This window comes from Mustela nigripes, chromosome 2 (assembly GCF_022355385.1).
Source record: "Mustela nigripes isolate SB6536 chromosome 2, MUSNIG.SB6536, whole genome shotgun sequence".
Classification (NCBI taxonomy): domain Eukaryota; kingdom Metazoa; phylum Chordata; class Mammalia; order Carnivora; family Mustelidae; genus Mustela; species Mustela nigripes.
Window position 1 is genome coordinate 7,346,635 of NC_081558.1, and position 123,589 is coordinate 7,470,223.

The following is a 123,589-nucleotide window of genomic DNA, read 5'->3' on the forward strand; positions in this document are numbered from 1 at the left end:
GGTCCTGGGATCGAGTCCCGCATCGGGCTCTCTGCTCAGCAGGGAGCCTGCTTCCCTCTCTCTCTCTCTCTCTCTCTGCCTGCCTCTCCATCTACTTGTGATTTCTCTCTGTCAAATAAATAAATAAAATCTTAAAAAAAAAAAAAAAAGTTTCACTTCAAACACATTAGAATGGCTACTATAAGTAAACCAAGCAAAGTAACCAGTGTTGGTGAGGATGTGGAGAAATTAGAGCCCTTAGGCACTGATGCTGAGAATGTAAAATGGTGTAGTCACTGTGGAAAAGAATATAGTAGTTCCTCAAAAAAAAAAAAAAAGAAAGAAAGAAAGAAACAGAATTATCACGTGACCCAGCAATCCCATTTCTGGGTATTAACCAAACAAATTGAAAGCAGGGTCTCAAAGCCCATACTTGCACACCCGTGTTCATAGCAGCTTTATTCACAATGGCCAAAAGGTGGAAGCCATTCCATCCATGGTCCATCAACAGAAGACTGGATAAACTCAATGAGGACATCCACGAGATGGAATATTATCCAGCCTTAAAAAGGAGGTGAATTCCAACACCTACTGCAATGTGAGTAAACCTTGAGGACCTTGTGCTCAGTGAAATAAGCCAGACAGAAAAAGGACAGATACTGTCTGATCCCACTTAGATGTAGTCCCTAGAGGAGTCCAATCCACGGAGACAGAAGGTAGAGATGGGGGGAGCCAGGCAGGGTGGGGCATGGAGTCAACGTTGAGTGGGGAGAGACTTGCAATTTTGCAAGACAAAGAGTTCTGTGGTTGGACGGCAGTCATGGCTGCACGGCCACGCGAGTGGCCTCAGTACTAATGATGTGTACGCTCAGAAATGGTCAAGATGGTAAATTGTGTGTTTTGTACATTTTATCACAATTAAATTTTTTTCAAGATTTTATTTATTTATTTGACAGAGAGAGATCACAAGTAGTCAGCGAGGCAGGCAGAGAGAGAGGAAGAAGCAGGCTCCCCACCGAGCAGAGAGTCCGATGCGGGGCTCGATCCCAGGACCCTGGGATCATGACCTGAGCTGAAGGCAGAGGCTTAACCCACTGAGCCACCCAGGTGCCCCACAATTAAATGTTTTTAAAAAGCAATCGGGGTCCAAGTTTCTTGGCCCTCGTGTGGAGAGTTTGGAAGCAAAGGGACTCTGGGTATAAAGGTTGACCTTGTCTCTTGTTCACCGGGTGACCCTGGGCAGGTGACTTCCTGGTGTCATCTTCTGGAAAGGGGAGCTAACAATAATGGCAGTGAAATGACAGGAGAAGCACCCTGCACTGTGTTCCATTTCGCTTGGAGCTTTGGGTGTGGCTCCTGTTTAGCTGTCTCCTTGGAATGCCAGGCTCGGGGCGAAGGTGTTTTAATTAATGTCTGCTCTTGCAGCCTTGTTAGATAGAGGCTCTCGGGACCAGCCCGGTCCATAAATGAGGGAACTGAGGTTGTCCAGAGCAGACAGGAGGGCAGAACTCAAGCCTAGGTCTGTCCAGCTCAGTGTATGCTGGGCCTTAAGGGTCTCTAGTAACCTCTTCTAGGACAAGAGAAACTGAGTCCAGGGCCCGTGAAAGAGGTCTCTTTGAGTCAGTGCACATATACTGGGGCCACTTAATATTTTTGGTCAAATGAACCCCTCCGTTCTCCTCCCCGACATGGGATTTTTGAAGTTGTGCTGGAATACGGAAAAGAGTACACGAAAATGGGGTCCCTGGGGGGCTCAGTTGGTTGAGCATCTGCCTTCAGCTCAGGTCACGATCCCAGAGTCCTGGGACGGAGCCCGGGCTCCTTGCTCAGCAGGGAGCCTGCTTCTCCCTCCTACTGCTCCCCCTGCTTATGCTCTCTCTCTCTATCTGACAAATAAAATCTTAAAAAAAAAATGTTAAAAAGAATATATGAAAATAGATCATGACGATGGTTGCCCAGCCTTGTGACTATACCAGAACCACTGAATCGTGCACTTTAAAATGGCAAATTTTATGGTATATGAATTATATCTCAATTTAAAAATTAAATACATTCTTTTGAAGGAATATATGAAGCACACATGTGCGAGAGGTCTCTGGAGTGCCGGTAGGAGGCCTCAGCAGGAGCTGAGAGGCAGGGAGGAGAAAGACCAGAGTATTTCTCCCCCAGGCTCCCTCCATGGGGGTCTCGTGTATTAGCAGCATCTCTCCATCCATCCAAGGCCCCAGCTCCATTTTCTGAAAACCACTCCCTCCCTATGCCCCCTCCAGCCAGTGATGGTGTTGGGACCCCCACTATTGCCATCAGGATGACACTGCACTATCTTCCCTAGGGATACACACCTTCTGTCTTCACCTCTACGATTGTCCCTGTCTTCACTGACCTCCAAATTACCCACTTTGAATATATTATCTTTTTCCATCCGGGATTCTGACAGACCCAGTGTATGTGTGTGAAAGAGCTGGGGAGCAAAACGCATGCACACTAGCTCACCGTCAGACTCCACCATTAGAACGGTATGGATATTTACTGCCTGCCTTACCCCAAAGGTCTCCACCATCCCGATTTCTAAGTGCAACATTATCTTGTTTTTCAAGAAACTCCCTTAAATAAATTATTACAAGTGACTAATTTGGGATGCCTGGATGGCTCAGTCGGTTAAGCGGCTGCCTTCTGCTCAGGTCATGATCCCAGGGTTCTGGGATTGAGCCCCTTGGGGGACCATCATGGGGCTCCCTCCCTGTTCAGTGAGGAGTCTGCTTCTCCCTCTGCCTCTCCCCCAACTCATGCTCTCTCTCTCTCTCTCAAATAAATAAATAAAATATTTTTTAAGGTTTTTTTGTATTTTATTTATTTGTCATAGAATGAGAGTGAGTGAAAGAGAACACAAGCAGGGGAAGCAGCAGGCAGAGGGAGAAGCAGGCTCCCCACTGAGCATGGAGCCCAATGTGGGACTCGATCCCAGGACCCTGGGAACACATCCTGAGCCGAAGGCAGATGCTTAACCACCTGAGCCACCCAGACGTCCCTACATAAATAAATAAAATCTTAAAAAAATAAGATTCTTCCCAAGAAGGAAAAGCCATCATAGTCACCGTAAGTGAGGCCAAATTCGGTATTTACAGGTGGGACGTACGATATTCCAGATCCTATACTCATAGGCTCTTGGTGCAGGAAAATACATCTCTCTCAGATTGGCCTTCTCTCCCAGATTGTCTTGCAACAAGGGAGTGAGGCTGTCACCCCGATTCCACTCGGGTACAAAGTTAGATTTGAGAACCACCACCCAAAGGAGGAGAGACCAGGAAAGGGAGGTAGCAGAAGGGACAGGAGCGTTGCAAATGTCCAGGGCCGTCAGCGAAAGCCAGAGCTGCCGGCTGGTCTTAGCTGCTGGCCTGCGCCCTTCCTTTGCCCCTTCTGCCTTCGAGGGCTGGTGATTTCATTAGCCACCAATATCCACCCAATAAATTCCTTTGCAGCTTAAATCACCCTGAGTCAGCTTCAGTTGCATATAAGGAAGAATCATCACCAATCCAGATGGCAACATAAAAGCAAATTCAGCGGAGGAGGAAGAAATGTTATTATGGTCTAGCGGGATGCCACTGCCGACCAGCAGAAACTGGCCAACGTTCAGAAGGGGCTGAAGACGCACAAACCCCTGTTCTTGATTTCTACAGTCCCACCTGCCCTTTGGTCCTCCCCGTCTTAGCAAAGATAAGTCTGTTTTAGTTGTTCATGCCAAAAATCCTGGAGTCATCTCTACTTCCTCTCTCTCATACCTCACAGCTAATCAGATCTTGTTCACTGGACCTGCAAAATATATTCAGAACCGACCATTTCGCAACACCTTCTGGGTCCCCACCCGAATCCAACCACCATCATTTTTTTTTTTTTTAAGAATTATTTACTTATTTGACAGAGTGAGAGAGCACAAGCAGGGGGAACAGTGGGGAGAGAGGTAGAAGCAGGCTCCCCGCCGAGCAGGGAGTCTGATGGGGGGCTCCATCCCAGGACCCTGGGATCATGACCTGAGCCAAAGGCAGATGCCCAACCATCTGAGCCCCTCAGGTGCCCCAACCACCATCATTTTTCAGCTGGAGAATTGCACCAGTCCCCTCCCCACTCCCACCTCCTACTCTTGCTGCTCCCTGCAATCCATTCCCTACACCACAGCCCAGAAGACCCTTTAAAAACACCTTCTGAATTGATAAAATCTCAGTGCTTTTAAAAATCAATACGTATGTGTCTATGTACATATAAAAGAATATTTTAAAAGCAATATTTTATAAGTTCAGAACCTGGGTGGCCCAGTCGTTAAGCATCTGCTTACGGCTCAGGTCATGATCCCAGGGTCCTGGGATCAAGCCCCGCACCGGGCTCGCTGCTTGGCAGGAAGCCTGCTTCTCCCTCTCTCACTCCCCCTGCTTGTGTTTCCTCTCTGGCTGTGTCTCTCTCTGTCAAATAAATAAATAAAATCTTTAAAAAAATAAAAATTAAAATTAAAAAATAAAATAAAAGCAATTCTGACAGCCTCCTCTTTCCCTCAACTGCCTAATTCCTGATAACCCCCCCCAACCTCAAGTTACCTATCCAGGTTTTCCTTCTGATTATACCAGGGGGGAAAAACCTGATAAATGGATAAGCAAACCACAGCAGATACATACAAAGGAATGTTATTCGGCCTTAAAAAGGAAGAAGATTCTGGCACAGTGTTACAACAGGAATGAAACATGAAGGCATTATGCCCAGTGATATAAGCCAGACACGAAAGGACAAATACATTACAGGATTCCGTTTATTTAAGGTACATAGAATATGCAAATTTGTAGACAAAAAGTAAAACAATGGTTAACAGAAGCTTGGCGGGGGTGGGAAGTGGGAAGTAAGTGTTTTATGGGGACGGAGTTTCAGTCTGGGAAGATGGAACATTCTAGAGATGGGTGGTGGGGACGGTTGCACAGTGATGTGAACGCATTTGACAGCATTCTCTGCACACTTGAAAATGATGAAAATGGTAAGTTTCGTGGTGTTCAGATTTTACCACAATTTAAAAAACGAATATGGAGTATTCTAATGGAAAAACAGAATATATAGGTACCTACACATGTGTATAAACGTATTTATTAAACTTTTCACAGAAATCAGCATACTTTACACCTAAATGCGAACTTCAGTTTTCCTTGAATAATATGTCTTAGAAGTGTTCCCATATCAGCCCAAGCAGACATCCTCATTCTTTTGCACAGCTGTGATATATCCTGTTGTGTACGTGGACAATGATTTATGGAACTGGTCCTGTACTGATGAATCTTTGGGTTCTCTCCAATCTTTTCCTATTATATAAACGGCTGCAATGAATAACCTTGTGTGCATATATTATTTCACACATGTGCAAGTGTTTCTGTCATGGGATTACTTGGCCAAAGAACTATGCATTTGTTATTTTTATGAACATTATCAAATTCAACTCTATTGGGAAAAACTGATGTCCGTATGTTAGCACGGTCACTTCCCCACAGCCTCACCACACTGCACATGATTAGTCTCCTACATTTTGGCCATTCTAATGGGTAAAAATTACTATCTCCTATTTCTCTTATTTTTTTTTTAAAGATTTTATTTATTTACTTGTCAGAGAGAGAGCGAGAGCGAGCACAGGCAGACAGAGTGGAAGGCAGAGTCAGAGGGAGAGGGAGAAGCAGGCTCCCTGCGGAGCAAGGAGCCCGATGTGGGACTCGATCCCAGGACGCTGGGGTCATGACCTGAGCCGAAGGCAGCTGCTTAACCAACTGAGCCACCCAGGCGTCCCCTATTTCTCTTATTTAAACATGGATTTCTCTTATTATGAGTGAGGTTGACTGTCTTTTCACGTAACAAAGAACCTTTTGTATTTCATTTTTTGTGAACATTCTGACTGCGCGTTTTGCTCAAGTTTTTCTGTTGGATTGTTTATATTTTTATTAGTAATCCCTAGAAACTCTTTATATATTATGGAGATTAGGGAGACTGTAATACGAAGTGCACTTTCCCCCTAATTTTTCAACTTTTCTGTGGTGCCTTTGGCCTTATTTTCATGTCATGGAATTATCTGTCCTTCTTATTGTTGTTACCTTTGAATTTCAAGTCAGAGTAACAAAGGACCTACCCCACCGATTCTGCTAAAACAGAAAAATAGGGCGCCTGGGTGGCTCAGTGGGTTAAGCTGCTGCCTTCGGCTCAGGTCATGATCTCAGGGTCCTGGGATCGAGTCCCACATCGGGCTCTCTGCTCAGCAGGGAGTCTGCTTCCTCCTCCTCTCTCTCTGCCTGCCTCTCTGCCTACTTGTGATCTCTCTCTGTCAAATAAATAAATAAAATCTTTAAAAAAAAAAAAAACAGAAAAATAATGTCACTCTTCTTTTCAAAATTCTCCAACGGTTCACCCCTTACTTAGATTCAAATCCACAACTATGAGGCCTCCTACATGATCTGATCCTTGAATATTAATTTCAAATTATCTCCCACTCTTTCCACTTCACCGACTTCGTTCTAGAACACTGACCTCCTTACTGTTTCTTAAATACTCCGTGCACATTCCCTTTTTTTTTTTTAAGATTTTATTTATTTATTTATTTATTTGGCAGAGAGAGAGAGAGACAGCGAGAAAAGGAACACAACCAGGGGCAGTGGGACGGGGAAGAAGGCTTCCCAGTGAGCAGGGAGCCCTACACAGGGCTTGATCCCAGGACCCTGGGATCATGACCTGAGCCGAAGGCAGACATTTAATGACTGGGCCTCCCAGGCACCCTCCATGCACATCCCTACTTCAGAGCCTTTGTACTTGCTGCCCCATCTGCTAGAGAACCCTTTTCCCAGACAGCCACATGGCTCCTTCCTTCAGTTCACCTTCTCAGAGAGGCCACAAGACAGTACCCTGTCCCTCCGTCCCCTGAACCTGCTTTATTTCTCATCACCTGACATATGTTAGCTATTTGGTTTTTGCTTGAAACAAGAACTCACTAGAACGTCAGCTCCATGGGGAGGAGACTTGGCTCACCTACATCCCTAGCACCTACAAGAGAATGCAGCACGAGGTAGATATCCACATATTTGACAAAGGAAAGAATGAGTGGATAAATGAATGCATCCAAATGAGACTCTCCATGGCCTAAGAAGGATTTCAAGACCCTTTCCTTACTACTCCTCAGATCACCTCCTTTCCAGGTCTCTGCCTGGGCTGTTTCCTCCCCCAAAGCAAAACCCTCCCTCCCTAATCCTTTCCCGGGATTATCTTTACTTTTCTAGACTTCCGGCGTCAGCCTAAATACCACTTCCTCCAGGATGCCTTCTTTGACTCTCCAGCCTGGTAGGGTTAGGAGGTTTCTCTGGACCCTCGTAACTGCTTATTCTGGGACAGTTTTCCCTGATCAGGCTGTCAGTTCTGTTGTGGCACCTATCACACCGCTTTCAGACCCAGTAATCAACCCCGAACGTGACTGCTGAATTCTTCCCTCTCCTCCCATAGCAAGCAACAAGCTCCCCCTGAAAATTCTCCCTGCGAGTCAGACCTCCTTGGACCAGGAGGGGAGGCATGGGATGGATGCCCTTAGGGACCAGGAAGCAAGGCCAGTTCCTGAAGCCTTGGGGAAAACAAGTGCATGATCAGAAGCCCTCAGGGACCAAGAAATGACCATGACCGGAGGAGCCTGAGCTGAGACAGGAAGTGAGCCAGCAGGGTAAGACGTTAAGACGCTCCTGATACCTCCTACTGGAGCAAGAAATGTCACCTTTCTGAGCGTTGGTTTCCTCACCTGTAAAATGGAAGGGTTGCTGGGGAGAAAGTCCCTACTAAGTGCGGGAACTTAGGTGTTTCAGAAGTGACAGCCATTCACGGCCATGTTGTTCTGGGCATCACTCCCAGCCTCCTGGATCCTGCCCGGCCTTTCCCGGGAAGCTTTGGGCTGGAAGCCTGGAGAAGGAGGGAGCGAAAACAGAGGCCACACATCCCTGCAAAGTCGTCCCTCCCGCCCTGCAAACCTGGGGTCCCAGGGAGGGAAAGGCGGGCGGGATCGGAGCGGCGGTAGCAGCTGCTCCGGGCGTCCGGCCCACGTCCCCTCCCTCCACCGCCCGCATTCCTGCGGGAGGAGGCCGAGCGCTCCTCAGTTCGACTGGAGGCTCGCTCGCGCCCTCTCGCGGCCAAGTGCGAAAGGTTGAACTTGACCATTAACTTGCTGTAGCGGTCCTGGGTGGATCCCACAGCGGGTCTGCGACCCCCTACCCTCCTGGAGCTCCCTCTCCACACAGGTTCGCTTAACTTGACGTGTGATCTGAGGCAAGTCACTTAACCTCCCTGTGCCTCCGTTTCCTAACGACACAGTTAGGTTTTTTCCATCTGCACAGTGGGTCAATGGGAATTCTAATGAGAATGCTGAGAGGCTGAAAAGGGACAGTCCAGGTGAAGGCAGCTACAGTAGACACCCACTCCCTAAGGGGAAGGGGTTTCGGTCCTCTTCACTGCTGTGTCCCCAGCACCTACAGCAAGGACAGGCATGCAAATGGTGCTCCCGGTTATTTTATGTATTAGTTATTGAACAAATGCTGCCTCTTCGTTTAAGGGACCTGAGACTGGGTGGGGAGGAGGGGACAGAGGTATGAGGAGTGAGCTCCTGTCACTCATTCACCGACTTCCACCTCCATGCATTTGTTCATCGGATGATAAAGCTGTATCACCTTGTTTTCTTTTCTTTTTTTTTTTTTTTAAGATTTTATTTATTTATTTGACAGAGACAGAGGGATCACAAGTAGGCAGAGAAGCAGTCAGAGAGAGAGGAGGAAGCAGGCTCCCCGCTGAGCAGAGAGCCCGATGCGGGGGGTCGATCCCAGGACCCCGAGATCACGAGCTGAGCCAAAGGCAGAGGCTTTAACCCACTGAGCCACCCAGGTGCCCCAACCTTGTTTTCAAAGTAGTTCCCACCTCCTCTGTTTTTCCCTTCCTGGGCCCACCCCCAAAGACAAAACCAAAACTCAAGGAAGCTGCAGGCTTGAGCATGTTTCAAAAGCCTCAGATAGGCTTCCCTGACCAGGTTTCCCACTGGGGAGACAGAGACACTGGCACAGTGAGCGGGAGCCCAGACTGGACAGAAGGTGGGAGGGACTGAGAATTCCTCACCTTTGGACCGCTTCACTAGGGACTGTTGACCTTGGACTCTAGAGCATCACCTGGAGCCTCACGGCTCCCCTGCCCAACCCAGGGCAAGTTGCCTTCACTCACCAGGCCTCTGTTTCCTTATCTATACAATAGGTGGGAATTCTGGGCGCCTGGGTGGCTCAGTGTGTTAAGCCGCTGCCTTCGGCTCAGGTTATGATCTCTGGGTCCTGGGATCGAGTCCCATGTCGGGCTCTCTGCTCAGCAGGGAGCCTGCTTCTCTCTCTCTCTGCCTGCCTCTCTACTTGTGATCTCTCTCTGTCAAATAAATAAATAATAGGTGGGAATTCTTACTTTAGCATAAAGGGGCATTTATGGTTCTTCTGTCAGTGCAGACAGAGCACGTAGAACAGCATCTGGCACACAGTGAGGAATAAATGACTAGATCCACACTGGTTTTATAGCTCTCTACAAAGATAGAGTCTGGAAAGCAGGCACAGGTTGAACCTAATTAACAAGAGGCTATGAGGTTTAAGGCAGAAATGTACCTTAAGCCCTTAGTAAGTCCTCATTAAATGTCCACTCCACAGGGGCAGGGATTTTGGCGAAGGTGGACACTGCTGTGTTCCCAGCATGCTTAGGAGGGCTGGGCTCATAACACATACTTAATGAATCTTTGTGGAATACATGTATTTTATCATTGTTTCGGGGAGATCTGGTGCTTTCCAATAAGCAAGACTGTCCAGATTGGCAGTGAAAAAAAAAAAATGGAAAAAAAAAAAAAAAGAACCAGACAAACTTGTCTGCTTCTAAGAGGCAGACACCACAAAGTGGGTCCAACATCTTTAAAGGGCATATTAAACAGGCAGTGAAAATTATTTCGGGACAGAGAAAGCCTTCTTCCAGGAATGCCTCAAGCAAGATGTGTTTTTGTCCCTGGTTTAATATGTATAATTTTCCTTCTGGAAAAGGAGCCCAGGGAGCTTGGCGTGATTTAGGAACAATGAACAATGGTCACAATTTACCAAGCATAATTATGCAGAAAGATCTGGAGCCCAGCAAGAGGATTTGACCTGTGACTTTTTGAGAAGGTTCCATTATGGCGGGTCCCGGGGCCGGATGGCTCTATGCCATGGCTGCTCATGCTCTGTGATTGGGGAAATGAAGATATAATCCCTGGGCTGCCCCCGTTTGAGCAGCTACCCCAGAAACTCACCAATTTCACAAGGGCAGAGGTGGGAACAATTCTGTTTCTTCTTGCCTCTCTGGGTCAGTCCCAAACCAAGCTCTGAGCCAAGTCTCCCAACCCTAGGCTTCTTGCTGATAGAGGGGAAGGCTTCCAGGTAAGACCTTATGAGTCATGGAAAGGACAACACCCCCCGTCCACCACTCTGGCCTCCAAGGGGGCACCTGGGATACTTCCTAGTGCAGCTGTCCCCGGCGTCCCATGGAGGATGGGCTGAGAAGGGAGGAGAAGCTCCCTCTTCCCCCATTGGAGTTATGGGATTCCCTCCCCACGCCTGTTTAGATATTAACTGCTCCAGAAGAGGCCAAAGCAAACAGAATAGACAAGAGGACAGGTGTCCGTGGCCTGGAGCTGCACATCACCCCCCTACTGCCATGGACGTGCCCTGGCCTGTGGGGTTGATTCTGCTCCTCCTGGGGACCCCTCTTGCCCATGCTGAGCCGCTGTGAGTTTGGGAGACAGAGGGCACTCAGCCGCTGCCTGAGTGATTCCCTACGCATGCGCCTGCCTTTCCGAAGCTGCTTCCCCAACTTGAGTCCCACCGCCCCCATGCTCCTGCGTTTGTCTACTGGCAGGTACATCCTGGTGACCCCCCGCGCCCTGCGGGTCGGCAGCCCTGAGACCATCCACGTACAGGCTCACTCGGACTCCCAGCAGTCCCTCAAAGGGACCCTCGAGGTGAACCTCACCGTATGGGACTTCCCCATGAAGAAGACAGTGGTGGCTAAGAGCCACCTCCTTCTCTCAGAAGCAAACAACTTTATGAAACAGGCGTCCCTGACGGTAGGTGACAGGCCAGGATGGGATGGGTGGCGGCAGAGGGAGGCTCTGGGTCAGCGGCAGGGATGGAGAGGGGCAGACTCCAGAGCGACTCCCCACGAGGAACACTGGAGAATCGAGGCAGGGTTTGGATATACTTACCGCTCCTCTTATGTCCTGTGCAGTTAGAAATCCAAAGTCCCCTGAATCCGGGCTCCAAGAAGGGCAGCGATTAGCCCGTAAGAAGATCTCTGGGAGAATTAATAAGAGGCGCCCTCTGCTGGTGGCTTGGGAGCCGGACTGTGGACTGGATTGCAGTCCCGCTTTGGCGGGACGCCCTTGTGTAGGAATAAGCTGCAAGGCCACCTTGCTCCCAGCCCCAGAGCCAGAGGGCCCCCATTCAGTTGTTTCTCCCAAGATCTGGCTCAGGGTTTTGCTCCCAGGGATGGGGACCTCTGCAGAGCCTGAAGAGTGTGGACCTCTCTCCCCAGATTCCCGAGAGCCTGATATACCCCCCACAACCTGGACAGCAGCATGTCATCATCCGGGCAAACTGGGCATCCACCTTGACCACTTCATCCATGGAGAGGATAGTCCCAGTGGCTCCCCATGCTGGCTACATCTTCATCCAGACAGACAAGCCTCTCTACACCCCGGAACACTTGGGTAGAGAGCCCAGGCACTTGGCCTCGGGCAGACGCTGACTCTCATTCCCTGCCTCCCCCAGTGCCTGTCATATCCCAAGGTCACCCTCTGCCCAAAGACCCCTATATCCTAATGCCCAAGATCCCAACGACTACCTCCCTCTTCAGATTCTATCCAGAACTCAGAGTCTTCCCTCTCCCTCCAGTTCAATACCGGGTGTTTGCTATGGACCACAAGATGGATCCTGCCCAAAGGATATTCACTCTGGACATCAAGGTGGCCTCTCCTGATGGGAGGGTGGATCCTACTGGGTAGACCCATGAGGTTCTATCATGGTCTGAAGGCCTGGGGCATGAACTACACCCCTTGTCCCCACAGAACCCGGAAGGGATCACTGTGATCAGCCAGGATCTGCTAGCCAAGGACGGTTTCTTCGCAAAATCCTTTAAACTCCCACAGATTGTCAGGTGCTCTGCTGGGAGCCCTGTGGAAGGAGGGTTGGAGGCTTTCCTCAGTCTCCATCTCTTCTAATTCTCTGCGTCTCAGTTTTGGGACCTGGAGCATCGAAGCCAGTTACCAAAGTGCAGCGAAGCAGAAGTTCAAGGCAACCTTTGAAGTCAGGGATTATGGTGAGTAGGGTGTGATGGGCAGGGCACAGTGGGATATGCAAGACACGGGGTTGGAAGTAGAAAAGAGGGATCGTGGTGCACCTACTGTGTGCTAGGACCTAAGCTGGGTGCTGGTGAACAGAACCATGTGTTCCAATCCTTGGGGATTGCAAGAGTCAGTGAGGAAATAGTGAACAGGGAGGGGACATAGAGGGGCAGAGCAAAATATGGAGGGTGTCCACTGCCTTTACCCCACCCAGTGCTCCCATCATTTGAGGTCCAGCTGAAGCCAAACAAGACTTTCTTCCACCTCAACGATGAGGCTCTGGGTGTGGACATCAAGGCTTGGTAAGTCCCCTTGTCCCCAGCCTGGCCAGAGGACCAGGAATGCCAAGAAACTGAATGGGTAGAGAAGCAGATTACTTCTATGGCATTTAAGGTATGGTAGAGGTACTCACTGCCACCCATGAGGTATTCCTGGAAACCTACATTATTTTGTGAGGTTGTCCAGACCACATCTGCCACATGTAAGTAGTACAGACCATTCCTTCTGGTCTCTGGGGTTGTATAGGACATCTGTCCACCAAATAAAGTCATGCCATGTCTCACAGCTCAGACCATCTCTGAAGGTCCACAAGGCTGCACAGGCACATTTGTCATCTTATGAATTTGTTCAAGCCATCTCCACAGTACTATGAGGGCGTACAGACCATTTGTCCACCTGAGGTTGTAAGGGCCCTATCTGCCACTTCTTAACACTTTGCAGACCATCCCTATAGCTTGCTATGCATGCCCCCTAGTCTGCCTGATGAGGTTTTAAGGGCTACCTCCACCATCTTGTGAGGTTGCACAGGCCACATCTGCAACCCAACACAAAGCTTTATGGAACACATATATCACTTCCCAGGGTTGTAGTAAGCAATGAAACCATCTGAGTTTCCAGGGGCCACCTCTGCCCCTCCCAAAGTTTTAGCACCATCCAAGCAGCCTCATGAGGTCATACAGGACATCTCTGCAACCACATGAGGTTGCATAGGTGATTCAGAGCCCAGTGGAATGACCCTCCACCCACCCGCAGTTATGTATTCAAAGAGCCAGTGAATGGACAGGCTCTGGCCATCTTCGGGGTGAAGCTGCCTTCCCGTCGAATGATCATCCAAAGCTCCCTGCAGAAAGTGGAGGTAACTGAGTCTTGACCTCACCCTCGCCTAACTTCCCCCTCCACCAAATCTTTTCTACTCCCCAAGAAACCATCTCCTCTTCTCTCTCTCACCCTGAGAGCAGATTTCTGAAGGCCTGGGTCACGTATCCCTCCAGAAGAACACACTGATGTCCACATTCCAAGGCCCAGAAGAGGACTTCATTGGGGCCTCTATCTTTGTCAATGTCACCGTGTTCTCTTCAGGTGCCACCTTTACCCAATCTCCTGGCTGAAGTCAGGACAGTGTCCTTACCCAAACTGGACATTCCACCCGTGTGACCATGGGCCACCTCCCAGCCTGTTTCCTCATCAGAGAAATGCAAAAATGCCAGAGAGGGTGGAAGGAGCTAAGATTGTGTTACTATCTTTCCATGTCCTCACCAGGACAGGCTTCCCATACCAGCAGCTCTGTCATTCTCCCAAGAAACTGAACCTCCTCCGCAGACCTCACCGTCCCCTGTCTCTCCAGGGGGTGAGATGGTCCAGGCTGAGACCCCAGGGGTGAAGATTGTCCGGAGCCCATACAACATCAAGTTCATCAGGACTCCCCAGTATTTCAAGCCTGGGATGCCCTTCCGCGTTAAGGTCAGAGTCTGACTTCATTCCACCCAGGGACTCGGAGCTCACTTCCCCTAACAGACCCCTCTCAGGAGACAAAAAACCACACTGGGATCACCTGTCCCCCACAATACATCTGTTTGAGAACTGAATCCATCATGCCTCTCAGACCAATCCCAAGTCTCTCTCAAGTCTCAACCCAAGTTGCCCCAAAGCACTGTGATGGTTCCATAATTTCTCTGTGGGGGGCTTAGTGGTCACAGTCAGGCTAGAAGGTGGTGCACAGGGAGTTATCTTTAGGCTACATTTGCACAGCAAGAATGCTGGTTTTACATACATTCATTTGAGGTGACTTTGAGAAGTCTGATGGACATTAGGAAAACCAGAGACATCCTTTGGTGCCAGTCCTACTAAAGACTTCCCCAAGCCCTCCTCATCTCTCCATTCTAATCCCTTCCACCCCCATCACCCCAGCACACCAACTCCCAGGGCCACCACATATGACTGCACACTGCAAAACTCTAATATGTATGGTTCCCCCAGTGTTGTTCAGTGCACAACTTGTACAGCTATACAAGGCAGTCCTGTCCTTATCAGATTCCCAGTACCCACTTCTCATACCAGGCCACCACCAGGCCTGTCTTTCATCTCACCCCTATTCCACCTCAGGTCTTTGTCTCAAATCCTGATGGGTCCCCAGCCTCTGGAGTCCTTGTCCGATGCCAAGACAAACGAGACCGAACCTCAGCCAGTGGAGAGGCCATTTTGACCATCAACACAAATGCAAATAATCAGAAGCTCCCTATCCTGGTACCAACCTAATGGGGCAGGGATGGTGGAGCACTGTGAGCTAGAAGAGCTGGAAGTTTACTTGCCCATCACTCTCTCCAGGTAGAAACTGAAGAACCTCTCCAGCCAGAAGAGCAAGCTTCAGCCAATATGACGGCTTGGCCTTACTCGACTCAGGGTGGGTCAGGAAACTTGTTGCACATTGGGGTGAACACAGTCGCAGAGGTAGGCAGCAGCATCTACCTGAGCCTTGTCACAGGACATCAGAATCATGAAACCAAGAAACAGATCACTCACTTCACCATCCTGGTGAGTTGGCTAGGACTAAAACTTAAGCCAAGGAATGATTTCCCTGGACCATCCTTGGCTAGCTGGTTTGGAGAAACTGTGAACAATGGTGTGAGGGTGGGAACCATTTGGGGTGGCCTCAGACTAAAGAGCTGAAACAAAAGAACTGTGAGTCTCCCTTGTGAGCTGAGATGGTCTCCGGAAAAGGTTGACCCTACCCTTCTCATTCTTGTCTTCTCTTATCTCCAAGGTTCTGAGTAAGGGCCGGATTGTGGATGTCAAACATCAGTTAAAAAGTGACCACACAGTAGCCACTATTGATGTTACTTCAGAGATGCTGCCCTCCTTCCGCATCCTGGCCTTTTATATACTGCCCAGGGGAACAGGTCAGGATCCTGAACTGGTGGCTGACTCCGTATGGGTTGACGTGAAAGACAGATGCATGGGGACGGTGAGCCAAATTCCTTGAAGTTGTACATTACATCATGAAGCTTGGATGGGCAGAAACGTCTGTCCAAGTTGAAGGGCTCCAAGTCTAGAGACGGGGAGAGGAAGAGGAGATGTGCCCTTAAATGCTCAGCCTAGGTGGGGCACCTGGGTGGCTCAGTGGATTAAGCCTCTGCCTTCGGCTCGGGTCATGATCTCAGGGTCTTGGGATCGAGCCCCACATCGGGCTCTCGCTCAGCAGGGAGCCTGCTTCCCCTTCTCTCTCTGCCTGCCTCTCTGCCTACTTCTGATCCCTCTCTGTCAAATAAATAAGATCTTTAAAAAAAATAAATAAATAAAAAGCTCAGCCTAGGGCATGGAGACTATGCAAACAAATGTGTGGAGTTGGGATTGGCCTGGTGAAGTTCCTAGATGCTTCATCAGACCCATAAGGAGCATAAACTTGAAAGTGGACTTGGGGAAATCCCTTGGTAGCATATGAGGGCCTTTTACTGACATCTCTCTTTTTCCTGGGTCAGCTGAAGGTTGATTTAAAGAAAGAAAGACACTCCCAGATTTTGAAACCCAATAGCGACGTGGAATTAAAGGTGACGGGTGATGAAGAGGCCACAGTGGGGTTGGTGGCCGTGGACAAGGCTGTTTATGTCTTGAACAGTAAACACAAGCTCACACAGAAGAAGGTAAGAATACATGGGCTTTGAACCAGGAGGTTGCCTAAAGGTTCTAAAACTGGTGCTTCAGCTTCTTCAGCTGTAAAGTGGGCAACATTGATGGTTGCAAGGATTCAAGGAGCTAGTGCACAGCTAGAGATTGGAAGGTGATAAGAGCTCAGTGAATGGGAGGCGGTGTGAGAATTATTATTTGACCCAGCAATTTCAGTGCACCATTGCTCCTTCCCTGAAAAGATCACCCAGGCTCCAAAGCTAGGTTCCTATCTTAAACCCCCAGGTCTGGGATGTGGTGGAGGAACATGACATTGGCTGTACATCGGGCAGTGGGAAAGATGGACTTGCTGTGTTCAAGGATGCTGGCTTGGACCTGAAGATGAGCACAGGGATGCATACCCTGACAAGCTCAGGTACAGGAAGGAACATGCCAGGGGCAGGGGGGGGGGCAGTGCTGTCTAGGGGTTAAGAACATGAGGTCTGATGTCAGACCGGCTAAAATCTAGGAGCATCCTACTTATCATGAGTCAGTTACATTTCCTCTCTGAGGCTCAATTTCTCTGTCCGTAAAATGGGGATAATAACAGAAGTGACTCCCTACGTCTTAGTTAAGATATAGGTTTGGCCATGGGTATCAGAGATACAAACTAACATAGCTTAAACAAGGTAGAAGTTTATTCCTCACTCAGTAAGAGTTCTGAGGTCATTCTGGAGCTCAAGCTCTCTTCTAGCTTGTTGCTCTGCTACAAGATGGCACCTCGTCAGGCCCTCCTGCCAGGCAAGAGTATGAAGGGAAGTGGGAAGGGGAGATATTTTCCCAAATTTCATTTGCTGGAACTCAGTCATGAAGCCCTGCCTAGGTGCAAGGGAGGCTGGGAAATGTAGTCTTCATTCTAGAGTGATATGCAAAAGAGGGAGGTTTAGTCCCCATGGATGAAGGGGGAGAGTGAATACTAGGGACAACTAGGAGTGTCTTCTTTCAGCTATAAATACTGATATCAGTAACAGTTTCTATTTACTACAAGCTGGACACTGTGCTAAGTACTTTCATATGAATGATCTCATTGATAGACCTAGGATTATGCCAATTTACATGGCTGGAGAAATTAATGCCCAGAGAGGTTAAGTGACTTGCTAAAGATTGCACAGCTTTTAAGTGGTGAATCATGAACATGAGGAGGTTACAGGATTAAAAGAAATGATGCTTAGAAAGCACGGGGCATTCTGTCGGCACCCAATAAATATCAGGGATGTTGATAATGATCTTGATGACAGCGACCCCCTCATTCTTCTGACCCTCAGACTGGCAGTGCCCTCAGAGTCCCCCTGCCAGCCGCCGCCGCCGCCGCTCTCTGAAGAGGCTGGAGACCAAGAGGAATGCAGGTCAGAGCTAAAGCTGGACATGTCCCTCCTGGCTTCCTAACCTACTGTATTCATCAGAGCTTAGAAGAGAAAAACTGAAACCACTCTAGGTACTTCAAGCAGAAAGGGAGGGATTTAATGATGGGAGTTTGGTGCTTTCAAAGTCATTAGAGAGTCTGTAGGAGTGGCTGCTTGCTGGGACTCAAAATCACCTCACTGCAGCTTTGTAATGTGTGACATCTCAGGAAACCGCTGCCCATATCTCGTGCGATGCTGGTGGGTCAGTAATGAAGTGCAGAAATGTGCCCGTTACAAAAACACACATAGACTGGGGTTCCCCCTTCAGCTACCCCTGCCAGGGAAAATGGCCTCCACCTCTTCCACCCTCCAGATCCTACACAAGAGTGTCTCGGTGGCAGAACCTTATCTCATCGAGAACCCTAGCGGCAAGGGAGTCTGGGAAATACAGCTTCAAGCTATGTAGGCTCTGTGATACAAAAGAACGTAGACAAAAGGAGAGATGGGTGCTGGGTGCCCATAGATAATAACAAACCCGCCATCCCCAAGGCCAGGGTGTGGACCAGAATAAGAAGCTCTGAGCCTGGGGTAAAGGGAACATGGGAGGCAGCACTGAGTGGTGTTGGAAGCATGGGTTTTGCAAATACTAGATTTTTCCATCTCCTAGAGCAATGCTCATGACTTTGTGAATCTAAATAAAGAGAAAGTAAGTGAAACCTAATAGAAATTGAGGTAAACCTTGACTCTGATTTTGGTATTAAATTGTGCTAACCCCCTGGGAAAAGTTCATAATATAAACTCTTGTTTTATTTATGATAATGATGAGTTATAAAATTTAACTATAATTATGTTAATAGTAAACAATACGAGTTTTTAATTGCTATATATTATATATATATTTATTTATTCCTTCATTTATTATTTTCGGGAGAGAGCAAGTGTGAGCAAGGGGAAGAGCAGAGGGAGAGAAAAAGGAAAAGAATCTCAAACAGACTTTATGCTGAGTGCGGAGCCCCATGCAGGGCTCAATCCCATGAGCCTGAGATCATGAGCTGAGCTGAAACCAGGAGTCAGACCCTTGACCAACTGAGCCATCCAGGTCCCCTGAATATTTTTACCTTTAAGTGTATTCCTTCAGTTTCCTAACTTAGAAGCATTCAACTTGCCATCATGCTTTATAACATGGCTTATGTTTTGATTTTTTTAAAAAACCACATGATGGAAATCAGAAGTTGAAATGTTGGGGCACCTGGGTGGCTCAGTTGGTTAAACCTCTGCCTTCAGCTCAGGTCATGATCCCAAGGTCCTGGGATCGAGCCCCACATTGGGCTCCCTGCTCAGTGGGGAGTCTGCTTCTCCCTCTCCCTCTGCCCCTCCGCCTGCTTGTGTGCTCTCTCTCTCTAATAAATAAAATCTTAAAAAAAAAATAGAAGTTGAAATGGCATCTCTAATATGCAAACATGGCATTACCAATCCTGTCAAGAAGGGACAGGAGGGGGGGCGCCTGGGTGGCTCAGTGGGTTAAGCCTCTGCTTTCGGCTCAGGTCATAATTCCAGAGTCCTGGGATCGAACCCCGCGTCGGGCTCTCTGCTCAGCGGGAAGCCTGCTTCCTCCTCTCTCTCTGCCTGCTTCTCTGCCTACTTGTGATCTCTGTCTGGCAAATAAATTTTTTAAAAATCTTAAAAAAAAAAAAAAGAAGAAGAAGAAGAAGGGACAGGAGGTGGGGGGTGGAATGAGAAGCAGCGGCAGCATGGATTCTAGTTCCGGCTCTGCCACTTGGGAGCTGTGTGACCATGGGCCAATGAATTAGCCTCTCTGTTGCTTAGCTTCCTCTTCAGAACCCAGCATATGGGTTCAATGTGAAGCTTCGGGAGGAAGATACAGGCAAAGTGCTGGGACCAGCATCTGCCAGGGTTATGGGTAAATAGAGACCAGGTGTCCGTGGCATTGAGGTAGATGAGTCCAAGTTTCCTCTAGTTCCTCTCAGCCCCTCCTCTGTCCCTCTACCTCTGGCCCACAGTGAACAAGTTTGAGACAGAGCTGGAGCGAAAGTGCTGCGAGGCTGGGCTCCAGGAGAGCCCCATCGGGCTGTCATGTGAAGAGAGGAAACGGCATGTCCGCCACGGGCCAACGTGTGTCGCTGCTTTCCTGAGCTGTTGCCGTCTGTCTGAGGCCCTGAGTCAGGAGGCTCGGGAGGAGCAGCTGCTTTTGGGGACATGTGAGGAGGCTGTGGTGGGGGGTGAGGGGGTGGGGGTTGGGGCTTGCCTGAGGGGCATGAAGTCCTGTGGGACAAGTCATGGGGAGATATGGGCCCGGAGGGGACGGGGTGGGAAGCTGCACCGGAGACACCGCCCCACATCCTCTCCTTGCAGCGGATGAAGATGAGGACTTAGGTGACATCCTCCTGGAGGACCAGCCTATCCGAACCTGGTTCCCTGAGAGTTGGCTCTGGACAAAGTTTGAACTGCCGAAAAGTACATCCAGGTAGGACCACAGCCCCCTTGTCCCTGGCAGCATCTGGTCCCTGGCCCTTCCAGGCATCAGTGGACGTCAGTCATAGCCAGTGCCCCCAATGGTGACACTGAGCTCAGCATAATCACCTCAACCTCCCTGGAGGGGGATAGAAATCCCAGTGGTTTCCCCCCCCCCAAGGACGACCCTCTAGTGATGATGTCTCTGATAAGGTGACCCACTGACCCCTGGACAGTGACTCCCCAGGGCAGAGGCTCTGACCACAAACTCCCTTATGCCCCCACTTCCCTCACCACTTCCAGAGGCATCTCCCAATACAGTTTTTCTGTGAACGTGCCAGATTCCATCACCACGTGGGAGTTAGTGGCTGTCAGCCTCAAGCCTGGAAAAGGTGACCCCACAAGCCCAGGGCTGAGAAGATGGGAGAGTGGTGGTCCTGCCCAGCCCCGGGACAGCTGGCCTCTACTTAATGCCCACATACCCCCGGGCTCTAGGTCTCTGCATCTCAGACCCCTTTGAGCTGATAGTTATGAAATCACTCTTTGTGGATCTCAAGTTGCCTTCCGCCGTGATCAGGAATGAGCAGGTCCAGATCCAAGCCATGCTGTACAATTTTAGGACGGATCAGGTCAAGGTGAAGCCTGAGCCCTCCCCTCCTCTCAAACTATCCATCAGTGTGTTTTATAAAGGGGTTGGAGTGTGTCCATTATTCAAAGGGGTCAGCCAAGTGGTTGCCCTTTTGAAAAGCTCCTGGGGTATTTTCTCATTTAAAATGCACAATAATCCCAGCAGATGGCTGCTATCATTGCTTTTGGTGTACATATTAGGAAACTGAGGCACAAAGAGGTGAAGGGGCTTTCCTGAGGTCACACAGCCCATAAGTGGCAGACAGGCCTTTGCTCTCAGCCACTATGCTGTGCTGTCACCTCCTTGGGATTTTCAGGGTGAGGAGAGGGAGGTAATTGTGACTAGGGTCCTAGACGACCCCATGCATCAGGACCCCCTAATTGCCCACCCTGCCTCAGGTCCACGTGGAGTTCCCCTACAAGGAGCCACTGTGCAGTGCATCAAAGCCAGGAGCCCCATCCCGCCAGGTCGTGATCTTGCCCCCCACCTCCTCCAAGATGGTGCCCTTTGTGCTTCTCCCACTTGAGATAGGCAAAGTGGATGTGGAGGTCAGGATCAGGACAAGTGAGGCTGTGGACCACATAAGGAAGACACTTCTGGTCAAGGTAATGGGGGCCCCCACCTCTTGTTACTGGTGCAGACAATGGGGCTTCCCCGGGGGTCCCCAGCTGTGATCACAGGACCGACAGGTATGCCCAGGATCAACAAACAGAGCTCTCAGGTGGGAGTGAGGGGCAAGAGAATGGATTTGAAAGTTCAATCACAGAGCCTCCACTATGGGACTTTGTTGTCACAGTGGGTTCAAGCCTTGTCTCTGCTGTGTGACCTTAGACAATTTACTTAACTTTTCTGAGCCTTTGTTTCCTTATTTGCAAGGTGTGATAATCATCACACCCACAGCCATGAGTAATAATCAGAAAGCTGTGAAAATTATATCTCATATCTGGTTGTGCACAACCCATCAATACTACTTTTATACTTAACTTATTTACTTAACAAACACATGTTCAGCGCTTATGATATAAACTCTGTAAGAATAGTAACTTGTTGAGCCATCAGAACAACCATGTGAAGTAGGAACCTTTTATGGATGAGAAAACTGAGGCACAGAGAGGTTAAGTAATTTGCCCAAGGTCACACAGCTAGAACATAGAAGGGTTAGGATTTGAACCCAGATATTTGGGATCCAGAGTCTGTGCTCTTTACAGCTAACCAATGCCTCCTCCTCCTGTCATTGTGATTGTCATCATTACTGTTACTGCTGTTGTTTTTAACTTGCTTCATCATTGCCTCTCACAGGCAGAAGGGCAGATACAGCAATGGTCCCATAGCATCCTCCTGAACCCCCAAGGTTTGTGGGGTCTGCAGGGAGCATGTGGGATCCTAGGGCCACATCAGGAGGGAGGGAGGAGCTGAAATGAGGGGGTCCAGCCAGGTGGGCAGTACGAGCTCCTCTGGGGTCTGCACACCCTGAGTTCCCCAACCCCAGAATCTGCTTGTCACAGAAGGTTGTGTCGGCTTAACCTAGGTCAAACCCAGATTGAAGTGGTGCCAAGACAGAACTTTTTCAACATGGTGCCCAATACAGAAGCAGAAGTGTTTGTCAGTGTCCAAGGTGCTTGGGACAGAGACGACCCCTGGGGGAAGGGATCGGGAGACCGGGGAGCTGGCTCCCCCAACGCCTGCCTGGGCACAGGGGGAGGAGGGGCTGGGGTGTCCATGTTGGGTAAGCTGAGAGCCATCGTGGCTTATGCCATTCCTGAGATGATTCTGTTCATCTTATAGGGGACATCCTTGGCGAGACGATCCTGGGCACCCTGACACCTGGAGAAAAATGGCAGCTGCTGAGGGTGCCAACTGGTTGCCCTGAGCAGACACTAAGCAAACTGGTACCTGCGGTCATCCTGACCCGCTATTTGGACGCTGCTGGCCAGTGGGGCAAGGTTGGAGTGGAGCTCAGGGAGCAGGTGATACAGAACATTGTCAGAGGTGAGAGGGGTTTCTTCCTGGGACTCTCTGGAAAGGTAGCTGGGGTACTCCGAGGGTTGGGTGTGGACCCCATGGGACTCTCCCTGACAACAGCATTCATACTCTGACTCATCTCCCAGGATGCAAACTGGTACCAAGTCCCACCGGTACCCCTTCATCTGGACCCCTCTCACAGGCTACAGTCTGACAACAAACACCCTGGTTTACCCTCAAAGCAGGAGCCCCCAAGTTCTATTATATCCAGACACTGTCCTAGGTTACACCCAGTGATATGCCTTGGGTTATACCCCTACAGGACCCCCAAACAGACAGCTCCAGGATAACCCCAGGTGGTGGTCTCCCCCATTGCACCTTTCCAGGCTATATCCACACCTCCCGGTAACAACCAGAGATGCAGTCCTAGTTCTACCCAGACAGAGACCCTCAGGTTCATCAGGGCACTGACCATTCTTCCCAGTTGCACTCAGACACCATCTCTCCCTCTAGGTGCTCTCAGAAATTCCTAGCCATACCCTTCTCACAGGTTACTCGCAGATGACCCTGGACACTGGCTCCCACGGTCACACCTGGGCCCCGCAGCCACCTCCTTATACACCTAGACAAGTCCCCTCCTATGGTTACGCCTTGATAGGAGGAGCCCCAAGCCACACCCACATCTTGCCCCACCCATGTCCATACTTGATGACCGACTCCCCTTTACGGCCACACCCAATGCCAAATCTCCCAGAAAGCCTTCCTCCACCCATCTCCCCAGGTTACACCCACATGCTGACCCACCGGAGCGCGCACGGCACCTACCACATCAGCAACGGACACCCGGGCAGCACCTGGTGAGGACGAGGATGTTGACAGGCCTGCCACCGCCACCCTGAATGAAGCCCAAGGGCCAACCTGGGGCCTGATGACCCCAGGGGCGCCCATGCAGCAGGGGCTCGGGGCAGGCAGCCTTTGGGCCAGAAGGATTGCTACTTGGGTTTTACCTGAAGGATTACCCGGGAGTTTATGGTTCGGGGGTAACTGTGGGGGTGATAGTGTCCGGGGGTTACCTAGGGGTTATTGTTGAGAGCACCTGAATAGAGAGTTGGTGTCTGAATGTCAGAGAGAGGGGTTGGTGTCCATGCCGGCTCACCTGGAGAGCAGCAAATGAACGGTCAGTCTGGAACAGTCTGGAGCAGCAGGTGTGGACTCCCCTTAGTGTAGACGCCCCTGCCCTTGAATCCCCTTGGCTGCCATTCCCAGTCATCACCCGTCCCATCTACCCCCGGACAGGCTCACGAGCTACGTGTTCCGGGTCTTTTCCCTGGCCTATTCTATCATGACGACCAGCACGCTTGATCTGCGGTCTCTCTGTGCCACTGCCAACTGGATCATCACCAAGAGGCAGGCAGAGGACGGGCACTTCTTGGAGAATGGCCCCGTGATCATGGCATCGATGCAGGTGACCACTGCCCTCCCTGTTCCTGGGCTATTCAAACCCAGGGCTCTGTGCACTGTTAGGGGGAACCTCAGACCCCTGACCTATTTGCGGGTTAAAATGAGAACAGGAAAAAGCCAGGGCCTGGCATCCAGCATCACATCTCCCTGCTCTGGACCTCTCCGAGCTCTGTTGCAATGCCAGAGAGGCTGGGCACATCTGGGATCCCGTCCCTCTCTCACTCCCACTTCGAGCAGGCTCCAGTCCTGGTTCTCTTCCCTCTGAGCTGAGTCTTCTCAAACCCCCGGCCAACACAGCCATCCTTACCAAATATTCCTGCACATCAGCCTCCAGAAATAGCTTTCAAACAGTGTGGGATGTCTCTCCCCTGTTCAAACACCTTCTATGGCTCACAGTTGTCTATGACAGTATCTCTCTGTTACATCTCTCTCTTCTGTATCTCCCCCAAGACTTACCCCTCACTACTCCCTCATCACGGATTCCTCCAATTCACTGTCTTTGCTTAAGCTGCTCTCTCTGCATGGAATAGCCAAGCCCCATCCCTTTTGCTTTTCCTTGGCTGGCCAGATTGTGTTTTCTCTTTTGATTTAAGCTCAAACCCACCTCCTTCAGGGGTCTCCCCTGAATGCCAGCCCTGTGCTTGTCTCTATTATTGTACCTACCACAGTAGGGGTGTCATTCACTCATTCAACAGACATCTATCCAGCAACTGCTCTGTACCAGGCCTTGTCCTAGACAGAGGGGAGACATAGCAGTAAACAAGACACCTACAGCCCCTGTCTTGTAGTACTCACAAGCTGGGGTGTGGGAGGAGGATGGAAGTGAGCCAAGTAATTACAACGAATGATTGTGTACATGACAACTGTGCTGAGTTCCATGGGAAAGAAATAACAGGAGAAAGTATTTAATAGGGACCATGCCTGGTCAGGGAACCGCCAAAGAGACAACAAAGGAGCAACCTGAAGAAGGGATAGACATAGTAGAGGAAGAATGGAAAAGAGAGCTCCAGGCAAAGGGATCAGTACATGCAAAAGTGCTGAGGCTTCGGCAGGCCCAAAGATGGGAAAGCAGGTAGCCTGTCCTGAGGCTGAAAGGGAAGAGAGACGCCAGGCCCTAAAACCTGCAGGGTCTTGGGGACCTTGGTGAGGTTTTGAAATAGTCTGCTCCAAGTTTGCTTTCCCTGCACTATGAATCCTTCCAGTTGGGGGAAGCAGGCCTGATTCATCATAGCTGGCAAATGTTTGCTGAATAAAACTCTGGTTGAGTGCATAAACTTAGAAAAGTCAGATTGCAACCCCAGATGAAGGGAGGAGTTAAGGGGTTGGGAGGCCTGTCTGGCAGGAGCCAGATGCTGTACAGGACGGTGGCACAGAGAGGCATTACAAACAGGGTTCACAGGCTCACAGAAAGGAGTTTCTTCCTACCAACAAGCACTTATCAGGCACCTACAACATGCCAGGCACTGCTTTAAGCACTGTGGACCCTTCTCATGTGGGGTGGATGTTTTTGTGAAGGACAGGCAATGGGCGTGAGAGAAACCTAAGTGGTGTGGCATGCATGGCAGAAGTGACATGGGGAAAGATGCAGGGAGAGGGGAATCAAGGCGATGGGGTGTCATCTGGGGAGGCTTCATGAAGAGATAATGTTTGTTAGACACCTGAGGAGGCGAGGAAGCAAGTCCCTTGGGTAATCAGAGAAAGAGTGTTCCAAGCGGAAGAAACACCATGTGCAAAGGCCCTGAGACCAGAAGTGTCCACCATGTTTGAGGAACAGCGAGGAGACTGGGACAGAGTGAGCAACCCTGGAGGACAGGAGGAGGAGGAGAGCTGAGGGAGGGGGTGGGACAGATGGTGCAGGGCCTTTGGGCTTCAGGGAGGGCTTGAGCTTTTCCTCTGAGATGGGAGCCATGGAGGGCTCTGAACCAAGGAGGGACGCAACTCGATTCAAGAGTTTACAGGCTTCATTGACCACCGTGGGAAGAAGAGACTGTGAGGTGCGAATTAATTCTTTGGGGCTCTTGTAAAAAGTACCACAAACAGGATGGCTCAAAACAACAGAAATGTATTTATTTTGTCACAGTTCTGGAAGCTAGAAGTCCCAGATCAAAGTGTCAGCAGGGCCATGCTCCTTCTGAAGGCTCTAGCGGGGAATCTTTCCTTGTCTCTTATGACTTGATGGCCTCTGGGCAGTCCTTAGCATTCCTGAACTTCTAGCTGCACCACTCCAACCTCTGTCCTCATCTTCATTTGCCCTCCTACCTTCTCTGAATCTTCCCATGGCCTCCTTTTAAGACAGGAGTCACCAGGTAGGGCCCACTCTAATCAGTAGGACCTCCTACTAATTTAACTCATTACATCTGCAAAGTCCCTATTTCCAGGTAAGATCAGAGATTCTGAGTGGACACGAATTTTGGGGGGGCAGGGGACATTATTCAACCAATGGAAAGACCACCTCTCTGACCACGACTTCCCTCATCAGGAAAAGGGAGCTGCTGAAAGAATGCTTTGAGATGGTGTAGAGTTTAACACATCACCTTCAACAGTGTTGGCTTTGGTTGGTAATACAGACCCTACACAGGCAAATCTTGAGGTGGTTCCTCCTCCTCCTTCTCTCTCTCTCTCCCCATCCTGCTTTTGGCATCCTCCAGCCCAGAGCTGAGCACCTGGGAGCTTTTCAAGGTCACACAGGAGAGCTTTTCAAGGTTACACGGGAGAGGTTGGGGAAAGTCTTTCTAAGACACTAGGGGGATCATGGTGTGATCCTGCTTCCACAGGGCGGCTACCGAGGTTCTGAAGCAGACATATCCCTCACAGCTCTTGTTCTGATTGCCCTAGATGAGGGGAAGGACTTGTGCCACCAGGAGATACCGGTAAGACCCAAAGGGGAGTGCAGGCTCTGCAGAGCCCAGCCCTCTAGATCCTCTGCCCAAAGGAAGTTCCCCCATCCTCATGTCCCTCCCCGTGCATCCCTCTCTTCTAACTCCTAGATCACTTCCCTCTAATTGCCCCCCTTCTAGTTAGCTCTCTCTAACTTTCTAGAATTTGCCTGCCAGCATGGAACGAGCCCGTAGCTTCCTGGAGGAACGCCTTCCCAAAATTAATACAACATTTGCCATAGCCATAGTCTCCTATGCTCTGGCCCTCACCAATAGCCCCCGAGCCAATGACCGCCTGGACAGCTTTGCCAGCCATGGTGAGTGTGGCCACTTCTTAATCAGCTGTGTGTGAACCATAGTCATGGGGGCAGGGGAGGGGAATTGTATGATTTAAAATTCAGCAATGTGTGATTCATCACTTTGCATTTATTGGGCATCTATGTTGTGCCAACTCTTGAGTTCAGACTCTGAGAAATCAAGGTGGACAACATTAATATGGTCCTTGCTCTCAGAGGTCCTACTACCCTGGGGGAGCAGCCAAAAGACAAACAGATCAACTACAAACTGAGATAAGCACAGAGATGATAACATATAAGATGGGTGGGAGAGATGGAAAGGGAAGAGGAGTATGGATTGGAGAACTGCCAAGGCCTCTCCGAAAAAAGAACTAACTCCATAGCTGGAGTAAAAGATAAGAAGGCCCACCTGTGTGAAAGGCCAAAGACATTCCAAGCTAGGAGAATGGCATGTGCAAATGCCCTGAATTGGGAAAGTGCTTGACATGGTCAAAGATGGGAAAAAGGTAATAAAATGTGGTTAACTGAGAGGGTCTGCCTCCCTTGGCCTGCCCAAGGATCCTTATCTCATCCTCCTCCAAGTCAAGAGGAATGGAGTTAGGAAAACTCACTTGCAGTGGAAATGGTGGGACTTGGAGACCCTTGAACCTTAATTTCCCCATCTCTAACTAATTAGAGTCCCTGTCTCCTAGACATCTAGGAGACATCTGTTCCAAAACTAGAATGTCCATATGCCTCCTCAAAGAGTTTCATATAAAGTAAGTGCTCAGTAAAACAGTGGATGAGAAAATTGGGGCCAGATAACACAGGAGAGGACAGGTTTTGGTGAATGGGCCCAGTTTGGGAAGACAAAGTGGTCATCCATCTCCTAGATAAAACCCACTGGCCCCAGAACAAAGTGGACAGGAACTCCCTGTACACCATTGAGGCCACGGCCTATGCACTGATGCAGAAGGTGGTGTTGGGTCGGCACAATGAGACGCACGCCATTGCCAAGTGGCTGCTGGAGAAGCGGGAGCTAGGTGGAGGCTTCAAGTCCACCCAGGTGACCCGGGGCCACGGAAAGAGGGGGTTGGGGGAGGGACGCTAGCCGAGGTGCTGACAAGGCCAGCCCACAGATAGGAGCTTCCCATGGTGCTGATTTGCTGCCGGGCGCAGTACGGGGACGCTGTCAGTGGTGCTGATGTGAGGCCCCAACCCAACACCTAGACCACTGTGGTGGCCCTTGAGGCCCTCACTCTCTTCCGCGAAGCTGTCCCTCACGATGGTGGCCAGGATCTCCGGATCCAGATAAGAGTGCCCAAGAAGACTGTGAACTTTGATTGGGTCATCGATCAGAGCAACGCCTACCAACTCCGGTCAGCAAAGGTAGGGCATGGAGGGGTTGACAGGAAGGTCATACAGAGGTGGCACTGGGGGTGAGGCCAAGAGTCATGTTCCTGCTAGTGTCCCTCTCTAAGATTATCTCACAACCAGTGTCTATACTGTCAATGTATTGACTCATTTATTCCACCATTTCTTTTTTTTTTTTAAGATTTTATTTATTTATCTGACAGAGAGAGAGATCACAAGTAGGTAGAGAGGCAGGCAGAGGGGGAGGGGGGGGAAGCAGACCCCCCGCTGAGCAGAGAACCCGATGCAGGGCTAGATCCCAGGACCCTGGGACCATGACCCAAACTGAAGGCAGAGGCTTAACCCACTGAGCCACCCAGGTGCCCCTATTCCACCATTTCTTGAGCACCTGTTGTGTGTCAGTCACTTTCCTGGGCAATGGGGATGCATTATGAAGCCTCTGCTCACAGGAAACTTATAGTGTAGAAAGAAACTAAGACAAAAACTATTTTAAGCTTTCTGGACATACGGAAAAGAAATAATGTGTAAAGGGGAAAATACCCTGGGTGTGAGGAAGGAGGTAATCATGATCTTACTCCATGGAGGAAGAGATATTTACCTCCAATCCTTTGACTCATCTTTACTGAGCACTCACTGTATGCCAGGAACTATTGTAGGAACTGGGAATATAGCCATGAATAAGACATATTAAAAATTCCTTTCCATGTAGAATTTTATGTTTTAATAGGTGAGACATACAATAAAGAGATGTGAGTAAGTAGAATATGTAGTGTGTTATATGGTGGCAAGGGCTATAGCTAAAAATTAAGCAGAAAGGGGGGATGGGAACATTAAGGAGTTGCAATTTTTGATAGGAGGGGCAGGGAAGTTCTCTCCAAGATGGTAATATTTGAGCAAAGACCTTAAGGAAAGGAAGAAGTAAGGCTTGTGGGTATCTAAGCAGAGGAAATAGCAGGTACAAAGACCCTGAGGCAGAAGCATCCCTAGAATAGCAATGGGGCTTAAGCAGAGGTGATGGGAATAGATGTGAATTTATAAAATTTTTCTCTGGTTGATAAAGGAAATGTATGATGGAAACAAGAGTAAATGCATAGATGCCAGGGAGAAGAATCTCGTGGTGGCTCCATGCACAAGAAACTCTGCAGACACTGTAAAGTGGATGGATTGAACTGGGTTGGCAGTAGTAGTTGGCCTGTGACAGTGTAGACAAATGCTCTATCAAAAAGAAAAAGTAAAATGATCTATGTGGAGTGAGGGAGGCAGTGAGTCACTAGACCCCAAGTAAGGGAAATCACTGAGGCCTCATTGCCCATGCATGTTTTCCTCCCCAAACCCATTGCATTGAGCCATGTTTTGCTGCTTCTTGTTTGCTCAAATCCTCTTCTTGCTTCCTTTCAGTTCTCTGCCCAGGATGACCTAGAGATCAAAGCCAGTGGCAGTGGGAGAGGCACAATCTCAGTAAGTCTGGTGTCCCACCACGAGGTCCTTAGCTGGAAGACCTCATGTACGACCACCATCCCCCTTGTTGGTGGGAATAGAGGCAGTTTATTGCAATACAAGATTGAAATCAGCAATACTTTTAGCTACCATGTAGGGCAATACTATTTACTAGGAACAAAGTTAAGGACATCTCAAAACCTGCCCCTAGAAAGTTGGTAAAAATATGGACTCCATTTAACAGGTGGGGAAATAGAGACTCAGAAAAATCTTCACTTGTTATAATTCAAGAGTCAGGAGAGGTAGAGGCCGGGGGTCTTTGGACCTGTTTGCCCCTTCCATGCTGAGTCCCTGAAGGGATGTTTCTTTCTTCCCTCCCCCAAAAGGAAGATTGTCCCTCCAGCATGCCCTCAATGCCCAGAGAATGACTCCACACTTCCCCCTCTGCTATGTCTTCTGGCTCCATAGCCTGTGGCCCAGGAGAACAGAGCTCTTGTTCACTGAATTTGAGCAACCTGTTTGCATATTTCTGGCAATGGAGTCACAGTTGAATCTCTGCCTTTGTTGTGTGACTTTAGGCATGTCATACTCCCCATGAGCTGCTGTTAAATCTGAATTAAATGAAAGTAAAAATTCAGTTCCTCAGTTGTGCTAGCCACATATCAAGTGCTCAATAGCGACGTATGGCCAGTTGCTACCATATAGAGAGCACAGGGAGAATCTACTTCAATTACTACAGAATGCCCTCCTGCAAGGAGGTGGTCTAGACTCTAAAAAGTCTTCTAGTCACTGCACCCAGGAATTTGGGGTCATGCAGACTCTGCTGTGAATTATCCACAGGGACAGAACCTGGATAGGCAAGGACTGGAGTGAGGAGGAAGGGAGTAGGTGGAAATGGTCTCTTGACCCCTTTCCTTCCCTGGCAGATCCTGACCATGTACCACAGGTCCCCAGAGTCCGAGGAGGACACCTGCAACCTGTACCAACTGAATGTGACTCTCCATAATACCTTGAAAGGTGAGCCTAGACCCAAAGATTCCCAGACCTTCTTTTTTTATTACTTTATTTTAGGTTTCATGCAGTAAGCACATGTATTGCCTTATTCAACTCTTCAACAAGTATTTATTGAGCATTGACTCTGCGTCTTGCCCTGTTTCTGGACCCTGGAACACAGGCATGAACAAGAAAAAATACCCCCCCACACACATTCTAGTAGGGGGAGACAAACAATAATATAACAATAAATACATTATACTCCTACTGCTATTTACTGACAACAAACTGCATTATAAAAAAATAAATATATAGCACACTAGTAGGTGATGATAAGTACCACAAAAAACAAAGCAGAAAAGGTGATACACATGTGGAGGAAGTCCAGGGAAAGCTCTCTGAGGAGATGGCATTTGAGCTCAGACATGAAAGAAGTGGAGAATGGGCCAGGAAGGAGCTAAGGGAATAGCATTCCAGGCAGGCAGAACAGCAGGTGCAGAGGTCTGGAGACAAGAATGAGCATACCTGGTTTGAAGAAGCCATTGTAGCCAGAGAGGAGCAAGGGGTAGGGTTTTAGGGAAAAGAGTTGGAGAGATGATGAGGGCAGACAGTGCAGGGGTTCATGGGCCATAGTGAGAACTTTGGGTTTTGCTTAGAGTCAAGCGGGAGCTATAGAGGGCTCTAAGCAAAGGAGGGGTATGACCTAGCACAGTTTGCACAGACTGTAGAGGGCAAGGGCAGAAGCTGGGAGGCCAGGGAGGAGGTGACGACACTGGTCTTGCAGGCGATGATGGGGGCTGAACTGGGATAAGGAGCTGTAGAGATCATAAAAAAATGAGATTCTAGAGTTCCTAGTCTGGGGTGCCAAGGAAGAAGAGACAGGACTCTGCCGTTGGGAGCTCACTGTAGGGATGAAGGGAATAAGCCTCACCAGCCCCAAGAGTTGCAGGTTTTGGCTTGGATTGCATTTCTAAATAATAATAATAGTAGTAGTAGTAGTAGAGGTGGTGGTGGTGGTAGTAGTAGTAATGGTAGTAAGAGTAATTGACAGTTATAAATTACCAATAAGGCACTACATTAGTGCTTTATTGAATTAACTCAGTTAATCCTACAACTCTGCTGGGTTGGGAATATTATGCTCCCCATTTACCGATTAGGCAACTAAAACATAGAGAGTTTAAGGAACTTGCCCAAAGTCACACAGCAGAGCCAGGAACTGAACACAGGAAGCTGTGTTCCCCAGCCTCTAAACTCCTGCCTTCTCTCTGCAGATAATAAAAAGGGGGAAGAGACCTTCCAGCTCCGGATGGAGACAAGGTTAGGGCGCCCGGATCTTGGGCTGGGCAGGAGGAAGTCCTCCCTTCCTGGTATCCAGACTCCTTACCAGCTTTCCTTATGTCTTGAATGGAGGGTGGGAATCAGCCGAGCTCCCTTCTCCATGCTTGCCCCTTCATTCTACCACTCATCCTGCCCTCCCCTGCCCATCCCCCCTGGCCTCTTCCCCTGCCTTCCCATGCTTGTCTGCCATCCTGCTCCCCAGTCCTGTCCCTCAACCTGCCTGTCCTGGTGGGCTCCATCACGGCAATCCTGCTCCATGTCCCAGATGTCCAGGACTGATTCCAAGCCTACAGCTCTCTCTGCCCTCATTTTCTCAAGATATCCCACCCCTCCCCCCAATTCTGCCTTGTCTCCCAGATGCCTTCACCCAGGTCTGCCCCAGATAAAAACATGTGTTGAGCATCTACTGAATGCCAGGCTCCGTTCTAAGAACTGAGGGCACAGCTGTGAGCCAGGAAGCTCTCCTCTGCCTGGTGGAGCTCACAGCCTATCAGGGGAGAGAGACAGTAACAAAATAATCACCCAGAATCGATGTAAAATGACAACTGTGACTAAATATGGCAAAGGAGAGACCCAAGGAACCATAGGAGAGCAAATTAGAGAACGACCTGGTGCCTGGGCAGGAGAAGGCTTCCCAGAGGGAGTGATGGATCAGTGGAAATTGCAAAGATGCAAGCATGTTTCAGGGCGGAAAGAGGAGTGAGGACTCCAGGCTGAGAGGACAGCATGTGCCAAGGTCCAGTGCAGGAGAGAGACACTTAGAAGCAATCACATGAAGGCCGGGCTGAGGGGAGGCAAAGCGGAAGGGTGAGACAAGACACCTGGTAAAGGCTGTTAAGCAAAGAAGCCACCCATCGGATTCCTGCTTGCTAAATCTGTAAGCTTGCTGGGGGCAGAGGAATAACGGGGAGATCCAGGAGGAGGCTGCTGACTGCCTTCATCCAGGCATGAGATAGATGATGGCAGGAGGAGCACTGGGGGAGACACAGGAGGAAAGTGGGAAGAGATAATGGAGCTGTGAAATCCCCAGGTTCCTGGGAGATCGAGAGGCCACAATGAGCATCATAGAAGTCTCCCTACTCACCGGCTTCTACCCCAACGAGAAGGACCTCAAACAGGTAATGTAGGTCCCACCTGCCTACTCCTGAGGAGGGCGGGGATGCCCTAGCAACATTCCACATTCCCCGTGTGAGCATGGCAATCAAGACCCCCAGATTAATGCCCCATGGTCCGTAGCCATGATCACACCTGATTGCCTCCCTCCATGACCTTAGACAAATTCTTGTCCTGATTTTGCCTCAGCTTCCCTGACACTGGTGTTGATGGGACAAAGGCTGGGAGCTTGAGAGTTACTTCACACTGCCCAGAGCTCCTAGAGCTGGGGGCCTCAGCAGGGGGTCTCTGACAACCTGCAATCTTCACCCTCTGCCCCAGCTTACAAGTACTATGGAGATGTATGCCTTCCACTATGAGATCAAGATGAATTCCACTGACAACACCATTGTCCTCTACCTGGATAAGGTAAGGAAGGCTGGCTGTCCTCCTCCAGAGGCCTACGGGTAGCCCCGTGAGCAGAGAATCCACAGTCAGCACCTTGGACAGTGTTGCCAAAGACCCACAGGGTCTGAGGTCAGCTCCCCAGGCTGCAAGGACACGTTGTCAGTGTTATGGCCAAGGCCCTGTGGTCAGTGCCCCGTGGTCAGTGGCCCTGGTCAGCTCAGACAGGATTCCGTCTCCCCAGCTCTCCCACAGGGAAGACACCGTGCTGGGCTTCCGGATCCACCGAATGCTGCAGGTGGAGTTCCTGCAAGCCGCCCAGGTCACCATATATGACTACTATGAGCCTTGTAAGCATGGGGGGGGGGGGGGGGGGGGGGGGGGGAAGGGTATCCAGAGAGGGGACTGTGAAGCACTGGGCCAGGAGGGAGAGATGAGGGGCGGGGCCAGGAAGGAGGACTGAGGCGTGGCTGAGAGGGGCCTGGGCAAGGGGAAGTGAGGAAGAAGGGTAGAATGGTGCTGAAAGGGACCGACACGGGCGTGGTGATGGGGCGTGGCCTTCCCGGCCGGTCCAAGTTGTGGGGAGTCTGGAAGGGGGTGGGAGGGAGATGTGATTGGGCGCGGCCTGCGGCAGGAAGAACCGAGTCTTCAAGGGGGAGAGTCTTCGGGGGCGGAGCCAGGGGTGCCCCAAGCCCACCCCAGGCACTGGCCCCTCTCTTAGCCCGAAGGTGCAGCTCCGTCTACAACCTGCCCGCAGAACACTCTTCCCTGCGGAAGATCTGTCACAAAGATGTCTGCAGATGTGCGGAAGGTGAGGTCATGGGGACCGAGAGACCGGGGTTGCCATGCGGGGAATCCAGGAGCCCTTCATCACCTCCTGGCTGTCATCTGGGCTGAGTTTAGACAGAGAGAGGCAGTGAGACAGGAAGACAGAGACAAAGAGAAACAAAAAAGGAGACCCAGAGACAGAATGACACAGCCAGACATGGAGGGAGACATAAAGAGACTTGGAGGGGAGAAAGAGACCAAAGAGACATGGAGGAAATGAGAAAGGACCCTGACTCAGAGATCCAGAGGTGGCTGGCCTGGGGCCAGATGGGGATGAGATGGGAGGAAGCCCCCTCCCTCTGCACAGCCAGAGCAGCTGCCTTCCTGACCCCCCAGAACAATGCCCATCTCCGAGGAAGAACACCGTGGGACTGCGGCAGGAGGAGCTCCAGGCAGCAGCCTGTGAGACCGGCGTGGACTTCGGTGAGTGTGGGAAGTGGTCGGCGCGGGAAGAGGTCTGCCTGCAGGCCACATGCCAACAGGACACCCTCCTGCCCCTGCTTTCCCAGTGTACAAGGTCAGGCTGGAGTCTGTGCAGTCCTCCGCCTCCAATCCGTACATCTATTACAACATGAAACTCGAAGACATCATCAAGAGGGGTATGTCTGAGGGGGCCGAAGAGGCAGCGCGGGGTTCTACCCTGAGGATCCCAATGTGCAAAAGGGCCAGACTTCTGTACACTCACATGCTGGGTCTCCTCTCCTCCAGGTACAGACTCTGCCGTGTCCCTCACCAGGAAGAAGTTCATCTCTCACGCCACCTGCCAGAACTCCCTGGGGCTGCAGGAACAGGAGACCTACCTCGTCATGGGCCACGCACTGGACCTGTGGAAAGTCAAATCTACGTGCGTGGGGGCTCCTGCTGTCCCAGGACTCAGGCGGGGGGGCCCCCCTTCCCTACCCAAGTCCAGTCCCTAGTGTCAATAATTCCTATCAACACCTGTCACCTATCAGCAGAAGTCTCAGGTTTCAGGGCTGCCCTGAAGGGAGGTGCTCAACTCCAGCTGGGGGGTGGGGGGTGAGTGGGACTCCATTTGCATGTAGATGTTGTAGATAGAAATTCGGTTTTCCAACAAAAGGAGGTAAAGAATCAGAGAAAGGGGAGCCTTTTCTAATCCCCAGCCATGCGGGCTACATGCTGGGGGACCCAAAATGTCCTGGTGGAGTGAACATGACAGGCTATGGCTCTGGGAGGCTGCCTATCAGGGCAGAGGAGCATGGCAGGGAGGGCTCCATGCTTCCAGGTCCCGGGACTCTCCTCACCCTCCTTGCCGTGTCTCACCCACAGTTACATCTACGTCCTGGGCCAGAAGACATTCCTCATGCAGTGGCCGGCCTATGGGGATGTGGACAAGAAGGAATTGCTGGACCAGCTAGAGAGATTTTCAGAATATATGAGCACTCATGGCTGTGAGTCCTGAGACTCTGAGGTCTCTACCGCCCTCAGGAGGTTGTTTCCAAGCAGGCACAGGGCACTGGCCTTGACTCCAAATGATGAGCATGGAGTACCATACCCAAAGTCCGTACATTTGTCCCTGCTCCAACATTCATCAAGGGCCCTGACATCGCAAGGACGTGCCTCCTCCCTCTCCCTCCTACTGCATTTCAGTTATACTGGCCTCCTTTGTGTCCATCCAAGACCCAAGTTGATTCCTACCTCAGGACCTTTGCACACACACTGTTCCCTCTACCAAGTATACCCTTCCTCCAGATATATGCATGGGTTGAACCCTTCCCTTATCTGGACTTTATTTGTCCTCATGGCTGAATAATATTCTGGAATTGAATAACATATCTAAAAGAGATCCCCCTTCCTTCACTCTCTCCCCTTACCCCACTTTATTCTCTCAATTACACTTATAAATACATTGTATATTGTATTTTTGGTCTGATTGTTAAATGGACATTTCTCCTGCCTTTACAATGTCAGCTTCTTAAAACCAGGGGCCATGTCTGTCTTGTTCACTGCATATGTTCTCAGTTCACACAGCAGGGGGCTGGTACACAGTAGGTGCTCAGGAAATGATTGTTGAATGAATAAATTATGAATGAATTTGGTGCCCTGCACTGGGTCCTGATGGAATATTTGATAGGGAACCCCCGGCAGCTGGGGAGCTGAGACAGGAGCCAAGGGAAAGTGAACGAGTTTCATCATGTGGCCTGGGTTGGGAGTGGGAGAGCCGCCATGCCAAGGCAGAAACTCAGTGTCTCCAGGAAACCCCAACTGCCAAGGGACTGCAAGGCACCCAGGATGGCTTGATCTTGGGGTCTCAATGAGGGACCGAGGTAAGACGGAGAAAGAGAAAGATGGGGCAGGGAGGCTGCTGGGTTGGCTGACTTCATAAAAGGTTTTGAATCCCAGGCTAGAGGACTTAGTCATTATCAAGGGCAGCAGGGAGCCATGGAAGACGTTTGACCAAGAGAGGAGCTGACCAGCCCTGAGGTAGAAGGCCTAGCTGGTTGATGGATGAGAGTGGAGTTGATGGCAGGAGACCCGGGGAGGAGGCTGGAGCTGTGGGGCCACAAGAATAGCACAGCAGCCACTGCCTGAGTTCAGATTCCGCCTCCACCTCCTCCTGGCTGTGTGACCTTGGCCAGTTTGTCACCTCTCTGTGCTTTGGTTTCCTCGTCTTTACCATTACTTCCCTCAGAGAGTAATTATGAGTGCCAGCATACAGTAAATTTTCAGTAAATCCTCACCGGCCTTCCAATGAGGCCTTTTGTCAAAGGCCATGGGAGAGAGCAGAGTTGCTAGAATCTACAGGTCGGAGAAAAAAATCAGGTTAACAAATCCTGCTCAAAGCCCTCCCAACACCTATTGCTCCAATGCCACATCCCTCAAGGCCCTGCACTGTGGCCCCGTCACCTCTCTGATCCTATGGTCCCCCACTCTCCACCTCACTGCAGCCACACTGTCCTCCACAGTTCCCAGAAACTTCTAGCTCTTTCTAGCCTCTGGGCTATTGCATAAGCTGTTCCCTCTGCCCAGAACACTCTTCCCATGATTGCTTACTCTTCATCCCTCCAATCTCTACTCAAGAGACACCTTCTCCAGCCACCCCAGCCAGATGTCCTGGATCCTTTTCTCTCCCTGCAACCTGCTTGTTTCCTTCAGAGAACATGCTATAGAGCATGTGACATGCTGGGTTCTTTACTTACAGCTTTGCTGTCTGTCTCCCATACGGCTAGGAAGAAAGACAATTTAGTCACAGTTACAACTGCAGCAGCCCACTCAGGGCCTGGCACACAGTAGGTGTTCATTTTGCTGAATTAATGATGTTTTGTTTTGTTACATTTTAGAAGAGTTTAGGGGTGCCTGCGTGGCTCAGTGGGTTAAGCCTCTGCCTTCAGCTCAGGTCATGATCTCAGGGTCCTGGGATCAAGCCCCACATCTGGCTCTCCGCTCAGTAGGGAGCCTGCTTCTCCCTCTCTCTCTCTGCCTGCATCTCTACCTACTTGTGATCTCTCTCTCTGTCAAATAAATGAATAAATCTTTTTAAAAGATAAAAGAATTTTTAAAAGAAGAGTATGTAACAGAGACTGGGTGTGACCTGAAAAGCCTAAAATATTTATTACCTTGTCTTTTATGGGAGAAAAAAAAAACTGCCTATCCCTGAATTACTGACTTAGTTTTATCTATGGCTATGAAACAAATTACCGCAAAACTTAGAGGTTTGAAGCAGTAAGTATTATCATTTACAGTTTTGGTGGGTTGGGAATCCACAGGGAGCCACTGAACTGCACGGTTTGGGCTCAGGGGTCTCTCACAAGATTACAGTTAAATGTTAGCTGGGGCTGCTTTCATCTGAAAGCTCGAATGAGGCTGGAGAAGCCCTCTCCAAGGTAGCTCCCCCACATGGCGGGCAAGCTGGTGGGGATTATTAGTGGAGGATCCAATTCCCTACTGTGTGGACCTCTCCAAAGCATTCTTTCATGTCCTTATGATCTGACAGCTGGCTTTCCCTAAAGTGAGCAATTGAAGAGAAAAGGCGAGGAGGAAATCACAGTGCCTTTTAAGAGCTAGACTTAGAAATGACACAGCATCGGGGCGCCTGGGTGGCTCAGTGGGTTAAAGCTTCTGCCTTTGGCTCAGGTCATGATCCTGGGGTCCTGGGATCGAGCCCCACATCGGGCTCTCTGCTCTGCAGGGAGCCTGCTTCCTCCTCTCTCTCTCTCTCTCTGCCTGCCTCTCTGCCTACTTGTGATCTCTGTCTGTCAAATAAACAAATAAAAATCTTTTAAAAAAAAAAAAGAAAGAAAGAAAAATAAATGACACAGCATCATTTCCACAATTCTATTGGTCTCATGAGCCTGCCTGATTCAGTGAGGACAAGGACTATACAGGGCATGACTGTCAGGAGGCAGGGGTCCCTGGAGGCCGTCTTGAAGGCTACCAACCACAGTTTAGTGGCAGAGTTTGGTATCTGAACCCAAGCAATCTCCCTCCAGAGTCTGCATTCAGTACCAAGTACATATGTCTCTCAGTGGCAAAGGGCGGGCACACTTGTAAAACAGACCTCATTTTTTAGATAAGTTTTAAATTTACAGAAACACTGAGAAGAGGGTACAGAGAGAGAGAGTTTCCATAGGGAAACTCTGCAGTTTCGCTATTATCAACATCTTACATTACCAAGATACATTTGCTAGAAGTGGCAAACCAATATATTTTTTAATATTTTATTAATGTACTTGAAAGAGAGAGAGAGAGAGCATGAGAAGGGAGAGGGTCAGAGGGAGAAGCAGACTCCCCACTGAGCAGGGAGCCCAATGCGGGACTTGATCCTGGGACTCCAGGATCATGACCTGAGCTGAAGGCAGTCGCTTAACCTACTGAACCACCCAGGTGCCCCACAAACTAATATTGATACATTTTGTTCCCTGAAATCCACACTTTAGATTTCCTCAGTTTTCACCTAATTGTCCTTTTCCTGTTCCAGGATCTCACCCAGGACGTCATATTATATTTAGTCTGTGACAATTGCCCAGGCTTCTTGTTTTTTCATGTCTCCAACAGTTTCGAGGAATCCTGGCCAGGGATATTGCAGGATGACCTTTTATTGGGATTTATCTGATGTTCTTTCATGATTACACTTGTGGGGTTATAGGTTTAGAAAAGGAATATTGCAGAAGTAAGATGACATCTCCGTATTATACCAAGAATATATAAATCAACATGATTCATGACTACTGATATTGACCTTGATCAACTGACTGAAGTAGTGCCTGTCAAGTCCCCCACTGTAACGTTACTCTCTCTGCTCCCTTTTGCACGGTGCACTCTTCAGAAAGAACTCTCTCTGTACAGTTCATGCCAAGGGGGAGTTATGTTTCCCTTCCTTCGTGGCAGAATAGTTTCATGAATTACTTGGAATTCTTCTGCACAGGACACTAGACTCTTCTCCCGCATTTATTAACCTATTTAATCACTAATCGTATTAATTGGAGTATAGCTCAATATTACTTGACCCTGTTGCTCAAATCATTCTCTTTAGCCAATGGGAGCTCTTTCAGTGGGCTCCTTGTAGGTGTGTACTACTAAATTAGATCCTAGGAGCGCCTGGGTGGCTCAGTGGGTTAAAGCCTCTGCCTTCGACTCAGCTCAAGCCCCACATCGGGCTCTCTGCTCAGCAGGGAGCCTGCCTCCCACCCCCTCTCTGCCTGCCTCTCTGTCTACTTGTGATCTCTGTCAAATAGATAAATAAAACCTTTAAAAAAATAAAAATAAAATAATGAATTAGATCCTAATAGAGTTGGAAGTTTATATTCTCACTGCACCATAAACTGAGGTTTTTCTTTTTTCTCGAGATGAAATTCATGTAACATAAAATTAATCACTTTAAAGTGCACAATTCAGTTGCTCTTAATATATTTAAAATATTAGGCCACCAGCACCTCTCTTGAGTTCCAAAATTGTTTCCTCACTCCAGAAAAACACTCTGTCTCCATTAAGTAATCACTCCCCACTTCCCTTACCTCCCAGCCCTGGTAACCACTTTAATCTGCTTCCTGTCTCTATGGATTTGCCTATTCTGGATATATCATGAAAAGAAATCAGGCAACGGGGGACCCTGGATGGCTCAGTCAGTTGAGCATCCAACTACTGAGTTCAGCTCGGGTTATGATCTCAGTGTCTTGAGACTGAGCCCCAGACAGGCTCCACACTCAGCCCAGAGTCTGCCTGAGATTCTCTCTCCCTCTCCCTTTACCTCTCTCTCCCAGTCCCAGTCGTGCTCTCCCTTTCTCTCAAATAAATAAATAAATAAATAAAATATATTTTTTTATTTTATTTATTTATCAGAGAGAGAGGGGGAGAGAGAGCGAGCACAGGCAGACAGAGAGGCAGGCAGAGGCAGAGGGAGAAGCAGGCTCCCTGCCGAGCAAGGAGCCCAATGTGGGACTCGATCCCAGGACGCTGGGATCATGACCCGAGCCGAAGGCAGCTGCCCAACCAACTGAGCCACCCAGGCGTCCCAATAAAATATTTTTTAAGAATAAAAAGAATCATGGGGCACCTGGGTGGCTCAGTGGGTTAAAGCCTCTGCCTTCGGTTCAGGTCATGATCTCAGGGTCCTGGGTTTGAGCCCCGCATCGGGCTCTCTGCCTGCCTCTCTGCCTACTTGTGTTCTCTGTCAAATAAATAAATAAAATCTTAAAAAAAAAAAAGAATAAAAAGAATCGGGCAATATGTGACTCTTTATCTCTAGCTTCTTTCACTTGGCATATTTTCGAGATCCATCAACGTTGAAGCATGTTCTTTGTTCTTTGTTTCCTTTATGGCTGAACAATATTCCATTGTATGGATACACCATATTTTGTTTATCCATTCATGTGTCCTTAGACATTTGGGTCATTTCCACCTTTTGACTACTGTAAATAAGACTGCTGTGAACATGGGTGTACAAATACCTATTTGAGCCTTCCCTGAACATGTCCTGAGAGAACTGCCACTTGGCCACGGTGTACAATCTATTTAACGTGCTGTCAGATTCGGTTTGCTAGTGTTATTTATCTGCTAACTCTTCTCCTGGTTACCTACCAGCTCCTGGTTGAGGGTTGCCCCAAAGGGCATTAACAGCTGTGCACGCTGAGAATCAAGGCGACGCTGAAGAAGAGAACAGAAAAATGTGTGTGCCTTCTTGAGGGGATTTGCATTGCATGGAAATGTCTCTGGCAGGTCCAGCTGGAATCCAGGGAGACCAAGGAGATGGAAAGCAGGGCACCAGGAGGTTACACATACAGATACAACATAGACACGTTACACATATCTACCCATGTGTGCATGTAAATGCACAATTCTTCTCTCTGAGGCTGCACGATGTTCCAATCCTACTTCTCTATACATTTGTTTCACTCTCCAATCACATCAGTCACACATGAACAAAATAGAAAGTTTTAAAAATTAGTAAAGGTTGGGGCGCCTGGGTGGCTCAGTGGGTTAAGCCTCTGACTTCGGCTCAGGTCATGATCCCAGGGTTCTGGGATCAAGCCCCGCATCGGGCTCTCTCTGCTCAGCAGGGAGCCTGCTTCTCCCCCCTCTCCCTGCCTACCTCTCTGCCTACTTGTGATCTCTGTCAAATAAACAAATAAAATCTTTAAAAAAAAATAGTAAAGGTTATTAGCTTAATCACAGAACCCGACCGACTCTGGCTAATTTAACCAGAAAAGTTTATGAAAAGCTTAAGAGAGGGAGCATCTGGATGGTGAGGTCAGTTAAGTGCCTGACTCTTGGTTCCCACTCAGGTCAGGGGCCTGGGATCCCACCCCATGAGGGGTCCCACTCCACTTGGAGTCTGCTTGAGATTCTCTCTCCCTCTCCTGCTGCCCCTCCCACTTCTGTTCACATGCTCTTTCTCTCTAAAATAAAAATAAATAAGGAGCACTAGGGTGGCTTAGTTGGTTAAGCCTCTGCCTTTGACTCAAGTCATGTCCCAAGGTGCTGGGATGGAGCCCCGAATCCGGCTCCCTGCTCAGTGGGAAGCCTGCTTCTCCCTCTCCCACTCCCCCTGCTTCTGTTCCTTCTCTCGCTGTGTGTCTCTCTCTGTCAAAAAAAATAAAAATAAAAATCGTTAAAAAAAATTCTTTTAAAAGATGAAATATTTTAGAGGCGCCTGGGTGGCTCAGTAGGTTAAGCAGCTGACTCTTGATTTCGGCTCAGGTCATGATCTCAGGTGAGACGGGGCCCTCCCTGGGATCTGGGCTCCGTGCCCAGGTAGAGGCTGCTCAAGATTCTCTCCCTCCCTCTGCCCCTCCCCTGCCACACCCTCCCTCTCTCGCTCCCTCTCTAAAAATAATAATAAAATAAAACAAGATCTTTTAAAAAGAAAAAAAAAAAAAAAACCATTTAGGAGCAGGAGCAGGCAAACCAGGCAGAAGATCCGGGTGGAGGCCAACCCGCACGCCACTGCCCTGCCCAACTGGGAAAGGACAAAGAACAAGAACCCAGCGCCCTCTCGCTGCAGACCTCGCTGCCCAACCTCATCACCTCCTTCATGAAGGCCTTTGACTTCCTTGTGGACGGCTGAGACCCTCAGGAGTTCACGGAGCAGCAGCGCGCACAGAACGAGGGTTCCTCTTCCCGCTGGGGATTCCGCCGCTACCATTGCTGAACGGTAGCAAAAGGCCATCTCGTGCGTGTTTGCGGCAGAGTGGGCAGCAACCATCAAATCGGTCGCGAAATCATCAACAGTATCCACGAGAGGCTGAAAGCCTGTCACCAGAGGGATGGCGACAGCTGCAGGCAGAGCTGTCCCAGGAGCTGGAGCAGTTCCCCTCGCGTGGCCAAGGCCTCCCGGGACCACGATTACCACTTTGCGGCAGAAGCAGCGCATGGTCGCAGAGGGAAAAGCCCCCAGTAAAGCTGCTGATGCCCAAGGCAGCGGCTCCGGCCCTGTGACATCACTACTACCATCACTGAAATAGTTAAAACCTGGACGGAAAACAAAAATGAGAAACAAACAGACAAAAAACGAAAAATAAAACAAACAAGCAAACAAACCAAAAACAAAACTGGGGAGCGATAGACAAAATAACCATACAGTGGAATATTATTGGGCAGTAAAAATAGTAATAATAAGGGACGCCTGGGTGGCTCAGTTGGTTAAGCAGCTGCCTTCCGTCATGATCCCAGCGTCCTGGGATCCAGTCCCACATCGGGCTCCTTGCTCAGCAGGGAGCCTGCTTCTCCCTCTGCCTCTGCCTGCCATTCTGTCTGCCTGTGCTCGCTCTCTCCCCTTCTCTCTCTGATAAATAAATAAAATATTTAAAAAAATAGTAATAATAATAATTTGCTGTCCTGGGGCGCCTGGGTGACTCAGATGTTTAAGTGTCCATCTTTTGCTCAGGTCGTGATCCCAGGGTCCCAGGATCCAGCCCCGCACCGGGCTCCCTGCCCTCGGGGAAGCCTACTTTTCCCTCTCCTTCTACTGTTCCCCCTGCTTGTGTTCTCTCGCTGTCAAAAAAATAAAATCTTAAAACAAACAAACAAAAATCTTGCAGTCCTGACACAGATGAACCTCAAAACAGTGGTGAGTGAAATAAGCCAGACACACAAGCCTTCACACTCTGTATGATTCCATTTATATGAAATGTCTAGAAAAGGCAAATCAATAGAAGTTACTGGTGGCTCGAGGCTGGAGTGAGAATGGGAATTACCCAAACAGACGCAAGGACACTTCCTGGAGAGACAGAAACGTTCTAACCCTGAATTGCAGCGATGGTTTCACGACTGAGAAAAACTATTAAAAAATCATTGAGGAGGGTGCCTGGGTGGCTCAGTGGGTTAAGCCGCTGCCTTCGGCTCAGGTCATGATCTCAGGATCCTGGGATCGAGTCCCACATCGGGCTCTCTGCTCAGCAGGGGGCCTGCTTCCTTTCCTCTCTCTCTGCCTGCCTCTCTGCCTACTTGTGATCTCTCTCTATCAAATAAATAAATAAATAAATAAAATCTTAAAAAAAAAAAAAGAGTTTAAAAAATCATTGAGGAGACATCTAGGTGGCTCAGTTAGTTAAGTCTGACTTCAGCTCAGGTCCTGATTTCAGGGTCCTGGGATTGAGCCCTGAAACGGCTCTCTGCTCAGTGGGGAGTCTGCTTCTCCCCCTCTGCTAACCAACCCCCCCCCGCACTTTCTCTCTCTCTCTCTCAAATAAATAAAATCTCTTTGTTATTGCTGTTGTTTTAAAGAGCTTATTTCTTTATTTCTTTATTTGACAGAGAGAGAGAGAGAGCACAAGTAGGCAGAGTGGCAGGCAGAAGGAGAGAGAGAAGCAGGCTCTCAGCTGAATGCGGAGCCCGACATGGGGCTTGATCCCAGGACCCAGGGATCCTGACCTGAGCCGAATGCAGACACTTAACTGACTGAGCCACCCAGGAGCTCCAAATCAAAATCTTTTTTAAAAAATCATTGAAATGTATACTTGAAAAAGGATGATTTTGTGGGGCACCTGGGTGGCTCAGTGTGTTAAGCCTATGACTTTGGCTCAGGTCATGATCTCAGTGTCCTGGGATCGAGCCCCGCATCGGGCTCTCTGCTCAGTGGGGAGCCTGCTTCCTCCTACTCTCTCTCTCTGCCTGCCTCTCTGCTTACTGGTGATCTCTCTGTGTCAAATGAATAAATAAAATCTTTAAAAAAAAAAAAAAAGGATGATCTTGTGATATGTAAAACTCACCTCAATAAACCAGATTCAAAAACAGTCTTTGGGTACTTAACGAGTTTCCAGGAGAGGGAAAATAAGGCTCCAGGTCTCAAAGACACAGAACCAGTTCTGAAGAAGATACAACCGTCATGGCCATTGGGTTGAACCACAACTAATAGTGGACCCTGATCTATTGCCAGACCCACTGCCCCAGCAGCCTCAGAAAACTGCATCTTGCTACTACTGCCCATCACTGGTTGGCTTCTGTGTGGTTTCTCCTTCCCATCATGGCCTTTGATGCAAAGTCAGGAGCTGGTTCTGGGAGGCAGGAGGAGGTCTGGCAGAAACAGCGCTATGTATCCTTGCTTTCTGATCGCTCTATTAAATGACATGTCCCAGACTCCTGGGCAGGTGGAGTGAGGCCATGGCTGATGGCCATGGACTCCCAGAGTCCTCTCCCATCACATGGGGCCTGGCTGATCGGGTGAGCAGAAGAGATATGCCCCTCCTGATTCAGGCAGTCAAGAGTGGGCATGCTTTCTCTACAGGTACCACTGTCATAAAATCCATGGGTTCGATTAAAAAAAGGGCATTTTAAATTTTTTTTAAGATTTTATTTATTGGGGTGCCTGGGTGGCTCAGTGGGTTAAGTCTCTGCCTTCGGCTCAGGTCATGACCTCAGGGTCCTGGGATCGAGCCCCACATTGGGCTCTCTGCTCATCAGGGAGCCTACTCCCCCCACCCCCACCTGCCTCTCTGCTTACTTGTGATCTCTCTCTGTGTTAAATAAATAAATAAAATCTTTAGAAAAAAAAAAAAGATTTTATTTATTTATTTATTTGAGAGAGAGAAAGCACATGAGCAGGAGGAAGGGGTAGAGACAGAGGGAGAAGCAGGCTACCTGCTGAGCCAGGAGCCAGAGGTGGGGCTCGATTCCAGGACCCTGGGATCATGACCTGTGCTGAAGGCAGACAGGTGCTTAACCAACTGAGCCACCGAGATGCCTTAACAGGCATTTTTTAAAGCAAGGAGGGCTATTATATATTAAAAAACATTTGAGAGGACCATCTACCACATGATATGTGTAGAACTTATTTGGATTCTGGTTTAAATGAATTAACCAAAAATAAGACATTTTGGAAACAAAACACCTTTAGAAAACCTGACTGTTGATTCAGTGTGAGATATTAAAGAATTACTGTTATTTGCTTGTGTGTGATAATGATATTGTGAGCACGCCTTTTTTAAAGTCCTTATCTGTTAGAGAAACATGGGAAATACTGACAGGTAAAATTATAGGATGCCTTGGATTTTCTACTCCCGCCTTTGGGCACCTAGGTGGCTCAGTCGGTTGAGTGTCTGCCTTCAGGTCAGATCATGATCCCAGGTCCTAGGATAGAGCCCCACATGGGGCTCTCTGCTCCACCGGGAACCTGCTTCTCCCTCTCCCTCCGCCTGCTGCTCCCCCTTCTTGTTCTCTTACTCCCTCACTCTGTCAAATAAATAAATAAAATCTTTTTTTTAAATGCATCCCACTTTTTAAAAAAGATTTTATTTACTTATTTGACAGACAGCGATCATAAGTAGGCAGAGAAGTAGGCAGAGAGAGGGAAGAGGAAGCAGGCTCCCTGAGGAGCAGAGCGCCTGATGTGGGGCTCAATCCCAAGACCCTGAGATCATGACCTGAGCTGAAGGCAGAAGCTTCGACCTACTGAGCCACCTAGGCAGCCCATAAATAAAAACTTAAGAAAAAAAAATAATAAGGGGCGCCTGGTTGGTTCAGCGGGTTAAAGCCTCTGTCTTTTGCTCAGGTCATGAGCCCCGGGTTCTGGGATCGAGCCCCGCATCCGGCTCTCTGCTCAGCGGGAAGGCTGCTTCCTCCTCTCTCTCTGCCTGCCGCTCTGCCTACTTGTATCTCTGTTTGTCAAATAAATAAATAAAATCTTTAAAAATAATAATAATAATAAAATAAAATATTCCTGCCTAGAGGTTCTGGTTCTCATCAAGATAGAAAAAGCTCCTTCCATCCTGTCTCTCCCAGGAGTGCCAGAGCAGTTCTCGGAAGACTCTGAAAAGTAAATGGATTAAGAGAATATAAACACAAGCCACGAATGGGAGAAAATATTTGCAAAGCACAAATCCAATAAAGGATTTGTATCCAAAATACACAAAAAAATCAAAGAATTCTAAAAATCCAATTAGGGAAAAACAACCAGATTTGAAAATCAGCAAAAGAGCTGAAAAGTCACCACATAAGGTATATAAACAGTCAACAATCATATGAAAATATGCCCAACGTATACATCATAAGGAAATTGCAAACTAAAACAATACTGAGCTACTACCACATACCTATTCAAACAGCCAAAATCCGAAACACCGACACTATCAGCGTATCTGTGTGGTTCAGTCGTTAGAACGTGCAACTCTTGATCTTGGGGTTATAAATTCAGGCTCCAAGTTGGGTGCAGAGATTACTTAAAAAAGTAAAACCATTAAAAAAAAAAAGAGCTTGTTGAGATATTCTATACATACATACATACATACATAAAATATTTTATTTATTTATTTATTTATTTTTAAATCATAAAATATTTTTTAAAGGGGCACCCGGGGGGGGCGTCTGGGGGGCTCAGTGGGTTAAAGCCTCGGCCTTCAGCTCAGGTCATGATCTCAGGGTCTTGGGATCGAGCCCTGCATCGGGCTCTCTGCTAAGCGGGGAGCCTGCTTCCTCCTCTCTCTCTGCCTGCCTCTCTGCCTACTTGTGATCTCTGTCTGTCAAATAAATAAATAAAATCTTTAAGAAAAAAAGGGGGGGGCACCTGGGTGGCTGTCAGTTAAGCATCTGCCTTCAGCTCAGGTCGTGATACCCGTGTCCTAGGATCAAACCCTGCATCGGGCTCCAGCTCAGCAGAGCAGGGCTTAAACACACACACACACACATGCACACACACACACACAGTATGAAATTCTGGCAAGGCTGTGGCACAACAGAAACATTCATTCATTGGGAATTGGGAATTCAAGATGCTATAACCACTTTGGAAGACAGTTTGGCAGTTTCCTACAGAGCTAAACATAGTCTTACCGTACAATCTAGCAATTGCGCTCATAAGTATTTCCCAAGTAAGCTGAAAAATTATGTCCACCTGCACACAAATGTTTATTGTATATCCTTTTTTTTTTTTTTTTTAGGATTTATTTATTTGAGAGAGAAAGAGAACATGAGTGGAGGGAGGGACAGAGGGGGAGAAGCAGACTCCCTGCAGAGTGTGGAGCCCAGTGAGGGGCTGGGCTCAATCTCATCACCCTGAGATCAACACCTGAGCTGATGTCAAAAGTTGGCTGCTTGGGCGCCTGGGTGGCTCAGGGGGTTAAACCCTCTGCCTTCGGCTGGGGTCCTGGTCCTGGGATCGAGCCCCGCATTGGGCTCTCTGCTCAGCGGGGAGCCTGCTTCCTCCTCTCTCTCTGCCTGCCTCTCTGCCTACTTGTGATCTCTTTCTCTCTGTCAAAAAAATAAATGAAATCTTAAAAAAAAGAAAAAAAAGGGGGCTGCTTAACAAACTGAGCCACCCGGGCACCCCAAGTCTTTTTTTTTTTTTTTTAAGTAAATGGTAGCAGTCTGATTGAGGAAGGAAACCGTAACTCAAACTGTCACCAAACCAACAAGGACTTTGTCATTATTTTTCCTCTGGTATTTCCAAGCCTAGACTTAAAGGCAGCCCAAAACTCAGAACCACTCACTAGGTGAAAACAAAAAGAACTCTTAAAAAACAAAATAAAAACAAACAAACAAAAAACTCTGGTCTGAAGAGCAGGAAGGGAAGAGCTATGGGTCATAGAGAGATCGCACGGGACAGATCCAAATAGCACCGCGACGTCCTAGAAAACTGAACTGATACAGAACCATATCCTGGAGAAAGTGGGTTGTGACTTGCAACCCAAACTGAGTTGATTGCCTGGCTTCCTGCCAAAACAAAGCAGCATTCTCCTTAGGATCTGAAGGAAACCCAGGGTGCTGGGGTGGCTCAGTCGGTTGAGCATCTGCCTTTGGCGGGGGTCATGATCTCAGGGTCCTGGGGTCAAGCCCTGCATCAAGCTCCCTGCTACAGTCTGCTTTTCTTTTCTTTTTTTTTTTTTTAAAGATTTTATTTATTTATTTGACAGAGAGAAATTACAAGTACACTGAGAGGCAGGCAGAGAGAGAGAAGGAAGCAGGCTCCCTGCTGAGCAAAGAGCCCGATGCGGGACTTGATCCCAGGACCCTGAGATCATGACCTGAGCCGAAGGCAGCGGCTTAACCCACTGAGCCACCCAGGCGCCCTACAGTCTGCTTTTCTGCCCCTCCTCTAGCTCATACGCTCTCACTCTCACTCTCTCTCTCAAACAAATAAACTCTTTTTAAAAAATAAAATAAGAAAAATAAAAAATAAACAAAACCCAGGATATCACAATTGAACATTGTGTTATATAGAATATTCAAATTTTCACGAATACAATCCAGAATTACTCAATGTATGAAGAAGTAGGATATTCCCAGACACTCACAAAGGAAGGAAAATCATCATATACCAGCCCTAACATAAAGCAAATGTTAGAATCATCAAATATTTAATTTTTAAAAATTTTATTTATTGGGGCACCTCAGTGGCTCAGTGGGTTAAGCCTCTGCCTTCGGCTCAGGTCATGACCTCAGGGTCCTGGGATCAAGCCCTGCATCGGGCTCTCTGCTCGGGAGGGAGCCTGCTTCCCCATCTTCTCTCTCTGCCTGCTGCTCTGCCTACTTGTGATCTCTGTCAAATAAATAAATAAAATCTTTTTTAAATTTTTTTGAAACGATTTTATTTATATATTTGGCAGAGAGAGTGAGCATGAGCAGGGGGAGAGGCAGGGAGAGAGAAAGAGAGACAAACAGAACCTGACGCAGGGCTGATCCCAGGACTCTGAGATCATGCCACTTAATGGACTAAGCCACGCAGCGCCCCATCAACTATAAACCAGGTATTGTAACTATGCCCAAGAAGTAAGAGCAAACACTTTTGAACTAATGGGAACAAAGAAAACCTCAGTAGAAAAATAAAGTTGTTTAGAAAAAGAACCACAGGGCGCCTGGGTGGCTCAGTGGATTAAGCCGCTGCCTTCGGCTCAGGTCATGATCTCAGGGTCTTGGGATCGAGTCCCGCATCGGGCTCTCTGCTCAGCAGGGAGCCTGCTTCCCTTCCTCTCTCTGCCTGCCTCTCCGTCTACTTGTGATTTCTCTCTGTCAAATAAATAAATAAAATCTTTAAAAAAAAAAAAAAAAAAAAAAAAAAAGAAAAAGAACCACACATGGGAAACCTGCCTTGGCTCATGTTGTGGTCCTGAGTCCACTCCCTTCTCAGAGGGGTATCAACTTCTCCCTCTCCTTCCGCCCCCCAGCCCTCCCTGCTCATGCTTTCTTTCACCCTCTCCCTCTCTCAAATAAGTAAATAAAATCTTAAAAAAAAAAAAAAAGAAAGAAAGAAAGAACCACATGGACGTTTGGGAACTGAAATATACAATAACCAAAATTAATAGTTCACTGGATGAGCTAAGTAGCAGAATGGAGATCGAAAAGGAAAGAGGCAGTGAACTTGAGGAGAGAGCAAGAGAAATTATCCGATCTCTATGCCGGCGCTGTAGCATACTAGGAAGAGGTCCAATGCTCGTCTCATCAGAATCCCAGAGAAAGAGAAGAATCGTAGTACAGAAAAAGATATTTGAAGAAGTGCTGGTGGAAAACTCCCCCAGGGGACAAAAGATAGAAGCCTGCTTCAGGACAGAGATTTTTGTCTGTTTTCCTCATGAGCAGAGCAACACTTGGCACTCAGCATCTGTTGGATAGCTAAGACCCGGTGAGGTGCGGGAGCATCTCCAGCAGATCCGGAGTGGGCACCGGAAAGTTGCCTTTTAACGAGTGAGGCTCTGGTGTTCTGGGAGGTTCGAGAACCAATTCAGCTCTTCCCCCTTCTCCCACCCAATTCCGTGCCTGTAGCTTCTAGCATCCCACATACCACCTCCTTCTGGAACACCAGCCAGACGCTCCCTCCTCTGCCTGCCTGGATATACATATGGAACATTATGGTTCTTTCCTGAAGACCCGAGGGACCCTTTGAAGCCAGAGCGGGTATCTCCAGTGTGTCTCATTCTCTCGTTTTTTGTTTTTTGTTTTTTTAAGATTTTATTTATTTATTTGTCAGAGAGAGAGCGAGCGAGAGCGAGCACAGGCAGACAGAGTGGAAGGCAGAGTCAGAGGGAGAAGCAGGCTCCCTGCGGAGCAAGGAGCCCGATGTGGGACTCGATCCCAGGACGCTGGGATCATGACCTGAGCCGAAGGCAGCTGCTTAACCAACTGAGCCACCCAGGCGTCCCTCATTCTCTCGTTTAACGCTACATTAGGCACAAGTGCTGTTTCCCCATTTCGTGGATGAGCAAAGAAAGGGCTTCAGGAGGTTCAACCATGGGTTTGGGGTCCCCCATGGATAAGCGGCAGAGAGAGACCACATTCTGGTCTGAGACCACATCATGTGGCAAGAGTCAAAACAGGGGCGCCTGGGTGACTCAGTGGGTTAAGCCTCTGCCTTCGGCCCAGATCATGATCTCAGGTTCCTGGGATCCAGCCCCGTGTTTGGCTCCCTCTCTCTGCCTGCCTCTCTGCCAACTTGTGATCTCTTTCAAATAAAGAAATAAAATCTTTAAAAAAAAAAAAAAGTCAAAGCAAACACTGAACACCTGTTACGGGCAGGCTCTGGTCTAAGCACTGCTCACCCATGAACGCCTTTTCTTCTCCCGGCAACTCTTTGAGATGGGGACTGTTTTCTTCCCATTTTGTAAGTGAGAGGACAGAAGTGCTAAGTGTACTTTCCCAGAGTCCCTGATAACAAAGTTCCTCTTTTGATCCCAAGCCCTATTGGTTCAGAAATCTGGACATATATATTTTTTTTTTTAAAGATTTTATTTATTTATTTGACAGAGAGAGAGATTACAGGTAGGTAGAGAGGCTGGCAGAGAGAGAGAGAGAGAGAGAGAGAGAGAAGCAGGCTCCCCGCCGAGCAGAGAGCCCGATGCGGGACTCGATCCCAGGACCCCGAGATCATGACCTGAGCCGAAGGCAGCGGCTTAAACCACTGAGCCACCCAGGCGCCCCTGGACATATATTTTTTAAATTCTTGTTTTTCTTTGAATGTCACCACGATAAAGTCAGGTAGAAGAATAAGTCATTCTTGGGACACCTGGGTGGCCCAGTTGGTTAAGCATCTGCCTTTGGCTCAGGTCATGATCCTAGGGGTCCTAGAAGCAAGTCCTACATAGGGCTCCCTGGACAGAGGGAGTCTGCTTCCTCCTCTGCCCCTTCCCCCACCCATGTGCATTCTCTCTGTCTCTCTCTCACTCTCTCTCCCTCTCGCTTTCTCCAATAAATAAACTTCTAAAAATCTTAAAAAAAAAAAAAAAAGAGGTAGTTCAAAGGACAAAGATCTCAAGGGGCATCTGGGCTGATCTCAGGGCTGTGAGTTGAAACCCTGCCTTGGGCTTCATGCTGGAAGCAGAGCTTATTTAAAAAGTAAAATAAGGGGGGCGCCTGGGTGGCTCAGTGGGTTAAAGCCTCTGCCTTCGGCTCAGGTCATGATCCCAGGGTCCTGGGATCGAGCCCCGCGTTGGGCTCTCTGTTCATCAAGGAGTCTGCTTCCCCCTCTCTCTCTGCCTGCCTCTCTGCCTACTTGTGCTCTCTGTCTGTCAAATAAATAAATAAAATCTTAAAAAAAAAAAAAAGTAAAATAAAGGACGCCTGGATGGCTCAGTTGGTTAAGCCACTGCCTTCGGCTCAGGTCATGATCCCAGCGTGCTGGGATCGAGTCCCACATCGGGCTCCTTGCTCAGCGGGAGCCTGCTCCGTCTGCCTCTGCCTGCCACTCTGTTTGCCTGTGCTCACTCTGACAAATACATAAATAAAATCATAAAAAATAAAAATAAATTTTAAAAAAGTAGAATAGAGTAGAATAGAATAAGCAGAGGACAAAGCTCTGGAAAAAAATATCCATCATATTTAATGGGGGTTTATCCCAGGGCAATAAGGAGTTACTGTCCCTTCGAGTATTATTATTATTTTGAATGCTACATGAGGACACCCTAGCAAAGAGATTCCCCAAAAAGCTGACGTATAGAAAAGAAAATGTGACGCCCTCCCCCCATCCCGAGCCCGCACCCGCTTCCCCTCTCCACGAACCAGAACTATCTCCAGTTTGCTTTCTCGTACCCTGTCCTCGTTTCCCGCATGTTTGTGGACACGCCAGTGGTCTCGGACAAAACCACAACTTAAGGTTTTGTTTTCCTATGTGTACAGACTTCCTCTTTCTAAACCAAACATTTCTTAACGTTTAACTTTTTTTCCTTTTTGGTACAAGCACACTATACTTTTGTAATCAGAAAGAAGAAAAGGCAGAGTCCTGCTCCGGGGCAGAGAGTCATCCACCATCTTCGAAATTTCCAAATGTAAAAATATCGAAATTTCAAACTGTAAAGAGGTGAGGTCACGTGGGGTGGTCCAGAGGCTCGGGATCTGGTGCAGGTACCTCACACGCACTTTCCTGATACTTTGTCTGTGAGCTTTCTGGAACATAGGGTTAATGATTAACGGCGTGTTTCTGCCGCCAGAACACAGGCCACCCTGCCCAGGACTGGAGCAGAGGACTGTCCTCCCACAGGGCCACACATTAGGAAAAGCAATATAAACCAAGGGGATATGATGATAGAAACAGCTACATGCTCCTTGGAAGGCTACTGTTTGCTTTGTATCCTGTAAGTCAGCACAATCCCATAAAATTATAAGACAAACTACATATGAAATTTTACATTTTCTAGTCGTCGCATGAATGGGGCAAAAAGAAACTGGTGAGACGCGCCTGGGTGGCTCAGGGGGTTAAGCATCTGATTTCCACTCAGGTCAGGATCTCAGGGGCCGGGGATCAAGCCCAGCACCTAGCTCTGCGCTCGGTGGGGCGTCCGCTTCTCCCTTTCCCTCTGCCTCTCCCTCTGCCTCCCTGTGCTCTCCCTCTCTCTCTGTGTCTCAAATTAAAAAAAGAAACCAGTGAAATTAATTATGATAATTTTATTTAGCCCAGTATATCCAAAATATTATCATTTTGACATGCAATAACATAAAAAAGCCAGTGATGTGTTACCTAAATTTTCAAAATCCGGGAGCGTTTGACACTGACAGCACATCTGAATTAGGACCTGTCACATTTCAAGAGCTCTAATGCCACATGTGGCCAGTGGCTGGCTTCCCCGTCAGACAGTACAGGTCGACGTGGCTTATCTCTATGAACTCATGGAAATGGCACAACTCTGTTCCCATTTCAGAGATGGGAAAACTGAGGCCCAGGAAGTTTAAGCAAGAGTTAGCAACTGACTCAAACCCAATGACCTTGCTTATAAGCGGGGTGCCCTGCGTACTTCGCTTAATCACTCTGAAACTCAGATTCATCATCTGAAAAAGCGACAGTGACACGGAAGCCAGAAGGCAGAGGAATGAATGAATGACCCCAAAGCCCCGAGGACACCCCACACAGGGAGCCCTGGATACACTCCAGGTATTGTAGCCGCTGTAATTTTTCCACTTACTGAATTTATTTAAGCAAAGCCCCAAACATGTTACCCAACCTTTGCACATAATGCATTCCTGGAAATGTGTTTGAAGCCGATTTCGCAAAACTCAAACAATAGATTTCTGTGCCGTGAAGAACATTCCGTTTACTAAGGACTAGGCCAAGTATGAAACCCCAAGCTACTTTTCATCTCTTAGGTGTCATGCTCCAAGACATATTTCCAGGATTTCATACCTATTATTTTTAGAAGTAATTGGGTTTATCTTACTATGTATTTTTTTGGTCCCACTGACAAAAGTGATGGGTGCTTGTTGCAACAAAAAATTCAGTAGTTAGGGGCGATTGGGTGGCTCAGTGGGTTAAAGCCTCTGCCTTCAGCTCAGGTCATGATCCCAGGGTCCTGGCATCGAGCCCCACATGGGGTTCTCTGCTCAGCGGGGAGCCTGTTTCCCTTCCTGTCTCTTTGTCTGCCTCTCTGCCTACTTGTGATCTGTCTGTCAAATAAATAAATAAAATCTTTAAAAAAAAAAATCCAATTGTTAGAGAAATATGCAGTGCAGAAAGTAAAGGTAGGATGGAGATCCCAGGCAGAAACACACACAAATGGCTGGTGTGTGTGCCCAAGGAGGGGCCATCCCGCCAAGAAGTCAAAGCATCAGAATCCAGAACATGAAAGAAATTGATGAGGGAGCAGGAGGCTGGCTGAGGACAAAGCAAAAGCTGGCGCCTTGCACCCCCTCTTCACCTGCTCCCCTCCATATGTGTGGCATTCCTCAGGCACCCATGACTGCCATAAAACGATAAATGGTTAACTTGCAGGGATCGCAATCCTGCAGAACAGGAATCTCCCTTGCTCTACAAGATGTCCTAGAGACCTAAACAGGGAGGTTACCTTATCAATAGCACAAATTTCCAGAGGCAAATAACTTGGTTCCTGAAGCCCTAATGTCCCCCTCCCACCATAAACTGGAGGAGATTGGGGTAGAAAGGAATGTAGATGATGGCCGGATCATAATGCCCCACCAAGAATCCCCCATTATCTTGATGTTAGTGCCTGACCTAAAGACGACATTGATCAAGCCATAATGGCAAAGACTCCCCCCCGGCACCTTGTAGACCCTCCCTAGCATGTGAGAACTCTGTCGAAATCCCCCATTCCTTCACCACCTCCCCCCCAACCGTGGGGTATATAACATGCCCACCTTCACAACCCGGGGCAGCCGCATCTCCGCCTGCCCACGGGCCCTGTCCCCGTGCTCTAATAAATCACCTTTTGCACCAACGACGTCTTAAGAATTCTTTCTTTAGTCGTCGGCTCCGAACCTCCTCACCCCACCGAACCTGACTTAGGTTCTGGGACTTCATCAAAATGGTTCAAATACCATGCAGACTGCTTTCGTAGGTTTTGCCAAGTTGCCCTCCCCAACCGTTCTACCAAGAGATGCCCTCACTGTTTGGAGATTTCCTGCTTCCCCAAACCTCCAACTCTGGGCATTCCCAAGTTTTCTTCATTTGGTTAAATTCAGGGGAAATTGACTAAACTATGAGAGGCACACACATGCTGCGATTGTGTCCACTGCCTCCACAATTAAACCCGTCACTCAGCTTAAGCCTCCAAGGATCCGGCTAAAAGATTGGCTTCTTTCGACCTGAGCTTCCCTTCCCTCCACTTGCCCCCACCACCAGTGGCCTTTAGCTTCCTGTGATGGACCAAACTGCTTCTCACCTCAAGTGCACAGGCTGGGCCTCTTCGACTAGGAAACTCTAATTCTTTCTTTCAGAGAGACCTAGAGTAAGTTCCCAAACCTGTTTTCCTATTTGTAATAACCTCACCACCTTTGTGGGTTGCTATGAGGATCATACGAAATACAGAGTTTCGACCACTTGGTGCAGTGTTTCACAGTGTTAGGATTTCAGCTCGAGGGTCACCTCCTCCAGGAAGCCCTCCTTGGCCACCCTGCCCAGGTCAGGATTCCCACGTGTTATCCTTTTTCACAGACTCCTCAATGACTTTTTGGGGGTATATATCATACATTCAATGTGAGAAACAAAGGCAGAAGAAAAATAATTAAATGTCCTTACTACCCACAACCCATTAACAAGTCCTTGAAACAGGCAAAGTGACCTTCCTCTCGGGACTCAACTGCCTCTTTGTTGAACTTTGCTAAGGGCAAAAGGCAATCTTAGCCCACCCCCCCCAACCCCCATCCTGTAAGCCTACTTTAATAAAAATTCTTTTGAGAGCTTCTTCCTTTATCTCTAAACCCCCCAAGATAGTACATGTTGGCAATCATCGCCCAAGCATATGGCGCACCGACAGATATCTGAGGAGTCTCATGACCAGGGTTTTATTATGCAGTAATAAATGACCTTCTCCCAGCAACAGCTAGCCCCCTCAAGGTCCAGGAAACCTTGCTTCCAAAATTCTTTAGAGACTTATGCTATCACCAAACCCCTCCCAACTTGAACGTGGATAATGGGCCACTCCTCCTGACCCCAGTACAGCTCCTTCTGCCCACGGGTCCTGTCCTCGTGCTTGAATAAAACCACCTTTTTGCACCAAAGACGTATCAAGAATTCTTTCTTAGCCCTCGGCTTCAAATCCTAGCGTTCTTTCCTACATCGAATATAATAATTACTTGTGATATCATCTGCTTTGTGCTTCTCTTTACCATTAAGACCATGAGCGCGAGAAGGGCAGAAATGGTACCCAGCTCCACACCCGCCGCCAAAGGATGCACTTGACGCCTGTCCATCAAATTAACGGATGTGATGACGGAGCAGAAGCCTGGCTGAGGACCAAGCACAAGCTGACACTCGCAACCCCCCCTCCCCCATATGTGTGACCTTCCTCCAGGAAACTTCCAACTTACTTAATGCTTTGCTAGAGGGGAAAACGTACTTAGCTTGATAATAGGAAGGCCTCCCTGAGCCTGAGGATCTTCTTTAGCATATGAAGGACCTTTTGGACACCTCCCTTTGTCCTGAACTCCCCCAGCAGCTTGGTATAGAATCAATTCCTCCTCACAAACCCCCTGCCACCCTTTCTGCCCACAGGTCCTGTACCCGTGGTTAATAAAACTGCCATTTTCACCAGATGTTTCAAGAATTCTTTCTTGGACATCGGCTCTGGACTTCACCCCCTCCCCCAAACCTCACCTACATCCCAAAACCACATCAAATGGATAGATCAGTAAGGGTTCAGTCTTTGACTCAACTAACCAACATGTCAGAGGCTATACTTCTTTTTTCAAGATTTATTTTTTCGGTGGGGGAAGGGCAGAGGGAGAAGATGAGGGAGCATGTCAAGCAGATACTCCACTGGGCGCGCAGCCCACCTTGGGGCTCGATCTTGCAATCCTGAGACCAGGACTGGAGCCGCAGTCAGGACTGGGATGCTTAACCCACTGAGCCACCTCGACGCCCTGGGACTAGTTCTTATCGCTGTTATCAGCACATCTCTTTTCTCCCTAGCCACACCTTTCCATAAAGACAAAAGATAAAATGCAGTAATACTCCAACCGACTACCGGCGCACCTACGAGCCACACTCCACTAGGCCAAGATGGCCGCAAAGTCGGAAAACTGTTGGTGGGTAGGCAGCGCCCCCATGTGATCGGTGGAAATGCTTGCTTCTCTGTCCGTCCACTGTGGCCAAAATGCAATACTCGGCTTCTATCTTCTGTTTGTCCTTCCGAATCCACTGCTCTGAGAGGCTGACCGCGGGGCTGGCTCCCTGGCTCTCCCTGCCGTCTGGTGCAGCCAGTGAGAGGCTCCAGCAGGAGATGGGAAGATGGGAGCCGGCAGAAGGAGGGGTCTTGCTTCTCCTCTCCCTGAACACAAGCCAGATTTGGTGACTTGATTTTAACATACAAAAGGTCATGGTGGAAGTGATGCTGTGTGACTTCCAACACTAGTTATAAAAGATGCAACTCCCACCTGGCCTTTCTTCTCTTGTTGGATCCCCTGCTCTAGGGAGGCCAACTGCCAAGCTGGGGGGCAGGATGTACGCTCAAGCACCCAAGGAGGGAGGAATTGAGCTGTCCCCCCACCAACAGCAACCACCTGCCCATCACACTGAATGAGCCATCTTGGAAGAGGACCCTCCCGACCCAGTCAAACATTCAGGTGACTGCAGCTCCCGCCAACATGGTGATCATTATTTGCGAGAGACCCTGAGCCAGAAAGTCCAGCAGAACCATTTCTAGATTCCTGATGCACAAAAACTCTATGAGACTGTTCAATGCTCAGTGCCCAGAACAGTGCCTAGCACAGAGTAAGAGCTTGATATGATGGCCGTTATTATGAGAATCTAGCAGATCTGGGGGCACCTGGGTGGCTCAGTCAGTTAGGTGTCCAACTCTTGGTTTCCTCTCGGGACATGATCTCAGGGTTGTGAGATCGAGCCCTGCGTTGGGCTCATATTGGACACGGAACTTGCTTAAGAGTCTTTCCCCACTTCCCTGTGCACCCCCCCCCGCCCCTCCCAGGCGTGCTCCACAGGTGCAAGCTCTCTCTCTCACTCTTTGTCTCTCTCTCCATCTCTTTAAAAAAAAAGGATCTAGCAGACCTGGTTCATGTTAGAGCTGGATCGGTCTCCCACCTGTTCCCTGCCTGCTTGTCACCCACCCTGGCTACAGCCTCCTTCTCCACTGGATAAGTAGTAATTACATACTATATATTATATATCCTGTATCTTTAGAACAAGAGATTCCCCTCCACACCTCCCCCCTTCCTTCAGGATAAAATCCCAGGTACTCTCTGCAGCCTCCAGGCTCCCCTCCCTGCTGGAAATTCCACATTCAGCCACAAAGAACCGTCAACTGTTTCTGTTCACTAATTGGCTCCAGATGGGGTGCACAGACCCACAAACAAAGCTTTGGAGGTCAAGGAGAAAACATTAGAACATCTATATTTTTTAAATCCCCATTTTTGGTGCGTTTGTTAAAGAATATCTTTATGTAATAGAGGCCCCTGGCTGGCTAGGTGGGTGGAGCATGTGACTCCTGCTCTCAGGGTCACGAGTTCAAGCCCCACCTTGGAAGTGGAGCCTACTTTAGGGGGAAAAAAAAGTGCTAGCTGAGAAGATTCTTCACCTTCCAATTTACGGTGCAGATTCCCAGGAACACCTAGACTACAGGCTGCTGCCGCCAGACTGTTAGAGACCAGTAACCTCTGTTTTTAACAAGCATCTTCTCGGTACACAGTAGGTGGCCCAGTGATGAGTTCGCCTACCCCAGGTGCTACTACGCGCTCTACCCTGGGTCTCGAATCCTGGCAGACACACACAACCAAGACGTAGCCACTGTATCATCCCCATTTTACAGAGGAGTAAACTGAGGTTCGGAAAGAAGACACGGCCCCGTTTAAGAGACTCAGAGCGAGCGAGCACGGGGCCCAGGTCCTCATTCCTGAGGGAGGGGAGGAGAGCGAGCGATGAAGTGGGGGGAACGAGAGCTGAAGGGGGCACGGAGATTCGCGGCGGCCTTCCGATGCGGCCCCGCCCCCACGAGGGACGTGAAGACGCGGACCCCGCGCAGCGTGGGGACATGTGACCGATTGCAGAGGCCGCGCCGCCTCCACCGCCCGAGGTCCGCGCGCTCCGCCGCAGGGTGCAGACCCCTGGCGCCCGCCCGGGTCTGGGGCGCAAGAGCAGAGGCGGAGCCGGGGAGGAGCCTGAGCGCCCCGTCTACCCCGTCACCCCCAGTAATCGAAAGCGAAAGAGGGGGCCGGGGAGGAAGGGCGGGGCCGTCCGGAGGCCCCGCCCCCTGCCCTGCGCGGCTGCTGGACCCGCGGGCGCGCCCAGGTAGGGGGGCTCCGAGCGCGCAGTGCGGACCCTCGCGGGAACCTGCGCCGGCGCCACCATGTCTCAAGAAGGTGTGGAGGTAGGAGATGGCTACGGCTGGGCCGGGGGGCTCGCGAGAGGCGCCGAGGAGGGGCCGGGGGCGCGGAGGGGGCTTCGCAGTTTCTGGGGACTCTATCCGAAGCCCAGACCTACCGCCTGGCTGGCACTCGTCCCCCCTCCCCCGGAAAGAATGACCGCCACATCCCCCGGGTGAGATGAGGCCTCCTCAAGGAAAAGCAGGGGCTGCAGGGTCAAGGGTGAGAGGCCAGGGGTTACCTGGCCAGCCTCCTCCCTTATCCTGGGACGCTGGCCCCAGTCCGCTCCCTCCCCCAGTGCCCTGTGCGGACTTTGGCTTTTTCCAGGAAATGCCGTAGAGGGATGGCGGGGGTGGGGGGGGGAGACCAAAACCGAGGGTCAAGTTCAGGCTGGAAGAAGGATGCCTAGAGATGGAGGAGGGTCAGTCGCTCCTCTCCTTACGCGATCGGGACCCCCCTTTGCCCCCCCAAGCTGGAGAAAAGCGTCCGGCGCCTCCGGGAGAAGTTTCATGGGAAGGTATCCTCCAGGAAGGCGGGGACTCTGATGAGGAGATTTGCCAGCGACCACACGGGAGTGGGGCGCTCCATCGTGTACGGTGAGCCGGTTGGGGTCCCGGACCTGGTAGGGGTTGGGAGCTGGGAGCGCGCAAGAGAGGTGTGATCTGGTTTAAGGGTAGGAAGAGGCGCTGAGATGATCTTCTGAGAAGGGTCTGTACTGGGCCCCTGGGGGACCCTGAAACTCCCACAAGATCCTTCAAGGACCTTTTACTTACACTTACTCTTGCCACCAGGGGTAAAGCAGCAAGATGGACAGGAACTGAGTAATGACCTGGATGCCCAGGTAAACTGCCCCCCCCCAAAGGATGGGGTATCTGAGGAGGGGGAACCGAAGGAACCTGGCGTATCCATGAGCCCCTTCTGTGCACCACCAGTCCCCAGTTCATGATCCACATAGACTTAGCTTTCCAGCCACAGGTCCAACCAGGGAGTGTGCAAACTAGGCGCTCATTACATGGTGATGGCATTGAGTGGGAGAGAGAGACGAAACTAGGCAGTGAAGCAAATCAGGATTAGTGTCATTGTAGAGGACCCTGGAGGTCAGAAAATGCTTTCTGGAAGGGGTGTGAGGAATAGTGATCCTGGAAAGTGAGGTGGTTGGAAAGGGTCTTCCTGGAAGAGGCAACAGAATGAGCAGCAGGCGGACAGGCTAGGATACACAGAAATGGGGGAGGAGAGAGGGGCAGAGGACACCATGTGATGAATGAATGAATGAATGAATGAATGAAAGGCTTTGAGGCACAGGTGCAATGTGGCTCCTTTACCCCTTAAATGACTTTGGTTGCCTGAAAGCACCCCCCTAGGTGTTAGAGTGTAATAAGGTACGTATTGTATTCTTTACATTTACTCATGTAAAGGGTATGATAAAAATAATGAGAGGGGCACCTGGCTGGCTCGGTGCGGGGGAGGGGAGTATGCGGACTCTTTCTCAGGGTCACGAGTTCAAGCCCCACATTGGGCATGAAGCCTACTTCAAATAAAAAGAAAATGATAATAGGAAAGTGAGCGCTCCCCCTGCAGTAGGGTTTTCTTGATTTCATCCCCATACTGACCCACTGAGACGGTCCCGTTATCACGTCTGTGCTACAGATGACGGAACCGAGATGGAGAGTGATGGCGTCACTTGCCGGGTTCACACAGCAAGCAGGTGGCAGTTGGAACGTCAGCCATGGCGCTCTGAGATGCCCCTCATTAGTGGTTTGGCTCCACTCCCACAGCTGGAAACCCTGGAGTCAGGATTGGAACCTGCATCTCTCTGAATCCAGAGCCCAAGCACTTAGCCTAGAGCCGCATGGACTCAAAAGGCGACGGGTCACAGCGCCACCAAGTGTGGAGCATGGGGTCCGGGCCTGCTGGGCCATGCGCACTCAGGGTGATCTCAGGCAACCCCTCTCGCAGCTCAGAGCCTCTGTTTCTTTATCTCAGCAGTGGGGTGGTAGGTGTGTCCCCACTCAAGGCGACTATGAGGATAACTGAAGTCAGGCACCTGACCTTCTCTAAGCTCCTCCCGAGTTAGGGATTCCCTACTCATATGGGGCCAGCACCTGGCCACTCTGTCCCAACAAATAATGGTAAAAAGAGGTCCAAGCTGCGTCCCCATTTGCTGCCCCTGATGTCTCCACCCAGGACCCACCGGAGGACATGAAGCAGGACCAGGACATCCAGGTGAGTCCAGGGTATGGGACAGCAGTAGGTAGAGTGGAGGAGGACATCCACAGGCGGGGAGAGTGGAGGGCATCCGTGCCTGAGGAGAGGGAGACATGTATATAGAGGGAAGAGGGCTGATGTGTGTTTAGGTTCACAGTGAGGCGTGACCTCCCTTTTGTCCCCATCCTGCAGGCTGTGGCGACCTCCCTCCTGCCCCTGACGGAAGCCAACCTCCGCATGTTCCAGCGAGCCCAGGAAGACCTCATTCCCGCCGTGGATCGGCAATTCGCCTGCTCCTCCTGTGACCACGTTTGGTGGCGGCGCGTACCACAGCGGAAGGAGGTGATGATCCAATCCCCCCTTCTCGGTACCCATACTTCTGACTTGAGAGTATCAACCCCAAGAGCCCAATCCCTCACCCACAATCTTGGAGCTCGGCCTCCATCTCAGACCCCATCCCTCCAGCCCTCCAGCTCCACCCCTACCACAGAGCCCGACCTCTGGCTCCACAGTTTTGACAGCTGCCACCGAAATCAAACCTGACCCCAAAACCACAATCTCAGGTCTGGATTTGGAACCCCTGATCGGTGGTGTGCTTCTGGTAAATGCTTAGTAGCCCAGCTAGTGCAGGGAGGTGGGGGGAGAACCCCAGATTTGTAGCATTTTTCAGTACCTATTCCCACTGCGGCCAGTATCAAGTTCCAGGGGCGCCTCTCTGACAAGAGCCTGCTCCCCACTCTACATGCCCAGGTGTCCCGGTGCAGGAAGTGTCGAAAGCGCTATGAGCCCGTGCCCGGTGACAAGATGTGGGGTGTGGCTGAGTTCCACTGCCCGAGGTGTCGGCACAACTTCCGGTGAGGGTGCTGACCCCCACCCAACCCCACCTCCCCCCCCCCCCGCCCCCCCCCCCCCCCCACCCGCCGCCAGCCCTGCCCTGGTCCCACCCTGTCCCCGGCCTTACCTTTAGACCCAAATGACCCTGCCTGCCACCCCCCCAGGGGCTGGGCACAAATGGGGTCCTCATCCCCCTGCTATGGGTGTGGCTTCCCCGTGTATCCAACACGGATCCTCCCTCCGCGCTGGGACCGGGACACGGATCGCCGCAGCACCCACACCCACTCCTGCTCGGCTGCCGATTGCTACAACCGGCGAGGTGAGGGCCCAGCATGTCCCCATGACCTCCCTCCACTCAGGGCAGTCTACTTGACCTTGACTCCTGGGACATCCACCTCTGGGGCCTTAGTACCAAGGTGCCTGCCTGCTTCTTCCATGTGCCTCCTAAGGCCTCCGTTCCCAGAGCCACTTAGCGCATCCCATGGCATCGGCCCCTCCTTTGACATCTTCCATGGCCACCCCCCTTCTCCGTGGCCTCCCAACACCAGGCCACCCAAGACCCTGATCCTCCTAATAGCCATCAGCCACATTCTGTGGTCTTAATTGAGGCTCAGTGGTTTCACCCTGTTCATGACCTCAGCCTCTGCCCCTGTGGTCTGTGTTCTTGGTTCCCGTTTTGTGTCCTGTAGTCTCAGGTAATGCCCATGTCCCTGGGTCTGTTGTGGCTTCAATACCTGTGACTTTCATTTCTGAGTTTCCTGTGGCTCTGGCCCAGGCCCCTCCCCCTCCTGAGCGCCCCATGGCTATGGCCCCTTTGCCCCCCAAACTCTTGGGTGACCTCAGGCTCCATGGCCTCAGAACCTTTCCCTCCCCAGAGCCCCACATGCCTGGGACGTCCTGCGCGCACCCCAAGAGCCGGAAGCAGAACCACCTACCCAAAGTCCTGCACCCCAGCAACCCCCACATCAGCAGTGGTTCCACGGTGGCCACCTGCCTGAGCCAGGGGGGCCTCCTAGAAGACCTGGACAACCTCATCCTGGAGGACCTAAAGGAGGAGCAGGAAGACGGCGACGACGACGGGGGGGAGGGTGGGCCTAGGGAGTGACCCCAGGCGAGGGGCAGATGCAAACCAGACACACTCGGTGGAGATTTTGTGTTGTTATAAAATATGAGATCTAAACGCCCTCGGGGAGCCATTTGGGTCTGAGAGATGGGCAGGGGGATTCCTGGGTCCCGTTTTCAGGGCTGGGGGAGCAAATCCACTCCAGGGTGGGCTATGGGATGTGGCCCACGCCAAGTCACAAAGCAGGTGTGGCCAGGACAACGTGGGCTCCTGCTGACAAACATTCCCTGGGACCCAGAGGATGGAAGGACAGATGGTCACAGCCTCAGGGGCCGGATCAGCATGGCAGCCTTCTTGAGAGAGTAAGCCCCACCACGAAACTCAGCCCAGTAGACACCATCTTGGTAGCGGCTGCGGTAATGGCCACCGCGGTGCCACACGCCATTGAGGTTCGAGTGGGCACAGGCATGGTACCACCAGCCTCCTCGCTGGTACAGGGCACAGTTACCTGAGGAGAGAAACCGCATATCCTGTCACCAAAATAAAAGCTTCTTCCACTACCTCACTAGTGCAAGGCTTCTGTCAGGTGTCCCCTGGCCTTCCTCACTCTTACTGAGTACAAACCTGAGGTCCTCTCTCTCCTCCCCAAAGTAAGAACCCTGGCCCCCATTTTCTTTTTTAGAGTAATATCTTTTTTTTTTTTTTTAAAGATTTTATTTATTTGACAGACAGAGATCACAAGCAGGCAGAGAGAGAGGAGGAAGCAGGCTCCCCACTGAGCAGAGAGCCCGATGCGGGGCTCGATCCCAGGACCCTGGGACCATGACCTGAGCCTAAAGCAGAGGCTTTAACCCACTGAGCCACCCAGGCGCCCCTAGAGTAATATCTTTAATTCCTTCCCTATCACCCTACCAAAGCACAAGTTACACTTTTCCACCCTTTTCTGGAAACCAGGAGCTCTACCTTTATTGAGGGGGAAAAAATCAACTACTTCCTTTCTAGAATAAGATTTCTAGCTCTCACTCCCTGCCTTTCACCAGAACAGGAATCTTGACTCTTATTAGGAAAGAATTTGCCTCATCAAAGAAGGAATCTAGGCTTTCCATCCCCTCACCAGAATAAAATACTCTCTGTTCTCCTGCTTATCCTGATCCTTATCAGAGGGAAGTTTCACCCCACTTTTCATTCATTTCCTCCCTAGGAGTCCCACCTCCGGTCCCCACTCCCCACCAGAATAAGAGCTCTCCTTACCAGAATAGGAGTCTCGGTCCCTATCCACGGTGCTGAAAGGCTTGTCATTATGCCAGGAAAGAGAGTCTCCAGCATCTCCATAGTACTGGCCAAGCCGAAGGCGATAGTGGTCACTCTCGGGCTCCAAGGAGAAACCATCATAACGGGCTCGTGCCCCACGCCCTCCCCAATCCTCCAGGAGCACCAGCAACTCGTGGTCCCCACGGCTGGTCAGCTGATGCACAGGTTCCAGGCCCAGCCAGTATTCCCCATCAGGCTGCCCAAAGCCCACCTGGCAGGATAGGGAAGTCAGAAGGTCAGAAAGAGGTCCCCCACCCTCTGCCCAGCCCTCCCCCTACCTGCCTGCGCCCACCTTGTAGTGCTGCCACGTGGTGAAGAAATTGACAGAGCCGTCTTGCCGCCTTTGGATCACCGTCCAGCCTCCGCCCTCCAGCTGTTGCTCACACCAGACTGACACTACATGCCGGCCCAGTCGCAGCTCATACACGCCACTCTGCCTGTGGCCCGCCTGGTGGGCCTCTGCACAATCCTGCCACGGACCTGTGGGTACAGAGATCGGGGAAGGCAGTGCCCGGACCAACCAACCCCTTATTGGGATGAGTCCTGATTCTTACCTCATCCCCTCACCAGAATAGCAGTCCTGCCTCTTCCATTCCCTGACCAAAATAAAAGCCCCAATATCCATTTCCTTACCTGAGTTAAAACTCTAATTCATTCTTTTCTCACTACAGCAAATACGGAGCCTGAGGTACTTAAATCCTGGTTCTACAGTCTCACTAGAATAGAAATCCTGAACATGACACTCAACTAGCTTAAATGCTCACCAATGGGCAGTCCTAATTCCCTGTCCTCTCATCAGAGGAAGAGTACCTCCTTCCCTGTTTTCGTACCACAGTAAGAATTTTGGTCTTTATCAGAATGAGAGTCATAGCTCCTTGTTCCATCACCAGAATAAAAGCATCGTTTCCTCTGGTCTCCTTACCATGAGAGAAATCGGCCACTAAAATTCTGGCTCCTATTTCCCTCTATCCACTGCACTGGAATCCCCTAGCTCCTCACACCCTCAACAGCCCTGCCCTCATCTTACCTGTTGGTTTGGTGGGGACAGCAGGGTGCCCTGCGGGCATGGGAGAGGCCAAGGGGCCCTGCTGTCTCAGGGTCTGGTCTCTCTGGGGCTCTGGAGCTGGGTCTAGCCTTCTGCTGGTGTCGTTAGTGCCACCCACCAGACTGACAGGAACCACAGGCACCAGGGGTGGCGGCAGGACCTGGGATGACCAAGAGACTCAGATGTGACTGCAGTAGCCTTCAGTTGAAAAGATACTGGGGCCCTAAATCCCCCAACACCCAGATAGGTGGGAGATCAGGCAGGGGCATGTCCCAGCCCTAGAACTGATACTCCCCAAAGCCTAACTCTAGCTTTCAAGAGTAGAGCTGGGCCTAAATTCACAGCTGAACTGATCTGTGCCTCTGATGCTCCTTTTCTGCAAAGTAGAGATAATGAGTTGAGTACCTCCAATAATGAGTATTAACTTGGAATCCTCCCAACAGCCCTGTAAGGTGTGGGTTGTCACAGAGCAACAATCTTACTGAAAATTGGGACCAGCCATGTTCCAGAATTAACAATAGTATGGTAGCATTTAGAAAGAGTAACACAGGACAGACGTCTAATCGCATAACACCTCCATAACATGGGTCTTTAGTCTTTACCTAATAATATGCTTGATTACAGACTCTACAAATATCTATAGTAAGTGGATAAATAATGATATTAAGTGGCCACAGTCGCGTTCTGACCCAAATGAGTTGTGGGAAGAGAGGTCGGAATTCGATTTGGGGAGCTTTTCGGATTTCAAAGCTGCGGATCAGAGATCGCGCGTGGGGTCGCAGGAGCCCCGGCTTACAAATGTTGCACACAGGAAGTGGCTACGACTCCTGGCGAGCTTAGAGGTTACCTGCTGCTGCCCGCCCGTGCCTCCCGGGCACAGGCGCTCCAGGCGGGCGATGAGGCCACTCTGCTGGGTGACCAGCTGCGCCAGCTCCCGGAACTTGACATCCAGCTGATGGAAGCGGGCGGCGGCGCGCTGCGCCTCTGCTGACACGTTGAGCACGCGCTCCCCAAGCAGCGCCAGCAGCGCAGCGGGCTCCGCCCCCGGGCCTGGCCCCGCCCCCGGCCCCGCCTCGTGCTGCAGCTGCGCGCGCAACTGGCCCAGGCGCGCGCTCAGGCCGCGGCTCTCTTTGCGGAGCGCGCGCACCTCTCCCGCCACGGCGCCGTCGGCCGCGGCCAGTCGCTGAAGTTCGCGCAGCAATTCCTCGTGGCGGCCCACGCGCATGCGCAGCGCTGCCACCTCGCTGGCGTTCACGGCTTCCGCGGCCGGGCGCGCGGTGGACGGCCCGCTCCAGCACACGGCGCCCGTGAACTTCTGCTGGGGCAGCACGAAGGTGTAGGTGCAGCGCGGGGCGCCTGCCCGCGCCCACGTCGCACCCAGCAGGAGCAGCAGCTGCAGCGTGCGCAGCGGAGGCGCCGACATGGCAGACCTGCAGGCAGAGGACGAACGGGAAGGAGGGCAGCCCCCGGAGCCTAGCTTGGGCCCCCAGCTCTCCGGCTGGGCCGAACCTGCTTTGCTCCAGGTCCACGCAGGCTCGTCTCCCCGCCGAGCTCCTCCGCACCCCCCCACCCGCCGCCTGGCTTGAAATGCCCAAATGGGATCCCACCCCCGGCTCTCCATTGAGTTCCAGGCGCCCTGCGGGACAGCATGTCGTGCGTTCATTCAACAAGCGTTCACTGAGCGCTTGCTGTGTGCCAGCCTCCGTTCTAAGGAATACGGTAGGGAACAAAACACAAAAAGTCTTGCCCTCTTGGGCAAAAAACAAGGTCAATAAACTATAGGAATTAATACAGTGTATTAGATGGTGCTAAGATAGCAGTAAATAGTGGAGAGATGTGGGGATCTGGCCCCGGCAGTTTGAAAGGAGGGAAGACCTCCTGGAGGAGGTGACATTTGAACAAACACCTGGAGGAAGTGAGGGAGAAAGTAATGAGGATGTCTGAGGATGAAGAGCATCCCTGCCAGGGGGAACAGCAAATGCAAAGGCCCTGAGGTTAGACTGTTCCTGGGAGGCTGGAGCAGAAGCAGAGGGAGAATGGGTGGGAGGAGGTGAGGTGGGGTGAGAGGTTAAGTCTCACTAACTCAGACTAGTAGCAGACACCCCATCTCCCACGTCCTCAGACCAAAACCCCAGAATCATCCCTGTCTCCTCTCTCTTCACAGCAGATCCAACCTATCAGCCAGGCCTGTCAGCTCTTCTGTTTAGGTCCTGAATTCCTCCACGTCCCGCACAGTCATCACCCTCCAACATGATCCCAGCTCAAGACTCCATCTGGATTTCCTTATAGCAGCTGCCCCCCAGGCCTCCAGTTGTCTGTCATCAACCTCTGGTCTGTTTCTCCCACAGCTGCCAGAGTCAGGCCATGTGTCTCCCTTTCCTAGAACCCCTCGTGGTCCCCAGCTCACTCAGAGCAAAAGTCCTGTGCCCCACAAGCCCTGCACCCTCTTCCTATCCGGTCCCCGCCCTCTTCTCCCTCCCCCTCACCCCTCACTCACTCTGTTCCAGGCACACTGACCTCCTTGCTGCTTCTGAAACACACCAAGGATGGTCCTGCTTCAGGGCCTTTGCTATTTCCTCACTCTAGAACATTCTTCCTAGAATTTTCACATGGCTCCCCCTCTTAACTTATTTGGGTCTTAGCTCACATGTCCCCTCCTCAGAAGCCCTCCCCGACAACCCCATTTAGCACTGCTCCTCCTGGGCGCTCCCTGTCACAGTCCAACTTTTTCATTTCAGCATTTGTCACTCTGAAATTGCCTCATTCGTTTGCCATTGCTTATGATCTGAATTCCTCCACCAAAACATCAGCTCTCAGAGGCTGAGTCTGGGTTTTGTCCCATGCCTTGTGCCACCTACACACCCCTCGGCACCCACAAGCCCCAGGTCAGCTACATCCTCCCACGTGTTCCCTGGCTCACATCGGGGAGCTCCTGTAAGTATCTTCCCTTGAGGGCATGCACGGAGGCCTCCTAGCCTGGCCCCCGTGGCCTTCATTCTTGGGATTCACTTTCCTACAGCCTCTCAGACTAAGGACATACAGTGCCTCCCGCATGCACTTGCCCACACTCAGAACATGTCACAGGTGTCCACACATCACCCCCTTATTTCCCAAGTCCCACTATGTCCAAAGCCAGACATCCTGGCGGTCACACAGGCTCGTGCCCTGGGGTCTTCATTGTCACACACATTGCCTTGTTCACACATTGACCAAGCACTCCTTTAATGCCTACTGTGTGCTGAGAGCTATTCCAGGCATTGGGAACACAGCCATGACCAATACAGACACACACAAAAATGCCTACCAACATCGCCGTGGGGAAGGCAGATGGGGGGTAGGGCAGAGGGTGATAAGTGTTTAGGAGAACACTCAAGGAAGGGGGTGGGAGTCCCCGGATGAGGGCCCATTTTAAACGGGGTCAGGACTCACTAAGAGTATGCCACTTGAGGGGTGCCTGGGTGGCTCAGTGGATTAAAGCCTCTGCCTTCGGCTCAGGTCATGATCCCACGGTCCTGGGATCGAGCCCCGCATCATGCTCTCTGCTTAGGACGGAGCCTGCTTCCTCCTCTCTCTCTCTCTCTCTGCCCGCTGCTCTGCCTACTTGTGGTCTCTGTCTGTCAAATAAATAAATAAATAATCTTGAAAAAATAAAAAAGGAAGAAGATGCCACTTGAGGAAAGACCGGTTGAAAGAGAGAAGGGTAAGAACATTCCTGGCAGAGGGACAGCAAGTGCAAAGGCCCTGAGCTAGGACCTTGCTTGATGTGCCCAAGGAACACCAGGGAGGCCTGTAAGACTGGAACAGAGTAAGCAAGGGGTAGAGCAGGAGGAGGTGAGGGCAGGGAGGGAATGGGGCAGAATCGGCAGGGCTTTGTGGGCCTCAAGAGGACCTGGGCTTTTTCCCTGAATGAGGTGGGAACCCCAGAGGGTTTTGAGCTGGAGAAAGGCTTCCTCACCCTCACAGTCGCACACCAAACAGGAGCTCTCCTTGCCCCCTCCTTGAAGACACCAGGCCCCCCACAACAGGGATGGACCACCCCTCTTGGAGCCAGATTGCAGATCCTGCCTTCCAGGATCTCAACCCCGGGGTAAGCGGGAGACCTAAGGAAGCCCAGGTCTCCCAACAGACAAAATCAGCCTCCACCTGCCCTCCTGCCCTCTGCCCTCTCACCTCTCAGGACCAAGACCCTGCGTCTGGCAAGGCTCGAAGCAGGCACAAGGAGACCCAGGAGCAGCTGAGGGTGCAACAGGAGCGCCTAAGTGAGGAAGGGGAGAGGCTGGTGGAGGAGCAGGAGGGAGGAGGCTGGTCGGCCCAGAGCCTGGGATGAGAGCTGTGGTGCTGAGCCCGGGAGTTCCAAGTGTAAATATTTAGCATTTCCCTCATGAGAACCGAGGCAGAACTGCCAGATCCCCCTGCCCGGGCCACCAGAGCCTGATAACACAGGTCAGCGTTCCGGACGTTCCCCCACAGCAGAGCACAGAGCGTGGGAGGCTGCAGGCCCCAGGAGGCTAGCGGGATTCCAACCTCCGACACGCACACGCCACAGAGAAAGACGACGACAGCAGACATCAGATCAGCAGCACCTGCTGCATCAGACACGACTCTCGACTCCACACCTTTAATCTCAGTCTTCCAAAACCAGCGCTGGTCTCTTCTGTAGGCAGGCGCATTTTACAACAGGGAAAACTGAGTGTGCGAGAGGGTGAGTGACTTGTCTGCAGCCACACAGCTGGAGAATGATGGGACTCAGTAACTTGGCTCCAGCATTCACACACGAATAACCACAACCTCACACACACCCAGGCGCCTGTAACAGTGCAGACACAAAGACACACGGATATCCAACGAGACATGGGGACCCCTGCACAGAGCCACAAGACAGACAGATGGAATGTGTGTGTGTGTGTGTGTGTGTGTGTGTGTCTGCGGATTTGCCTGGCATGGGCACATACCAAGACACACCTGGAAACACAGCACAGATTCCAGCAGCAACTGTGTGTCCAAAATATAGTCACAAACACACACACACACACCACGACATAAAGGAAAATCCCCTGTGGGTGGAGTACATCTGTTCTGTGTCAAACACATACACACCCAGGCACACAGGGTCTCAGGCTGGCAAGCACAGAGGTGCTAACTAGGTGTACAGTGAACCCCTGGCACCCGCCCTGCCCGCCACAGTGAACATGTTCCCATTGGTCTCCCACACACAGCGTCACATCCTCAGGCCAAATCATGCAGGGACAAAACAGGCAAAAGTAAGCATGCAGTCATTTCTCAGAGGTACAAAGAGACTCACATATAGCCCCCCAGAGCCTGGACTAGGGTCTCCCACCTGCACAAAGGCCTCACCAACCTGCAGACACAGTCTCAGGAAGCAGTCCTCTTCGCCCAGTTCCTACCGTCCCGAACTCGTAACCCGAGTGGACTCCCGGGCTGAAAGAGGAAATGGTCGTCCCAGATCTGAGAGAGGCTGCCAGGCTGGGCTCCAGGCCTGGGTTGGGGCCCCCCCACACTGGGCCCCATGGCCCCCCACCCGCAGTCCCCTCCAGCTTCCTCCATTGGCGGCAGAGAAGAAACCTCATAAGTCATAGAGAGGGACTGACAGAAGGGAGAGAGAGTCCAAGAGACAGAGGAGGAGAGAGTCATGGGGGGGATGGACAGAGACTGGGGGAGTCAGGAAGAGGGGTGTGAAGAGAGAAAAGGGAATAGAGACAGGAGAGATCAAAACTTGAAGGCAATGAGAGACAACTAATGGCAGAGACAAAGCTGGGGCAGAGGCAGACAGAGTTAGGAAGAAGGGGTGGGAAGGGAAAGACAGAAGAGAAGAGGGGAAAGAATTGGGGAGGAGAACCAGGATAGGGGAAGCAAATGGGGGAGGGGAGACAGCTGAGGGAGGGAAAGTTTATGGGGGAAGGAAACCAATGGGGCAGGGAAAGAGCCGTTGGGGGCGTCCCTTTCCCCCACCCCAAGGTTCTGGGGTAGAAGCCAGAGGCCTGAGGCCAAGACTGGGGCTTTGAGCGGAAACCAGGAGGAGGTGAGTTATTCACAAAGCTCCCGCCTTGCCCTAAGTTTCCAGAAGGTGATGTGGAGTTTCCATCTCTTAGCCACAGACAGGGCCTCTGGGGAAGACAGCTGGTCCTCAGGAGCTGAGGCCCACATGTCTAACTGTCACGCTCTACCCATTTCTCTGGTTGTTCCCCAAGGGCCTGGTGCTGGCGTGCCAAGCATTGTGCATACATCATCTTTTTAAATGGGTCAGAGGAGAAGTGATCACCATCCTCACTTTAGGACACTTGAGGGAGCCTTGGAGTGGATAAACTGGCTCTCAAATTCACCCAGCTGGTGTAAATGGGCCGAGGAAGGATTCGAACCCAGGGTTCATTTCCCCGCAGCCCAAGCTGCTTCCCCGAGACACTAGCCCCGCCCGGTTTCCGTAGAAACAAGCACCGGGTGTCTCCCTAGCAACCCCTCCGCGGATTCCTGCCTGCTGCTACCTGGTGCGCATGCCCGTCTGCGTCGCGCGTGCCGCCCCCACGTGATCACCAAGCCGGCGGCGGAAGTAAGCGGCGCAGCGCCGGAAGCACAAGGCAGAAGGATCCTGCTGGAGGAGTTGGCGGCATGGGGCAGTCGGGGCGGGTGAGACGCTGCGGCCGGGGGAGCGGGTGGGGCTGGCGGGGTCCCCCCGGCGGCCGTGGCGTTGACCGCTCGCCTTTCACCCCCGCAGTCCCGGCACCAGAAGCGTGCGCGCGCCCAGGCGCAGCTCCGCAACCTCGAGGCCTACGCCGCGCAGCCACACTCGTTCGTGTTCGCGCGGGGTCGCGCAGGCCGCGGCGTCCGGCAGCTCAGCCTGGATCTGCGTAGGGTCATGGAGCCCCTGACCGCCACCCGCCTGCAGGTCTGCACCACCCACCCCGCCTACATCAGCCACGGGCCGGGTCTTCGCTGCTGCGGAGGTGGCTTCAACCGCGGAACCCCGCGTGGCTTCAGTCTCGGGTGGAGAAAGGGAGCTCTGTGGGGAGGGAGCATCGTCTCAGCCACTCAGGGATGTGTGGGGCAGCGGATGAACGCGCTCAGCTGGGGCTTGCCTGAATGCCTAAGGCTGGTGGTTTAGGGTCTCGGATGGAAACGGCCTCTCTTAAAAGGTCTGGGGAAGTTAACGTCGCACGGCCCAGTTGGATCATCTGCGGACTGGGCGGTATACAAGGGACGAATTTAAGTCTGATTAGTTATAGAGGTCGAGCGCATTCCACTCCTTTCTTCTCTTTCTCGGAAAAATTAAATGCAAGGAAGGGTATAACCGCTTCAGCTTCCAGTCTTTGCTCCAGAAGAGAGATTTATGATGCTTCCAATTTGTTTTTGCAATTCTCAGATACGAAAGAAAAACACTCTGAAGGATTGTGTGGCAGTGGCTGGGCCTCTTGGGGTCACACACTTCCTGATCTTGAGTAAAACGGAGACCAACATCTACTTTGTGAGTTAATACCCACAGCCCTCATCTTCTCCCTGCCCTGTGCCTCCCCCAACTCTCATGATGAACCCATACGCCTCTGAGATGCCATGATTCTGGCTTCAAAGTAAACGCTCTGAAGAGTTAAGCAGAGGTTTCCACTCCCTGCTCCCTAGCTGAACGCCTCGACTCTCACCAAGTGTTTTTTCTGTAGAAGCTGATGCGGCTCCCGGGAGGCCCCACCTTGACCTTCCGGATCAACAAGGTAAGGTTTGGAGGTGGTAGGAGGGCCATGTTGGGTAGAGGATGGGTTTGGGGTGGTGCCAGCCGCATGTGGTCGGCAGGCACCCACTCCTCGCCCTGTCCTGCAGTACACGTTAGTGCGAGACGTCGTCTCCTCCTTGCGCCGGCACCGCATGCACGAACAACAGTTTGCCCACCCGCCCCTCCTGGTCCTCAACAGTTTCGGTCCCCATGGCATGCACGTGAAGCTCATGGCCACCATGTTCCAGAACCTGTTCCCCTCCATCAATGTGCACAAGGTGAGCGGATCCTGGTGTGGTGGCAGGTAAGAGTGGATGGGCAGACAGTACAGTAGGTACCACACATAGGCTCTGGGGTTTTCGCTCAGTCCTCACCTCCCAGCATTGAGGCTGAGAGATCCAGGTCCTGAGGTCCAGTCTCACCCTTGTGTTCTGTGACACCGGGGTAAGAGGCTCCCTCATGAGCTGCCTTACTGTCCGGAAGATGGAAAATGATGCTGACCATCCTTTATTTCTCGGATGTGTATTGAGTGTTGGGCTGAGCAGTGTGGTAGGTGTTGTGACTCCATCTTAAAATAGAAAAATAGTTTGAGGGGCGCCTGGGTGGCTCAGTGGGTTAAGCCTCTGCCTTCGGCTCAGGTCATAATCTCAGGGTCCTGGGATCGAGTCCTGCATCTGGCTCTCTGCTTGGCAAGGAGCCTGCGTTCCCCTTTCTCTGCCTACTTGTGATGTTTCTCTTTGTCAAATAAATAAATAAAATCTTTAAAAAAAAAAAAAAGAAGTGAATGCCTTCTTTTTTAAATACGATTTTTAAAAAGTATTTATTTTACAGCGATTGCAAATAGAGAGGCAGGCAGAGAGAGAGGAGGAAACAGGCTTCCTGCTGAGCAGAGAGCTTGATGCGGGACTCGAACCCAGGACCCTGAGATCGTGACCTGAGCCGAAGACAGAAGGTTAACCCACTGAGCCACCTAGGCTCCCCTTAAATAAGATTTTTTAAATTTATTTAACAGAGAGAGTAGGAGTTGGGGGAGGGGCAAAGGGAGAGGGAGAAGCAGGCACCCCAGGACTGGATTTTTTAACTTATTTGGTTCCAGGGCTCCAGCTCCTAATGTCTGGTACCAGCAGGTTTCAGACTGGGCTGTTAGATGCTGATCATCAGGGAGTCTGGTGTGCACAGCTTAAGTGGGCCTCAGAACCAGGATTTCAAGCCAGCAGCCCAGCCAGTCCGTTAGGGCCCTCAGCGCTAGCAGCACCCCATGCACCCTTGCTGGGGATTTCTGGAGTGGCCGTGGCCTGGGCTTGATGGACCATACAGGGAAGCCTGTGGGTGGTTCACGTGGTTCCATGTGCCCTCCCCCTCCCACCAGGTGAACCTAAACACCATCAAGCGCTGCCTTCTCATCAATTACAATCCCGACTCCCAGGAGCTGGATTTCCGTCATTAGTGAGTACTGCGAGGGGTGGGCGGGGCCTCACGTGCGGCTGATGACCACGCTGCGGCTGAGGCGCTGTGATTGCTCAGTCTCAAAGTAAACGCTCTGACGCACTGTGGAAAGGGTAGGCGGGTGGAGCTGACCTCCAGTCAGTCTCTTGACTCCTGGCTCCCCCCCCTTCTCACACCCTGGCTCCTGCAGTAGCATCAAAGTCGTTCCTGTGGGCGCAAGTCGTGGGATGAAGAAGCTTCTACAGGAGAAATTCCCTAACATGAGCCGTCTGCAGGACATCAGCGAGCTGTTGGCCACGTGAGGAGGGTGCTGGGTGGGAGATCACTTCAGTCCTGGGGACCTGCTGTCCCAGGGGCCTGCCGTCCCCTGCTGACTTTGGCTTGTCCTTTGCACAGGGGCGCTGGGCTGTCGGAGAGCGAGGCAGAGCCGGATGGCGAGCACAACATTACAGAGCTGCCCCAGGCAGTGGCGGGCCGGGGCAACATGCGGGCCCAGCAGAGTGCTGTGAGGCTCACTGAGGTGAGGCCCGGCCCCAGGGCAGGCCTAGGGGCAGAGGTAACTTCACTGGCAGCCCCTAGCCCTGAGGGAGAACTGCTCTTACCCCTTGTCTCTCCAGATCGGGCCTCGGATGACACTGCAGCTCATCAAAATCCAGGAGGGTGTGGGGGAGGGGAACGTGCTGTTCCACAGTTTCGGTGAGAACAGGGCTGGCGACCATGGGGCTGGGAGTCTGAGGCCCTCCGAGGTGGGTCACGGGGTGCACCAGACACACTTGGATCATGGTGACCTGTCTCTTCCTGCCCAGTGCACAAGACCGAGGAGGAGCTACAGGCCATTCTGGCAGCCAAGGAAGAGAAGTTGCGGCTCAAGGCCCAGAGGCAGGACCAGCAGGCCCAGAACGTCCAGCGCAAGCGGGAGCAGCGGGAGGCACACAAGTGTGTGGCAGTGGGCTGTGCTGGGGGGGCAGGGTCCCAGGTGCAGGTTGCCACCCTCAGTGCCACCCCTTTGCAGGAAGAAGAGCCTGGCGGGCATGAAGCGGGCACGAGCAGGGGCCGATGGGGATAGTGATGCTGAGGACCCTGGTGTCCCCCCAGAGTCAGAGGGGGCTGGCCAGCCAGAGGAAGAGGAGGACGAAGCCGAGTATTTCCGCCAGGCAGTGGGAGAGGAGCCCGATGAGGGTATGTGGCTGGGGTCGCCACAGCTGGGCACCTTAGGCTTGTCCCTGTGCTGTGGTGGCCTTGACGCTGTTTTCTTCCCACAGACATGTTCCCAAAGGCAGCCAAACGAAGACGGCCTGCTGGGCCCCCAGGCAAGAAGCAGCAAGGAAAGGAGCGGAGGCCTGGTCAAGGCACTGACTCTAGGCCTCCAAAGGCCAAGGGCAGCAGGCCCCAGCGGGGCCAGACCAAGCTGGGACGCAGAGGAGCTGCCTGGGACCGCAGGCGAGGCCAAGCACGGCCACCTAAGAAAGTGGTCTGAGGCCAAACTGGAGCACCAGATGGAATGCCCCAAATTGGGGCCCACAAGACTCTGCCTTGGGCTGGTGTAGCCCTGGGTTTCCTTTCATAAAGGAGCCATTTCCCCAACCTCCCACTGTGGTAAATGACTCATTTCCCATAAGTCTGAGTCTGCATTTGCAATGGAGAAACTTGGGAGTTCTGTGTATAAAACCAAGGGGTCATGGCCAGGAGTCTGGGAATTGGATGGGATTCTGCCCCAAACCTGCGTTCTTTTCCCCCATGCTGAGCAGCGGGAGTGCGGGGCCGCTTGCACAGGTGAAGCTGATGGGCCTCTCCCCGCCTCCCCCCGCCCCACTACCCCCAGCACCCCCAGGATTACTTGCAAGCTTGTTAAGGGGCCCGCTCTGGAGGGCAGGGTGTGAAGAGGAAGGAAACCAGGGGGCGGTGGAAGGACTGGAACCGGCCGTGGGTGGAGCTGTAGGGAAGGGAGGGGCCAGCCGCAGCGCTGCTAACTTGGACTGGGGACTAGCACAGCGAGGGCAGCCGGCACACAGGCCATGGCTGCCACCACCTCAGGTGAGGAGCAGACACTGCTGGGTTGGTTGAGCCCAGCAGAGATCCTGGGTCCTGCCCGCTGGCGCCTCAGCCCAGGATGGAGGGTGGGGGTGGCTGGCTCCTAGGAGGTGGAGGGAGCTGAGTCAATCACGTCTGGACAGGGACTTCCTCCCGGAGCAGAGATTGGACCGGGAGGCAGAAATGTGGCTGGGCCAGCAGTCGGGCAAGGGAGGGGTGCATGCATCGAGCACGGAGCCAGGGGCACGGAGTCGGCTAGAGAGACCAGGAACTGGCTGTTTGCCCAATCCTGATGCAGAGTTGGTATGTGGAAGAGAATCCTTCCCTGCACCAGAGTCCCAGGCCTTGTTCTGGGCACCGGGAAGCCAGGGGCAGGGCACTCCCTGACCTCAGGAGATGTTCTGGGGCTTCCTTAACAGTGGTCAGGTGGACGTATGGGCTTTACAGAAATCCAGGGGACACGATGCCTTCACAACGTTAGAGTCAGAAGGGGCCTCTTGGGGTTAGAGACCTGGAGATAAGTGGGGGCTGGTGAGTCAGGCAAAGAGACTCCATGCAAAGGCCCTGAGGTGGAATATGCCTTACAGAAGAGCCTGAAAGGCCGTGTGGGAAGGACTGTCAGGAGTGAGTCCCGGAGAGCCTGAGAGAGCAGGCTGCGGAGAGGGAGCCTTTGCTCCTGGGGCCCTTCAGTGGAAGAAGCGAGCACTGCGTTTTCCTGCCGGTGAGGAGGAAGCTAAGAGGGCGCTGAGCAGAGGAATGTGACCTGCCCCGTGTGTCCACAGGCACCCTCAGGAGGCTGTGGGGAGAATGGGTCAGGATGAGGTCAGGAGCTGGGAGGCTGAGCCACATTCTGAAGATGGCGGCAGTGAGACCTGCTGAGGCACCAAGTCTTAGAGGAGGCACTGGGGCGCCCCCCCAGTCTGGTGGGTCTGAGTTATAGCTCCTGGCTTACACGTGTCCTTCAAAGGCAGTGACCACGCCCCTTCTTGAGGATTTAGGACCCAGAGCAAGCTTAGTCACTATCAAAGGAGAGGACTTTGGCTTCTGAACTTCTGGGCGCGTTTCCTCTGTAAACTGGCAGGTGGCTCCTGGGCAGGGAAAGGACTGAGAAAGCATGTCCCTAGGGGGCTTACATGACGAGGTACAGGGCAGAGGCAGCGAGAGCCACACCAGGAGGGACAGTGCTCACAGGGGGACCCCATCTGCCCACAGGTGCGCGGCCCTGCCCAGCCAACTTCTCAGCTGCCATTGATCTTGTTCTCAGCGGCTTCCAGGAAAACTTTCTGTGGCCCCTGCTGGTAGGTGAGTTCCTGGTGGCCGTGGCCAGCAACGGCCTGGCCCTCTACCGCTTCAGCACACGGGAGCAGCGCCCGTGGCACCCCGCCGTGGTCTTTTCAGCCCAGCTGGCCATCAGTGATCTGCTCTACGCCCTGACACTGCTCCCGCTGGCCGCTTACTTCTACCCGCCCAAAAACTGGCAATACGGGGAGCTGGCCTGCCGCCTGGAGCGCTTCCTCTTCACCTGCAACCTGCTGGGCAGTGTCCTCTTCCTCGCCTGCATCAGCCTGAACCGCTACCTGGGCATCGTCCACCCCTTCTTCGTCCGCAGCAGCTTGCGGCCCAAGCACGCCTGGGCGGTCAGTGCCGCAGGCTGGGCCCTGGCAGCCCTGCTGGCTGCGCCGACGCTCGGCTTCTCCCACCTGAAGCGGCCACTGGAGGCAGGCAGCTGCACGGTGGCCCAGCCCATGGCCTGCACCAGGTGCATGGGGACGGCAGGGGACCTCCACCTGGAGGCCTACGCAGCCTACAGCATGGCGCTGGCAGTGCTGGGCTGTGGCCTGCCCCTGCTGCTCACTCTGGCAGCCTACGGAGCCCTCGGGCGGGCAGTGCTGCGCAGCCACGGCATGACAGCGGCCGAGAAGCTGCGCGTGGTGGTGCTGGTGACCAGCGGCCTGGCCCTCTATGCCTGCTCCTATGTGCCCTACTACATCACACAGGTGCTCAACGTGCATGCGCGGCAGCGCTGGAGGGCCCGCTGCCCCACCTTCGCCAACGAGGCTGAGGCCCAGGCAGCACTGGACTGGAGGACCTACGTGAGCCACCAGGTCACGCGGGGCCTCATGCCCTTGGCCATCTGCCTCCACCCACTGCTCTACATGGCCGTGGCACCCAGCCTGGGCTGCTGCCCCCAGAGCTGCCTCAGCTGCACGGGGAGCCGAACCCCGGAGGAGGATGCTGGGAGCTCTGGCCAAGTCCTGCCCCTCAAGACCACAGCCACTCCCCACACCTTGGGGCCCTAATCCTCTGAGCTTGGCCCATGACCTATTTTGAGCAAGGCACTGAGACTAGCAGCAGAGTGGGAGCCGAGAGCCTGGGAGGCCCCCAGCCCCGAGCCACCCCAAACCACCGCTTCCTCCCCTACAGAAAGACCCGCTGCGGGGGACCAGCAAGTGCTCAAGCCAGAGTGGGAGATTTCTGCCTACAGCACTGATCTTAGGAAGGGTTGGCCCTGCTAGCCACAGAGCAGGTGACAGCGGTGAATAAACGAGACAGAATATCACAACTGGAGCCTTTTTATTGCCGGGAGCCCCGGGCTCTCGGGGGCTACCTTCTAGGGCCATGAGGTCCTGGGGCCAGGGCCGAGAAGCAGCAGCAAAGGTGGCAACTGGCTTAGTTGGTTGATGGCCTAGAGAGAGAGACCGGAGGTGAGGACAGCGAGTGGGAGGGCTCCAGGCCCTGAAAGGAATTCCAAGACCCCTTGCCACACACACGTGGGGCCTCCATGACAGTGGGGCGGGGGTGGGGGGGGTACGACACAGTCAGATGAGCAGTGGGTCCCTTGAGAAGGAAAAGACAGTAAACCCGTAGCTCAGAACAGGCCTAGGGACTAGGTGGGACCCACAGTCAACCCAAGTATTGGCTGGGAAAGGTAGGGGGAGGCGGGGGTGTGGCAGAAGTCTTACTTGGCCCACTCAACGTTGAGGATGAGGTGGTCGTATCCAAAGCCGGACACCCCAGCAATGGCTCGTGCAGCATCCTCACGGCGGTGGAAGCTGATGAAGGCAAAGCCCTGGGGGAGGGGTATGGAGTCAGGGGCGCTCAGGGAACAACCAGGACAGGTGACCCCTTCCACAACCCCCATGGCCACCAGCCCACCTTGGACTGGCCAGTGGTCTTGTCCTTTGCCAAGTAGATGCGAGAGATGGACCCAAAGGGCCGGAAGAGCTCCTGGAGGTCAGTCTCACGAGTGTCCTCTGACAGGTTGGTGACACGGATAGTGGCATTGTCGTCGGCTAGATAGGCAAGGGACAACAACTTGTAGAGGACAGCCCTAACCAGGCCCTGAACGAAGGATAATCACGAGACTAAGAGGGGCCACCTGCCACTCACCTCTGCGGTTGGGCTGCATGGACTCCCCGCGGCGGCTGGCCCCATCCCGCAGGCTCGGCGGCACGTACTTCCCTGTCTTGTTCTGGGCAGCCTGCACAGGCTCCAGCTCTGGAGACCAAAGCAGCCGGGTCAAGCCTCACCCTAGCACAGAGGAGGCACACGTCCCCCCAGGATGCTGTGACCCTGAGCCAGCCCCGGCACCATCTATCAAGCCACCGACACCTGGTGGTCCCACGGCCCGCTGGTGGCAGTGACATGAAGATCACATCCAGAAAGTCAGAGCAAGAACCCACAGGAGTTCCAAGGCAACACAGGACTGTGGTCTGCTCGGCTTCACGACACACGAGAACACCGCAGGGACAGACGACAGGCTGCACACCTAGTCACAGTGTAGAACCGTCCAAACTCACCCACTATCAGCAAACCACACCAAAAGACTTGGATCCCAGTCACGCGTCAGTCTGCACGGGTGCACACACATACCTGCCGCCCCTCCCCAACACACACACACATCCATGTGAACGGATGTGTGGGCACACCCGTGGCAGATGGACACAGCGCACTCAAGTCTGGTCATAGCCTGCAGCACAATCACACCTGGCAAGTCTCAAGTGCACGCGGTGAAGACAAACGGGCATGCAAAGGAATGGTCCACCAGACCCCAACAAGGAACGATGGGCGACACTACCAGCAGTCACAGCACCAGCCCAACCGGTCTCTCTCACACAAACACAGGTCACAGCCACGGACCTATAGTGCTGGTGCTGAAGTGAGAGACGACAACTTCCCAACGGGGACAGCCCCAGTCACAGCACAAGACCAAGGTCTCTCCCAGGGGTGCACGTGACTCTGCCCACCCCACAGCCTGCCAAGCCGCATCCCAGGCCCAGGCACCTCCAGGCAGCTTCTCCTTCTCCCCGGTGGACAGGCCCAGCTGCTCAGCCAACTCCTTCTGCATGGGCCCCAGCGTGTCCTTGTAGGGGCAGCGGGTCGTCCAGTGGTCGCCCTTGCAGATGCGGCAGGACACGATCTTCTGGCCCTTGAGTTTGTTCATCGGGTCCTCCTCTTCCTGGCAGTTCAGATCCTGGCCGAGCAATCAATGGGGGTCAGAGCGAGGCTGCCACACCCCAGCCACCACCATCATGGCCACCAGGCCTGCCCTGTTGCCCCACTCACCTCTTTGCTCGTGATGAACGTCATGGATACATCGTCGCTGACCGTAGTGGTGGCCACATTGGGCCCTGGTGGGTCAAACTCTGAGTTCCCAAACTTCTTCCAGTTCTGAGCTCAGGGCAGGATGGTGGACAGGTAAGGACAAGTGGGACCCCCTCCACTGGCACCCCAGACCTACAGTAGCCTCCTTCAGGGTGCCTGGCCCTTGAACCACATTCTTCACCCTCCTGAAAAGCCCCCCATTGTGTGACAATGACAGTTCCTGTTTCCTAGTGGGTCCCACTCCTAGCATATGCCAGCTCCTCGCTTCATACCAGCTCAGGAGGCAGGGAGAGGTTTTGGCCCCAAGTTCCAGAAGAGAGAACGAAGGCCCAGGGGGAAACAGCCCCACAGTTCATCATTCCTGGGGGGCCCGTGACAGTAGGTGGGCCAGCTCCCACAAGGAAGTCATGTCCAGGGGTGCACAGAGGTCACCCAGACTGTGAGGGCCATCAGCTAAACAACCTAAGCCTCAGCTTCCTCCTCTATAAAGTGAGGACCACAAATGCTCCCCACCTCCCAGGACAGCGAGGGGGATGGAGGAGAGAACACTTCCTACAAAGCGCTTGGCACCGCAGTCTGGCACAGAGGAAGTGAACAGAAAATTTATGACTATCATTTCTTCCTAAGCACACAACCCAGTTAAATGGGAGCTGCTATGACCACATGAGGAGGGCTTGCCTCTGTTCCTCTTCGTAAACGGGCCGAAAGGAGTTAAGAATCTAAGCCCACCCACCTTCTGCACCCTGGACTTCTCAGTACCCCCAACAGAGCACAAACACCCCTTGACCTCAGTTCTGCTCCAACACCATAGGGGCAAAGAGCTAAACCCCACGTCTAAAACTAAAGGTATCAGAAAAAGGATTCCTAATTCCTCTGAGTCAGCTCTGGGACAGCCCCCAAGACAAGGGGAGAAGGGTCTCACCTTTCTCCTTGCGACAGCCTTTGAGGCCTTCCGCGTCTCAATTCTGAATGTGCGGACAATCTGTGGATGAGAGGGGAGAGCTTGGGACTTTCTCTGTCTCAGGGGTCTTGGGGCCAACCAACCCAACCCGCACGCCCTCCCCTCCCGGCCCAAATGCCCCCAAGCCCAGGGGCACCCACCTCTTCCCCCAGCCTCACCTTGAACTTCTTGCCATCCTCATCTATCTTGTACTCTGTCACTGTCTTGATGTTTCCATTGATGACCTCCTTGGGAGGCGGCAGTGGAGCTGGGAGAGAGAAGAGGTGAGGGAACGGAGCGCTGGGGACCAGGAGGGAATGCCGCTGAGAAGAGGCAGCCCCCAGTGGAGCAGATGTCATCACTCACCTCCCGGCAGTAACTCCGGTTCTGGGCTGGTGTCGCCAGTGGCCAGAGGGATCCCCTTGAGGAGCTCGCTGGTGACACATTTGTCTAGGAAAGGGAGTGTGGGGAGGAGGGCTGAGCTGGAGGAGTGGGAGCTCCCGAGCTAAAAATGAAGGGACCTTTGGGATGATGCCCACATCAGGGGCCGAGGAGGGCGGGACCAAGGGCTGAGGACTGGCAAAGAAGTGCCCTGGGATAGCCGTGCCAGGACGTGGAGCCGTGGTAACCTCGAGCAGTGGCAAGGATGAAAGCCACTGGAGGGGCAGCCCATAAAGATAGCCGGCGCCAGTAAAAAGGCAGGAGGCAGGCTGTTACTCCTTCCTCCCCGGAGCAGGTCTGAGCACTGGGCGGTGGCATGCGAGGAGGAGGGACTGGCCAGAGACTATCTGGAATCGGCGACAGGCGGGCCCGGAGGGAGGACAGCGCGCGGCAGAGGGTGGCCGAGAAGAGGGATGTGGGATCGGACGGAGGTGCCAGGGTTGGAGCAGGCGGCAGTGACCGGCCTGGGGATCTGGCTGCGGTGACCTGGGACGACCCGGCATACTCACCGTCCTCGCCCTCCTCCTCCACCTGGTCGGCCCAGCTGGGCTTCGAACTGCAAAGACAAGTTTGCGGAGGGGAAAGCTGAGTCAGCGAGGCCAGGCCCCCGCCGGCCCGACGCACCAAGCCCCACGATACTCCCCCAGGACCCCCAAACCACCCCCCAGGGTCCGCCCCGCGATCCCCGACTCACTCAAAATCTCCAGTCGGCATTTCCCAACCTTTCCCACGCAGCACAAGCCCGGGCCAGAGAGCGGAAGTGAGGGGAGGATGAGACTTCCTGTGCCGCCGCCTAGAGCAGCCCGTCACCAGCGCCCACAGCGCCCCCTGCGGACGGAGGTGGAGGTGCCGGCTGGGGGGGGCGGCTGGGCGCTGGCGCTCAGGCTGAACAGAGCCTCAATTCCATTTACCTTTTAGAAAAATTTAAAATGTACTAGTAACAATAAAGCTCACTTATTGAGAGTTTGCTGTACGCCAGGCGCTGCGAGGAGGATATTATCATTTTCGTTTTGCAGCTGAAGAAATCAAGGCTGGTCTTCCTAGTCTGGGAAGAGTTTTCCTTTTTTTTTTAAGGTTTTATTTATTTACTTGACAGACAAAGAGAGGGAGAGAGCACAAGCAGGGGGAGAGGCAGGCAGAGGGAAAAGGAGGAGCAGGCAGAGGACGAGAGAGGAGCCGGCTCCCCCCTGAGCAGGGAGTCCCGCATGGGACTCAATCCCAGCCAACTGCAATTAACCGACTGAGCCACCCAGGCACCCCTCTCTGATAGAATCTTTTCCACTTACTTATTGTCCAGCTCTCCCTTAAGAGTATTAATCTCGGGGCGCCTGGGTGGCTCAGTGGGTTAAGTCTCTGCCTTGGGCTCAGGTCATGATCTCAGGGTCCTGGGATTGAGCCCTATGTTGGGTTCTCTACTCAGCAGGGAGCCTGCTTCCCCCTCCCTCTCTGCCTGCCTCTCTGCCTACTTGTGATCTCTCTCATCCTGTCAAATAAATAAATAAAATCTTTTTTTTTTTTTTTTTAAGAGTATTATTCTCAGAGGAACACACTTGGCTCGCAAGGAGGCCAGAATGAATTCTTGGGTAGCAAAACACCTTGGATATTACCATGGCTTGTGACCCTCCAAAATCTTACTCCTACATATTTAATTTATATCGTCAGGGAGAAATTTGAATTAATTAGGTTGAAATTAAATTATAGGGGTGCCTGGGTAGCTCAATGGGTTAAAGCCTCTGCCTTCAGCTCGGGTCATGATCTCAGGGTCCTGGCATCGAGTCCCACATCGGGCTCCCTCCTCAGCAGAGAGCCTGATTCTCCCTCTCTCTCTGCCTGCCTCTCTGCCTACTTCTCCACTCTCTCACTCTGTCAAATAAATAAATAAAAATATTTTTAAAAAAGAAAAAAATTAATTACATTGAAAGTTAATCACACTTTTTTCCTTTAGAGGGGCGATAACGTAAAAAGGTTGAGAAACCCTGTGTAGGAGGTCATCTGCAGAAAGCAGACATTTCCCTGCTTTGTTTGCCTCTTGGGTGCCCAGCATCTATGCGCCGGGCATGGTCTTCTCATACTAAGTGCTCCATTAATGGGCATTTGGGGCAAGGTGGGAACTGAATCATAAAGGGCTTTTTAAACCAAGCTAAGGAGTGTAGCTCTTTATCCTGTAGGTTGTATGGCTGAGGTCACGGACATCTTTTGAATGGTGACCCACTGCGACCACATTTTCTTGTGAGAAAGATTGTTCTGGAAGCCTGTAGAGGGTAGAATGGTAAGAAATGAATTAGCAGATGAGAAAGGAGCCTGGGAAAATGAGCAAAGAAGAGCGTTTTGGCAGTAAGAACGAAAATACAAAGTTTGTACAAAGGGCCAATAAACATTTGGGCAAACTTACTCAAATTTACTCCAAGAAATGCAAAATCTTAGCAACATAGCAGATGGGCAAAACTTTAAAAATTTGATATTACCCAACGGTAGCAAAGATGTAGAAAAAGAGGCTCTCATACACACATTAATGCATGAGATTACACAGACACTTTGGATGGAAATTTGACATTCAGTAAAACTTAAAATGAACATATGTATTTTGTTTTATGGTGGCACAGGCTCATGATAGATCAGTTTCCAGTGCACAACACAGTGATTTGAGGCTTGTGTACATTGTGTGGCATTCAATGTCGTCACCACCAGTCACCATATAAAGTTATTACAATATTTTTAAGATTTTATTTATTTGAGAGTGAGCACAAACAGGGGGAGTGGGAGAGGGAGAAGCAGGCTCCCCACTGAGCAGGGAGCTGATGCGGGGCTCGATCCTAGGACCTGGGATCATGACCTGAGCTGAAGGTAGACGCTTAACCGAATGAGCCATCAAGGCGCCCCCCACAATATTATTGACTAGAATCCCTATGTGGTACTCTTCCCCACCATGACCTGTTGTTTTGTTTTTTTTTTTTAATAACTGGGAGTTTGTACCTCTTAATCCCCTTCATCTGATTCACCTGTATCTGTTTTCCTTTATGTGAACGTTGTAAGAATCATTGTGCAGGGGGCGCCTGGGTGGCTCAGTGGGCTGAAACCTCTGCTTTCTGGGGTCGAGCCCCGCATCGGGCTCTCTGCTCGGCGGGGAGCCTGCTTTCCCCTCTCTCTCTACCTGCTAGTGATCTCTGTCTGCCAAATAAATAAATAAAATCTTAAAAAAAAAAGAATCATTGTGCAGTACTATTCATGAGAGCAAAAACTGGACAGGCCTAGCTGTCCATTACAGGTTAAATAGATTACGGTATGCTATGCCACAATCTATGTGATTAAGGAAATAGATCTCCATTTGTGGTTATGTTAAAAAAAATATCTCCCAAAATACTAGAAGGAAGCAAGATGTAAAAATGGCATAGATTATAGGGACCGATCCGTGGAAAAATTTAATAGCACACATATGGGGCCCCTGGGTGGTTCAGTTGGTTAAACAGCTGTTTTTGGCTCAGGTCATGATCTCAGGATCCTGGGATCGAGCCCCATGGTCGGGGTCCCTGCTCAGTGGGGAGCCTGCTTCTCCCTCTGCCTTTGCTGCTTCCCCTGTTTGTGCTCCCTAGTTCACGCTCTCTTTCAAATAAATGAATAAAATCTTTTTTAAAAAAAGCACATAGATGTAAGGGTGCCTGGGTGGCTCAGTGGGTTAAAGCCTCTGCCTTCGGCTCATGTCATGACCTCAGGCTCCTGGGATTGAGCCCTACATTGGGCTCCCTACTTGGCGGGTAGCGTGCTTCCTCCTTTCTCTCTCTTTGCCTGACTCTCTGCCCACTTGTTATCTCTGTCTGTCAAATAAATAAATAAAATCTTTTTTTAAAAAGTGCACATATATGTAGATATATGCAAACTATTATCTGAAATGAAATATCAAACTGGGGGCACCTAGATGGCTCAGTCTGTTGAGTGTCTGCCTTCAGCTCTTGTCGTGATCCTGGGATTCTGGGATTGAGCCCCACGTCAGGCTCCCTGCTCAGTGAGGAGTCTGCTCCTCCCTCCGCCCCTCCCCCTGCTCATGCTCTCTCTCAAATAAATAAAATCTTTTTAAAAAAAAAAATCAGGGCGCCTGGGTGGCTCAGTGGTTAAGCCACTGCTTTCGGCTCAGGTCATGATCTCAGGGTCCTGGGATCGAGTCCCGCGTCGGGCTCTCTGCTCAGCAGGGAGCCTGCTTCCTCCTCTCTCTCTCTGCCTGCCTCTCTGCCTACTTGTGATTTCTCTCTGTCAAATAAATAAATAAAATCTTTAAAAAAAAAAAAAAAAAAAAAAAATCAAACTTTCGGGACGCCTGGGTGGCTCAGTTGGTTAAGCAGCTGCCTTCGGCTCAGGTCATGATCCCAGCGTCCTGGGATCGAGTCCCACATCGGGCTCCTAGCTCAGCAGGAAGCCTGCTTCTCCCTCTGCCTCTGCCTGCCATTCTGTCTGCCTGTGCTTACTCTCTCCCTCTCTCTATGATAAATAAATAAAATCTTTAAAAAAAAAAATCAAACTTTCTTTTTTTCTTTTTTTTTTTAAGATTTTTATTTTATTTATTTGACAGACAGAGATCACAAGTAGGCAGAAAGGCAGGCAGAGAGAGAGGGGGAAGCACACTACCTGCCAAGCAGGGAGCCCAATGTAGGGCTCGATCCCAGGACCCCGAGATCATGACCTGAGCCAAAGGCAGAGGCTTTAACCAACTGAGCCACCCAGGCGCCCCTATATCAAACTTTCTGAGGGATGTTTCAAGAGGAAGACATCAGGAGAGGAAAGCTTGTTTTTGGAGTTTTCTGCTATATTTAAAATTTTTTTACTATGTGTATACATTATTTTGGTTTAAATATAAGTATACATACACATATAACATTATGCACTTAATTTTTTTAAAGATTTTATTTACTTGTCAGAGAGAGAGAGAGAGACCACAAGCAGGGGGAGCAGCAGGCAGAGGGAGAAGCAGGCTTCCTGCTGAGCACGGAGCCTGATTCGGGTCTCGATCCCACGACGCTGGGATCATGACCCGAGCCGAAGGCAGACACTTAACGACTGAGTCACCCAGGCATTCCAATTATGCACATTATATATAAATCGGCAATGTGTAATATACGTGAGATGCAACATATAAATGTATTTTAGTGTGTTTTGCCCACCTACTACCCTGCATTCCCTCTTCTAGGATTGGCCTAAGGAAGATCATGTCCAAGTGTATTAAACTGTCTGTAAAAAGGGTCTAGCACAGTGTGGCTTAAGGGATTGGAAAGCTGAAAACAGCGCAAGCATCCTGAACAACGGATTAGCTACCTGTCGCCCCATCTGGGCAACCACAATCCCTGGAAAGAAACCACACTTCTGTGGGTGCCCACAGGACGTTAACCACTAAAGACAGACGCTTCTGGGCATTTCCATCTGGCTTCATCTTTACTTCCTTTCTGGCATTGTTCTCTATAGAATACTCTTTTGTCTTTAAACATCAGGCACAGGGTGCCTGGGTGGCTCAGTGGGTTAAAGCCTCTGCCTTCGGCTCATGTCATGACCTCAGGCTCCTGGGATTGAGCCCTACATTGGGCTCCCTACTTGGCGGGTAGCGTGCTTCCTCCTCTCTCTCTCTTTGCCTGACTCTCTGCCCACTGTGATCTCTTTATTTGTGTCTGTCAAATAAATAAATAAAATCTTTAAAAAAAAATAAACATCAGGCACATATCACTTTTACAAAAAGTTTCCCAGGGAAAACGAAGAGATCCCAAGGGAGCACAGGATGTGGGGAGAAGCTGGAGTCCAAGGGTGGATGGAAAAAAAAAAAAAAAGCCCGTGAGTCCCTCTCCTCCAGGTCTTCTTCGTAGCACGAACATCCTTCCCACCTCCGGAATCTCTACCGGACAGCCGCCAGGACAAGAGCCCAACCAGCTGCGCCCAGCACACGAGGAGGGCCGCAGGGACATGTACAGTAGGCCGGTAGGCCATCCGCCCAGAAACTCTGGCAGCTCTAGGGCCGTTCACCAGATCTCACGGTGTAGAATTCAACTTCCTGGTATTTTCCGGAAGAAACGAATTTTCCTGTCTACAAAAACCCAGGTGTTAGAATATGGACACAGATGGGTGGCGGGGGGGTGGGGGGGGGGGGGGAGAAGGGGGTTCAAACCACAGGAATGTGTTCTCTCACAGGCCCACAGGCTAGAAGTCTGAGATCAAGGTGCTGAGTGGACAGGGCCTTTCTGAGGCCTTTCTCCTTGGTTTTGTAGGCAGCCATCTTGGCCCTCTGTTTTCACATGGTCCCTACAGAAGGACACCAGTCATCCAGTCATATGGGATTAGGGTCTCCCTGTATGACCTTATTTTAACCATTATTTCTGTAAAGGTCTGATCTCCAAATACACTCACATTCTGAGGTCCTTGGGTTCAGGCTTAAACATGAATTTCAGGGCCACACAATTCAGCCCATGGCACAACTCAGAAGTCTACCCACATATGAATGGATCGTCAAAGATAAGCTGTGTGGTCCGTCTCTCCAGTGAGGTACAATATAGCCAAAAAGTAGCGAACTAACACCCACAATGACAGGGGTGCGTATCCCAGACACAAAAGAAACTATTCCATAGGGTACCGTTTGTGGGAAATTCTCAAAACAGGCAAGACCAAACGATAATGAAATCAGAACTGAGATGATCTCTGAGGGTGGAGAGGTGCCAGCACCTTCCAGGGTGATGGGAATCTCCTACAAGTCCATCTGAGCCGTGGAGGACACCAGCAGGTGTAAAAGGCAACCCAACTGTACACCTATAAGATCTCTACCCTTTAATGAAATCTGGAGAGGAACAAAGCAAGGTTTGTTCACTCCATCTCAGTTCTATCCAAAGCACTTTTCTCTCTTTAAAAATCGCCTTGTTGGGGCACCTGGGTGGCTCATTGGGTTAAAGCCTCTGCCTTCGGCTCAGGTCATGATCTCAGGGTCCTGGGATAGAGCCCTGCATCGGGCTCTCTGCTCAGCCGGGAGCCTGCTTCCCCCCTCTCCCCACCGCCTGCCTCTCTGCCTACTTGTGATCTCTATCTGTCAAATAAATAAATAAAATCTTATGTACATTGTGGATTTTGTCTGCCTGGTTTGGTCTCAGGGCAGGAAGGGACACTGTTGGTTTATCATCCCGCCATGTGCCCAGACTAGGCACCGGGTCTGGAATAGAGTCGGTGCGCAGCCAGTGGTTGTAGGACACTATCTACCTAAGTTTTCTAGTCATAGATGACCACATGAGAATGTGGACAAAGCTGACAGATGACGGGAGGATGTGGGGCATCGTCACGACTTAAAAAGGGAAACAGGTGCTGACCATCCATTTTGGTGATTCTGGGATGCACTGCATTTTTTCTATAGCTTGCCTTTCTTTCTTTCTTTCTTTCTTTTTTTTTTTTAAAGATTTTATTTATTTATTTGACAGAGAGAAATCACAAGTAGACGGGAGAGGCAGGCAGAGAGAGAGACAGGGAAGCAGGCTCCCTGTTGAGCAGAGAGCCCGATGTGGGACTCGATCCCAGGACCCTGAGATCATGACCTGAGCCAAAGGCAGCGGCTTAACCCACTGAGCCACCCAGGCGCCCTATAGCTTGCCTTTCTTCAAAAACTCCAAACATGGGGCGCCTGGGTGGCTCAGTGGGTTGGGCAACTGCCTTCGGTTTGGGTCCTGGGATCAAGCCCGACGTTGGGCTCCCTGCTTGGTGGAGAGCCTGCTTCTCCCTCTGCCTACTCGTGCTCTCTAGCTCTCTGTTAAAGAAATATTAAAAAAAAAAAATACAATAAGGGGCACCTGGGTGGCTCAGTGGGTTAAAGCCTCTGCTGTTGGCTCAGGTCATGAGCCCACGTTTCTGGGATCGAGCTCTCTGCTCGGGCTCTCTGCTCAGCAGGGAGCTTGCTTCCCCCTTCTCTCTCTCTGCCTGCCTCTCTGCCTACTTGTGATCTGTCAAATAAATAAATAAAATCTAAAAAACAAAACAAAACACATCCCCACGGTTGTGCAGCCATCCTCACCATCCGTCTCCAGAACTTTCTCATCTTCCCAAGCGGAACTTCTGCCCCATGAAACACCCGACTGCCCTTCCCCCTCCCCCAACCCTGGCTCCCACCACCTGCTTCCTGTCTCGGTGAACTTGACTCTAGAGAGCCCCTATAAGTGGAATCCTGCAGTTTTTGTCCTTTTGTGACTGGCTTGGTTCACTGAGCACAGTGGCCTTAAGGTTCTTCTGGGTCTTAGCAGGTGTCCGAAAGTCCTTCCTTTTTAAGGCTGAATAACGGTCCATTGGCTGGATGGACCACGTTTTATGTGCCCATTCATCTGTCACCAGACACTGGGGCTGCTTCTGCTTTTTGCTAAAGTGATCGCTGCTACTTTGGGCACAGGTACAAATATCCGTGTGTGTCCCTACTTTCAACTCCTTTGAGGGTGTGCCCAGAAGTGGGATCGCTGGATCACGTGCTGATTCTGTGTGGAGTTTTTTGTAGCAACTTCCCTGCTGTTTCCCACGGCATGACATAATGACAAATGACATAATGACATAAACATGCAAGGCACCGCTATAACCCTTTTGTGTGCCTCCCAGATTCCCATCTGCGACTTCCCCAGACATAGCCACTAGGAGAGCGTTGCTTGCCGTGTCTTCTTCCTGTCCAAGTTTTTCCCCCGCTCCCGCATTTGTGAGTCCATAAACCTCATGTGCTCTAGGCCTTTAAAAATATTTGGTTAGGGCGCCTGGGTGGCTCAGTGGTTAAGCTGCTGCCTTCAGCTCAGGTCATGATCTCAGGGTCCTGGGATCGAGTCCCGCATCGGGCTCTCTGCTCAGCAGGGAGCCTGCTCCCTCCTCTCTCTCTCTCTGCCTACTTGTGATTTCTCTCTGTCAAATAAATAAATAAATCTTTAAAAAAAAAAATATTTGGTTAGTGCTATCTTACTGCACATAGCTATCTGCAACCTGCTTTTCTCTCTCAAGCATGTTTGCAGGGGTTTTTTCATTGTTTTGTGGTTTTTTTGTTTTTAATTTTAAAGATTATTTATTTATTTATTTATTTGACAGACAGCGATCACAGGTAGGCAGAGAGGCAGGCAGAGAGAGAGAGAGGAGGAAGCAGGCTCTCCGCTGAGCGGAGAGTCCGACGCAGGGCTCGATCCCAGGATCCTGGGATCACGACCTGAGCCAAAGGCATAGGCTTTAACCCACTGAGCCACCCAGGTGCCCCAATAAATAAAATCTTTAAAAAAAAATTGAGAGAAGGGACTCGGGTCCCCCTACACCAGTGCTCACGGGGCCATTGCCCACAATAGCACATGGAAACCACCAAGAGTTCCCTGATGGACACAGGAACGTGTGGTGTGTTGGACAATGAGGTGTTATTCAGCCTAAAAGATAATGAAGGTCTGGCACTTGCCACAACATGGATGAATGTCGAAAACATGCTAAGTGAGGGGCGCCTGGGTCACTCAGTCGGTTAAGTGCCCAACTCTTGATTTTGGCTCAGGTCATGATCTCGGGGTCCTGGGGTTGATCCCCGCATTTGGCTCCGTGCTCAACGGGGGCATCTGCTTGAGAATCTCTCTCCCCCCTCCCTCTGTCCCTTCCCCTGCTCTAATAAATTTAAGACTTCATTAAATGTAAGATTTAATAAATAAAGCCATAAAAAAAGCAAAACCATGCTCAGTGAAAGAAACCAGATACAAAAGGACGAATACAGGATTCCAATGGGAGGTGCCCGGAGAACACAAGCTCGGACAGAAAGGAGAGTAGAGGGGGTTGGTGGATAAGGAGTTAGTGTTTAACGACTCTGTTTGGGATAAAAATGTGCTGGAAAGTGCAGTGAGGGTTGCACAACAATGTGAATGCAGTTGAATGGGAACTGAATAATACACTTTTTTTTTAAAAGATTTTATTTATTTATTTGACAGAGATCACAAGTAGGCAGAGAGGCAGGCAGAGAGAGAGAGGAGGAAACAGGCTCCCTGCTGAGCAGAGAGCCCGATGCGGGACTCGATCCCAGGACCCTGAGATCATGACCTGAGCCAAAGGCAGCAGCTTAACCCACTGAGCCACCCAGGCGCCCTGAATAATACAATTTAAATGCTTTATAAAAAAAACAAGCAAACAAAAACCACGTTAAAAAAAAAAAACCCAAACCCAGCCATGACTCTTGATTGAATAAATTAGATGAGGGGTTACAAAAATGAGCATCTAAATCTATTCTTTCAGCTGATTTACTAATGGCCATTCTGTTGGAGACAGGAGCTTTCTCACCAGCGGGCACCACCAGCTTCTCATTAAATATAGTTCTTGCCAGAAAGGCCTGATTTCCCCCCTTTTAATGATTTCGAAGTACATGATCCTGTTTAACAGTCACCTCAAATGGTAACGAGACTCTGAGCCACCCGTGGATTTCATTGACTAGAGGCACACTAAAATCTACTACAACCCGTGTTCTTGTCAATTCTCCAAGTCCACGAGGTTTTTCTTCCTGGGAAAAGACTGAGTTGAACTCTGATGGAAGATTCCCTGCCAGGCAGCCCAAGAGGTAGAAGTTGCTGGAAGCCATGTCTCCTCCCTCAGCCCCAGGAGTGCCACAGGAGTGTGGTCCACAGCCTGGCTCAGACTGGTGCTCTTGGGGTACACGAAGGCAGATGTACCTGACAGGCAACCACACCCTTAGGCCACCCCGGAGGGACAGGCCACTGCCCAGCTCAGACCCCATCGCCAAGCCAGAGCACAAAACAGTTTCTATGCCTCACGCTAAAGTGAATCTTCAGGGGCGCCTGGGTGGCTCAGTGGGTTAAAGCCTCTGCCTTCGGCTCAGGTCATGATCCCAGGGTCCTGGGATCGAGCCCCGAATCGGGCTCTCTGATCAGCCGGGAGCCTGCTTCCCCCACCCCCCGCCTGCCTCTCTGCCTACTTGTGATTTCTGTCTGTCAAATAAATCAATAAAATCTTAAAAAAAAAAAAAAGTGAATCTTCACATTGTTCTTGGTATTGAGTTGTATACCTGAAGCAAAGACTTCAGCTGGAAAAGTATGATAATAAGGGAATTCAGCAGGTTGGCTAGATTAAAAAAAAGTAACAACAAAAAAACCCCACACAGTATACAAAGTCAATAATCAATACAAGGGGTGCCTGGGTGGCTCAGTGGGTTAACACTCTGCTTCGGCTCAGGTCATGATCTCAGGTCCAGGGATTGAGCCCCCATGTTGGGCTCTCTGCATAGCGGGGAGCCTGCTTCCCCCTCCCCCTCTGGCTACCTGTCTGACTACTTGTGATCTCTGTCTGTCCAATAAATAAAAAATAATAATCAATACAAAGGGTGCCCAGGTGGCTCATTCGTTAACCGTCTACCTTCTGCTCAGGTCATGATCCCAGAGTCCTGGGATCGAGCCCTGCATCGGGCTCCCTGCTCAGCAGGCAGCCTGCTTCTTCCTCTCCCCCTGCTTGTGTTCCCCCTCTCACTGTATCTCTCTGTCAAATAAATAAATTAAAAAAAAATAAAAATCAATACAAGTCAATCTTTCTATAGAGGCAAAGGACTACTACTTAGAAAATAACATTCTTGGGACGCCTGGGTGGCTCAGTGGGTTAAAGCCTCTGCCTTCAGCTCAGGTCATGATCCCGGGGTCCTGGGATCGAGCCCCGCGTCGGGCTCTCTGCTCAGCGGGGAGCCTGCTTCCTCCTCTCTCTCTGCCTGCCTCTCTGCCTGCTTGTGATCTCTGTCTGTCAAATAAATAAATAAAAATCTTTTAAAAAAAAGAAAAAAAAGAAAAGAAAATAACATTCTTCCCCTCCCCACCCCTCAAAAAAAAAAAACCACCCAAAAAAGAAATCCCATTTATGTTGATGATGGAAGGATTAAATACCTAGGAATCAAGTTAAGAAATCTGTAGTATCAGGGCGCCTGGATAGCTCGGCTGGATAAGTGCCAGGGGGCTTGATTTCGGCTCAGGTCATGATCTGGGATCCTGAGTTCCAACCCCACCTCAGGCTCTGCACTTAGCGCAGAGGTGGCTTCGGATTCTTTCCCTCTTTCCTTCCCCCGCCCCTCCCACAACATACTCTCTCTCTCAAATAAATAAAATCTTAAAAAAAAAACACAAAACCTTAAAAAAGGATCTGTAGTATCTATGTTAAGACTGAAATGTTGAGGGACCAAAATCTGTAACCAGGGCAGACCCTATTCTTAGAAAGACAGGCTTGTCATTAGCTCAGTCTCCCCCAGAAGTCTGTACATTTAATGGGATCACTATAAAAATACCCAAAGGTTTTTAGAAGATATGCTAAATCTAAATTTTTTTTTTTTTAAGATTTTATTTACTTATTTGACAGAGACTCGGCGAGAGAGGGAACACAAGCAGGGGGAGTGGGAGAGGGAAAAGCAGACTCCCTGCTGAGCACGGAGCCTGAAGCAGGGCTCAATCCTGGGACCCTGGGATCATGACCTGAGCCAAAGGCATATGCTCAACTGTATGAGCCTCCCAGGTGCCCCAAATAAAATCTTAAAAAAAAAAAAAAAAAAAGCAAAAAGAGTAGTAAAAGGGATGTGGGTTCATTTATCAAAATACAAGCTGTATATGTTCGGGACTGGTTTCCTATTAGACCTCGACAGAATGAAGATAGAACCAGACCAGGGGCCCAGTAAGACATTCACAGGTAGAATAGCCTTTGAAGTGTAGTTCCAGTCAACGTTACTGTTCGTAGCAGGAAAAAATAAAATGCACACGCTGTGCTTGGGCAGAGGAGGACTTCGGGAGGTAAGGATTCTATTGTCTTTTTTTTTTTTTTTTTTTTTAAAGATTTTATTTATTTATTTGACAGAGAGAAATCACAAGTAGTCGGAGAGGCAGGCAGAGAGAGAGAGGGAAGCAGGCTCCCCGCCGCGCAGAGAGCCCGATGCGGGACTTGATCCCAGGACCCTGAGATCATGACCTGAGCCGAAGGCAGCGGCTCAACCCACTGAGCCACCCAGGCGCCCCAGGATTCTATTGTCTTGATCAAAGGGTTTAGGAATGGGGAAAAAGGTTTAACATACTTCACTCTACTCACAATATACTTCTTTTTCCTTTTTTTAAGAGGGGGACAGAGGGAGAAAGAGAATCCTGAAGCAGACTCCCCGCTCAGTGTGTCCTGACACGGGGCTCAATCCCAGGACCCTGAGATCAGGAGCTCAGCCAAGATCAAGAGGCAGATGCTTAACCAACTGAGCCACCCAGGCGCCCCTCACAATATACTTTCTAAATTAATTTTTAGTGTAAAAAAAGAAAAAAAAAGAAAATTAGGTGGGCAAACTGAAGGTCTGACAGGAAATAAAATCTGATGGGGGAACTTTACCAAGCTGTTGTGTTCACCATGTGCATTTGTTACCTGGTCAGTAAATAAGCTGAGGTGTTTATTTTCATCCTTACAGAAGCAACATAAAAAACGAGGGACCTGGGGCGCCTGGGTGGCTCAGTGGGTTAAGCCTCTGCCTTCAGCTCGTGTCATGATCTCAGGGTCCTGGGATCGAGCCCCACATCAGGCTCTCTGCTCAGCGGGGAGCCTGCTTTGCCTCCACCCCCGCCTGCCTCTCTGCCTACTTGTGATCTCTGTCAAATAAATAAGTACAGTCTTTAAAAAAAAGGGGGGGCCAAAAAACCAAAATAAAACAAATAACGAGGGGCCATAGAAATACGGAAGAAAGCACTAGTTTCTGATCTGGGGGTAGGGAGGACCTTTACACTTTGCCTCTGAATAACAGAAAAGCAGACACATGTAAATCTAATCCCTAAAAATAAGATTCCTATACGGCAAAGATAGGACAACTTGATCCAAGTAACAAGCAAGGGGGAAAATCGAATGCCCAAAAGGCAATCAGCAAAGACCAACTCACGAGGCATCAGGGACAGGGAACACCTTCCAGTGGCCACCCGACACCTGAAAATGTTCAATCGCTCTTTAAAATGCTAACAAGCCTCTCTCTAGGTCACTGAGGAGGACTAAAGAAGCAAAAGCCAGGGTAGGCTAAAGGGAAGTTCGCACTGTTCGCAATGTTTGCACATTAAAACCTCTAGACGGGTAGGTTGGTCCCAGGATCTGAAGTAGAAACAGGAAACACTCACACTCAATGATCAGGCGCCCCCAGGTGTTTCCCTGGAGGAGACGGAAAAGCGCGCCCAGGGATGTTCAGCGCAGCGCTGTTTACAACAGGAAGGAAGCATCTAGGCCCTGAGCAGGAAGGTAGTTTTAAGTTTTACAGTTGAACTGGGTTTGGTCCTTCACTCTTATGAGCAGAGACTGTCACTCACTGAGGGGAAAGTGACAGCTAAAGGGCCACCAGGGGTGCCATTTACCGGTAGTGGTGGTAGGAGGGGCGTTCCTTACCCTAGCAGTGGTTCCCGGAGTCGTGAGCGCGGCTGACTAACCCTTCTTTGTCCCCTTCTGCTTTGTTGGCCTTTTTTTTTTTTTTTTTTTTAAAGATTTTATTTATTTGACAGAGAGAGATCACAGTAGGCAGAGAGGCAGGCAGAGAGAGAGGAAGGGAAGCAGGCCCCCTGCTGAGCAGAGAGCCCGATGCGGGACTCAATCCCAGGACCCTGAGATCATGACCCGAGCCTAAGGCAGCGGCTTAACCCACTGAGCCACCCAGGCGCCCTTGTTGGCGTTTTATAGCAAGTCCTTTCCCAAAGACAAACCAAAGGAAAGGTCTGTCTTAGAATTCGGTAGGACTGAATTAGGCTGAATGCCCAGGAAGCCTACCTAAAAAATTTAGTTTGTCTGTGGGCACCAGGCCAGGGCTCCAAGCCACTCTTCTTTCTCCACCATCCACTACACAGGGCTTCTATCCTCATAGTCACAAGATGGCTGCTGTGCCACCAGGCATCCCCTTCCATTCCAGAGCAAAGAAAGGCTATGCTTGGGAAGGCCAATGAAGACTGCTCCCTTAAAAGGCTTTCCTGGAAGCCACACTAACAAATTCCACTTGCGTCTCCTTGGCCATACCTGTCGCAAGTTGACCCCCACCCCAAGCATGGACACTGCACCCTGGGAGTGATCTAACTTCTGCCTGACCACTCTGTGGAGTCCCCTTCAGCCCCGAGGAGCCCATGCACACCCAGATGCGGCTGCGAGTCAGCCGGAATCCCCTCGGAAATCACAAGTCACCAGCCAGGGTGGTTTATAGGAGAGATTTATTTGAAGAAATATTACAACATATAAAAACTACATAAAGTCTTAATTTCCACTCATACAGTGGTAGATTTGATACAACGCAGAATAAAAAACTTTTAAAATCCAGAATGCACAAAGTACGGCACACTTTGATCACTAAGTCATTAGTCGATAAGCAAACCTCACAGAACAGCTTCATGTCAGCCAAGGCCACAAACACCGTGAACGACACATTTGAACTGACAGATTGACATGTTAAAAATACAACATCAGTGCATGTTGGGGATCCCTGGTGCCAGAAACGAGGGCGACAGGAGGGCAAGACTAGTCCTTAGCAGACTCCTCTTCCTTGGTTTTAACTGAAGGGACATAAAAAGGGAAGTCACTGCAGAGGACACATGCAGTGTGGGACGCTAAGCAACATAAACGGGCCGAAACCAAGGGCTGTGACAGCAGCCAGGTGTCCCTGCTGATCGCGCACCACACAGGCAGCGGCAGCAGCTCGGAAGGGACATTCAGTGAGACTGCTCCCAGGGACTCCCAGGGATTCCCAGGCCGCCCTGGCCAGCGTCTGAGCCAGGCCACGGGGAGGCCCGAGGAAAGGGCCCAGAGCCAATCACACGGCCCCGCACCGTACCTGAGGCACTCTCTCGAGCTTTGGCCAACATACAGCGCTTGATCTCCAAGCCAATGGCTTTGGCCAGAGGCGGCGGCACAGCGTTACCCACCTGCAGGAGGGAAGGAGGGAGATGCCTGGCTTGGCACGACGGGGGTCAGCACCTGCCTCTTGTCAGAACAGTGACGAGGGCACGAAAGCCCAGGTCTCCTGCTCACATGGGCTTCCGAAGCCCTTCTACCTTGATGGCTCTGGGACCCTCCAACCAGCCCATCTTCACACCTGAAACCCCGTGTCAAGACCCACCCACAGAAAAGGGGCCTTTAAAGGGCTTCAGAAAAACTCAGCCAGATGCGGATGCACCGTGCTCCACTTCCGGCCAAGAGGGGTTGTTTCTAGACAGCAGGACTTGGGTGGTGGGGGGAGGCAGGAGGTTTCTGCTAGAAGCGCAGGCGCTGTTGGCTTTGTGAGCAATGCACAGGCGTTTCTTAGACGAAAATCCATTTAAGAAACAGCTAGCTCAACACCCTGAGCATCAGCGAGGGACAGCGGGTTCCTTCCCACCCTTACTTAGCAAGTGTGGGTTTCCACCACTGCACGTTTCCTCCCTCTCCCTCACTGAATTTCAGTGCCCCGGAACTTTCCTTTGGGCTAAACCTGCCTCAGAGCTGTAAACAGCAACCAACGTGCTCAACAAACAGCCTGGCCTGCGAGCACCCTGGGCCCTAGGGTCCCTCCATCCTGGCATCCCCTGCCTGGGAATACTGAGGCCAATTGGCTGCTCGGTGTCCCCTCAGAAGGGACCATGTGAGTCCTGCTCTCCACTCACATACCCTGCCCCCTGGTCAGACTGGCAGGCCTATGCCATCAGGGCCACGTGGTGTCATTTGGTCCCTGCTCAAGGCCAGAGGAAAAGCAGGTCCGGTCCCACTCCCCACTGACCTGCCGGTGCTTATCGAGGATGTTGCCGAACAGCCGGTAGGTGTCCGGGAAGCCCTGGGAGCGGGCACACTCCCGCACACTCACGACGCGGTGCTGCTCGGGGTGGAGAACGCGGCCCTGGGGGCGAGACGTGAGGTGGGGAAGGGGAACAAGCCTAGGCCCACCCGCCCCATCGGAAACTCCAGCCTTAGGCTTGATGGCCCAGCCCGTCTCCGTCAGCACAGAGGCGGAGAGGAGCGCCAGCCTCCCTTGGGCCGCCCCCACCCGCGAGCCCATGCCTCTGTCCCCTCCCAGCATGACCCCGGCACCCAGCCCTACCTGCTTGCCCATGGGCTCAGGGTTGGTGACAGTCGTGCTGAAGAAGCCGTCCCACTCCAGCCGTCCGTAGAGGCCGGCCCAGTGGTTGTGCCTGTTCCCGGTGTGGGGCAAGCACCAGGGGATGAGGGTGTTGAACTGTCTAGCTGCAGAGTCGCAGGCTTTGCCCGCTGGAAGAGAGGGCCGCGCGATGAGACTGCGGTTATGGAACGGGAGGGACAGAGCAGCGACAGTCCCCAGACACACACACAGCGTGCACTCAGCACCTATTTACAGCAGGGACGCCCAGGGCGGGGCTGTCTGTGCCTTGCCCAGGTCCATGAGCGGCAGTCCCTGGCATCTCCGGCCGGGAGCCCCCGGACTGCTGCAGGCCATCAGAAGCTAAGGGGGCTGAGGGGTTGTGATTCAAGGTCAAGGTAAACCCAAGGGAAGTCCCACCCTGGGCACCGGCAGGGTCCCGACCTTCCACGCAGGAGCAGACCCCGCGGAGGGCCCCGGTGCTGCTGCAGCCGTTCTTCTTGTCGTGGTACGTGTAGCGCAGCTTCCTGGCCATGGTGCCGTCGGAGAGCCGCACCTCGATATTCGGCAGGTCGCGCCAGTCGGAGCCGGGCGCCAGAGGGATGTGCCGCATGCGGGCCGCCACCAACGCACTCATGTCCTGAAAAAGTGCAGCAGGGCCCAGCTGTCACTTCAGTCAGGGAGCATGAAGCACCCGTGGGAGACTGGATGCCATGATTCTCAGTGCTGGAAACACCACAGTGCCCGGAAACCCCCGAGGGGTCTGTATCCCTTCGTGGGAGAAAAACGGTAGCCCAAATCAACAGCCTGGGGACTGCACGTGCCATGGAGGTAGCAAAGCAGGGACGTGGAACAGCATGGGGGAGAACAGGTGAGGGACAGCTTAGGGCAAGCTGAGAGGGCTTCTGTGAGGTGGTGACCGGTGAGCAGGGCCCCACATGATCAGAGAACCACCCAGAGGAAGAGCTGGTGTATCTGGGAGAACACACAGAACATGGGCAGAAGAGACGAGGTCAGTCCGAGGGGGCAGTGGTCGAGCCCTGCTGCAGGGCGCATGGACGGCAGGGGCAGGAAGAAAAGCAGGAGGCAGGAGAGGAGGGTGGGAACCAGCTGAGAGGACACGGATCTGGGCTGAACTGGAAGGGGTCAGGCTCAGATCCCGCCTCCCACCCCAAGCCCTGGCTGGGCTCCAAGCACATGTTCCACTCTCATGAGGCCACTGGTCCAACCAGGCTGGCCCTGCTCTGGCAGGGCGCTGTTACCTTACAGATGTGGTCCCTGAGGATGGGCTGGTACTGTGCGCCCCTGAGCTGCCTCTGGAACCAGGACTGAGGCTCCCCGTTGTACAAGATCTCAAGGGACGAAGCTCCGTTCCGGACCTCAGGGAGGTCAGACATGGTGTCCCGCACGGTGATGGTCCGGAACGGGCCCGAGCTTAACCTGCAACAGCACAGCAGACCACTGACAACCTGGGAACCCAGGCCACGACTGTCCCTCACGTTATTGGTGCCATTTCCTGGGGGCTGGCACTGCCCCCTCCAAGGAGGACAACCTAGCTCAGAAGTCAAAGAGCTGCCCAAGGCCGCGAGCATACGAAGAGGATAAGCTGTACTACGAGTTCTGCTCCCGATGACGGCCAGGTCCAGCGGCTGCCCCGCGTGCAGCCCTCATCCCGAGGTCAAAGCAAGACCAGAGGAGATGAAGCGCTCGTGCGGGAGGCCGGCACCTCGCTGCCTGCGCTAACACATTCTCAGCTCAGGCCTCTCCAAAGACCCGCCAACACCCCACCGGCCAGGGAACAAGCACCGCGACACGGCGGGGCACGCGGGCTCCCACCTGGTGATGTTGCTGACGAACTTCTTGTCGTCCACCACGACGCTCAGCTGGCAGGCCCGCGGCGCGAACACGTGCAGCGGCTCTGGGAACAGGGGAAGCTGCTCTCCGGGGGCCGCAGCCAGGATGATGGCCCGCCTCCGCGTCTGGGCCACGCCGTACTGACCAGCCTGCAGAGCACGCGGGACACACACACTCAGGCGGGCGCCTCCAACCGGCCCCTACTTAACTCAGCAGGTTTGCTCCCAACAAGAGTTAAGTAGGACCAGACGAAAGACAGGAGAGACCATGCCAAGGCCATTAGTCCCTGAAGACGGACGGGAGTAAAGCATGCCAGCAACTACAGCCAGCTTTTCCGAGAGCTCTGCACAGGATCCCGTGATCTCCGCGCTCTCGGTTTGGTGGGTGAACCCACGACCCACGGACGCTGGACACGGGGGGTGCGGGCCAGGGGCAGCCCAGCGCCTCGCTCATGCAGGCACTACCTCACTGCCTCCCAGCCAGACTTTCTCCCCATTTTTGAGCACTGCTTCGGCTGTCGTTATGCTGTCAGTTACTGAACAGGTACACACAGACTAGCCGCTTTTCACCCACAGCCTCTGTCCACGCAGACAAAGCTGCCCGTCGCTCACTGGAGTACGACCACCCCCCGCCCCTGCGGTGTGTACGCGCGCTCCTTCACCCGAGAGACCGCTGCGAGTGCTGGCGGTTTAGCTCTGCACTTCCAGCTTACCCACCCCCTACGGGGATCTAACTGCTCCCCAGAGCTCTGGGCTGGCCACCACCCTTCCCTCTCAAGAGAAAGGGGCTGGAGACACTCGCCCCCCGCCAAGGGCACCAGAGGACGCGACTCTCAAGGCCCTAAGAAGGAAGTGGACTTCCAGGCGTGCCGGATCCGTGTCCCAACCGCCACCTTGCCCGCGCTCAGTGGCACGGGTTACCGTGTTACAGGCCTGTCCCGTTCAACTCTGCTTTCATTAGAAACCATCTGCCGCCGCCGCCGGGGACCCCCGTGTGCCGCCCGCCCAGGCCGCCCACCTGCAGCACGCCGAAGGTGCACTGGTAGCCCATGCGGACCAGGCAGCGGAGAGTGAGCTTCAGGACCATGGAGCGCTTGAAGGAGACGAAGTTCCGCACGTTCTCCAGCAGGAAGTAGCGGGGCCGGTAGTAGTCACAGTAGCTGTGGGAGGTGGCAGAGACCACGGGGGGGTCATCCTCACGCACCACAGAAGACCCCCTCTACCAGAAGCTACAACCGCCGACTCTCAAGTCTCTCTGCCGAGAAGCCAGCCACCAGCTCCCTGGAGGCAGAGGCTGGGCCCTTGCCCGTGCGGCCTGCAGCGGGCATGCCAGCCACCCTCAGGCAGTGCTGACCACAGGGGCTTCTACTCTGTTTACCTGAGAAAGGAAACCACCAGGGAGTTCTTGAACTTGGAGTAGGTCCGAGAGTTGAAGCGGTTCATGCCACTAAACCCTTGGCAAGGCGGCCCACCGCACAGCATCTCCACGTCTCCCTTCTGAGGCAGCTTCTGACCCCGGGAGTTGGTCGCCTCCCCGGCCATGACCAGCTTCAGCAGTACATTGCAGTCCTCCGTGAACACCGTGGACCCGGGATTGTTGAGCCGAAATGCCTGGGCCGCAGGATCCCACATCTCGATGGCCCACAGTGTTTCCGAGATGCCTGGGACATACAAGGACAAATGTGTGCGAAGCATCCCCTCGAATCACACTGGAGGCAGAACTGTGACCAGAGCCAGAAACGTCTTCCCGGTAGAACCTGCCTCATCCAGTTTGACTAGTTGTGCAAACAGACTCTCACGGTGCGTACCTGCTTGGTGGAAGCCTTCTGACAAGCCCCCACAGCCGGAAAACACATCCAAGGTCCGAAGCTTAGGCAGTTTAATTTCGGTCTCTGGCTCGCTCGGCTCACATGTCTGAGACTTTGCCCTGCCCTTCCCTGGAAGAGACAGGCCACAAATTAGGTCAGAGCCCTCACCTGCTCTCCTTAAACCCTCATTTTGAATTCACAGCAAAGAACAAGCTAACAGCAGAAGCTGTGTTTTCATACCAAAGGACTCATGAGTTCCCGAATTACGTAAGACAGACTCGAGATCCGTGTGGAATAATGACATACCTTTACCCTTCCCTTTCCCTTTATTTCCAGGGCTGCGGGCATGGTTTGGAGGATCTTCAAAGCTTTTGTTCTTCGCATTATAGGCCTAAGAAGGACAAAACCACAACCGTCTGGCAGAGAAATACACTGGTCCCTTTTCTAACGAAGGGAATTTAAGTTAATCTGATAAAGATCCACTTAATTTCTCCCTAATTACGGCCACAAGCAATTAGCCATTAATAAGAATACTTCGATTTTATTATGCTGAAAGCAGGGGGGGAGGGGAGTTCTACAATATAAACATTTTATGGGGCCAACACTGGAACTCCTGCTACCCTAAGTACCTGGCCTACTCATTCTAAAAATAGGCAAAGTGACAACTGGGCCACCCACAGGGCCACCTGAAGGAAACAGGCGTGGACCAACTTCAGATGACCTAACGCAGGAAAAGGCACGCTCAAACAGCTCAAAAGTGATTAGCTTCATTGACAGACTCCCAGATCCCTTCTCGGTCACCAGTGCTCAGTGGTACACACCTCACCCGGCCACAGACCCCTGAATGAAGGGACCGAGGGGCAGGACTAAGTCCACCAGGCAAAGGGGCACCTTTCTGTAGCTCATATTAAGGCACTGACAGGGCTAGCACAGGCCACCTACTAGTCTCCAAATGCATTGTAGATGCATAAGGACTCTCAAACGTTACTTCTGGCTGAAAGATATGTAAGTTCCAGAAGAACTCGAACACCGCAGATTCATACTCTGAGTAATTCCACAGCATTCTTGGGGGCTGGGACTTTGACCTGAAGCCCCTCCCTCCAGCCAGTGCAGAGTACCACCTCAAGGAAGTAGAAGCGGTCCGGCCCCCCTGCGGAGAAGTCCTGGAGGCCCCCAGGCAGGTCCTCCCCGTACTCCACAGTGCAGCGGCCCTGCACGGCCTTGAAGTCCACGACCACCTCCTCATCGCTCCAGTAAAGCAGGTTGATGTCTGCGTGGTAGCTTGCTGGGGTAGACTTGTGGGTGTTCTCTGGCCTGAAAATGGAAGCGTCTTGGTTAGCAATTCTCTCTTGCTGTTAACTAACAAAGAATTAAACGGCACCACATTTCTGGGGGTGCTCAGAAAACCAACAGGTTAAGACCACAACCCCGTTAGTTCAGCTTGAGTTCTATCCCCCTTCATCGGCACAACCAACTGAGTGTGATTCCTTGCCATGACCTCAGGGAATGATGTGCTGGCTCCTTTACCATGAACAATAGCTGCCCGCTGCCCATTAAGCATCTAGAGCTTTCTTCTCTTATCCTAGCCAGACTTCTCGTTTCTTTTCTGCTAATATAAATGATTATTACAAAGGCTTTAAAAAGTCTTTGATATACATTAATTAAGTGAAACAACCTTATACCCATCTCTGATTATTTTCAGGTTAGCTCCTAACCACTACGAGTTACTAGGATCCCAGAAGCAGACTTAGTGAAGCCAAGAACTTGGGAAAAGAACAGACAGCGGGAACCCCAGAAACAGGAAGGGGCACCTGGGAAGAACAGGAAGACAGAATGGGGAGGGGAGATGGGAAGGGGCAGAATTCAGACAATCCTAAATAGATGGCAGAGCCCAGGACATTCCATCCCTGACTTTGTCATACACTTGACTTCTGCGTAAGGATCTGGGGCAGAGAACTTTGTCACTGTAAAACAAAGGTCTAAAGCAAGGCTATGAAATAGAATTAAGTCACTGTCATCACCCACCAGATAAATAATCAGAAACACTTAGAGAAACAGCTACCTTTACCAAGGTCTTAAAATACCACTGTTATGACCCCATTTCAGACTTCTAGAAAGACTGCTGCCTCCCGGAAGAGCAGAGGCCTTCACCAACCTATAAAATTTGTTGATTCTGATCTTGATATCAGTCTCGTTGGGCCTGCCATTGCTCTTCTTGATACAAAAGATTTCTTTTATTCGGCCAATTCGATATGGCTCAGGAGCATCCAGGTTACTGCCTTTGATGTAATCCGAGTACTTCCGGTAGTGTTCTGGATACAGATCTTCGTCCACAGGCTCCTTCCGCGGGCGTTTTACGGGACTGGACAGCTTGATGCTGCAGAGAAGCAAGGATTACGTGTAACTGAACGTGAGACCACAAAAAGCAATGACCTCGGCCTTCCTCAACAGCCAGTAACAACTACTACTTAGCTCAAACACCTTATAAACTAATGCAGCTAGGTGCCCTGAGACTTAGAGAATGATTAAATCTCACCCATATAGTTTAAAATGAGCATCCTCGGGGCGCTTGGGTGGCTCAGTGGGTTAAAGCCTCAGCCTTCAGCTCAGGTCATGATCCCAGGGTCCTAGGATTGAGCCCCGTATCGGGCTCCTTGCTCAGCGGGGAGCCTGCTTCTCCCCGACACCCACCCCATCTCATCTGCTCGTGTGGCTCTCAAATAAATGAAATCTTTAAAAAATAAAATAAACTGAGTCTTCTCCATCCATGCACTACTTGCTACAATAGCTACTGACACTGTCGCAGTCTGCCCAGCTCCCGGCCACACAGCAGGACTGCACTTCCTGGCATGTGACTCATCCTGCTCAACAAGTGTGAGAACGGACATACAGGTACTTCCAGGCGGGAATATTTAATTGCCAGGAGAGCCTCTGGGGCGCTTTCCCTTGGCTCAAACTCTGAGAAGGCAACTCAAACTCAAACCGGCAACTCTGAGAAGGTAGTGGTTCCACCAGCTCAGCTCCGAGTGACCCAACTGGACAAGTGCCCTGCTGAACTATGATTGACACAGTGTGGGCAAGAAGGAAACCTCCCGTCTATCGGCTTGTTCCCAAGGCATAACCTGTGCTCTGCCGACTGAGGTTCTGACTGAGCAGCAAGGCTGTGAAAGGCATAGGGCGGAGACTCGCAGTCTGGGCAAGCCAGATGCAGCCTACTGGCCATCTGATCTGGCTGCACGCTGTCAAGGCTGCCATTCAGGAAGGCAGCTGCCATGCTTTCCCACCAGGCCCCCTTAGTTGGACAGGCTCCAGGGGTGCCCCCAAGCACCTGTGGGGACACCTGTGCTGTGCAGCGGGCACCGGGACACACAGCAACTCAGGCACCTTCCCCTCTGCACCATGGACAGCGGGGCTGAAGGGGGCTCCAGGTGCCACTGCACAAGGCTGGAAGGCCCCTGCCCTGTGCTCCGTAATTCAGAGTAACTGAATGGAGGGGTGAAGACTGGGTTTCAACTGGGACTTTAGAGAAATGCCACCGCAAGCCGGAAAACAGAGAAGCTTGGGAAGTGCTGGTTGTCAACGCAACCATGTGCTAATTCTTAGAACAAAGACTGGATCAAGTGTGGAAATGTCCCCAAAGAGCCCCAACCTCCGACCCAGAAAGAGGTCTTGCTCCTTCCTGGTCAATGGGCTTGCAACTCCTGTTTGTTCAGTTTTACTCTAGGCCAGGCACTGGGCTAAGTACTTTCCGTTCAACTCACTTCATCCTAAGAGCTCGGTGGGCGAGACCATCCTCCCATGGGACCGATAGGGCCCAAGAGGAGATGGTCTCATCTCCCAGGCAGGGCCCCAAAGCACGCTTTAGCAACCCCTTAGCCGGTGCATCCTTGGGCTTCCATCAGGCTTACAGCTTCACTCTGCCCTGGAAGGCTCGCCACTGCTGGTCACCACAGATACCACAGTGACAGTTTAGGCAGCAGCTAATCCTCGGGGTCCAGGCTGGGGGACATCGCGAAGCGAACCCTATACTCGTCCAGAGCTCACGGCCCTGCCCTGGGCAAAGCGGGTACTCACTTGAACGTGAAGGCCTCGGGGAGGAGGTACACGCCATCACCCACTCGATACTGGATGCCGTTCTTGGTGGCCGAGCTGTAGAGAACCCGGGTGTCCAGGTCCTCAAGCTGTTCCAGGACCCTGGGAATTTCTTTCTGCCTCATTTCAGCCAGTCGGGCACAGCTTACACAGAACCTGAAGCAGCAAAGGACAGAAACAAAGGCCCTGAGCTGCTCGGCAGCAGCTGCACGAGCAGCCAGAGGCCCAGAGACTCTGAAGACCAACAGAAAATATTGCAAATATTTGCAGGAAATAGCTTCCCTGTAGTTTATGTTCACGCTTTGAAAACACTTACTTGAGACCCAAGATATAACACAAGAAAGTGACAAGTCAATTCCACTTTTGAGTAGTTGATATAAAAAAGGCAAAACCAAACCAAACCAAACCCCTAAGACAAACAGAAAGGAGAGTACACCACAAGCAAGAACACAGAGTGGTTCAGTCAGAGCTCAAGTCAAAGGAGTCTCAGACCATTCTCTATCGGCTGAAAAGCCTGCTGGTAAAGTTCAACATTATTTCTCATCCATAAACCCATAAAGGAGAGCTAGAAATGGCCCTCATTGGAGATCAAGTCACAAGGGAGCAGCAGGCTGACAGGACAAACACCAGAAGCATGCAAGGCGGCCCTCCCAGCCTCTGAGAGGCACCGGAGCCATGCTGAGTCCCAGCAAGTGAGGCACGGAGGCCATAAAGGAAGGTGTGGGGCACTGAGATGAGAAAATCTTAAAAAGCAAGCCTCCCTAAGAGCAGTCAGTCACCAGGTAGAATAAAGCAGCATCAAAGGGAGCACTCACAGAAGAAAACCTCTAAGAAACACGAGAAAACGTGCAAGGTCTGTAGCACAGATGACGAGAAGTACACAGAAGCACACATTCTGCTCCTGGACGGGAGAGCCTCTCATGAAGGGAACTCCACACCCAGGCTGTCCACACACTTAAAGCAACTGTGACCAAGTCAGGCCATCTTCGGTTAGTGGGGAAAAAGAAGCCCGGCAGACAGCAGCATGCGAGAGTCGGAGGGTCGCACAGAGCCGCGCAGGCCCTGGAGCACCGCCGGCCGGGCTGGCACTCACTTGTACTTGTTCTCCTCGGTCGGCTGGGTTTTCGGAGGGGACTCAAATCTGGCGTAGTCTTGATCATACCACAGCTGGTAGAAGTAGGTCTTTCCGTCATCCTCTGCTATCATAGCCTCGGGATCCATGCCTCCCTTTGAGCACAAGGACCTGGTGTCAGCCACGACCCCACGCAGAGAGAGAAGGGCATGCGAGGGGCGCTGGGCACTCACCTCCAAGGCCCAGTTCTCCGACGGAGCTTTATAGACGACCTTCACCTTGCTGTGGATATACGAAAGCTGCATGTCCTCACATTCGTCCACCAGGAACAGCTCCAAGGGGTCCGACGTGGCTCCGAGGACCGTGTCTGTCCCAGCGCAGAACCAGTGGGCATGGAACATCTGCCCGTTGCTGCTGTCCTCCCACAGCGCAGTGACCCTGGAGCCCGAAAAAAGGCACGCACTTGACCGGCAAATCCAGACTGAATCCACTCAGGGTAACTTGTATTTTCTTTCTGCAATTAGCCTAGCAAAGAGCCGCTGCTGCTCTCTGAACATGAGCATCTGCTAGTGGTCTAAGAACGTGTGCTGAAGTCAAGCAAAGGAAAAGACACAAACCTTGCCAAATACAGCGGTTTTGAGGAGTCATCTGGAATAACAGAAACACAGTCCCCCACTTCCAGGGTTTCTGAGTCGATGCACACCTTCTTAAAGTAACTCTTCTTCCCATCAGTCTGAAAACGAGAGCTTCATTTCAGGTGAGGATGGGTCTGAAGGTCCAGTCTCGGCTTGACCTACCTGTTCCTATTACTTTGCATAAAAGCCTAATTCCTAATAATTTTGTTAAGTCACGAGGCTCTACTGACCTGGTTACTACAGAAAACATCTGCCTCCCTTAGCTGGAAGTCTGCACAAAGAGCACTCGCCCTCATCAGCCCCTCCCTTCGGTGCCGGCAGCAGAGCAGACACCAGCATTTGACTTTAAACGGCACCGGTCCCAGCTCCTCGTGCCAAGGTCCTAAGGCCACACCCTGCCCCCAACTCCTGCCAACCACGAGGACCTACTTCTCCCACCAGGAAAGCTAGTTTCCAACTCAGGGCCCCCGACCTGCCTCTGCCCTACATCTTTGTGAGACTGGCTCCTTGCCAACCCTCAGGGTCTCGCTCAGATGCTGCCTCCTCAGGAAGCCTCCAAGGCCCCAACCTCCCTCCAACTCTCCGCCCACTGGACAGTACATGCCCCTTTCCTATCCTGGAGGGAAGATCAGCACACAGGACAGAGGCTTAGCCGCATCCAGGCTTACAGCAGCATCTGGCAGGGGAAGGCCCCATGTCACATATCAGATCTTTGGCTTACAGACATCAAGGAAGCAATGCTAAAGAAAAGGGAACCTCTCCAGCTTTGGTAAAAGTAGTGCCTTAGGGGAACCTGGGTGGCTCAGTGGGTTAAGCCTCTGCCTTCAGCTCATGATCTCAGGGTCCTGGGATCGAGCCCTGCATCAGGCTCTCTGCTCAGCGGCAAGCCTGCTTCCCCCCGCCACCCCGCCTGCCTCTCTGCCTACTTGTGATCTCTGTCTAATAAATAAATAAAATCTTAAAAAAAAAAAAAAAAAAGTCGTGCCTTAGACAATCACAGAACGACAGGGAGGCAATCTGCTAGTGTCACCAAACACCCACACCCAGGCCAGAGGGGGCAGTGGTGGCTCTCTTTGAAACAAGCTTTGATGGAGAACCAGCCTGACACTCCAGGACAGTGTCACATGCCCACTTTGAAATGTTAGGAAAACAGAGTTTGGGGCACACAAGCAAACAAAAACAAAAACAAAAAACCCAAAAGACCATTTCTGGTGCATGGCCAAGGGCCCTGGCCTCTCCCACTGGCTGTGCTCCTCTCTGGGGCAAATGAGGAGGTTTCTCTCCTCCAGGACTCAGGCTGCTGAAGGGGTGTGGCAGTGACACACAGGGCGACAACTTTCTCAGAGCTGTGACAATAAGACCATCGTCTCCAGCATTACCTTGACAGCGTCTCCAACCCAAGAGATCCGGTTCTTGTTTTGTTTCTTTTTCTTCCCCTGATGCATTTTTTTGGGTGATGGCATCTCTGGAATATTGTCATCGACCTCTTCATCATCATCTGCCTCCTTCATGGCCATGTTGGGGCACCTGTAAAGTCACTTGTTATAAGCTCATCTCCTTTATAAGTGAAACCTACTGGGGCTTTTGTAGTCAGATATATGGGACAGGCCTGGTGACAAAGATAGATAAGGGAAAGCTGCCTGCTCCGGATACCCTGGCCCACCTGTTCTGGGCCAAGCTCACTTGCCATCGACTGGCATTTTCCTCTGCCACAAGAGCAGCGTCAGCCAAACCTACCTCCTCTCTTGGCAAGCCTGTTTGCTCCGTCCGCTACCACCAAACTTAACCATATCTTTACAGGCTTTGCACTGTCCACATTCGGGCTGCTGACAAACCTAAAAATTTTTAAGAAGTGAATGAAATGGCCATTAGTAACTATTGGCAATCTTTTTTTTTTTTTTTTTTTTTTTTTTGGTGAATTACAATTTTAAGAAATTGTATTTAGCCTCATTAGGTTAAGTATGAGAAGGAAGTCCAGAGCAAGATCCCATTCATACCCTCCAGGCAAGCAAATTTAAAAAACAGGACATGTGTTGGGACAAGTGCAGAGAAAGCAATGCTCAAAGGGTAAGCCAGCACCACCACTCTGGAGTTTTCTAGACCGAAGTGAAACATAACCCACACCCCAGCAATTCTGCTCCTACATAGAGACGGTCACAAGAGACCTCACTCAAGGACACTGCCACAGCATTATAACAGGGATAATGCTGGGATATTCATATAACGAAATGCCATTTAATAATCTTTTTTTTTTTTTAAAGATTTTATTTATTTATTTGACAGAGAGAAATCACAAGTAGATGGAGAGGCAGGCAGAGAGAGAGAGAGAGAGAGAGGGAAGCAGGCTCCCTGCCGAGCAGAGAGCCCGATGCGGGACTCGATCCCAGGACCCCGAGATCATGACCTGAGCGGAAGGCAGCAGCGGCTTAACCACTGAGCCACCCAGGCGCCCGCCATTTAATAATCTAAGTGAGTCAACTAGACAGAACCACATCAACACGGAACAGGTGCAAACACCAGCTGTGTGTATTTAAGACGCTTTGAACATTGCACATACATGTGCTAGATGTAAAAGTAAAACCGAAAGAATGGTAAGAACGTGTGAATTCCTGTGAAACAAACAAACAAAAAAAGCGCAGTCCAGCAGACAGCATGAACAGAGGTTCTAAAGGCAGCTGTGGCATTTCACATTTGAGTTTTTGTCCAAAATAAGTCAAATACAGGTGGACCTCAACTCCAGGCCACCACAGTAACATGAGCCGAATGAAGTTTCTGGTTTCCCAATGCAGACGGAAGTTATGTTTACACTACGGTGTAGTCTTTTAAATGTGTTATTAACTAGCTTTAGGTCTTAAAAAAAAAAGATAAAAGAAAGTATATTTTTAAAAAGTACTTTACTGCTAAATATATGTTAACTATCATCTGAGCTTTCAGCAAACGACAATCACTGGCCACAGGTCACCACACATATGACGAGTAAGTGTGAAACACTGTGGGAATTACCAAACTGTGACAAACACAGGGAGCAAATGCTATCAGGAAAATGGCACCAACAGACCGCTCAGTGCAGGGTTCTCACAGAACTTGGATTGGTAAGAAAGAAAACAAACCCCTCAAATCAAAAATACACACAACCCACCCCCCAAATGCAATGTCTGCGGAGGACAGGAAGACAAGGGATACCCACAGTGGACACCAAAACACCACCTCTCCACGTGACCCGAGAGATTCACCCCCAGCTCCTGAGTGAGGCAGATGTAAGAATTCGCAGAAGAGAGGGCTCTTAAAAGACCTCAAATCTCCACTTCCCTGGGAAAGTTACACTGGGAGACAAGGAAGGCTCCCGGCGGGGGGTGAGGGGGGTGTCCTCCCCGTCAGAAGCGGCAGCGCCTCCGTGTGGGGTAATCCCTTCCTCTGCACCCAGTGCGACCCAGGCGGAACAATGCCACAGGAGGCCAGACTCTTTGGTGACCGTGGCGTTAGCAGCAAAGTGCCCAAGCACCCCTCTTTCCACAGCTGTCTGGTCAATGTGTGTGTCCCGTGGGGCATGCAACCCCCCCCAGATAACGGACTCTGGTTTAGGGGTGACGTCCAAGCAGGGAGAGTCTCAAGCTCCCGATTACTCAGGCAGCCCGGCCCGCGTGAGATTACCTCACAGACGCCGCACCGCCGGCGTTTGAAGGCGTTCTCCTTGTCCTCTTTGTCATCCTTTTCGATCTGCTCTGCGAAGAAAGTGTCGAAGATCTGGTAGACCAGCTTGGTCGTGGTGGCTTTAGTGGGACCTTTGTCCTTCTCTTTGGCAGAATGCCCAATGGTCCGACGTCTTTCAGCTCTCCTGGGACAGAGGTTTCCATCGTGTTAGGGGCTGGGGAGAAGTGCCCAGGACACTGTACCTTCGCTGGTCTTGTGTCTTCAGTTTTATTCCTGCCGCATCCTTACCTTTTCCCAAGGGTGACCCCAGCCAACTTGATCAGGTCTCTCATGCAAGGGGTCAGAAAGATGGGCTGCTCGTCACTGTCCCCGGCCTCATCGTAACTCTCTACTTGTTCTACCACAAACTGGGCGTGTCGAAGGAGAGAGTCCTCTGTGAATCGATTCAGGTTGAGCACAGAAGGAGGAACAGTGGTCTTTAAGAAAAACATCAGAAGTTTCTCTTAGGCTTAAGCAAAACTGTTCTAATGAAACCGAAAGACAGTTTCTCATCTTAGATGTGAGTTTTCAAGCAAATGCCATGCAGCCCATAAACAGGCGTGCAGCCCAGGTCACGAAGACCCTGCGCCTCTCACCTCAATCTTGTTGATCAAGTCTTCATAGGTGGAGTCTGGGTTGCCCTGCAGGAACTCGACCACAATCTTACTTATGTAGATCTTCTCCTGCATCACACTGAACAGCGGCGCGTACTCAGGGTTGGGGTCCATCAGAATGTACTCAGCAAAAGCTGCAGTAAGCGGAAATTTTAAAAAGTGGTTTGAGGGGTGCCTGGGTGGCTCAGTGGGTTAAAGCCTCTGCCTTCGGCTCAGGTCATGATCCCAGGGTCTGGGGATCGAGCCCCGCATGGTGGGGGGGGGTTTCTCTGCTCAGCAGGGAGCCTGCTTCCCTTCCTCTCTCCTGCCTACTTGTAATCTCTTTCTGTCAAATAAATAAATAAAATCTTAAAAAAAAAAAAAAGTGGTTAGAACCTAATGGCAATGACAGCCAAAGAGCAGGGATGAGCCTGTGAAGACTGGAATAGTCTAAGTCGTTCCCTATGCAAAAGTCACCAAAATGCAAAGTACATTCAGAGTCAACTTGTTCAGAAGTGGGTCTGAGACAGCCAGGCAATGGGGGCACCCAGCTGGCTCCCTCGGGAGAGCACACAACTCCACCTCAAGGTTATGACTTCAAACCCCACCTTGGGTATAGAGATTCCTTAAATAAAATCTTAAAGACATCTAGAGAATAGGAGACTGGCCAAGTGGCCTTATTTCGGCTCATCTTTGATTTTGGAATTCAGTTTGGGTTTGAGCTAAAGGGATAGGACCTGTTCTTTCAGCTAACTGGAGGCTCAGTTCCAGAGCCAGCTGGAAAAGTCATTCTGTTGGAACCCGACCTTGTTCCCACACAGACACAAGTTAGTCAGCTGCTGCTCCCGTGAGCCTGAGGCATCCCACCAGAGCCCAGGTGAGCCCCAGGGAGGGTAGGAAAGAAGGCCCCTTCGGATCCCGTTACAGTCCCCAAGCAGCCACATACTTACAAGTGCTGAAGCCAATGAGCGCCTTTTCACCCCCGTCAAAGCCAGTGATCCACCACTCGTTTATGGGGCCAAGATTTTTGCCATTAACACCACCTAAGAAAAAAAAAAAGAAAGTTTCCTGAAAATGAACTAAGAGCCAGGACTCCCACCAAACCCCAGAAAGGCCAGTGGCACCGAGTGCCCCCGAGCTGACTGTTCTTGACAGACGAAGTGGGGAGCCCGCAGGGCCCACAGGCGGTGCTGGCAGCGGCCCGCAGCACGGTCCCCGGTCCCAACTTGAAGAGGGCAGAGCGCCAGCTGAGCACTGCTTTGGAGGCGAGCTTCATTTTTCAGATCTCAGTCCCACACAGAACCCGGAGCATTCCACTCACCTTCGAGAGATGGGTCATCATCATATATTGGCTTCGCGTAACCGGAGAAGAAGAGTTCAATGTTCTTCTCGATGAGGCCAGTGTCGATAGGGCACATGTGACCGCGCTTGCAGTACACGCTAGACAGGCAACAGAGAGCTGTTACCAGCCCGCCGGAGAAGGCAGGTGGCCGTACAGAGTTCCGTGCAGACCCAAGGTGACGGGACCAGGCACGAGTCCTAGGCTCCTACCCTTCTGGTTGCCAGAACACTAGATCGCCACAGTGTCCTCACCCCAACTGTTCTACCGGACTCTCCCACCTGTGCATCAAAAGGACCTTGATGCCTGCAGGCCTAGGTGTCTACAGGGGTGACACCGGATCAGGGAGTTTTACAGCGGGAGGACAGGAAACCTCATAGGGGAGGAGTAACTCCGTCTTCCCTCAGCATATTGCTAACGTCTAGGGCCTGTTCCACTCAAGGTCGTGCAACACTTGCTTCCATTAGCTCCAAAATGTTCTTCACTGCCCCAGAGAGAAGCTCATCTCCGGTAAGCAGACACTACTTCTATTCCCTCCCTGCCCTGGCAACTCCCCACTCTGTTTGTCTGCATTTACCTATTCACAATATTTATACACGGTCAGTGCTACAGGAGTTTCACCTCCAAAAAAAAAAAAAAAAAAAGTGTAATACAGCATACGACATTAACAGCATAAAAGTAGTACAAATAATGGGAAGGACAGACTTTGGCTCACTCAGATGGTTAAATATCGAGCTTGAAAGCATCCACAGTCCTGTCACCCAAATGTCAAACTTCAGAAGAAATCAGGGTGTGTGTGTGTGGCGTGGGGTGGGGGTGGGAGGGTAGGTCTTTCTGCTCATGCCGGCCTCAGCGACTACTTTCTGCCCCAGAGGTACCATCTTGTTCCTCAAAGGCCCAGGCAGGCCACACGCCATCTGCGGCTCTGGGGAGAACCACCCTCCACCGCGATCCCGGAGCGTAGGCCCTTGGAGGCCAGAAACCCTCATCGTGAAATCTCACAGAACTTAAGAAGTGAAAACATGAACACCTTGAGCTGAACTCCACTACTACACGACAGGCATGACAGACAGACAGGAGCCATAGCTCTGCTCTCCGGACTTACAGCCCGGTGGGATGCGTGGACACACATCAAGGGAGAGCGGGACACCGTGGACCTACAGAAGAGGAAAGTAGTACCCAGCCAGACAAGCTTCCCATGGGTCTTTTTTTTTTTTTTTTTAAATTAAAAATTTGGGGCGCCTGGGTGGCTCAGTGGGTTAAGCCGCTGCCTTCGGCTCAGGTCATGATCTCAGGGTCCTGGGATCGAGTCCCGCATCGGGCTCTTTGCTCAGCAGGAAGCCTGCTTCCTCCTCTCTCTCTCTCTCTGCCTGCCTTTCTGCCTACTTGTGATCTCTCTCTCTGTCAAATAAATAAATAAAATCTTTAAAAAAAAAAAAAAAAAAAAAAGAAAGACATGTACATCATAATTAAAAAAAAAAAAAATAAAATAAATTAAAAATTTGATTTGAGATAGAGTGAGAGAGTGAGAGACAGCACAAGCAGGGGGAGCAGCAGGCAGAGAAGCAGGCTCTCCATCAAATCAGGAGCCCAATGTGGGGCTCGATCCCAGAACTCTGGGATCATAACCTGAACTGAAGGCAACCGCTTAACCGATTGAACCACTCCTGGGGTTCTCCTGATAGAGGGGACATCAGGGAGAAGTTCTAAGTTCCAGGCAGGGGCAGGACCCACTAGTTCATAGTGCGGACCCCGCCCTGGACTTGTGTCCATTTGTCACTTTCAGCCCAAGTACCAGAGGTCACCAGAGTCCCTCAATACCCCAGGCAGTCTGGCTCCAAAGGCCCGAGGCTAAAGAGCATATTATCCCTGAGAAGTATGTCTTTAGTGCCACCTCCCTGCCGTGCAGGAAGGAGGCTGCAGCAGACCCCTCTCCAGGGGGCAGCCACAAGCCCCCAAGCTCTGACACTCCTGACTATAGCAGCGCAGGCTCCCCGAGCCCTGGTCTGCAGAGACACACAAGGGCACGAACGTCGGTGGTATCAACACAGCACGCTTCCGTGGCCGAGGTGAGGGCCAGGCCTAGAGATCACAGGTAGATGGACAGAATCCTGACACAGATCAGGATCCTGATCGTGTTGGAGAGGAAGATACAGCCGACCACCGACCACAGGAAGCCAGGAATGTGCTGCAGAAGAAACATACTGGGGATCCTGTCCGATGGCAGGAGAACCCCTAACAGGCTCGGGCTCACAGGTGTTATGGAAGTGATGCCCACTTGAGGCTCGCAACAGGTGTGACGGAGGCCATCCTCCAGCCCCCGCACCCCACAGGAAGGGGAAAAGCACCTGCCACAGCCGGAAAGAAATCCTGGGCTAGTCCTGGAATCAAGCCATTTCCCACAAAGCACAGCCTCAGAGTAGCTGCAGCGAGAAGGGGCTGAACGGAACACAGGGTGCTGAACACGGAGACTCCGCATCCTCAAAGGTTTGTCTGAACCTTGCCAAAGGTGCAGTCCAGATGCCAACACCCTCACGCAGAAAACTCGGGGGTCACTGCCACAGCCTGCAAAGCCCTGCAGGATCTAGCGCCCTCCCTGACCCCCGGCTCCCTCAACTCCCACCACAGCAGCCTCAGGCATCGTCCACAGCTAACAGGGGTCCACCTCGGAGTCGCACGCGCTGTGCCATCCGCGTGCGCAGGCAGGGGTGGCCTTCCCAGCCATCCCCCTAGCTCGGTCTCCAGATCCCTAAGGGCTCTGCTCAAGTCAGGTACCCGCAGATCCAGACACGTTCCTTTCTCCCACGCCCCCTCTGCTCGCCACGCCTTTCCCATCTGCCGTAGCTGTCACTACCTGACAGGGAGGACGTTGTTTCTGCCCCCAGGAAAGCAGGGACCTGCACAGCTCCATCCCCAACACCGAGATCAGTACCCGGCACATGGCTGGCCTGCATCTGAACGCGCTTCAGGACAGGTACAGACCAAGGATTGAACACGTATAGTCTTAACCAGCCACACGGCAACCCTACCCGTGAAGTGTTAGCAACTTAGGAAATGTTACAGGTTAAGTGTTGAAGAACTTCACTAGGATGGGGGAAGGGGGGAAAAACACAAAAACAGACAACTTCACAGGGACCTTAAGAAGTTCGGCATCGTCAGGGAAGCACTGATTTGCTATGGAGCGGAAGCACATCGGTTACCTGAAGCAGGTCAGTTTGTGCTGGGGAAGAGCCTCGTAGCTCTCAAAGCCAGACTCGTTGGCATCGAAGATGGAGAGCTTCTCGCTGGTCAGCAGCTGTGGCTCGTCCACCTGCGAGACAGCCCGCCGTTAGGCAGCAGCGGAGGCCAGCCAGGACCGAGGGGCGGAGCCGGAACTTACCGCGTCGGGAGGGTGCTGCTCGTACTTCAGATCGGCGTCGTCCAGGTACTGTCCGCACTGCACGCACCGCAGAGGGTTGGTCTGGGGCAGGGACACAAACAGAACTCAGAGGGCGGGCGCTGGGCAACCCCACCACCGCTGGAGCACCGGTGTTACCCCTGGCTTCAGGTTTACCTTGGAGGACACTACTGTTTTGGCTCGGGCCATTTTCTTCTCCATTCTGAGAATAAAGCACAAGATGGTTTGGTTTTTTAAATCCTTCCAGAACATGTGAGAATCTACCCAAGCTACACCTTATCTACCAACACCACCAGCATTGCTGCTGCCTTGGGGCAAGGTGCTGGGTCCCCTCCCCACCCTTCCCACCCAGAGGGCAGCTGCCTCGGCAGGGCTCGGGTCCAGAGCTCACAGAGCCAATCAGACACAAAGCTAAGCTAAGGCTGCTCTGGCAATTCACTAAAAGCCTCTTTATCTTTCCTTCTAGAAAAAGAATTTTAACACAACCTGCTTTAACCAAGACAAAAACAAGTTCTTACGGTTCTTTGGGTTCTTTGGATGTAGTTTTGCGTCTCTTCTCTTCCTAAACAGAGAGAACAAAAGAGGAGTGAAGGACACAACAAAGTATTTTCCATCTGAATAATGCGTCAGAGTTTTATCACAAAACCTGGTCAGAGGCAGAGAGGAAAGTAGTCAAAGGATCAGTGAAGCCCTAGCCATCTGCCATGTGTAAAGTCTTACATTCAAAATTCCCATAATGAAAGGCTTTTTTTTTTTTTTTAAAGATTTTATTTGAGGGGTGCCTGAGTGGCTCAGTCGTTGAGCATCTGCCTTCAGCTCAGTTGGTACTCGGGGCTCCAAGATCTCGGGGTACTCAGATTGAGCCCCACATCGCGCTCCCTGCTCCTTCCTCTCCCACTTCCCCTGCTTTTGTGCCCTCTCTTGCTTTGTCTCTCTCTGTCAAATCTTAAATATGTAAAATCTTAAAAAAAAAATTTTTATTTGACACAGAAAGAGTGTGCACACATGCAAGCAAGCGCACATAAGCACAGGGAGCAGGAATGGGGGTGGGAAGCAGGCTCCCCACTGAGCAGGGAGCCCGATGCGGGGCTTGATCCCAGGACCCTGAGATCATGACCCAAACCAAAGGCAGATGCTTAACCAACTGAGCGACCCAGGGGCCCAACAGAGACCACTTAAAAAAAAAAAAAAAAAGTTTAGGGGAGCCTGGGTGGTTCAGTTAGTTAAGTGTCTGCCTTTGGCTTGGGCTGTGATCTCAGGTCCTGGGATTGAGCCCTGCCCCTTTCCCCACCTCCTGGCTCCCCACCTCGTGCTGGCTTTCCCAAAATCTTTAAAAAATAAAAATTTAAAAATTTTTAAAAATGTTTAGCTTTCTTGTACAAGCAGTACCTCATAAGCCAACAACTGATAGGGGGTGCTATGGAATGAATTAAGTCCCCCTCAAATTTCACGTTGAAGCCCTAACCCAGAACATGGCCATATTTGGAGGAGGCTTTTAAGGAAGTGGGAGGTGACCGAGGTTGTAAGGATGGTCATAAGGGTGGGTCCTAATCCAACAGGACTGTGTCCTTGTAAGAGACAGCAGGCTCCCACTCTCCCTCCGCGTTTGCACAGGGAAGAGCCTGTGAGGGCACAAAGAGAAGGCAGCCATTGGCAAGCCAGGAAGAAAGGCCTCACCAGAAACTAACTCTGTTGGCATTCGATCTTGGACTTTGAGTCTCCAGAACTTTGAAAATAAACATCTGTTGTTTAAACCACCCAGACTATGATATTATAGGAGTCTGCTCAGGCTGCCACAGAAAAAGGGAAAGCCTAATTCTAGAATTATTTGGGGTAAATGAAGGAATGAGAAAACTGGACTATCACCACTCTGCAACTCCCAGTGATAAAACAGATTTACGCAGTAACTGCTAAAAACCTCCGTGAAAAGCTGAGAGGGACGTTATGAAGGATGGGTTGGATGACAACCCTTCAGACCAGGGGTCACTCTTTTTTTTTTTTTTTTTTTTTTTTTTTTAAATTTTATTTATTTATCAGAGAGAGAGAGGGAGAGAGAGCGAGCACAGGCAGACAGAATGGCAGGCAGAGGCAGAGGGAGAAGCAGGCTCCCTGCTGAGCAAGAAGCCCGATGTGGGACTCGATCCCAGGACGCTGGGATCATGACCTGAGCCGAAGGCAGCTGCTTAACCAACTGAGCCACCCAGGCGTCCCCAGGGGTCACTCTTAAAACCATAAACAGACAACTGTGCCTTCTGGGGTGATGCAACAGGAAGCGCCTGGCACCACCTCGGCTGTCCACTGGAAACAAAAGACCCGCTTCTGGGTAAGTCCCCAGACCGACCCCTCAGCCTGTAGGAGACAAGGCTGGAGAGAGATACTAAACACACGTGGGGGGGTGCAAACTTGACAAAAACCCAAACCGAGAAACCCTACAGGCAAGCCAGTTCCCTCCATAAACTGCAAGAGGAAGGGGCACAACTCTGCATATGAGACAGGACAAATGTCAACCAAATTCACCGGCCAGACCTTGTTTGGGTCCTGATTCAGTCTCCAGTGTTTGTTTCTTTGTTTTTAAAAATTTTATTTATTTATTTGACACAGAGAGAGATCAGAAGTAGGCAGAGAGGCAGGCAGAGAGAGAGGAGGAAAGAGGTTCCCTGCTGAGCAGAGACCAATGTGGGGCTCTATCCCAGGACCCTGGAATTATGACCCGAGCCCAAGGCAGAGGCTTTAACCAACTGAGCCACCCAGGCACCCCAGACTCCACTGTTTTTATAGGCAGGGAAATTTGAACAGACTAGACCTGGACATTGTGCTAATGGTGGTCTTGTGATCTTTAAGAAGAGTCCTTTCCTCTTATAGGTAGTTCTTCTCTAAGTATTTTAGTAACACATCTGGGATTTGTTCAGCATCACCCAGGGGCGAGCGAGGCTGGGAGAATGGGGAGTGATGGACAGAAATACAAGACCCGAGCTGAGAGCTGTTGCAGGTGGATGAGAAGGCAGGGGTCGCTACCCTATTCTGCCTGCTTGGGAGTATGCACGAACGCCTTCATAATAAAAAGTTATCTTAAAAAAAAAAAAAAATTGGAGGCGTCAAGATGGTGGAGAAGTAGCAGGCTGAGACTACTTCAGCTAGCCGGAGATCAGCTAGATAGCTTCTCTAAAGATTGCAAACACCTGCAAATCCATCGGCAGATGGAAGAGAAGAACAGCAATTCTGGAAACAGAAAAACAACCACTTTCTGAAAGGTAGGACCGGCGGAGAAGTGAATCCAAAGCAACAGGAAGATAGACCCCGGGGGGGAGGGGCCGGCTCCCGGCAAGCAGCGGAACAACGGCGCACAAAATCAGGACTTTTAAAGTTCTGTTCCGCTGAGGGACATCGCTCCAGAGGCTAAACCGGGGCGAAGCCCACGCGGGGTCAGCGTGGCCTCAGGTCCCGCAGGGTCACAGAAGGATCGGGA

The 123,589-nt window shown here is 51.4% G+C and overlaps 6 protein-coding genes and 2 non-coding genes across 13 annotated transcripts in view; 5 read left to right on the forward strand and 3 right to left on the reverse strand.

Moving 5' to 3' along the window:
* Window positions 1-10,682: 10,682 nt before the first annotated feature.
* Window positions 10,683-36,708, forward strand: LOC132010956 (complement C3-like). Its single transcript, XM_059388958.1, has 41 exons — window positions 10,683-10,793; window positions 10,924-11,131; window positions 11,599-11,773; window positions 11,958-12,028; window positions 12,131-12,219; window positions 12,299-12,381; window positions 12,621-12,708; window positions 13,439-13,541; window positions 13,645-13,765; window positions 14,031-14,146; window positions 14,789-14,929; window positions 15,011-15,217; window positions 15,447-15,647; window positions 16,162-16,323; window positions 16,592-16,721; window positions 17,611-17,691; window positions 19,710-19,907; window positions 20,062-20,173; window positions 20,464-20,552; window positions 20,656-20,795; window positions 21,187-21,393; window positions 22,088-22,139; window positions 22,317-22,403; window positions 22,574-22,777; window positions 23,532-23,607; window positions 24,047-24,215; window positions 26,986-27,081; window positions 27,251-27,404; window positions 28,256-28,428; window positions 28,593-28,751; window positions 30,135-30,194; window positions 31,100-31,190; window positions 32,438-32,483; window positions 33,535-33,622; window positions 33,939-34,025; window positions 34,246-34,351; window positions 34,723-34,812; window positions 35,166-35,252; window positions 35,339-35,428; window positions 35,538-35,673; window positions 36,117-36,708. The coding sequence occupies exons 1-41, from the start codon at window positions 10,723-10,725 to the stop codon at window positions 36,247-36,249; spliced, it is 4,977 nt and encodes a 1,658-aa protein (XP_059244941.1). The 5' UTR covers window positions 10,683-10,722; the 3' UTR covers window positions 36,250-36,708.
* Window positions 36,709-60,648: 23,940 nt separating this feature from the next.
* On the forward strand, window positions 60,649-65,367 carry SHFL (shiftless antiviral inhibitor of ribosomal frameshifting). Its single transcript, XM_059388961.1, has 8 exons — window positions 60,649-60,967; window positions 61,435-61,558; window positions 61,754-61,803; window positions 63,147-63,185; window positions 63,360-63,509; window positions 63,918-64,021; window positions 64,166-64,320; window positions 64,877-65,367. The coding sequence occupies exons 1-8, from the start codon at window positions 60,947-60,949 to the stop codon at window positions 65,104-65,106; spliced, it is 873 nt and encodes a 290-aa protein (XP_059244944.1). The 5' UTR covers window positions 60,649-60,946; the 3' UTR covers window positions 65,107-65,367.
* On the reverse strand, window positions 65,145-72,863 carry ANGPTL6 (angiopoietin like 6). 2 transcript variants are annotated; one of them, XM_059388960.1, is made up of 7 exons: window positions 72,780-72,863; window positions 71,591-71,675; window positions 68,268-68,850; window positions 67,403-67,580; window positions 66,668-66,855; window positions 66,316-66,586; window positions 65,145-65,572 (listed from the first exon to the last, which is right to left on the reverse strand). In XM_059388960.1, the coding sequence occupies exons 3-7, from the start codon at window positions 68,841-68,843 to the stop codon at window positions 65,382-65,384; spliced, it is 1,404 nt and encodes a 467-aa protein (XP_059244943.1). In that variant the 5' UTR covers window positions 68,844-68,850; window positions 71,591-71,675; window positions 72,780-72,863; the 3' UTR covers window positions 65,145-65,381. The 2 variants fall into 2 exon arrangements, with proteins under 2 accessions (XP_059244943.1, XP_059244942.1); XM_059388959.1 differs by lacking the exons at window positions 71,591-71,675; window positions 72,780-72,863 and having other exon boundaries at window positions 68,268-69,132.
* Window positions 72,864-73,959: 1,096 nt separating this feature from the next.
* Window positions 73,960-81,109, forward strand: P2RY11 (purinergic receptor P2Y11). 3 transcript variants are annotated; one of them, XM_059388964.1, is made up of 13 exons: window positions 73,960-74,062; window positions 74,151-74,321; window positions 74,796-74,897; window positions 75,088-75,138; window positions 75,245-75,415; window positions 76,507-76,583; window positions 76,774-76,881; window positions 76,980-77,103; window positions 77,201-77,279; window positions 77,390-77,519; window positions 77,596-77,762; window positions 77,846-77,926; window positions 79,827-81,109. In XM_059388964.1, exons 1-13 carry the CDS (start codon window positions 74,045-74,047, stop codon window positions 80,912-80,914), a joined length of 2,367 nt encoding a protein of 788 aa, XP_059244947.1. In that variant the 5' UTR covers window positions 73,960-74,044; the 3' UTR covers window positions 80,915-81,109. The 3 variants fall into 3 exon arrangements, with proteins under 3 accessions (XP_059244947.1, XP_059244945.1, XP_059244946.1); XM_059388963.1 differs by lacking the exons at window positions 73,960-74,062; window positions 74,151-74,321; window positions 74,796-74,897; ... (7 more) ...; window positions 77,596-77,762; window positions 77,846-77,926 and adding exons at window positions 78,634-78,917; window positions 79,397-79,537 and having other exon boundaries at window positions 79,827-81,083; XM_059388962.1 differs by lacking the exons at window positions 73,960-74,062; window positions 74,151-74,321; window positions 74,796-74,897; ... (7 more) ...; window positions 77,596-77,762; window positions 77,846-77,926 and adding an exon at window positions 78,075-78,356 and having other exon boundaries at window positions 79,827-81,083.
* On the forward strand, window positions 74,943-75,028 carry LOC132012758 (small nucleolar RNA SNORD105). Its single transcript, XR_009402739.1, has one exon. It is a non-coding gene; the product is annotated as a small nucleolar RNA SNORD105 (small nucleolar RNA).
* Window positions 76,612-76,691, forward strand: LOC132012760 (small nucleolar RNA U105B). The gene has a single exon (XR_009402741.1). It is a non-coding gene; the product is annotated as a small nucleolar RNA U105B (small nucleolar RNA).
* A 62-nt stretch (window positions 81,110-81,171) lies between the features above and the next one.
* On the reverse strand, window positions 81,172-85,397 carry EIF3G (eukaryotic translation initiation factor 3 subunit G). Its single transcript, XM_059388965.1, has 11 exons — window positions 85,295-85,397; window positions 85,110-85,156; window positions 84,526-84,609; window positions 84,339-84,427; window positions 84,142-84,201; window positions 83,181-83,285; window positions 82,899-83,088; window positions 82,005-82,112; window positions 81,771-81,907; window positions 81,578-81,684; window positions 81,172-81,300 (listed from the first exon to the last, which is right to left on the reverse strand). The coding sequence occupies exons 1-11, from the start codon at window positions 85,312-85,314 to the stop codon at window positions 81,285-81,287; spliced, it is 963 nt and encodes a 320-aa protein (XP_059244948.1). The 5' UTR covers window positions 85,315-85,397; the 3' UTR covers window positions 81,172-81,284.
* Window positions 85,398-99,756: 14,359 nt separating this feature from the next.
* The window catches only part of DNMT1 (DNA methyltransferase 1), a 56,242-nt gene continuing 32,409 nt past the window's right edge, over window positions 99,757-123,589 (reverse strand). For all 3 annotated transcript variants that reach the window (XM_059388968.1, XM_059388966.1, XM_059388967.1), the window contains 28 exons: window positions 120,642-120,685; window positions 120,280-120,325; window positions 120,106-120,186; window positions 119,927-120,036; window positions 116,709-116,827; window positions 116,338-116,430; window positions 115,391-115,542; window positions 115,044-115,231; window positions 114,756-114,939; window positions 112,842-112,939; window positions 112,484-112,631; window positions 111,087-111,202; window positions 110,703-110,907; window positions 110,491-110,624; window positions 109,380-109,553; window positions 107,461-107,682; window positions 106,427-106,619; window positions 105,612-105,696; window positions 105,306-105,434; window positions 104,876-105,158; window positions 104,516-104,657; window positions 103,481-103,647; window positions 102,907-103,084; window positions 102,089-102,284; window positions 101,630-101,796; window positions 101,312-101,428; window positions 100,391-100,481; window positions 99,757-100,112 (listed from right to left, as the gene is read on the reverse strand). In XM_059388968.1, the coding sequence (XP_059244951.1) occupies window positions 100,078-100,112; window positions 100,391-100,481; window positions 101,312-101,428; window positions 101,630-101,796; window positions 102,089-102,284; window positions 102,907-103,084; window positions 103,481-103,647; window positions 104,516-104,657; window positions 104,876-105,158; window positions 105,306-105,434; window positions 105,612-105,696; window positions 106,427-106,619; window positions 107,461-107,682; window positions 109,380-109,553; window positions 110,491-110,624; window positions 110,703-110,907; window positions 111,087-111,202; window positions 112,484-112,631; window positions 112,842-112,939; window positions 114,756-114,939; window positions 115,044-115,231; window positions 115,391-115,542; window positions 116,338-116,430; window positions 116,709-116,827; window positions 119,927-120,036; window positions 120,106-120,186; window positions 120,280-120,325; window positions 120,642-120,685 (3,897 nt within the window). In that variant the 3' untranslated portion in view covers window positions 99,757-100,077. The remainder of the gene's footprint in view (window positions 100,113-100,390; window positions 100,482-101,311; window positions 101,429-101,629; window positions 101,797-102,088; window positions 102,285-102,906; window positions 103,085-103,480; window positions 103,648-104,515; window positions 104,658-104,875; window positions 105,159-105,305; window positions 105,435-105,611; window positions 105,697-106,426; window positions 106,620-107,460; window positions 107,683-109,379; window positions 109,554-110,490; window positions 110,625-110,702; window positions 110,908-111,086; window positions 111,203-112,483; window positions 112,632-112,841; window positions 112,940-114,755; window positions 114,940-115,043; window positions 115,232-115,390; window positions 115,543-116,337; window positions 116,431-116,708; window positions 116,828-119,926; window positions 120,037-120,105; window positions 120,187-120,279; window positions 120,326-120,641; window positions 120,686-123,589) is intronic.

Excerpts from the sequence above, each read along its gene's own strand:
- ANGPTL6 (XM_059388959.1), bottom strand. The coding sequence starts at position 69,083 with ATGAACGCACGACATGCTGTCCCGCAGGGCGCCTGGAACTCAATGGAG. Across the intron at positions 67,581-68,267 it reads GCACGGGCGGGCAGCAGCAG|GTCCTGCCGCCACCCCTGGT; the intron begins GTAACCTCTAAG and ends TGGTCATCCCAG. Across the intron at positions 65,573-66,315 it reads GGACCGAGACTCCTATTCTG|GTAACTGTGCCCTGTACCAG; the intron begins GTAAGGAGAGCT and ends TTCTCTCCTCAG.
- P2RY11 (XM_059388964.1), top strand. Across the intron at positions 77,520-77,595 it reads GAGCAGCGGGAGGCACACAA|GAAGAAGAGCCTGGCGGGCA; the intron begins GTGTGTGGCAGT and ends ACCCCTTTGCAG. Across the intron at positions 77,763-77,845 it reads GGGAGAGGAGCCCGATGAGG|ACATGTTCCCAAAGGCAGCC; the intron begins GTATGTGGCTGG and ends TTCTTCCCACAG.
- EIF3G (XM_059388965.1), bottom strand. The coding sequence starts at position 85,314 with ATGCCGACTGGAGATTTTGA. Across the intron at positions 82,113-82,898 it reads GAAGGAGAAGCTGCCTGGAG|AGCTGGAGCCTGTGCAGGCT; the intron begins GTGCCTGGGCCT and ends TTTGGTCTCCAG. Across the intron at positions 81,908-82,004 it reads CATGCAGCCCAACCGCAGAG|CCGACGACAATGCCACTATC; the intron begins GTGAGTGGCAGG and ends TTGCCTATCTAG.
- SHFL (XM_059388961.1), top strand. The coding sequence starts at position 60,947 with ATGTCTCAAGAAGGTGTGGAG. Across the intron at positions 60,968-61,434 it reads TGTCTCAAGAAGGTGTGGAG|CTGGAGAAAAGCGTCCGGCG; the intron begins GTAGGAGATGGC and ends TGCCCCCCCAAG. Across the intron at positions 63,186-63,359 it reads AGCAGGACCAGGACATCCAG|GCTGTGGCGACCTCCCTCCT; the intron begins GTGAGTCCAGGG and ends CCCATCCTGCAG.
- LOC132010956 (XM_059388958.1), top strand. The coding sequence starts at position 10,723 with ATGGACGTGCCCTGGCCTGTGGGGTTGATTCTGCTCCTCCTGGGGACC. Across the intron at positions 20,174-20,463 it reads CTGCCGAAAAGTACATCCAG|AGGCATCTCCCAATACAGTT; the intron begins GTAGGACCACAG and ends CACCACTTCCAG. Across the intron at positions 27,082-27,250 it reads TGTGCCACCAGGAGATACCG|AATTTGCCTGCCAGCATGGA; the intron begins GTAAGACCCAAA and ends CTAACTTTCTAG.